A 121,896-nucleotide genomic window follows, 5' to 3' on the forward strand; every position below is an offset into this window, starting at 1 on the left:
AAACTTTAAAAGCTTCTCTTTATATTCTAAACCATGTATCTACCAAAGCTATTCCATTGACTCATTTTGAGTTATGGATTAGACATAAACCTAGCTCGAACCATCCTAAAGTTTAGGAATGTCCTCTGGAAATAAAGTTATATAATCCAACATTAAGTAAGTTGGACTCCAAAATAACTCGGTGTTACTTCATACATTAGCTGGATCATTTGAAGGGATATTGATTCTGTAATCCATGTGGAGGCACAAGAATTGTGGAATCACAGACAGCGAAGTTTTTGGAATATGATGTGGTCGAAGAGGGTAATTGCTCACGGACTATTAAGGATAACGGTACAATGGGGAGTACTGTGTCATTTTCTATACCTATTCGGACGATCATAGAGCCCCCCACATCACGGATTAAGCTTGTTCGAGTTCGGGATCCTATTGTTGAGATAGTTTCTAATGAAGTTCCCCAAGCCCCACAAATGCGGGATAAGGTTGAAGTAACTTCTCTTATTAGATCTATCGGGTAGAGAAGATCCGCTATACCACCGGACTATGTAGTCTATCCGGGTGAGTATGACTATAATATAAGCTATTTGGTTGATTCAATGATTTATACATATGATGTTTCTTATCCTCGGATTTGTTGTTGGATGCGATGAAAGACAAGATATTGTCTATTAAACATAATAGTACTTGAGAGCTTGTTGAATTGCTTGAAGGTCACAAGCCCATCGGATGCAAATGGGTGTGTAAGACTAAAAGATACTCAAAAGGAGAGATAGAGAAGTTTAAAACCAGACTGGTAGCTAAGGTTTCCACTTAGATAAAAGGAATAGACTATGAAGGAATTTTTTTCTCAGTCTCTTTTAAAGATTCTTTCAAAGTGATCATGGTATTAGTAACTCATTTTGATTTGGAGTTACACCAGGTGAATGTTAAAACTACCTTTTTGAATAGAGATCTTGATGAGTAAGTCTATATGGAATAACCCGAAGATTTTTTCTATATGGAACAACCCGAAGGGTTTGCAGCTAATGATTCAAGTAAGCTTGTGTATAGACAAAAAAAAGTGTATTTATAGCTATTGACACATAATTTTGAAAGGCAGGTGGCGACAATGGCCTCAAGCAAGCTTCTAGACAATGGTACTTGAAGTTTTATAGTATGGACACTTTATTTGGTTATGTCGAGAACATAATAGATCAACATGTATATATATTTTCAAGGTTAGTAGGAGGAATATTGTCTTCCTAGTGCTTTATGTAGACAACATCTTGCATATGAGGATTAATCTTGGACTACCGCATGATACAAAGCCGATGTTGTCAAAGCGTTTTGAAGGACCTTGATGAGGCATCTTTTGTCTTGGGCATTGAGATCTATAGAGATCATCCTCGCAATGTATTGAGTTTGTCTCAGAGAGAAAATGTTGATTGTATTTTGAAAGATTCAATATGTAGTAATGCAACCCAAGAATTGCTCTTGTCATTAACGGTGATAAACTGAATCTATTACAATGTTCTCATGTAGATGTTGAGAAAGCCCAAACGAGGAATGTACCTTATGCTAGTACACTTGGAAGTATCATGTATGCTCATGTTTGCATTAGAATAAAAATCGCTTTTGCAAGGCTAAAGTGTTGGTGGCTAGTGAATTCACCTAGAGGGGGTGAATAGGTGATAACGTGTGATTTTAAGATTTTATTGCGGAATTCAAATCACACGGTGTAAAACAGAAATCTCATATGCTCAAGCAATTCAATTAATGCAAGATATGTAATAGGATCGATGCATATTGTCCGTGTGCAGTTTAGTTATCACAAAGTATTTAGAGTAATTAGAGTAAGAGATAATGAAAACCGCACGGAGGGATTATATCGGTTCGGCTTTGGTTAAGCCTACGTCCACTTCTTCGGCTGACAGCCAATCGGCTGGATTCTACTATTAATATGCTCGGAGGTTACGGATCGTTGATCTCCTTAACACGCAAGACTTCACACCTAGCGTTCAACACTCTTGTGTACACCTCCTCACAATTACAATGGATGGATAAAGAAGTGTGTTTAAAATGGAGTACACTCTATCTAGGAATTATGAACATTTTTCCCTCTTTACGCCGATCTGTTTTCCCTTTGTCTTCGATATGTCTTTTATACTCTTCCCCCTCCAATCTAGCCGTTGCAAGGCATCCAAAAGAGATCTCTCCAAATCTACCCTTTTGGACGAGATGTTTGCAAAAAGAAGATCTCTTAGCCGTTGGGGATCGCCAAAGGAAAGTCTTCCCCATTTGGATCAAATCACCCATACAATTATGATCCCGGGTTTCCATAGATGGTTTCTTCCATTTAGAAAGTTTTGATTTGTCTTCTTGGTTCCGCATTCTTGATTGATCTCAATCGATGAGAATCTTCAAGGATGATCCAGCTCGATGGCATCCGTTGATATGCATCAATTAAGCTCAATTATTATTCCTCTTGAAATTCTGATTACCGCTAGTGAAGTACTTCTCTTAGAGCTTGAGCGTCATTCCAATGTTTGAGCTATCCCCACTCAACGCCCGAGCTCGAACCAGCATTTGAGACTCTTAGAAACAACATCCGAGCCAAATCCTTTTGCTAGATTCAATCCTGTGTATCCCCGCACCAAAGGATAATCTGCAAAACAAGTAAATCACAGCATTATCTCAAAATACAAGAGTACTAGGATTATTTTGTCAACTTCAAAACCGTCTAGGGATTTTTTCTCAACAATCTCCCCCTTTTCGATGATGACAAAACGATCCACTATATGAATGAAAAATTGAGTTTAAAAAAGGATAAGCAACTTCAACAAAGTTACTCTAGTGATAATCTTGCTAAGTAATAATTATGGAGTGTCGTGCCTTGTACTTTTAGCAAGAATAAGTTTTAAGAAAGAATACATTTATATGTTATGATGAGCAATCTTCAGAACTTGTGTTATCTCAATCAATAAGTTTGTATTCTAAGTGCTTTGAGATATTAAACGGTTTCAAATACGAATAAGTATTGTAACTCCTCAAATCATCACTCTTTGTTAATGCTCAGAACTTGTCCTGTTTAGTCAGAGCTTTTAAATATGTGATTTTGAAAAAGTGGAACTTATTCACATGTTCCGTTTAAGAGAAGATGTTCCTTCTCGGATGATGTCTCTAAAGTCCATGCTTTTGTATTCCGCAAAACATGCTGAAATCCCGTATTTAAAGGATACTTGCCAGAATACACACGCATATAATAGATTGATCTCACACGATCCATTCATACAATCATATACAATTATGAAGTGTATATCATGACACCATCAAAACATTATCACAAATATGTCTCAATTCTATGCCATTTTTCTCCCCCTTTTTGTCATCAGCAAAATGGAGTATCCCGCATAGTCGGATAGTGATAAAACATTGCTCCCCCTGAATTCAATGCCTATTCGGATCATTTATGCAGTCTCCTCAAAACATACTAGCATTTAGAAAATAATGAATCATTCAATCAAATCATGCTGGCATTCAATTTGTCAATCATTCAATCAAAAAAGCGAAGAGTGTGACAGATGAGGTTCTTATTTAGTGCAACGAGGTTAAGACTGAAAGAAGTTGGAAGAGAGCTTTAATAGATTTGAAATACAACAGCTCGTGTCATGTGAGACAGCTTTTCATTGACTGCAGTTGCTAGCTTGTGCAGATTCTTTTCAGCCTGTTCGAACTCGAAGCCTGTGAGATGGTATTTGTTGTTCATATTTTCTTTGAGGGTCTATCCCTTCAAACTCAGGCGATCTTTGATTGCAGTCATTTCAATATTGAATTCTGTATCGAACTTCCTCAGGTTATCTTTGCATTTACCCCGCATAAACGGAATATCACATAGCTTGTTCGTGTCAGAGATTTCTGGTTTCTTTGTGTCCCAGAAGTGACACCAATCTCCCCGAGTGTGATCATATTTATCTTGTTGAATCTTCTAGACGATATCCCTTTTTATCTCCGTAGATAGCTTTTCAAGAGCCCGTATTCCGGTCAAGATGTAGCTTGGATCCAATTTCCGTTCTTCTACCACTGCTCTTGCACATTCCGCTCGAGCAAAGTCTTGCCCATTTTCCTTGCAAAAGCAAAGAAGATCATGAATGTGGAAATCGTTCAGATTCAACTCGTTGTCGGTTTAAACTCCTTGCGGTGAAGCCTTCTTCAATTCTTCCTCGGTTGGCTTGGTTGCATATTCGATCACTTCTTGCTTAGAAACGAACCCATTGTGTATTATCAAGGCTTTCACTGATTCCTCTTCATCTTCTTTCCGTCGAGCTATAAGAATTGTTTTTCTAACAACTTTAGCCAATCTTATTTTCCTTTCAAGATAAAAGGCAGCTCTTTTGGCAGTGAGAGACTTTACCGGTTCGGAATGCTGGTTAGTTTCCTTCCTTGTTGGTTGTAAGGAGCTACGTGGTGCTGTCGATAGTAAGAAGTCTTGTGAAAATTTCATCAGCACCAGTTTTGAGAATTCTTCCAACCATTGGTTGATGGATTCCTGAAGTGTATCCACCGTCTTGATGAATCTGTCAATTTTGAAGAGAATTTGTCTTGCTTTCTCCGAGAGTTCCTATGCCAGTGCACCGAACTCTTCCATAAGCCTTTCTCCCATTTCTTCCGTCTCCCGAAAGAGCAAATTGTACATTCCAGTGATTTGATACTTCATCTCAGTCTAGTAGTACAATACATCTTCCAACATGCCAGAGTCATTATTCTGATTCATTTCTTCTTCTTCAATGCTTAGTTCTGTTTCCATGTCCTCCCCTTGAGATTTTTCTCCTTGGTTTACAGACAATTGCGTTGGGTCGGCGATTTCTTCTTCGCGGTTCTCAACCTGAGTGTCATGGTATTACGCCAACATCTCTTTATGATAGATGTCTTCTTCTTCCAGAATTTCATGTTTTGCTTTTATGACTGTTGTTCTTTCCTTTTTGACTTTTTCAACGAACTCGTTGAGGGAAAGATGATCATCATTCTCTAGATCACTTTGAGAAAGATCGGGGTAGTTTGTTGAGGATGAGATGTTTTTGGGCTCCATAAGGATTGTAGGGCGTTGATAGTTTTAGGAGATCGAGATTATGAAAGAAGGTTTTGGGAAAAACAAGTGTGAAGACCACCCCTTTTAAATATGAAGAAATGATTTCGATTTAGAAAGAAGGATTCTGTAAAAGATGATCCTAATCTTCATAAAATAGGAAATTCTTTTGATAATATTTTGAGAATATTTTAACTCAACCAATTTAATTTCAATCAAGGCAATCAAATATTCAATCAGAGCAATCAGCACAATCACATAATATTTGCCGAATATTTAAGAAGATTGTGTTGATGCGTACCTTATTTGTTGCCAAAAATAAAAACGACTTACGCGCCAAGATTTCGAACGATCAAATCTTTTGTCGTATTTGCTCAAAAGATGTTGTCTACAGATGATTTTTCAAGTTCCGAGATCCGTAAGTTCCTTTAGAAGATGTTTCCAAGCTCTGGAGCTGCTGAAGGTCTTCAAATGATACTTTCCAAATTCCGAGGAAATTTCTCCTATCTAGATCTCAGCTCAAATAGGAATCATGGTAATACCCAACTCTTGTCTAATGTACTCAAATGTCTTTTTATCAAGTGCCTTAGTGAATACGTCAGCTAATTGATGTTTAGAATCAACAAATTTAATGTTGACGTCACAGTTATGCACACAATCACGAATAAAATGATGCTTGATTTTGATATGCTTAGCTCGTGAGTGCAGAACTGGATTCTTTGTGAGGTTGATAGCACTTGTGTTGTCACATTTGATTTCCACATTGTGAGCTTCAATACCAAAGTCCTTCGGTTGTTGCTCATCCATAGTATTTGAGTGCAACACCTTCCTAGTGCCACATATTCAGCCTTCGTAGTTGATAGAGCTACGGTGTTCTGTTTTTTGGAGAACCAAGACACCAGCATTGATCCCGGAAGTTGACTCGTGCCTCAAGTACTTTTTCTATCCAACTTACAATCTGCAAGATCAGCATCCGAATAGCCGTGTAATATAAGATATGATGTTTTGGGATACCATAATCCTAGGTTTGGATTAGTTCCTATATACTTGATGATTCTTTTGACAGCAGACATATGAGATTCTTTAGGATCGGATTGAAATCTCGCACACATACATACACCGAATATAATATCGGGTCGAGATGCAGCAAGATATAACAAAGAACCAATCATGCTCCCGTATAGCTTCTGATCAACCGGTTTGCCCTATTCATCCTTATCTAGTTTGGATGAGGTAGACATTGGTGATTCTGTTTTCTTGCAATTATTTTGACCAAACTTCTTCGCTAGTTCCAAGGCATATTTTTCTTGATGTATGAATGTGCCCCGATTAGTCCGATTTACTTGTAGGCCTAGGAAGAATTTAAGTTCTCCCATCATGCTTATCTCGAACTCATTCTGCATGTTCCGAGAGAAGTTCCCACAAAGATGTTGGTTAGATGAGCCAAAGATAATATCATCAACATATATCCGGATAACCAGAATGTCTTTACCTTCCCTTCTGATTAAAAATGTTGTATCGACTTTACCTTTTTCGAAACCTTTTTCGGTTAGAAAATTACTTAACCTTTCATATCAAGCTCGAGGTGCTTGCTTCAGCCCGTAAAGAGCCTTCTTCGGTTTGTACACATGATCTGAGTTCTTTGGATCTTCAAAACCTAGAGGTTGTTTGATATAAACTTCCTCCTTGATATACCCATTGAGAAATGTGCATTTAACATCCATCCGGTACAACTTGAAGTCATGATGGCAAGCGTAAGCAAGTAGCAACCTGATAGCTTCCGGTCTTGCCACTGGTGCATATGTTTCATCATAATCAATCCCTTCTTCCTATGAGTAACCTTATGCAACAAGCCTTGCTTTGTTCCTGACTACTTTTCCTTTGTCATCTAGTTTATTCCGGAAAACCCATTTGGTTCCAATGACGGGATGATTCTTTGGTTTGGGTACAAGTTCCCAAACTTCATTCGGTCTGAATTGTTGCAACTCTTGTTGCATAGCCGCGATCCAGCTTTCATCTTCAAGAGCTTCTTCAATTCTTTTGGGTTCAACTTTAGAAACTAGAGCAAAGGCATTTATTGTATCCCCGAGTCTAGATCTGGTTCTGACTCCTTCATATATATTCCTAATAACCTAATTTGCGGGATGACTTGATCTGTATTTCCAGCTTCTATTTGTTTGTCATGTTCGGTCTCGGTGAGGTCTTCATCATTTGATCCTTCAGATGATGTGCCTTGCAATGTGTTTTCCCTGTTCTGAAACGTTTCAACTAGTTTCGCATCTTCGGATGATGGTTTTTCTTTTTCGGATGATGTGTTCTGAATTTCAGATCTTGTTGTTTCTTGGGAATCCATCGTCCGAGTAATCCGCTCTTCTTCAAATTTCACATTCATTGATTCTTCAACTGTCCGAGAGTTCTTGTTGAAGGCTCGGCATGCTTTACTAGTAGTGGAGTAACCCAAGAATACACTTTCATCCGATCTTTCATCAAACTTACTAGTCCTATCACTTGCATTCTTAAGAATATAACATTTACTACCAAACGCATGAAAATATGAAATATTTGGTTTTCTTCCTTTGTAGAGTTCATAGGGAGTTTTCTCAATCAATGGTCCGAGGAAAACACGATTGATTACATAACATGGCAAAAGCTTGACTTCAACCGGAAATGAGGTGGAGCTTTGTTTTCAATTAAAAATGTTCGTGCCATTTCTTGCAAAGATTTATTTTTCCTTTCAACAACTCCATTTTGTTGAGGAGTATATGGAGAAGAAAAATTGTGTTGAAAACCATTTTGATCACAGAAATCAGCAAAGTAGTTATTTTCAAATTCTCCTCCGTGATCGGTTTTGATACTTGTAATTGAATAACCTTTTTCATTTTGGACTTTTCTAGAAAAGGTTTTAAAGAATGAGAATGCATCACTCTTGTGAGTAAGAAAGAATACCCAAGTGAATCTTGTATAGTAATCCACAATAACAAAGCAATACTTTTTACCTCCAATACTCTGTGTTCGAGTGGGTCCGAAGATATCCATGTGCAATAGTTGTAGAGCATGGATAGTGATGACTTTATTAACGGGTTTGTAAGAATTTCTTACTTGCTTTTCGAGTGTGCATGCTTCACAAAGTTTTGTCTTTTCAAATCCGGCATTTGGAAGTCCCCTCACCAGCTTCTTTTTGGAGAGCTTGTTTATTTGCTTGAAGCTTATATGTCCCAGCTTTCTATGCCATAGTTCTGGATCGTCTTTGACGGATAGAAGACATTTTTCATTTTCGGATGACGTGTCCGGAAGGTACATGTTCCCATATCTTCGTCCAATAAATGATGACTTGTTGTCTTGGCTTGTACACGAGCACTTATTTTCTGCAAAAGAAACTTTGTATCCAATATCGCATAATTGGCTAATACTAACAAGATTGAAGTTCAAACCCTTGACTAATGAAACATCTTTGATAAGTAGATTGCCAATCTTCACGGTTCCTTTGCCGATAATCGTTCCTTTGTTGTTGCCTCCAAAGGACACGTTTCCTCCATCAAATTTTTCGAGATCAATGAACATGGATAAGTCACCAATCATATGTCTAGAGCACCCGCTATCAAGGTATCATTTGTTTCTTCTTTTGTTTGGTACCTGCAATGATCAAAGATTCTCACTTTTTCTTTGGTACCCAAATTTGTTTGGGTCCTTTGAGGTTAGTCGTAGAAGTGTATCTAAGAATGTCAAGTGTTGATCGATTGATCTTTGAGTAGTAGCTCCTGAAGTATTTCGGATCATCACAATTTGAACATCCCGAGGGGTGTTGTCCTTCAAATCTTACAAATTGTTTCCGAAAATGACTTTGATAAGCGTGTTTGGAAGGTCGCCGCTTGAGCCTTTCTTTTACGGTTGGAAAATAATTTTTCTCATCACTTTCCTTTTGAAAACCAAGTCTTGACTTGTTATAGTAGCGAGCAGCTTGTATGGAAAGTATATGTTGCAAAGTTTTTGAACCGGATGAGAATTTTTTGTGTATCTCTAAAACTTTCATTTTCAAAACAGAATTCTCTTTTCCGAAAATATCTTTTTCCTTTTTCGGAGAAATGTTCTCCTTTTCAAAATGATTTCTTTTCCTGTTCAAGAAATCATTTTCTTTTTCGAGAAATTCTATCCTTGATTTCAATTGCGAATTTTCGCAAGATATAGAATCAGATTTCTCATTTAGTTGACAAAATTCCTTTTCGAGAAAGCTGATTTTATCTTTTTGTGAAATATCCTTCCGTCTAAAGACGACAACTTCCTTTTTCAATTCAGAAAGTCTCTTAAGAGTAGCCTTGTATTCTAAACATAACTCATCTATATACGCAGATATTTCGGGAGAGATGTTTGGGTAGGTTACCTCGATATCATCATCCGAATCTGCCATTAGACAAACATTTGCGTATGCTTCATCACTTTCACATTCGATGTCGCTCCAAGTTTCTGCTTTCAAAGCTTTCTTGGATTTTTCATCCTTATCTTTCTTCTTTAACAGAGGGCAATTGGGTTTGATGTGGCCTCTTTTCTTACATTCGAAGCAAATGACTTCTTGGCCTTCATTTTTGGTCTCAAATGATCTTCTACGATTGAATCGTCCGAGATCCTTTCTGTTTTTGAAGTTCCCGCCTTATTTGGTCATTCGTCCGAATCTTTTGACCATGAGCGCTAACTCTTCATCATCTTCGACTTCGGAATCTGAAACATCGGAATCAACATTAGATTTTAAGGCAATTGACTTCTTACCTCTAGTTGTGGTTTCATCATTGATCCTTTCTTCTTCATAAGATTGAAGAGTTCCAATGAGCTCATCCATTGGCAAGGGAGATATTCTTTGAGTCTCTCGAATGGAAGTTTTAACATTGTCCCATTTCTTTGTAAGAGCTCGTAGTAGCTTGTTGATTCTCATAGGTCCAGAAACTGGTTGCCCGTGATATGTGAGACCATTCACTATTTCAGTGAACCTGTCAAACATCTCTTTCACTGTCTCATCAGGCTTCATTTTGAATGCTTCATATTGTCCGAGTAGAAAGTTAACTTTTGTCTCCTTTACTCTGTCTGTTCCTTCATAGGTGACGTGAAGCTTATCCCAAATTTCTTTTGATGAAGAGCAATCTGCAATACGTCTATATTCGGTAGGAGATAGTGCACTATAAAATGAATAAATGGCCTTTGCATCAAGAGCATCTCTCTTGGTTATCTCTGTTGCGCTTAGAGCAGCCATCGCGTTATCCCCCGCACTTGTAGTCTCTGTCGCTGGATTTACTCCTCTTTGTACGACATCCCGCATTTGAGGATCCCGGCATCCGAGAAATGCTTTAAATTTGTTCTGCCGGTCGCTATAATCTTTTCCTTCAAAGTATAGGGGCTCGTTGTTGCTTCCACCTTCGATCCAAGAAGGAGAGAAATTGCTAGTCATAAAGATCGTTAGCTCAGAAGTAAAAACACTTCACAAAATACGAGCACCTCGATCTGATACCAATTGTTGGTGGCTAGTGAATTCACCTAGAGGGGGGTGAATAGGTGATAACGTGTGATTTTAAGATTTTATTGCGGAATTCAAATCACACGGTGTAAAACAGAAATCTCAAATGCTCAAGCAATTCAATTAATGCAAGACATGTAATAGGATCGATGCGTATTGTCCATGTGCGGTTTAACTATCACAAAGTATTTAGAGTGATCAGAGTAAGAGATAAGGAAAACCGCACAGAGAGATTATAGTGGTTCGGCTTTGGTTAAGCCTACGTCCACTTCTTCGGCTGACGCCCAATCGGCTGGATTCTACTATTAATCTGCTCGGAGGTTACAAATCGGTGATCTCCTTGACACGCAAGACTTCACACCTAGCGTTCAACACTCTTGTGTACACCTCCTCACAATTACAATGGATGGATAAAGAAGTGTGTTTAAAATGGAGTACACTCTATCTAGGAATTATGAACACTTTTCCCTCTTTACGCCGATCTGTTTTCCCTTCGTCTTCGAGATGTCTTTTATGCTCTTCCACCTCCAATCTAGCCGTTGCAAGGCATCCAGAAGAGATCTCTCCAAATCTACCCTTTTGGACGAGATGATTGCAAAAAGAAGAACTCTTAGCCGTTGGGGATCGCCAAAGGAAAGTCTTCCCCGTTTGGATCAAATCGCCGATACAATTATGATCCCGGGTTTCCATAGATGGTTTCTTCCATTTAGAAAGTCTTGATTTGTCTTCTTGGTTCCGCATTCTTGATTGATCTCAATCGATGAGAATCTTCAAGGATGATCCAGCTCGATGGCGTCCGTTGATATGCATCAATTAAGCTCAATTATTATTCCTCTTGAAATTCTGATTACTGCTAGTGAAGTATTTCTCTCAGAGCTTGAGCGTCATTCCAACGTCCGAGCTATCCCCACTCAATGTCCGAGCTCGAACCAGCATATGGGACTCTCGGAAACAACATCTGAGCCAAATCCTTTTGCTAGATTCAATCTCGTGCATTCCCGCACCAAAGGATAATCAGTAAAACAAGTAAATCACAACATTATCTCAAAATACAAGAATACTATGATTGTTTTGTCAACTTCAAAATCGTCTAGGGATTTTTTCTCAACATAAAGTACACTACAAGTGCCAAAACTTATGTACGGCGCTCACTTTAGTGCCAAAACTTTCAAAACAATCACTTAAGTGCTAGGTTTTTTTTAAAACGATCACTTAAGTATCAACTTTTTTTTAAAAACGATCATTTCAGTGCCAACTACGATTTGAGCTGACATGGCTCGTCGGAAATCCAACTTGGGCTTTTTTTTTTATTAATATTTAAGCTGAGTAGCTCGTCGGAAATCCAACTTGGGCTTTTTTTTTTTATTAATATTTAAGCTGAGTAGCTCGTCGGAATTGGCACTGAAGTGAGTGTTTTTAAAAAAATTTGGCACTTAAGTAATCATTTTAAAAAAATTGACACTTAGGTGGTCATTTTGATAGTTTTGGCACTAAAATAATCATTTTTCAAAAAATTTGGCACTTAAATGATCGTTTTGAAAATTTTGGCACTAAAGTGAGCGTCGTACACAAGTTTTGGCACTTGTAATGTACTTAAGCCACTTTTGCAACTACACTCCTAGGCAGATATAAGTCAAATCCAGGACAATCACCGGATTGCCGCCAAAAAGGTTTTGTCTTACTTAAGGAGGATAATGGACTATACGCTAATTTATAAACATGTTCAAGACCTACAACTATTAGGATATTCGAAAGCAAACTATGTTGGCTGTCGGGATGACAAGAAGTTGATCATTTTTACGTTAGCGGGATATGCAGTATCATGGAAAAGTGAGAAAGAGAAATTTATATCATAATCTATCATACAAGCAGAGTTTATAACTTGCGTTTCGGCTTCTACTTAGTATATATGTAGCTCCAAAACCTCATTAAGGAGTTGGCCGTATTTGATTTAGTAGATAGACCCTTATAGTTGTATTGTGACAATAACACTGCAGTGTTATTTATTAACAACAATAGAGGTCTCAAGAAGTCTACGCATTTGGTGGTCAAGCTTTTTATCGTAAAGGAAACAGTTGAGAATGGTGATACTCTAGTAGGAACGTGTTCACAAATGATATAATTGTTGACCCACTAACAAAGATCTCTGCCCTCATAAGCATGGGCTTAGAAGTATTGTGTGATGTTATTACAACATGTCATTTGCATAGCCTTAGAAGTATCACGGGAAGTTATTATTCGATGGGAGCTATTTTTTATTTTGCTCTGATACGGTTTATATCCGTATTTGTTACATTTCAAAACATTTTGATATGTATCAACTCATTTGCATGCAATAGAGTGCTTATGAATGTGTTGATATTGAATACATATATCTGATGAAAATCTCAAGGTATGTGCAAAACTTGAGTAAATGATAGAGGCATTTAATTATCAGCTTTAAGAATATGTCTTGTTACACATAAAATAAAGTTAATTAAAAAGATAAGACATGTAGGTTCATTGGAAATATAAGGATATTTTCTAGTGACAAATTAGGTTTCCTATACTTAAAGAGAGAAAATGTGACTAACAAAGGAGATAACGCATAGAGAATCACTATTTTGTGAGGTGTTGTCATTTACCATAATGCCATATTGAATACATATTAGTACAGTTAAAGGCATCCATGACCATGAATGGCTCTATATCCATTGATGCAATTACCGCCATGATTTGGTGTTTAAAACTTTGTGAGATCAAATTAACTATTAAGAATAATCACATGACCAACATAAAAGTGTGTACATATAGTACAGTTTCAATTAATATAGCCCAAGTGGAAGAATGTTAGAATTTTCCTAATGTGGTCTACATCAATTGAAATTAATATAGATTGATCTATTAAGGTATGATATACGTATTCTTGATTAGTTTTAATATGGATCATTTAGTGTGGAACGAATTAGGCTCGACCTGTGATGAGAGGGTCTGCGACCAAAAACTCTATATAAAAGTTCAAGTCCCTCCTCTAGTCCTCTAATACAGAAATCTGAATGTACCTTTTCGTTTCGATAGTGATTGTCTCATTTGAACAGCATTCCGAGGGAAAAAGTACACTAGAGGTGCCATAACTTTTATACGGCGTTCACTTGAGTGTCATAACTTTCAAAACGTTCACATGAGTGCCATAACTTTTAAAAATCATTCACTTGAGTGTCATGTTGACGTGGTAGCTGGAAAAACCGACGTGACGGACGGAAAAGTTAGCGTAGACGCCGGAAAGCCGACGTGGCACGTCGAAAAGTTGATGTGTCATGCCGGAAAAGTTATCGTAGCCCTAAAGTGAACGATTTTTCTCCGACGTAGCACTCAAGTGAACGATTTTTGAAAGTTATGGCACTTAAGTGAACGTTTTGAAAATTATGGCACTCAAGTGAACGCCGTACACAAGTTATGGCACTTCTAGTGTACTTTTCCCGCATTCCGAGAGGGAATAGAGGAGAAGCGCTTGGATTTCGAGAATCGTCATCATTCCCCATCAAGATGGATTCTAAATCAGGTGTGTACCAATTCCTTTTCAAAATCATGCATTGTTTCTAATTCAGGTTATAATGATCATTGGGCGTGCCATTTTAGTAACTTATAATTTTCTCATAAGTCGAATGAAGTATTTCGTCACGACTTTTGTTTTGGTCAAACCAAGAGGATTTTATTTATATCATAAGAGTTCTACCAAGCGGATACCAAAGATGGAACATCCCTATAATGTAAAGCCCAAAAAGCTTGAGGGGGAAAAGAAATCCAGTGTTTCTAGGAAGGGTCTGAATTACGTGAGCTTTTACAACCCAGTTGGCAACCATATTTGAGCTTTTTGGGCTGAATTCAAGCTTCACCAGCCGAAGGTCCACAAGCAGTGATAATCGGTCTACGATAAGCAACCATGCGTCTCAAGAGAACCGATCCGCAAAGTTGAGGGCATTTATCAAATCTAACCTATCCGATCGAATACATACTCTTCATAGATTGCTTCATTTGACAAAAAGAATAGCTTCCAGAATGGCTAGGGTTTCCACTTGAGCTGTAGATGAAGCCTTGACTGATTTGGTGAGACCAACGACAAGGCTACCGGAGAAGTCTCGACAAATACATGCTACGGCTCCATTCGTCACGAGTTTCAAACGAACTAATCATAACTAATTGTAGAACATCTAATTTTGTCACACCACGGTTTGTTTTATTCTTAACACAACAAATTCGAGCTCACGAGTTTGATCAAGCAATGTCCAAGCATCGGTTTGCTCCTACTTTGGTACCCCCACTTTCTTTCGAATTATCATGGCTCATGACTATTAGGAAATTTGAAATTCATAGTATTTATTTTATTTTTTCCACCGGGACGGATGGAAAAGTTGGCATAAAATTCTCTAGGCCCTCATCTCGGGAATGTCGATCAACAACTTTTTCCAACAAAGCCATGTAATTTGATTGTGGTTTGGATTGGCACATCACTCACTTTTCTTTTGAATGATCCGAGCTGCTCAAGCCATTACTCGTGTCCATAACATGAATATTTGGTGCTAATGATTTCAAGATCGGTCCACATTTCACCTAAAATATGAAATCTACCAAATAGAACCTGTTCACCAAATTAGAAAACCTGGAGCTTACCCAGCATACCTTAGAATTTGAAACCTATTATATCACAGGTTTTAAGGTCCATTCAAGTTGCACAATATTCTTAATTAAACGATTGCAGTGACTTATTACCTTTAATGACCATCATTTGCTTTACAATCCACTCACCACAGCTCATATTCAAACACAAGAAAAATATAAAACATTAGCAAAGTAAAAGTCACAATCATAGATATTGCAAGAAATGGAAGCTCAAACTAGTAGTCTCTGATTACACAATTATCATTGAATGCCATAGAATGCCAAAAAATCATGCTAAGAAACCCAACACTTGACATAATAGGAATCCACTTGAAAGAAAGGCTAATGATTTCAGGATCTGTCCACGTTTCATCTAAAATCTAAAATCTATCAAATGGAACCGTTTCACCAATTTATAAAACCGAGAACCTACGCTGCATACCATAGAATTTGAAGCCTATCATATCACAGGTTTCAAGGTCTACTCAAGTTGCATAGTATTCTTAATTAAATGATGGCAGTGACTTATTACCTCCAATGGCCATCATTTGCTTTACAATCCATACACCACAGCTCATATTCGGACACAAGAAAAATATGAAACATTAATAAAAAAGAAATTCTCAGTCATAGACATTGCAAGAAATGGAAGCTCGAATTAGTAGTATCCGATTACACAATTATCATCGAACGCCATAGAATGCCAAAAAATCACGCGAAGAAACCCAAGGCTTGACACATTGCAAATCCACTTAAAAGAGAGGTGTGCCCAAGGGAACGCGGCCACGGGTGGTGTACTAATATTATCTTGAATTTCAAACAAAGTCAAAGAAGGCTTGGAGATATGTCAAGCTATTTCAAAAGATTTGAGGGATAGTCACTAAAGTTTTATTAGTTAGTTGCTTATACCGATAAGATCTTTAGGATACCAATCTAATGATCTTTTTTATTTAGAAATTGTACCTTGTATCTCTTTACACTCAGAAAATAAGAAATCGTCTCTCTCTCTCTCTCTCTCTCTCTCTCTCTCTCTCTCTCTCTCTCTCTCTCTCTCCGGTGGATGTAGGCGGATTTTCATCAAATCACGTAAATCTCCATGTTCTTGATTGTTCTTGCTTTTCTTCTTTTTCATCTCATCTAGTAAGAGAACTCTTCTACACAATAATTGGTATCAGAGCAATGCGGGTTCTTTGTTGCTGTATTACGAATTTTGACTAGATGGCTAGAAAAGGTTCGACTGTTCGATTCAATATCGAACAATTCACCAGGAAGAATAATTTTACACTATGGTGAAGAAAGATGAAGGATATATTGATTCAACATGTTTTATCAAAAGTTCTTTTGGAAAGTTTGAACAAGCCGACCACCATCACCGATGATGACTGGGCCGACATGGAGGAGAGGGCGTACAGCGCGATCCGATTGAACCTATCGGATGAAGCCCTTCAATACGTAGCAGAAACCAATCCCGCTTCGGAGGTGTGACTCAAACTCGAAAGCATCTACATGACAAAATCTCTTATGAAAAAGTTGTTCGTGAAGAATAGATTGTATTCGCTTCAAACGAGTGAAGGAGGAGATCCGTTGAAACACCTCGATGTATTCAATCACATGATCGGTGAACTTACAAGCTTGGAGGTAAAGTTCAAGGATGAAGACACAGTGCTTCTACTATTGGCATCGTTGCCGGATTCGTTTGACCACTTGGTGACTACGCTCCTTTATGGCAAGGAAACCCCGTAGATCATAGAGGTGACTACCGCCTTAAGCTCTAACGATACTCCGAAAAGGGCAAGTAGTTCAAAATCTTCGGGAGATGGACTCTTTGGGAAGGAGAAAAGCGGTCAAGGAAGAGAAAGATCAACATATAGAGGATCAAAGCCATAGGGGTCAATCAAAATCCAAGATAAGCACAAAGGAAGATGCTACGAGTATAACGAGGAAGGGCACACCAAGCGATTCTGTCTAAATAAGAACGGGAAAAAGAAAAGTTCGGATGAAACAAGTGTAGCCGACAGCGCTGAGATTAATGATGGAGATGTCTTCTCCATATCGTCGGGGAAGGACACCATCGAAGATTCATGGATTTTGGACTCCGGATGTACTTATCATATGTGTCCTCATCAAGAAATTTTCGATGAGTACAAGATATATGATGGTGGTTCAATTCTCATGGGCAATGACATTTCATGCAAGACTGTGGGAGTTGGAACCGTGAAAATCAAGATGTTTGATGGCATAATCAAAACCCCGGCGGATATGCTTCTCGTCTAGGGTCTAAGGAAGAATCTAATTTCATTGGGCCTACTTGAATCCAATGGGTACAAATACCTCACTCAAGGTGGAGTCTTGAAGATGATAAAGGGAGCTCTGGTTGTTCTAAAGGGATAGAGGCACAAGAACCTATATCAACTTATAGGAACCACAATGCAAGGTGGAGCATCGATCTCCACTGATGTTAGCACGAAGATAGATAATACCTATCTATGGCATATGCGTCTTAGGCATATGGGGGAAAGAGGATTAACGGAGCTTCACAAGAGGAATGCACTCCAAGGTATGAAAACATGCAAATTAGATTTCTACAAATTTTGTGTGCTTGGAAAACAATGGAAAGTACGATTCAAGGTTGCAACTCATAGAGCATGAGCGTGCTCGAGTACGTACACATGGATGTATGGGGTCCTTCACCGGAAAAGTCTAAAGGCGGGAAGGACTACTTCGTGACATTCATTGATGATTTCTCTAGGAAAGTTTGGGTCCACTTCATGCGACACAAAAGTGAGGTCTTTGACAAGTTTAAAGAATGGAAAGCCGAAGTTCGGACTTCAACGGGAAAGAAGCTTAGGTGCTTGAGATCAAACAATGGAGGAGATTACAAATTGACACCGTTCATGGAGTTTTACAAGAATGAAGGGATTAGACGTCACTTCATAGTTTCGGTTACGCCCCAACAGAATGGCGTAGCTGAAAGCATGACCTTATTAGAGAGAGCTCGGAGCATGAGGCTTCATACGAAGCCGAGCAAGGAATTTTGGGCAGAAGCTATCTGCATGGCATGTTATCTTGTGAATTGGTCTCCATCAAGTACAATTGAATGCAAAATTCCCGAAGGAGCATGGACTAGTAAAAGTGTTGATTATTTTAATTTAAGAATATTCAGTTGTCCTACTTTTGTACATATACAGAGTTCGAAACGCTCGAAGTTGGATCCAAAGTCAAAATAGTTCATATTTCTCGGTTACGAGAAAGGAGCGAAAGGCTACAAATTATTGGATCCAAATGAGTAGAAAGTTCTGACTAGCAGGGATGTTGTGTTCGATGAATCTGCAATGTTGAAGTTAAGCTGCGCGCCACATACGGCTATCGAAGTGGAGAGTGATAAATCTATCATTAAGGTCTAGCTTGAAGCTAAAGAATCTGCAGAGAATGGTGAGTCATCCGATGAAGCTCCGGAAGTTAAAGAAATGGAAAAAGTTCCTCGTACTATTGAGACGGTCGAGGAAAGCGCACTCTCAAAGTACCATAGAGGTACAATTTTGAGGACATGGTTTCTTATGCTCTTACTGTAGGCTCCAGCAATCCAAGCCCCTATCATGAAGTTTTGAAAAGTGATCACAAAGAAAAGTGGCTGATTGTTATGATGGAGGAGATGGAGTTGTTACAAAAGAATGAAATGTGGAAACTTGTGAAGAAGCCCAAGGATCGGAAAGTCATTGGCCACAAATGGGTTCTTCGAAGAAAGGAAGCAATAACCGACAAAGAGCAAGAGAGATACAAGGCCCGACTTGCTGCTAAAGGCTATGCACAGAAGGAGGGGATCAATTACGTCAAAATATTTTCCCCGGTTGTGAAACACACGTCAATTCATGTTTTACTAGCTATGGTGGCCATGTATGACTTGGAGTTCGAGTAGCTAGATATAAAGATGGCATTCCTTCATGGTGACTTGGAGGAGAAAATTTACATGGAGCAACCCGAAGGCTTCAAAGTGGAAGGGAAAGAGAATCATGTTTATTTGCTCAAGAGATCACTTTATGGTTTGAAGCAATATCTGAGGCAATGGAATAAAAGTTTTGATTCTTTTATACTTCGTATTGGCCACATGAGGAGTGTGCATGATTCTTGTATCTACTACAGAGTTTTGGATGATAAGTCGTTTATTCTGTTGATACTCTATCTTGATGATATGTTGATTATCGCAAGAAAAATAGAAGACATTATTTCACTAAAGTCTCGGTTAAGCAACGAGTTTGAAATGAAGGATCTTGGCGTTATAAAGAGGAACCTTGGCATAGAAATCTTTCGAGATAGACATGCAAGTAAGCTTTGGGTAAATCGGAAGAAGTATGTTGAGAAGGTCTTGGAGTGGTTCAACATAGGAAAAGCTAAACCGGTTTATACACCTTTAGCAAATCACTTCAGATTATCTAAGAAACAATGCTCTAGTTCACAAGAGGAGGTTATAAAGATGTCTCGAGTATCCTATGCCAGCGCAATAGGGAGCTTCATGTATGATATGGTTTGTAGCGGACCGGATTCGGCTCATGCGGTGAGCCTCGTTAGATGATACATGAGCAATCCGGGTAAGGAGCATTGGGAAGCTCATAAGTGGATCTTTCGTTATTTGGCTGGAACTAACGAAATGGGTTTGATTTTCAATTCAAAGAGGGAATCGATCGATTTATCAAGCTATGCCGATTCGGACTTCGCTGGTGATTTGGACAAGGGAAGGTCCATCACGGGATAAGTCTTTACTCTTGGAGGTGGAGCTATTTCGTGGAGGGTAACGCTTTAGTCTACCATAGCATTGTCTACAACCGAAGTTGAGTATATAGCAGCAAGCGAGGCTGCAAAAGAGGGAATATGGCTGACCGGCTTGGTCACGAAGTTGGGTTTAAACCAGGAAAGTGCTACACTATATTGCGATAGCCAAAGTGCAATATGTCTCACGAAACATCAAGTGTGTCATTCCAAAACGAAACACATTAAGTTCGTTACCACAAGATTCGAGAATTTGTGGAGAATGGTAGCATTGCTTTGAATAAAATCCATACTAAAGATAAACCTGCGGATATGTTCACGAAGACGGTTACAACGAAGAAGTTCAAGTCCTATAGGGACTTGATTTCTCTCACTCATCATTGAAGTTGATAGAGGCGGGCGTACCTTTGCAAAGGTACGGTGGAGATTAAGATGTATTCGTTTTCTTGGTTCGCGTGGAGGCTTGTGGTTTATTCAAGCCAAAGGTGGAGATTCGCTGATATTGTCTTGAATTTCAAACGAAGTCAAGGAAGGCTTCGAGATATGTCAAGATATTTCAAAATATTTGGGGAATAATCATTAAAGATTTATTAGTTAGTTGCTTAAACCGATAAGATGTTTAGGATACCAATCTGATGATCTTTTTCTTTAGCAATTGTACCTTGTATCTCTTTATGCTCACAAAATAAGAAATCGTCTCTCTCTCCCGTGGACGTAGGCGGATTTTCGCCGAACCACGTAAATCTCTGTGTTCTTGATTATTCTTGCTTTTCTTCTTTTTCATCTCATCTAGTTAGAGAACAATTCCGCACAACATGATGCATGGTTGTTGTCAAGTCGTGCTGTAAGGTGTTGAATTAAGTTCCGCAAGAACAAGAAAAAGAAAAAGAAAATTGTTCTAGGTTCCAGGTGTGGAAACCGAAACCTGCCCTTTGAAACTGGTTCTCCAATTTTTAGAATCCGAGGTCGGACCGATTCCCACCGATCCAGGAATTCCCACCTGTCAGTTTTCCGATTCTAGATTCTAACATGAAATCATACTCACCCCTAATCAATAAAACCATTGCAAGTAGGGTAATTGGTTCTCGGTCCGGTTTGGTTCCGGGACAGTCCACTGAAACTGGTAAACTATCAACATTGTCTTTGAACAAAGCCGGACCAAAGTCTGTTTTCTTCGATAAAGAGTTGCGATTCCATACGAGCCAACTCTCTCAATTTCGCCTCTTTTAACACAGTTAATGCACTCATGTAAAGGTGTGGCCACCGGGATCTCTTGAGGAGAAAGTGCAGAACCTGGTGAAGACATGGGAGATGGAGATCTTCCATAAGACCAGATATCTCGACTACAAATCTGTCGACCCACTTCATTACTCCGTCAACCTCAATGGTGCTCTCTACTTTGTAACTGCATAAACAATTATCTCTCGAAGAATGGACTAATAGAAACGAGTTGAAGGATTAATCCCAGAAAGATGTTTGGCATTTGGGGAAGAAAGGCTCTGACTCTAGAAGAGAAGAGGAAGCATGGGGCGAGCTATAACTCCATCCTCCAGACCTCGCTGCCCGAGAAGTACGTTTAAGAAATTTAAAAAAAAAATTAAAATCTTTCGATCTGATCCGGGTGAACCGGACCATTCGGACACCGGTTCCAATTACAAGGATCGGACCGCTACCCTCTGAAACTAGGAACTGGTTCGCCGGTATGAGTAGTTCCCGGTTCGATATGTCCAACTTGCACACCTTTAATTGCAAATCCATAAAAATCCCATAATTAAGGACCAGTAGAAACTGACCCCAAAAAAAAAAAAAGGACCAGTAGAAGAACACGCTCAGAAAAGGAAATAAAAAAGCCCACGGCGACAACACCACTAACTAATCACTGTAGTCACCATCTGTAGCAATCCGGTCTGTGATCTTGGCCACCACCGCCGCAGACTCCCTCAACAGTTTGATGCTCCTACTCAGCCTCTCGCGCTTGGCCGCCACCGACGGCGCTTCCTCCAGCATCCTCTCGATGAGGCCTCTGCCATTGGGCCCGATCAGCTCGCCCACAATCTCCATCTCCATCTCCTTGTTCACCAAGTTGTGCACGCTGAACGGCAAGTACAGTGCCATCGAGTCCACGAACCTCCTGAGCACGATGTTCCAGTAAGCGGTCATCCTCATCTTCAGATCGAACGCATCCTGAACCAGCTGCTTGTGATCCCTCAGATGGCGCACGTCGACCCGCCCGATCCCCTCAAGGACCATGACGGTGGACTTATACTCGTCGTTGATCACCTGCATGAACGGGGTCTGCTGGGTCATCAACTTGGTCCACTCCGACAGGTACTGAGGGTCGCAAGTGTAGGCAGTGAGCTTCTCCATTTCGACAATCTCCGTCATCCTGTTTGCCGTCTTCTCCCTCATCTTGTTGATCAGATCGGTCGCTGCTCTTCTCATCCAAGGCTGCAGCTGAGGATAATTCTCCGTGTGTCGCGTCAACTCCCGAATCACAATTCCCTCGATGTAGTCCCAAGCGCGAACCCCAAAAGCCAGTGGCATGCTCGATATCGCCTTCAGCTTCCGCTGCAAAAGGATGAGGAAGGATGAGCGAGCAAGGAAGTTCGGGAGTCCGATCCTTTTGGCCTCTTCCAAGACCTCTAGTTCCTCCACCAAGAAGTTAGTCCGGGGGTCGTTCTCCGGGCACTTTTGAAGCTCATCGTAGTATTTGTTCAGCATGTCCGTCAGCCTGGCCGTGCAGTGCATGTCCTTCTCCTCAGGGTAGTCGTCGAACTCGCCTCTCAGCAGGACTTTCCTAAGCGACTCCTTCGCCGATCCCATGATCCGCATGAAAGTCGTCAAGGCCTCCGCAACGGAGGACAGAGTCGTGGGCATCCTGTTGAGCTCGGCCACGCTCGCGTTCAGCTTGTCGTTGATCTTCCTGACGATCTCCGGCAAGCTCTTGGCCATAATGGTGGCTTGAATCTGCGTCAGCTTTTGCGCCAAGACGGGCACACCAACGATGGACTTGTCGATCTTGGACAGCAGAGGGTGCGTGTCGAACAGCTTCGCCTCTTCCCTCCTCGCTTCTTCATAGGTCTCGTCGCCGATCCTGTTCCTCACACACACATAACCAAGTCCTATATTGACATCATCGGCCAACACCTTCTCCTGCAAGCCCTCCGGAGATTTATCAGCCTTTGTGACGACGGCCAGAGTCCTCTTGCCGGTCTTGTCCACCATCTGAAACACAAAAACAGATTATCGTCTGGACTCTTTTGCTAGATTTGTATGAATCATTCTGAGTTTTGATTGATATGGCAGACAAGTGTGGCTAGAGTGGACTTTGCTAACATAACAGTTTTTTGGGGTGACTTGAGTTACAAATTATTAAAAGAGTGGACTCTATAATTATTATTTATTTTTTGTAAGCCAAAACAAACTATTAGCATAATAGTCACGCAAATATAAATAATTCCCGGCTAGAGTATACTTACTCGAGACATTCTTATGGACTCGCAAGTGGAGAAGTCGACGGTGGCAGACAAGACATTGAGGATGATGCTCTCCTCAGGCTTAATGTACTCCATGATCATCTCCGAGATCTGCTCGTAGATGTTCTCGGGCTGGCCGTGCACGGGCACTCTCGTGATTCCGGGCAAGTCGACCATGGTCAAGTCTGGGACGCCGTCTTTCTTGACAACCAGAGTCAGCGGGGTGTTCGATATGCCCTTGCTGGAGCCAGCGATCTCGTTTGTGGCGGCGACTATGGCGTCGGAGACGTGGTCCTCATCATCGATGTCCACGATCTTGCCGTTGAACTCGAGGTGGAGGTCGGGGGTCTCATCTTGACGCTGGTCGTGGAGCCGCATGATAAGTGGGACACGCGTGCAGATGCCCTGCCCCCGCGGCAGGCTGATGCCGGCGAGGGACTCGAGGACACTCGACTTGCCGGAGGACTGGTCGCCGACAACGACAATGGTGGGGAGCGGGATGCCCTCCTTCACGACCATGAGGTTACGGAGCTTGTCAACCGCGTCGAGCAGGGGGCGGATCCGGTCGTTGTAGGAGGTGGCTATCGGCGGCGCCTGGAGGATGGAAAGGGGTACGGGTTGGGGTTCACGGCTGGTAATAACTAGGTGACCTTCCATTTTTGGCAGCCTCTCGAAATTTTCTTGTTCTATGGATGAGTTTGACCGGTGAAGTAAAAGATGAGAAGTCTAGGTCTCATTTTATAAGGTCTAATGTACTAAAAAGCCTCCAACTTTATCTTTTGTATCGATTAGATAAAAGAAAAAATTTAAATAACGATATGAAGTGCTCTCATTTTTTCAAGTAAAAATATGCAATAAACTTTGTTTCAAATAAGGATCTGAAATAGTATAACAAGTTCAAATAGGGGCTTTAAGTGGCCATGAAGTTTCAAAAAAGATATTTACATCATTTTTCCTTTTTTCCTTTTTTTTTTTTTTTCTTTGTTTTTTTCTGTTTCTGTTTTTTCAAAATTCAAAAAAAGACTAACATGTTCATCATCTTCCTCGCAGGCCTAGAATAACCCAGGACTAACTCGCAATCAGACCAAGGTTCATCATCTTCTTCAACAGGCGCGAATCCTCTGCAAGTCTTGCTCGTCTCGCCACTACTCCGTCTGGATCTGCTTGCGAAGTCGTCGTGCCGCCACATTCTTTGGACTAACAAAGACGCTTCGACACTAGCCCCTACCGATTTTGCTGCCCAGCCGCCCAAACGCCAAGAACCATGGATCCTCAGCCTCCTCGGACTGGCCCGATCTCCGCCTCAATCGGGCATCGCACCGCTGTTACTGGCATCACCCATCGTGGCCACTGCCGAGCGTCGTAAGTCGATGCCGAACACAGTAGAACAGACCGTAGGATCAAACCAGATGGATGACACTGCCACAGTCCATCCCTCCCTCCCCACGCTGAACCATAAATAACCTACACAGGCATTAGTAATGAATCAACCCGACGTGGGATCGTCCTGTCGATCTGCTACCATCGATAGTCAAGCTAGCTGGCGAAGGACGGTTGGCCGGGAGTCGTTGGACAGCGGCAGTGGAGACGACCGATCAAGCGTGTGTGTGCACGAGGCGGTCCCTTTTGCTCTATGCTTTTCTATGCTCAGAAACGATCGAGCCCCCTCAGTCTTAGATGAACAGAACTCCCTCTGGTCTCCATCTCCTTCGGACCTTCTCTCCTTGACGTTCCGAAGGAGATGAACAGAACTCCCTCTGGTATTTTTTTTTTCCTTTTTTTTTTTGGTAAGGTTTTTTTCCTTTTTAATTCTTAGAAAACAGAAAAAGAAAAGACAAACAGAAAAGGGAAAAAAATAAATAAATAAAAGGAAAATGCCAAAAATACCCTTGAGACCAAACCCTTTTTTTAGATTTCATGGTCACTTTAGAGCCTTATTTGAAAAAGGATTCACTTCATGCCATTATTTGAAACAAAGTTTACTTCATGCCCTTATTTGAAAAAATAAAAGTACTTCAAGCCCTCACTTGAAATTTTCTCTTTTATCTCATAAAAAACTTTAATTTTAAGTGCAATCTCAATTCCACTCTAATTTTTTTTCTCATACAAATTCCCAATTTTGGCTCTAGTCCCAATTATGGGAAAAGTACACTAGAAGTGCCATAACTTTTGTATGGCGTTCACTTAAGTGCCATAACTTTCAAAACGTTCACTTAAGTGCCATAACTTTAAAAAAGCATTCACTTGAGTGCCATGTTGATGTGACAATAGGAAAAGCTGACGTTACATGCCGGAAAAGTTACTGTAAAAGCCGGAAAGGCGACGTGGCACGCCGAAAAAGTTACTATAGCACTCAAGTGAATGATTTTGCTCCGACATAGCACTCAAGTGAACGATTTTTGAAAGTTATGGCACTTAAATGAACGTTTTGAAAGTTATGACACTCAAGTGAATGCTGTACACAAGTTATGGCACTTCTAGTGTACTTTTCCCTCCCAATTCTACCCTAATTTTTTTTTATTATTTCATAAAAAAGCACTTGACTTTATTTGGTGCTTCAACAACAAGTTACCCTTTTTTTTTTGTGTCACTTTTGCAAAAGTAAACCCGTCAAATTTAAAAATATTATTTAAACCTTAAAAACTCATGGAAAGCTTATACGTGAATCATCGTATCAAAATTTATACATCCCGAAAAATTTCGAGTGTCACAAAAGAAGAAAAAGGTTAAAGTCCTGACGAGGAATTAAAATCACTACTACTGTGAAAGATGAACGCGACGCTTTGAAGAATCCCCAGTTGGAGTACAAAGACCACTTGCGTCATGTTCTGTTTTGTCGGACGCTTTGCACGATTTTTATTCTCTTACACCTTCCTTGGACGCTTTGTACTCTTCTCACCTTTTTTTATTCTTTTCTTGGACTACCGGTTTTAAATAAATAGATAAAATTGCTTAAAACGGAGAACGTTATAGCGTCTTTAAGAATTTAGGAAAACGTAAGATGGATGGAAACGGTGAGGATTTGGGTTGGTTCTATGCTTGTTGGGGTTCAAGAACATCGCCCAAACCCGGGAATTAGTAAAATCGGAGATCAAGGTCTAGTTGTAGTATCTTATTTTGTAGCAACACAGTTTACTTTTGTCTCTTGGAGATCGATCGTTTGACGTCTAAGTAGCGATCGACCGGTTTCTACCTTTTTTTTTTTTTTTTAATATATCGATCGACCATGTCTAAGTACCATCTTACTTATTTTCCATCCAATTGATTTGAACTAATCGTGGTTCATGAGAGTTGGATAAATTAGAAATTACTCTTATAGTTTCTTTAGCACGTCGTAGTTGCAATGATTTTATCTTTAGCCAATGAAATCATGAATAATGGATATTGACAAGCCGTAACACGTACAGTTATTGTAATATTATTGTATCACGATTTGTTTCGGTTGTAGCAAGATAAATTTGACATCGAGAGTTTTTGATGAATCGATGTCCAAGCGTCGATTATCGATTCTTATTTTGGTAGTCCACTTGCTTTTAAATGTCATGGTTCATGACCATTAGGGGAACTGTAAGAATTATCCTAATGTCATCTATATTAACTAAAACTAATATATGAGTTAGTCTACTAAAGTATAACATATACTCTTAATATATTTTAATATAGGCTGCCTTAGTGTAGGCCGAAGAGGCAACCACAATAAAAGGCACAAGTTGCCCCCTTTAGCCATTTGTCTCATAAATTTCATAACACCTCCCTTTGTTCTGTGGTGGTTCTCTCATCGGCCAGCGACAAACCAAAAGGAATAGTGGGGAAGACTTGGTCTCGAGAATTGTCTTCGTTCCGCATAAAGATGGATTCCAAACCAAGCATTTTCGATAACCCTTTTCTCTATGGCATGTGCGTTTCTAGTTGTGGTTATGGCGATTCTAGGCGTGCCACGTTTTCGTGGCCTAACATTTGGTATCAGAGTCGCCTAACCGAGAATGGAAACCATTCTGTTTTGGCATGTTTTTGCAATTTTCGCTCGATGAAAATTATTTTTTTATTGTATATTCGGAGTTGTCTCGTCGATACGAGAAAAACAAGCGGTTGCACGCCTCTGACGGACGCTGGAAACCACCACACAAGCCTACATGCACTATGGGCGTGGTGGCGCGCAATGACCTCCGACAATCATTTCTGTGCATTTTGGTTTGATGAAATTAAGATTTGATCACATAGACAAAAAGAGCATGAAGAGACGAGCATTTAGAGTGGTCATTGGCCACCAACGGTCACCGGAAGGCGCCGAACACGCCAATACGAGCCGTAAGAGCGTCCGCACGTGGCCGCCACTTGCCAATTGGTGGAATGACACGTCGTTGACCGTTATGCTGATGTTAATCACCGTGGTCCAAGTCTAACCGTAGCCAACCCGACTCGTTGACCCATTAATTGACCCGACGACCCGTCCCGACCTATTATTTGACTCAACTCGATCGTTAACTCGTTGATCGTCCCAATCGATCAGCGGTCAAACCGGTCGGACCGGTCAACGGTTCGACCGGTTTACTTAGGACGCATGTGCGCAAGTGCTCCTCACGCGCCGAACATTTAGGCGACGCGTGAGGGAGCATGCGGGCTTCAATCGGAGCGTGATCGGGGGCATTGTGTTCATATCATTCCTCTCTACATTGTGGTATGTTCATATTACATGTTTGAAGCTTTATGGTTGGAAAAATGCATAAGAAACCCTATATATGCGTGTTGTTAAGGGTATTTTTGTATTTTTTCTTATATTTCCATATGTTTTCGAAAATACAGTTGCTAGCTCATGTGTAGAGCTAATTCATTGATATATATATATGACCCACTATATATATCAATGTAATTATGAGACATGTGGTTTTAGAGATATATTGCCTTGTTTAAAGTCTAAAATCACATGCATTCAATAAATGTGATACATAAGGTTTATATTTCTGGTATAAGAGATTTTCAAGAATTCAATTGGGTAGTAACTATCAAAGTGGCACACTTGATTAAGTTTGAGAAATATTGGTCTCATATTATGATGGGATGTCTCCTGTTTTAATGCGCGATCATACTCCTAAAGGAGGTGATTGTATATTATTTCATGGAAGGACGCATGTATAACATAAGCTTGAAATGTATCTGATTCTAGTGGTTCATTCACCCAAAGGAGATGAGCTCGCGAACGTTGGAATATATTCTCATAGCTGTTGTCATGTGGAGAGTATACAATTGCGTGTCATGTATTACGCCTAAAGATAATTATATGACGACGTATATAACTATGGGATTTTTTGTACTCACAAGATGCTAAATATACATATTGTTTGTTTTTTCAATCACTTTCTCCGTAAATGGCAACTCCATTTTGATCGAGGTTCTTCTTGGTTCAAATTTCAAGAAATGAAAAGCAGATTTTTTGTTTGGATTGGAGCTAACGGATGTTCACGTTGCTCTTGCTGAGAATAAATGTAACGCCTCGCTTCCCTTACGAGCACGTACATCCATAACATGCCGTAAGTACTATCCCGGGATACTCTTCATGTACGACGAATGAAATAAAACTTGCAAGCGAAAAGTGAAAGAAAATAAACCCAACTCCAGCCCATCGTCTCAATACATCCACTTAATGAGATGCGGGGAAACTAAAAGACTTTATCCATAAAAAAAAATAGAAATAAATAAATAAATACAGGTCCGTACAAACGATACCAAAAAAAAAATTAACAATATACACAAGCGAGGTCAAGGAAACAAGACGGCAAACCAAAAATGAAACCACCAATCCCTACCCTAAACTGTAATCTAGTTCCAAGGCGTCCCGAAGACTTTTCCAAAAGTTCGCCGTAAACTTAGGATCTCGATCCGAGATAATTGTTATAGGCACACTATGCAACCATACAATATACCGTATATACAACTCCGCATATTTATCCATTGCAAAATCCTTCCTCACCGGAATGAAGTGCGCAGACTTCGTCAATCTGTCCACGACCACCCAAATCAAATCATGTCCTCTTTGACTCTGTAGTAATCCCATAACAAAATCCATCGTTACGTGTTCCCATTTCCATACCGGAATCTCCAAAGGTTATAATAATCCACCAGGCTTACAATGTTGCACTTTTACTTGCTGGCAAGTTAAACATTTTGCCACATGTTTGGCTACGTCCACCTTCATACCGCTCCACCAATAATGTTGACGCAAATTCTGATACATCTTCGTGCTGCCTAGGTGAATGCTGTAGTTACTCCGGTGAGCTTCTGACAATATTCTTTCCTTGAGCTCTTCATCCTTAGGGACACATAAACGTCCGCAAAATTTTAATATCCCATCCTCAGTCACTTGGAAATTATCTTTCCTCTTCGTTACATCCAAATTAAGAATTTTCTAAACTTCTGGGTACGTGGATTGTAGAACTTTTATTCTTTCTTGAACTTCTGGTTCAACTCTCAAAGTCGCTATTAAGCTCGTTAGCCGACTTACTTCTAATTTAAACTTGGAGTCCCTCAATCCTTCCAATATTGACCACCCTCTAACCATTAAATGTGCCATACTAGACTTTCGATTGAGTGCATCGGCAACTCTATTCGCCTTCCCAGGATGGTACAAGATGTCGCAATCATAGTCTTTGAGTAATTTCATCCATCGACGCTTTCTCATATTTAATTCTTTCTAAGAGAACAAATATTTCAAACTACGGTGATCCGTATAAATTTAAAACTTTTCGCCACATAAGTAGTGCCTCCGGATCTTCAAGGCGAAAACAATCGCGGCTAACTCCAAATCATGCGTCGGATAATTTAACTAGTGAGGCCTTAGTTGTCGCGAAGTATAAGCTACTACCTTTCCGTGCTGCATTAGTACACATCCCAATTCTTTCAATGACGCGTCACTATAAATCTCAAAGCCTCCAGGCCCAAAAGGTATTGTGAGAATCGGCGCAGTCGTCAAACGATGCTTAAGCTCGCGAAAACTTCCCTCGCATTTATCCGTCCATTCGAACTTCGTAAGCTTCTTAGTCAAGCGTGTCAATGGCATAGCTATAGATGAAAACTTTTCCACGAACCGCCTATAATATCCAGCCAATCCCAAGAAACTTCGAACCTCGATAGCTGTCGTTGGTCGAGGCCAATTGATCACCGCCTCAATTTTCGCGGGGTCCACGGAGATTCCTTCTCTAGATATTATGTGTCCGAGAAATGCCACTTTGTTCAACCAAAACTCGCATTTACTAAACTTGGCATAGAGCGAGTGTTCTCTCAAGGTCTGCAAAACAATTCTTAGGTGCTTTTCATGTTCTTCGTTACTTCTTGAGTAGATTAGAATATCATCAATAAACACTATAACGAAACGATCGAGGTATTCCTTAAACACTTGATGCATCATATCCATAAATGTAACCGAGGGATTAGTCAATCCGAAAGGCATCACCGTAAACTCATAATGCCCATATCTCGTCCCGAAAGCCGTTTTCGGAATATCCTCTTGTTTAATCTTCAAGCGATGATATCCCGTTCTCAAGTCTATTTTGGAGAACACTGAAGTTCCCTGCAGGTGATCAAACAGATCATCGATCCTTGGCAATGGATATTTATTCTTAACGATCACTTGATTCAACTGCACGTAATCTATACACGGACGTAAGGATCCATCCTTTTTCCTCACGAATAACACTAGTGCTCCCCATGGGGATGCACTAGGCCTAGTGAATCCTTTGTCAAGCGGTTCCTGCAGTTGTACTTTCAACTCTTTCAACTCCGATAACGCCATCTTGTAAGGTGCCTTCAATATTGGCTCCGTCCCGGAGGCTAGCTCAATTACAAACTCAATCTCACGCTCGGGTGGTAATCCTGGCAATTCTTGAGGAAAAACATCGGGAAAATCTCGCACCACGGTTATATTTTCCAATTTCGGTTCCTCAACCGTCGTATCAACTACCGTAGCCAAATAAGCTTGGCATCCCTCATCTAACATCTTTACCGCTTTGAGCGACGAAACCAAAGGGATGGAAGTCCCTCCACGACTTCCCTTAAACTCATAGCTAGGGCGACCTTCCGGATAAAAACGAATTACTCTTTCACCACAGTCAAACACAACTCTTTGTTTATTCAACCAATCCATTCCAACGATCAAATCAAAGTCATATATAGGTAATACTGCCAAATCTATCCTTTCCTCTTTACCATCAATAACTATCTTACAATTCACGCAACCTAGCGAAACTATCTCTTTATCCTTTAACGGAGTAGTAACATGCAAAGTCACATTCAAAGACTTCAAATCCAATCCGACCATATCAACAAATCGAGCGGACACAAAGGAGTGCGAAGCCCCAGGATCAAATAACGCATAAGCAACTTGGTCACATAAATAAACCATACCCGTAACCACTCCGGGGGTATTATCTGTCTCACCTCGAGCTATAGCATAAACTCGTCCCTGAGTTGGCGGTCGAACTACTTCATTCTATGGGACAGCGGCTAAAGGTCTTGTCTATGGCCTTGGTCCTTGGGGTCTAGCCATTTGAGCTTGGTTGGGGCAAAATCTCATTTGATGGCCGACTTGCCCACACTTAAAGCACGCGCCCGTCCTAATCGGGCAAGGTCCGTTTCCATGTCTTCTTACGCACAAGCGACAGTTCAAGCTTGATTGAAGTGGCGGTTTGCCAATATTTCTCCTCACAGGCGGAACAAATCGCCTAGGATTAGTCATTGGTCTCTTACCCCCTTGGCGATTGTCTCGCGGTACGGGGAACCTCGATCCCGATACAGTTGACCTCTCTCTCATATCTCGTTCTATCATCTGGTCCCGTTCGTAAACTTCCTTATAAGTTCTCGGATTCATCGCTATCATCTGACTACGAAGTTCGGGCCGTAACCCATCTCGAAACCTCTACATCTTTTCTAGAGGATCCTCCACATAACGCGGTGCATATATAGACAACTTTGCAAATTCCGCTTCATATTGATCAACGGTCAAATGACCACGACATAAGTTACGGAACTCCACCAACTTACTTTCTCGCCGAGTCTCCGAGAAATACTTATCATTGAAAACCTCCGTGAACGTAGTCCAACTCAAAGCGGTGCCTTCATGAAATACTTCGTCTTTCGTGGCCTTCCACCGATTATTTGCCGTACTATCCGGTTGGTACACTGCTAGAAGCACTTTCTCCTCATTCGTACATCTCAAGACTTCAAAAATTTTCTCGAGCTTCTCTATCCATCCGGGCGCTAACTCTAGGTCACCAATTCTATTAAACTGGGGTGGTCTCAACTTCATAAACTGTTCCACTAATTGGCCCATGTCTCGAGGTGTAATGACATTACCTGGTATATTGTCAACTCCCACACTTTGACCAGCATTTACAGTAACTTGTGTATTACTAGCTCCTACGCCCTGGCCATTGCTACCACTACCACCGCCCTCTGCATTAGTACCCATCGTTGCATTCACCGCAGTTAAGGCGGCGCCTACCGCTTGAGTTATTGCCGCATCCCTATCCCGAGCCTGTCTATCAATCAGATTTCCAATCTGTTCCAAGGCTCTCAATACATCGCTCATTCCGGGATTCTCTGCCGCGGGTGGCCTCGAGCTAGAAACCCTAACACTGGGTCTTCTGCGTCTCACAGGTCGATCGCTCATCCTTAAACTCCCCGTAACACTTTAATTCCACCACGGAATTAAAACTTAATTCAATCATTCCAACCTCGGGATTCCATGCCACACAACTAGCAGCATCACTTCAAAGCAACTATTCCTAGGCAATCTCAAAAGTACAACATTCCAGGATACACAATCATGTTTCGAACCTAGTGGAACAATCAACGCGTCATCAAGTAAGCATTCACATTCAATGCACATGCTTAATACGAAGCTTGGTTGATTCAATCATCATAACAATGCCACTTTCATGATGCCAAACACATGCGCCACTCATATGCCATGCATTACCTAACTTACTCCAGTGAACGCTTCCTACGGTCTCGCTACCCGGTCGCCCCGGATCTCATTCCTCCTTATTACTCCGATCCTCAATCAACCTGGATCGAGCAAACCTTGCTCTGATACCACTTAACTAGGATGTAACGCCATGCTTCCCTTATGAGCACGTACATCCATAACATGCCGTAAGTACTATCCCAAGATACTCTTCATGTACGGCGAATGAAATGAAACTTGCAAGCGAAAAGCGAAAGAAAATAAACCCAACTCCAGTCCATCGTCTCAATACATCCACTTAATGAGATGCGGGGAAACTAAAAAACTTTATCCATAAAAAAAAATACAAATAAATAAATAAATACAGGTCCATACAAACGATACAAAAAAAAATAACAATATACACAAGCGAGGTCAATGAGACAAGACAACAAACCAAAAATGAAACCACCAAGCCCTACCCTAACACCGTCTCCAACAAAAAGTAGCATCAAAGTCAACCAACAACGGAGACTCTAGAAAGTACTAGTGTCCTCGGCTTGACTCGCGTCCTCGTCGGGATCATACTCGGAGAAAGACTCCAACTGCACTTCGATTGAATCCTCGTCCATCTCATCATCTTCTAAATCCGAAATCTCTATTACTTCTATATTCTCCTCTCCCACTGTTTTTTTTTTTTCGGGTATATTCCTTGAACCTACAGTGGACACTTCAACTTCTATCTCATCCCTGGTATGGTAGCACCAAGAAGGTACAACCCCTTCTAGCACATCTTGGGGCCTTAACTATTCAGATACGACCCCGTTTACTCTACGGAACCATGCCTCGAACCTATAAGGCATATAAGATGCTTCAGGCTCATCTACCCAAACCACGGTCGTTCTTCTAACATATACTACATCTCCTCCTTCGGGAAACTCCTCAATATACCTAGTCATTTATTGGGGTTCACCCGATCGGACAGGCAACATCTTCAATTTCTTGGATTTGAAAAAGAAATGTCCCACAATGGGATGAGATTTACATCTCGGTAAGGCAAGTCCTATCCCTAGTTTAGACCAACAGTTCATTCGGGTAAAAGCAATGTAAGCTCAATGTGCACGATAACGTGATGCATACAACAACCATACAAAGTACATGTATAACAATAAATATCAATTACTTAATCATGGCAATATATCTCATCACTTTACTTAAGACATGTGCACATAACGAAACCAAGCCACGCATTCCTTTCTTTCCACCCTCATTCGATTCAAGCCCGCATGTGAAACGCCTCAAGTTAGGTCCGCGTACTTACGCATCAGACCGTCTCATCAATAAAACCCACGTAAAACGCCTCGGGTTTGCAAAATCATCTCGGGCTTGTGTCGATACATCATAATTTCCATCCCGCGTCACTTACGCATCGGGACATTGGCCATTTCCACCCCGCGTTGTTACGCATCGGGGTACCACAATTTCTCAAGCATGCCCGCAATTCATCATAATCATGACTTCAAGTTCAAATATAGCTCACACATAGAGCTAACAATAAAAGGCATGCGAGAACATAAATTTTCAACAAACAAGAGGCAATCAATACATATTAAGGCTATTCAATGAGTCTTTAAGCAATTGGCACAATACAAGATCATATATCAAACAACATCACCGTAACTCACCAAAATTTGCATAATCCTCATCGTATTCACCCAATTGAGCCCAATCGTTCTAGCCAAGGTATAAGAACTTGCTTACCTTAAGCTTAATCAGCAAAACACTTCTTTCCTAGCCCTTAAACACCTCGGCTCCCACAATTTCAGAACAGGGCAGCAAGCCCCCTAGAGAAAATCAATCAATTCATCAATATTCCTTCGCCTAAACACCAAATCATCGATCATACACTTCCTCAACATATCACTCCACACCCTAACATGCCTCAAGGATCAAATTAAATCTCAATTCCATCACAAACAGCCCCCTCTAACTCAGCAAGAACAGAACCGAAACAGGGTACCCCCTGTTCTGTTTCAATCTAGCTCAAACAATCCACAACTCAACCTAATCCTTCAATTTATCCATCAATATCCTTGCTAACACCAAGTTCTATGTATTAAGGGGCCTCACTAAAAATTTTGGCTCAAGGCGACACCGGTTGGTCTTCGTTTGGCGCTAATTCCTTCTGATCCGCCATTGGACAGTTTCTGCTCCTTTGAACACAACAATGGTTCAAGGTCAAGATATCATTCATTTTCGTCCAAAAATTTACAGCAACATCATATACATGTCTACTAAACGTCACCAAAATTTGAGCTCAAAATTCGTCCGTTTGTTGGTCCAATAAAATACCAACAGCAGCCTACCTCCGGTTGAGTCAGTTTCCGGCGGCTCGCAGGAGATTGGCTGCCCTGAATTCCACAGTGGCTCAAATGGTGCACTTCCACCTGGAAAAGTTTGACAACAGAATGATCTTCGCAGTGGTAGGTGGCTCACTGTCTGGTTGTCGACAGTTGAAAAGTTGGACGGCCGGGAAGTTTGCGATCAGAACTGGTCGAGGCAGACTGTTTATGTGCGTGAGGGAGTGAAGGAAGGAGAAAATGGAGGTGATGGTGGTGCTATTATATTCTTGAACGTAAGTATCTAGAAGGAAGAAAAAGAAGATGGCTCATTCTCATCCCAAATTCTCTTAGGTGTCAAGTTCATTAATTGAGCACCATGGATTAATGACATTTGGCGTTGTACACATAATATCACACTTTCCTTCCAATTTTGCCCCTCCAATTTCAGCTGATATAAAGAGAATAATCAAATGACAAGAATGCCCTTGTCCGATTAATAAAAATAGGGTCGAAGCTCCAGGGGCAAAATCGTCTTTTCACACCCTTCGTCCGAAAATCCAATTTTTTTTTCATCGATTTTCATTCCCGACTAGGCGTCGTCCAATCCAAACTCATTTTTTTACAAATCTTCATTTCCATTTTTTTTTTCCATTTCTGAGATCCCATTTCGTGATTGATTTCTCGTCGTCCGTAATTTCAATTTATCTCGAACTAACGGGCGGCTTTTGCGGACATTACGCGTATTAACTCTGTGATTCTCATCACACTTAGGAAAATTCAAATCACGGCTATCTTGGTTGTCATGAAATCGCAAGGGTCTATTACTAGCCCCAACGGCTGCGATCGTCATAAATCGATTTAGGGAAATTCGCAAATCATACGTTGGTTATGCGGCATCACCCGCGTCTCAATCGTATAACACTAGCAATGAATCCCTTAATCGTTCTCGGATCGACCTCGGCTATAAATATTCCCTCAACGACCCTTATGGTCAAAATGCTGTTTTCGAATTGAATTTCCTAGGTCCACGTATCTCGTCACGCGTTAGCCTTTCCCCTTCGGTTAGTTAACTCGTGATTGATCGGATCCGAGTGAGATATAATTGAAATACTTCAACGAATATATTACAGTCAAAGATCTCGAAATGACGGGAAAATCAGATTGTCACAATAAACCAGCAGATCTTACGAACATTGGTAACGATGCTGAGAAATCGCATTTTGCTACTTTGGAAAAGAGCATTTCGGAGATATGGGCCAGGCTCTCCTGCCACTCCAAGAAGGATGTTCCCGATTTCGACCAACTTTCCACCCGGGTTGAAGCCGACTTTCAGAGCAATAGGATTTACTTATTAACAATGAAGTGATCCATCAAGGAACATTTGACAAAAGACGTTTCACAAGATCTTTCATGATGTTAGAATTATCATAATGTGGTCTTCGTTAATTAAAACTAATATATGGGTTGGTCTACTAAAACTTGACATATACTCTTAATATATTTTAATATAAGCTGGCTTAGTGTAGGCTGAAGAGGCACAACCCGTGACGAGAGGGTGCGTGTTGAAACCACTATAAAAGGCACAAGTACCCGTCTAGCCATTTGTCTCAGAAATTTCAGAACGCACCCCTTCATTCTGTGGTGGTTCTCTCATCGACTAGCGACAAATCAAAAGGAATAGAGGGAAAGACTTGGTCTCGAGAATTATCGTTGTTCCACGTAAAGATGGATTCCAAATCAGGTATGTTCGCTAACCCTTTTTCTCTATGGCATGTGTGTTTCCAGTTCTGGTTATCGCAATCTCGGACGGGCCACGTTTTTGTGGCCTAACAGAAACTTGATAAAACTCGAGGTAATAACACATGGCAATAGCGTCAACTTTCCAAGGTCGATTAGTGTTTTGGTAATAGCTTGTCATTAACAAGTCCTAATAACTTGAAAGGCATCACGTCATGCCAAAAAGAGATATCTGAAGCGCTTTGCTAAATAAGGGACCCAATAGCTTAGAATTTGCTTTTATCCGACATTTGGTGGTGCACTTTTGATAGGATGTGTGCATAAGTCAAGTGACATCTCGAACCCAAAAAAAGAAAAGAAACAAAAAAGAAACAAAATTGACAATGAACAATAGTTCTGTACAAATTGCTCCACTTCGCGGTGGTCATGCCTCTCCTGCCACCGTCATTGTGGTGGTCACTCGAGATCTCTCTTGATGATCTAAGTTAAGTTTGCCTGCCTGGCCGGGCCCGATTCATTTTCATAACCGGCGGCCAGGCACAACTCATAGATGAGAGGAGAAGGGCCGGCACGGCTTAGGTTGAGGTTGTGACCCCAACAGAGGCAACCATTATTATGATGACTGTCGTAGATTAGACCAACCACCACGGAAAAGATGTGTTTCCTACCATGCTGTTCAAACAACGATTAAACACGTCATTTGCAATTGAGCAAGTCTTTTGTTTTAGGATTATTACCATAAAAATTTCCCTCACTGATACCCTTAATTGTTTGTCTCATAACAATTCCAAACAGGTTCTTCCATAACACTCCCAAATTAATTTTCGTTTCACAAAAAAAAAAAATCAAATTGCTACATCTAATGCAAATCTACTCTTCATTAGCATTTCATCAAATGTTTCATTAAATGCATAGGTGTCCAAAAGCATGACACACGACTGCAAGACAAATCTGACATAAAAATGACAAATCCGACATGAAAAATCCACATTAGTTGACAAGTACGCATCGAAGATTAGATCATGGATATCAATTTGAGATTTCCTTTAGACGGAAATTAGTTTGGTATAAATATGTTTTTGAAGTACAAGATTAGCTATTTTGTCAGACAAAATTAGTTTAGAAATAATATCATAGAGTATCAATTTGAGAGTTTTATTGATGATTTGAAGTCCATTCAGAGCGCATCTGTTTCACCAAAAACCAAAAATTTACAGAAGACTTTCCTACCTTGATCTTTTGCATCGCTTTGGGAAAATGAGTAAACAAAAATATTTTTGGACAAACGCAGCATTAGATTGCAATCACGCATCTTCAAGCATGCATGCATTTCACGAGATGGGGACTTTTGAGAGAAAGCAACCATCAGTTGCTTTTTGCTTTTTGCTGAACCAGTTCTCATGAGAGTTGCTTCTCATTTGACATGGTACAAAGTAAATTCAATACAGTATACGTGGTTCAGTCCAAAAAATTGCTATTTCTGGAGACAAATGTTAAGAGCCGAAACATTCGAAATAAAAATTCGATATGACGATCTCGGTTCTCAATCAGAAATCAAATTATCATACAAACCTCCAACCTGATGCCTCTGTGGCGAAGGAATAGCTTGTCCCACAACGCAATGCAACTTCTGTTAGCCCCTATAGTGTATGTTAATCGTGTTGCATGTGCAAGCAGGTGGCCCGACCAGTTCGCTATCTGCTTTACCAGCCTCTTTAGGAAATCTCGAGACCATGACTATTTTTCGTATACATCAAACACTAATATTTAATTGGACCGTCCAAGCTTCCTGAAGCAAACTGTTCACATCGAAGAAAGAAAGGGCAAAAACCATCTTTAGGAAGATTCATAGGAAATCATCATTCATTGTAAAGGAAAAATAACCGACACTACACTACCCAAACCAAACCAGGGACAATTCAAATGTCTTGCCTATGTCATTCAAGTGTTGCCGGGTCCGAAAGGAAAGCTATGATAATTACCTGCCGAACGATTGGATTTGCCGACGACGTAAACTCATGAGTCATTCCTTCCCAGACTATCTTTCCTTCGTAAAGAAAAATCAACCTGAACATGTTCATTTACTCTTGTTAATATACTCTCGAACAAAAAGAAAAATGACACAGAGAACACTTGGAATAATGGGAACAATTTTAGGAGAAAGTAGAACCTGTCGACAGCTCTTTGGATGGTGCTGTGCTGATGAGTGACAACCACATATGACGTTATCTTCCCAGGCATTCCAACTGCATCTTCACCTTTCAAATGCACAGATCGGATAAGATCTTCAACCACAGTGGATGCAATAGGATCAAGCCCAGCTGTTGGTTCATCATACAAGAGTACCTTCAAGATACAGAAAAATCAGGAAGAAGGTGAAGGTTTAGACCCAATATCTTCCCTTGCAGAATAACTACGTTTTACATGTCTTAAGCAGTCACAGTGATGATGGAGAAATCAATGAGAATGGAAAAATCAGACATCTGAGCAAACTGTTACTTGTAGACTTAGTTTTTGCTCGCCATATTGTGATTTCTTCCTCTTTCAAACCTCAAAAGTGTGGCGAATACACGTCGGACTAAGATTCTTAGATTCTGTTTCCTAAGATTCTTAGATTCTGTTTCCTTGGGGGAGCCAAGGTTTTCCTAAGACAATATAGCACAAGCAAATGCGACAAAAGATAGCCACTTTTCAATGGAGCTTTCAAAAGAAAGATCACTATAAACACATGTTCATGAGAAGTCACAAACTGAAACTTCTGAAAGGACCTTCCTTTCAGAAGCTGAGGACCAAAAGCAAGTGGCAGTGACTTAATCATTTTTCTCTCAATCAATCAAAACCATCAATGAATACCAACGCAAGATCATACTCTCCGCTCATACAGGTGCGACATTATCACAGAAACCTAAAGGGACATAGGCCCTCTTTTGCAGCCTTGGGACGGCCTTGATTACCCTTTGATTTGCAAATTTAAGTGCTGGGAAAATGAAGATGTCTGAAAATCTAGTTTATTATTGAAATCACACCACGTCTTCAAGCACTCGCAGAAAAATTCCAAAAGAAGATTAAGCAGGAAGAGCATGTAATACCTCTGGTTCTATTGAATCCTTTGTGGTATCAAAAATAATAGACCGAGCTAAAGCAACACGTTTCTTCATCCCTCCAGACAATTCAGAGGGTAATCGATCCTCAGCTCCCTGAAATACACCATTTAATGACACTTTAATAAGTTAACTCCTTCATTCTTCTCCACGTCACGTCAACTGCAAGTTAGTTGTTAACAATAAAAACAGACTGCAACCTTAAATAGTAGATCTCTACCAGACTTATTCCATTAGCCTCTTATTACCCTTGTGAGCTTACACTATAGAATCAACACAATCCCAAAATATGGTAAATCAAATATAGCACCGGATAGCAATGGAAGAAGAGATTTATCCAGGCTTTGAGGCCACATATCCTTAGAGCTCTTTGACATGCGGTCAAAACACCAGGCGAAGCTCAATTTATGCCCATTATATTCTATGATCATGTATGATATTTCTCCCCTCATCTAAACTCAGACATGCAGACTAAAAATTCTCAGCTAAGAATACCTTCAATCCAACAGCAGCCAAGGTCTCTGTCACAAGCTCCAAGATTTTATCTTCATGCATGTTGGAATTTTCATATCTGTGAGAGATCACTGAAGTAGTCAACAATTTTCTCTGCAAAGCAAGTCAAAACTCTGAAGGAAAAATTGACTGAAGCTGATGTCGGAGACGATTTAGTTGTCTCTTACAATAGAAAACCAACATTTTCCCGAACGGTGAGGGAATCAAAAAGTGCAGCACTTTGAAATACCTGCAGAAAAGGAGAAGAAACGGTGGCTTTGGTCAATTATTAGACAAGCAATGCAATTTTTTTTTTTTTTTGGTTAGGTGCGAGGGGCGGGGGTGGGACCAACCAATCCTATTCGCAGACCAGATATCTCCTCGTCACTGATGAGACCAGCTCGCTTCCTACCTCGAATGAAAACTTCTCCCTACTTATCTCAATACATAAGATAGCTGATAAGCAAGATATATAGGCATACTGCTCAAAGGTATTCACAGTAAAAGCATGTTAGTAAGAACAAGAAGAAAACAGGTTACAGTTAATTACCTTGTCTGGGGCAAGTAGTCCCGCGATAATCTTCAAAACCGTAGATTTCCCAGTGCCAGAAGGACCAATTATTCCAATAGCTTCACCGTGTCTAATCTATATTCAAGGAGGTTGATTAGAAAAGGCGTATCTACATGCACATGGTCATTCGATTTTTAAACAGGCAGAATCGGATGGGATAGGTGAATGTCTAAGAAACAATAGAATATGAGAGTTGGGTGATAAAGTAGACATATTATAATCTTACATTCACTGCTAAAATAATTTGATAATGTATCGCAAAGCCGAAAAAATCATCTCCAGAGAGTTCAATCAGTAATAATCATTCTGAAGCGTCCGCTTTATGGAGTATCCAGATTTACCAGATGATTCTCTGGTTGAAAATGAATAATATAAGCAGATCAAAAAATATTGACCGCAAAAGTGATCAAGTTATGTGGATTTTGGTCTGGACTTTTCTTTTGCATTGGAAAGCCTTCAATTGCTGGAAAACTGGAAGTCGCTGCAAAATATTGATCGACATAGACTGGAGTCATTCCATCCCCAACTATACAAAGGCATAATCAAGAAAATTAAGAAAAGGAAGACTTAAGTCCACTCGAATGGTGTTCTACATGATCAGACTACACAGTCAGAGAGCAAGTCTTCCTAGAGTGCGGAAAATTTAAATTGAAATGGAGTAGGATTCTCTGCGGATCTCTAGTCAAGATAAAAATTGGATGCTCAGAGGAAAATTTGATCAGTCCAGTTACAATATAAAGGAAAATCTCTTCCTAGAGTATTGGCCAACATTGCCTGAAATGCTCACACACGCTGCAAGAGAGCTAGGAGTGATGTCACCTTCCTGAGGTATGTTTTTGAATTGCCTATGGAATGGAGGGACATAAGTATTCGATAGGTATACAAGTCTGCATAATTACTGGAGTGTCCAAGTAACAGTCATTTTGCAAAAGCTCAATTGTTTCAAAGTTATTGTAATTGGCCACAGAAGGGCTTTGTCTCCAGGCTTTATTGGGAATTAAAAATTCTAGTTAAGGAAAACAGGCTACAGGCTACAGGCTACAGGCTACAGGCTACAGGCTAATTATAATATAGCAACGTGCATGGATATGTGATCGACAAAATACAAACAATCACCTTAAAGCTCACACCCCTTAATATATGCTTCTCGCCGAACGACTTGTGCACATCTCTACACTCAATAAGGACATCTGAATCATCCTTGTGCTCCCGGACTATGCCCATTTTCCCTAATTTTGATGGATCCTACAAAGTGAACTCAGTAAGCAACCTTAATACATGATATATTCCAGAGATACTATGAAAATAACACTAACGACAAAAGAACTTCTAGCGGATGCACACAAAACTAAATCATTAAATCGCAAGACCTCTGCATTTGATGGTAGTCCAACATAAACTTAGATATATAGTGCTGAGAATGTTTAGATACGGAGCATGTAGTAACAGTCCAAAAGGAAGATATAAACCGATATATGTATATGACCAATCTGAGTATAGAACACACTAAGAAGGACTCGCCTAACACTATGCACTAGACAAATTTGGAACCTAATCCTCAAATAGGCTGATCCTGAATAGCTGAACCCAGCGGAAAGGGAGATTAGCTAGACAAAACCAAAAACTTGTCTACATTCATCAGATAATTGCCAAGACCAAGACCGGGATATTATGATGCCATCCAATACAAGCATTAATCACATAATGAAACGAGTATATAACTAGTACAAGAAACACGAGAATAAGCAATAGAGCAACATAAATCCACAAAACCAATATATACAAATTCCAGCAGGAAGGCATCAACATGGAAATTAAAAAGGGTATTACATCGTATTCGGTTGCTGAAAATCCATCGCTTCTCAGGTTCGTAGGAGGGGCCATACACCCACAAACCACATTCCTTTGCCCGCTGCAACGCGAATCCAAGGCACTCGTCCTCGAAAAGGAAAACCCAACACGCCGAGGAGAATCACTGGACAAACTAAGAGGTAGCAACAGAGAACCCGACATGGAAATCATGGTTCTCGAGCGAATTCAGGATTCGGGAAAAAGGGGAAAAAATTGGGATTTTGAAGATGCCCCAGAATATGGTTATTGTGGAGAGTCAAGACCCAGCAAAGAATTCGCATTTAAATTGAAATCAGGAAAATTTTGACTCGTCAAAATCCAACCAACGAATGTGGGAAATGAGAGGAAGGAGGAGGAAAAAGAAAAACCTGCACCCAGAAGACAAAAGTGCATAAAAGGAGCAGAGCAACCGCTAGATTAAAGAGAGAAGGAAAGGCGAAGCACGAAACTAATAGTGGGTTTCGCTTTTCGGCTCGTTTATAACGCGAAAGGAAAGGAAATGCATGGTGGTGCCATTGATTAAATCGCAGCTTTCTGGGCGTTGAGTCGAGGCAGGAAGCTCGATTGGTCGGTCGGTCGGGCACGGACCGGGCCGAAGAGGATGTCCTTGCTTTTCCCATCAGGTTTTGGGATCGATTCGATCGAAAGAGGAGGAAAAGTAAAGAAGCAATCTCCAATTTTCTTGTATTTAAAGGATGCACAAGTGCTTCAAGCATCGAATGGTGAGAAAAAAGGTTCCTTGGATGATTAATCAGAGAAGTTTTATTCGTAAGTTAAGAAGAAAGGTAGCCCTTAATTAGGAAGCACGAGCAATCTTCGGGGCCTACGCATCCGACGTGCGTTCAACATTTTTCAACATGCAGTGCTCCAAACAAGATACGCGAGTTTAGTATCTCAACATTCCATTTAGACATGTACAGAGTCAATTTTAAATATTTTCAATAGATTAGGAGTCAGAATATAAATTTATCTAAAATATATATACTTAAGTCACATATCCGCCACTCCGAAATTAATATACCCAGCCAGCCTAAAAAAAACATAATATTAAATCCTTAATGGAAGAAGAAGAAATTACCGCTAATATTTTCATATATATATATATATATATATATATATATATATACACATGATAATTTTATCATGTATATATAAAATTATATATTTAATATATAACGTGTTTCAACGTATCAAAATTTTTTATTTTTTTTTAAATGACGTGTCGGCGTATAGTGTCGTGTTGTATCGTGTCGCGTATGGATGCTACTTAGGCCCCTTAACCTAATTTTCGCAGGAAAAAAAAATTATTTGTGTGGGGATATTCGTTGTTATGGAGGTGCGCACGCAATTCGAATTTTTGTCTTATCATAGTACAAAAACATAGATAGATGCAAAAAGTAAAAACAAAAAGCATCTAAGCGGTAAAAATGATTTCTATTTAATCTCTCGGTTATTCGAACGATTTGTGCCGCGCTCGTGTTAGTTTTCCATCATAAGGAAACATGATGCAAGTTTGAGTTGGGTTAATGTCTTGTCATCATTAAGTTTGACATGGTGGTGATGGCGAAATCTAATACACAATAATTAGACATTGAAAGTTTATTTTGGAACGGCCGCAATCATAATTAGTCATCCCCTGACCAAAATATGACATTCATTGCTTACTTTAATCAATGGAATTGTACTTATTAGATGAGCAATTGGGAACGAAAAGACCTGTAGCTAATTTTTATGGTTAAAGATGTACAATCTTCATAAATTTTCGCAGTCCATTTCTACATTTTACCTTGCGTTGATATGGTGAGCATCGATTACATGCACGTACGTTTTCACCTTGTGTAATTGACAAAAATCTTTCGAAGTCAATCTCAACAGCCTATATCATATAGCCGGGAAATCCTTAATCTCATCAGTATCGGTACGAGCAGCGACATGTCGGATGGTTCGAAGTCTGTTACCAAGTAATCAGTCGAGGTCACGTAGCTTACATGAAATTGTCATAATGTATTGATGAAGGCTAGACATGTCTTACAAACAAGCAACGAATTGCGTACATCAAGGCATGGATATGCCATCCCATTGTACTGAACAATCACGCAAAGTGCCGCTGTAATAAAATTGCCTTACGACGTAACAACAGATCAAAACATTAAGGCCCAAAATAGTGGCGAGTGTTGTAACCAAAATCGCCGGTATAGGAAACAGTAAACCCCATGCGGAAATCGATCGGGGTAATGTACAATTCCTGTAAGAAGTTGATCAGTAGTCCGCTCTTCTGCTGTTAACAAGATCATTAACTAAGTTGTCATCGTCCTTCTCCAAACTTTGCAATAAATACTCGTGCGAAGTATCGTAAGCAACAGCTAGACGCAGATACTTAGCAGCTTCAGCCTTCCGACCTTCGATGGACAAACAACTGTAGCATGCAACCAAAACCAACTTAATGAATCATGATGTTCGGCGTAAATTAACCATCAAGGTACGACAGCTTTAAAAGCCTCTGGAGACGATGATTTATGGAATTAAAGCAACCAAAGATGGAAACCATACACTGCTAGCAGGACCAACCCATCGTAATAAATCTCTTTGCTCCTTGGTTCATCTGGCTCTTTCAGACAAGGAATTCTTTCCAAGTGGCGAAGCGCTTCTGCTTTCTTGCCCTGGAACATCCAGACACAAATGCAGATTTATAGACCAAAAGGTATTATGTTCATATTGACCCAGTTGTGCAGTTAATAGATCACCATCTCAAAATATGGTTTCATGAATTTTCTTCTGAAAAACAACTGGAACACAGATTTAAATGAGTAAAGTAGGTGGACCGCCTAATTGAGCCCCACCTGCTTTAAATAAGCGATACCAGCCCACTGGGATGCACCAACTAAAAGGTCTGTATACTCGGCTCCCGTAAGATGATGAGCAACAAAAATCTGAACCAGGAAAGGTACACAAGCATAAGAGGAGAATTATATCAGCTAGTTGAACCATCTTACTTATTATTCAAGGACAAGAAACCGGAGATTAATCAATGAGACAAGTTAGAAACCAAATTTTAAGATGTCGTTATCCATGTATCCTCTATTTGCTAGCCAACCCCAATCCTCCACAGATAAACTGAAATTAGGTTAGATGTAATAAAATTACAAAGCCTAAGTTTTCACCTTGGAAATAGCACGCTCTAAATGCTCAGCAGCCTCTACTGGCTCTTCATCTTGCAATAAAGCCTGCCCCAACCCAATCATTGCAATTACACATTCCGGATCTTTCTCAAGTGCCAATCTATGATAAGAATTAATCATTAGTGCTTTCCATAGGCAGTATGCGAGATGACAATTCGCAACTTACTCTAGCAAAGGAATAGCTTGATAGATTTGGCCCTTGGCGATTAGCACGACTGAAAGCTGTCAATAAATCAAATTAGGAAGCCTAAACATGATTGAGAGTGAAATTTTTCACAACAAAAGAAATTTTATATTCAACTCTAAAACACTCACAGCATGCAGTTGTCTAGGTGATAAGTTTTGCACAGGAACTTCACTCTGTTCTACTGAGGAATTCAAGGGAGGGTGAGATGTCGCAATCTCTTCAGGTTTGGCAGCAGCTTTGGAGATGTCCTCCACCAGCAAACCCAACTTTGAACGAACAGCTGGATGCTTGAGAGCTAATTGCTGGAATAGGTCCAAGTATTCAAAGTTTTGCAAGGTATCAGACAAGGAACTTGACACAATACTCATTCGTTAAGGATGCAGGAACCTAATTGCATAATTTCACAAATGGAGGCGCGTATAGGTGAAGAAGTTGCAAAAGATGCTTCTGATTTCCTCAGAGAAAGAAAGCCTTAGCAAGAGGTGAACTATAACAGAAAATTGACAAGGAATAAGTTCCCCAGCAACAAAGCAGCAACTACAATGCAGTAAAAATCATTGGAAAAAAAAAATTCACACGAATGAATAGTTTTTTGTCAAATGTATATGACTGATAGACTAGCATATATAACCCTTTTGACTCCTTTTGAACTTTTAGCACTTTCAATTTCAGCAAGAAAAAGGAAAGGAGTATCTATTTTCACTGAACACATAAGAACAACTTCCTTGAATTAGTACTCAACAAGACCCACTCAAGGTCTTCAAAGTAACATCAATAAGTACTGGAAGACCTAGTGGACAAGTATCTATCAAGAGCAATAAGTTTAAACTACCTTCCACTTTGGAGAGATGTCGAATTCCCTAGTTATCTTGAACTTTAAAAACTGATCATATTTTTCCTCGTAACTATATCCTTTAATAATCATCATCAAGCACCCAACCAAGGATGCTAAAAACAGATGTTAGCATCACAATTATTTATATCTTAATCTCCCAAAGTAAGAAAAGAGATCGAAACAACTCCATAAATTGTCATGTGGGTGGTCTAGTCTACACAGGGACAATTCCCGTAAATAGCATTGCCCATATGGATGCAGAACTTCTATATACATATACCGTCCTTCAACAACAAAAAATAAAGTAGTGCCAGACCTGAAAAAGAGTCATCGAGGCATTGGTCACCCAGTAGACTAAACTACCCTGCAAATTAAAGAGTGCATTATCAACGTCAATGTGCTTCAGAAGTCATAATAAAACTTTATAAAGCCTAATAAAATGCAGATCCTAAACTGGACAACATTTTCTGGTATCATGCCATCAAACACAGCCATCTTGACTACCCAATTCAAAAGCGTGCCATAAACATTTTGCACAGATGAGCTTCAAGAAATTCTTGGAAGAGGTTCAGAGAGTTAAAGAGCACTGATTTCATGTATTGTCTCGCGTAAAGCCCAATTGCCCAGCACTAGAAATAGATAGTTAAATGTAGCTTTTAAAACAAATAGATACTAGGAAGATCATTGAATGACAACATCAGTCTTACGACAAAGTTCTATAGCAACCACATTTATCAGCTTTTCCTTCTGAGAATCTGTGGGTTTTACACATTGCAATCTTGCCAAATTGCCTTTTTGGACTCAGGCAATGATATCAACTGCCTCAATGTAATTTTAACTCTGATTGCTTCCTTGAAGCAGCCAAAGCTGAGCATTCCCACATAAGAGAACCGGATTAAATCATCACACATGAGGATTGTAAGTACTGGCCGGAAGGCAAAATGAGAGTACAACGTGCATAGAGAACCAGATTAAATAGTCACATAAGAGGATTGCAAGTACTGGCCGAAAGGCCAAAATGAGAGTAAGAAGTGCATGCTCATCTGTCCAAAAGAAATACCAAAAGAGGAAAACAACCCATCAACTCCATGAGTGAAGAAAGCCATGATGACTAACAAGGCAAGAGATATCGCATTACCTGAGGAATACAGTGACCAATATAAAAGATAGGGGCTGACATAAAATACAAATAGTATTTATAGATCTGCAATGAAGAATGGTAGACCAATAAATGGATGAATTATATTGTAGAACGAGAATACAAAGAACAAATGACTCAAGTGGACAGTTGAAAATATGACATCAATATTTGTGAGAAGCTGAAAAACTTTAACAGCTTGAATCGCCAATAAAATCCTTAGCCCACTTTTGTCAACTTACTTTTGCTAATAAGCCAAACACGCCACTAACTTCGCGAACCTCTTTCCTGGAAAAAGATACCTGTTCTCATGAAGATACCACAATGACAGTTATTATGGATATTCATAACAACGAGGAAAGAAAAACAGACACAATTGTCGTTGCAATTAACAGTCTTATCAAATTCACCATGCACTAACTGATTTGTGATTATTTGCGACCATGTTTGTTGTGCTTCTCAGATGGACGATAAACTAAGCTAGCCGTTTCTAGTAAAGTGAACATTGTAGATCATAACTTACCCCAGCAACTCAGTGAAAAAAAAAATGGATACTATCATAGTAAGAGGTATGAAAAAGAGATATATAACAACTGTTCAACCATTGAACAGCTTCTCAACGAAAATTCAAATAAGGGCCCGAAGTGCGCGTATTTTTTCAAATAAGGGCCTGAAGTGAAACTTGTTTCAAATAAGGGCCTGAAATGGCATCATTGTTTCAAATAAGAGCCTAAAGTGGCCATGAGACACATGACCTAAGGACATTTTCATCATTTAGCTTTTTTTTTTTTTCCTTTTTTTGTATTTTAAAAAATCAAAAAAGTTAAAAAGCTAAAAACAAAGCCATCGTTTTCATCAATCATCGCCTTCCCAACAGATGCGACCACCATAAACAACCACCACCGGTAGTCATCGCGCCACCGCCAATGGGGCATTGGCAATGGCCGGCGGACGACCTCGCCGACCGCAGCCCTCGCTAGAATCGGTAGACGGTCGCCGACTCTTTCTCGTGAATCAGTATAAAGCAAATCTCCAACCTAGCATCGCCAACAACCCCATCGATAGAGGGGTGCGGGCCTCGGGCCCCTCCCGCCGACCGGAGGGAAGATCCGTTGATGGTCCACTCACCCTACTAAGACTTGCGACAGCAGTCGTCGTTGGCCGTGCCAGTCTCCCATGCAGCAAGGCCGAGATTCGGCTCAGTTTGTGAGATCAAGATTGTGTCCAAATCCTCGCATGCCACCGAGCATCACTACTTGTCCAACACAACGGTGATGAGGGAGTCAAATTCTCTCAAGAAGCCAGCAACGCGAACTTTTCACTCTTCTTACGGCTGCCTATCAACCTCAAAGCCAACGATGGACACGCAACCGAATTGCCAATGAGATTACCCTGCGCCATTGACTCGAGAACAGGCATCGGAGATGCCAAAGAGGCGCCATAGATTGTGCCGGCAGCGGCTTTCAGAAGACGAATGGATTTGATGGATGACAAGGCGAAGCCAATTTTCACAGATGACAAGAACTGCCGACCAGAGGAGGAGGGAGAAACCGCGCAACCTCAACGGCATTGGGGTTGGGGTCGATGGAGGGAAGGAACAGAGAGGGTAGGGCCTCGAACCGGTCACTACGGTGCGAGGCGCGATGGAGATCCGGTGAGTGCGGTGGTGATGGTGGTGGTGGTGTTGTTCTTCCACGGTGGGTCACAGCTGTTGGCTGTGGGTGATGAAGATAATGAATTTTTTTAATTTTTTTTTTTTTTAACTTTTCAAAAATAGAAAAATAAAATAAAAGATAAATGACGAAAATGCTCTTGAAGCCCGACCCTTTTTTGAGATTACATGGCCATTTTAGGCCCTTATTTGAAACAAATTTCACTTTAGACCCTTATTTGAAAAAATAAGGGCACTTCGGGCCCTTATTTGAAACAATATCTACTTCAGGCCCCTATTTAAGAAAATGAGGGCACTTTAAGCCCTTGTTTGAAATTTTCCCAAAAATAAAATGACAAAGTCCTATAATTTCTAATCAGTAGATTTGGAAGTCAGTAAAGAAAAGGATATTTTACAGGACAGGCAAATGAATGACTATGTAAGCAAATAGGTTCATCATAGTATGAAAAAAACAACCCTTTTGAATGCTTAGAGAAAATTTTCTTTCTATCTGTGTATAGATCAGAATGACTCGCAATAGATATTAACAATAGGGCAAGCAAAATCTATGTCTTGGCATGAACAACAATCACAAAGATGTGTAGATTATTGTGCAGATCAACTATGCTCCCAGTTTGAACATGTAGCCAAAAGTTCACATGCTCTTTAGAAAAAAGAGACGAAACCTGACTCAACAGCAAAAGTAACAGTTGCACGCTAAAAAACCCATATGCTTTGAAATCTCTCAATTGTGACAAAGAAGGATCATGTGACAAGAAAAGAGTAGCTTGATCCATATAAGTCCATAATTGGGGGTTCAATAACTATATATACCTGCACATTCATAAAATGCAGACCAGCAATCAGCAGGGGAAGTATGTGGCCCAAGGTGCCATGAGGAAGTTCAGTTAAATTCTGGAACCACAAGATTCCACCCTGCAAAAATTTCCAGAAAGAACATACGCTAATCTCCAAATGAAAATGAAATAATTCAGTCATCACCAGAATGAATAAATGCATGACAACAAATATTGTCCACATGTTCCAAGATTTGTACATACAATTAGGTTTTTCTATGTAAGAAGGATGAAGAATATGAAAATCATCTTTACCCAAAAAAAAAAAGGAATATGAAAATCTTGAGTTTCATTAGTTAAATGCCTAACCTCCATAAGAAGAAAGGTAAAAAATGAGAACTCCAACAACTGAAACAAGAAAAATAATGAAACACCTGTAGTACTAATAGGCGAAATAGCATCGATGCATTCACATTGTAAGGAAAGGGAGGATATCTTTAACATGTCAAATTACGTACAGTCTCAAAAAAAGCACTTACACACTATTCCTGTCTGGACTGTATTGTTGAAACATCTAATCATCACCCCTATTAAGCAATATTCATCTCGATTCATCCTAAATATCTTCCCTTACAAATTATTGTACTTCAGAGCACTCAACTAGCACCACTGCAGTGTTCCACAACTGTTCAATAACTTTTACAGCTTCCATAAAAATTGTAGTCACTGGATTTTCACCAGTCTAACACCACAGAGGATATTATTTGGAAGGCAAATAGCTTCCCAGCTCCATTACTGACATCAACTGAAACTATACACATAGACACCGTGAAAAAAAAAAAAAACGGCTAACAGCAGCAGCACTTAAAACATTAACAACCACTAGCAAAGTAACAATCAAGTCAGTATATATGGGCATTTTCGATGCCTTACACAATCAAATCCAGGATGATGGTCAAGAGACATCCTTCGTATACTAGTCATCCATAGGAGAAAAAATGGGACCTGCAGATGAATATGACGCTTAAATAAGCAAAAATAAACAGACTTATAATCCAGGATGCAAAATACGGAACTGAGTAACATTTCAGACTGGAATTTTTCTCATCTTATTGAATTGCACCTGCCAGATGCTTTATTACCCATTTAGGTGGCAAAAAATCTAGCAGCCAAATCTAAGGATATTATATATACTTAAAGAGCCATCAATTTATAGCCCATTTTCTGATAAAAAAGTGCTGCCAGTATTATACTCAGGCATATCTTTCTCTGTCATGGAGAAAATAAAAAGGTGTCTTTCTTAGCGAAAAAGAACACGTCTACATGTCAACTGTAGCCCCTACCTTTTATTTGGGTGCTAAATTATTTAATTTGCAGAGAAGTATCTCTTACATGTTTCTTCCCACTACTGTTAATTTTGTCCCATGCCATCTACACTAGTCAAGCCAGTTGAATGCAGCTGGTCTCAAATAGATAATGGTCATCCCAGATAAAGACAAGGAAAAGCTTTAGGATCGAGGCATATTGAGGGCCTCAGCCTGAATAAGTCTTCTTTATCAAAATGACATGGAACAATCTTTGAAGCAGTTTCTGTTTATTTGGTGAAGGTAACCGAGTGTATGTCCAACTAGGCTGCAAATACATAGTTTGCCTTCTCTTCCTTCCCTTTATGCCCTAATCTGAGTCGATCTACTCCACCAACAATTTTGCTTCTTCAAATGAAGCTCAGTCAAGCCAACTACTATTAAAGGAAAGAGGAGAATTTTGTTTTTCTACTTGTAATTGTACTTAATGATGAAAAGGATCAAACGTACTAATAACTCTTCCACTAAGTAGAGATGAGAGAATGACCTGGACAGAAAGGTATGCAAGGAACCATAAAAGTGAAGGGCACCCACTAGCTCGTCTCTCCTGCCGGAAGAGTGAAATCTGATTGATGTAACTCCTTCCTGAGAAAGGCGGTGGCAGGGGCGGAGGCACTTCAAATATGCAATCGAAAGTCTAAAAGAAATTAAAACAGCCAATTCACATTGAAAAGAAACAAACTTTCATCAGAGTTAAGACCGCAGAAAAAAAAAAAATGAGCGATCCTTTCCATACACAGACGCATTTGCAGAGGCAATGCAAACCATGAACGCAACCATTCCTCATAACTCAGTTCCGGCGAAACAAAGACCGTAGAAGTGAGAAAAAGAGCTCACATTTCGGAAATAATTCAGAAATTCTCCTCAACTTCTTCAGCTGCAAAACGAGCACGGGGAAGAGTGCCACTCTCAACGCCAAAGTGGAGGATGCAATTACGACCCACCTGCAAAAATCCAACTAATAACACTGAAGAACTCAACCTGCGAATTCAACTAACACCTATAACAACTCGTGATTGTACCAAGGCAAGCCAGTGGCATCGTGATAACTATCGAGGAGAGAGATCAACGCTTTGACAGGAAGAATCGACTCTTCCACACCGTTCGCAGCCCCTTCAATCACACCATCAATCCCCGCGGTGCGTGCGACGTCAGGATCAAACGCCGTCGACTCGCCGAACCCCCGGTAGTCGAAATCGCCGTCGTCCGCGCCCGACGGACCAGAAGAAAAGCAACGACCGGATTGTAGGAAAGGCAGAGGGAGCGAACAGGGATTGGAGTGAGGATGAGTGCGAGAGTGCGGGCGAGGGTCGAGAGAGGGAGCGGACGAGAGGAAGGAGAGGCGAGGGCGAGAGCGGCGGAGGTGGCTCCACAGTCTCGAGGTGGTCGCCATCGCCCAGCTCAGTTCGTTGCGCCGGCGAGACAGCAGACGCAATGGAGTTTATACACAGCGCCGCCGTTTTAGGGCTCAACGGCGGGGACACACACAGACATTTAGTTTACTATTTCGATTTGGTGATGATACCAAGGGTCGTCCAAACCAAACTGAAATTTTCATGCACTTCGGTTTTGGTTTGATTTTCGATTTCAATAATTAAAAAATAATTATTTTTATTTTTCAGTTTGATTAACCAAATTCCACTGAAAATTTCTAAAATAATATTTTCTTTCTTTTCTTTCTATTTTTTTCTTATTTGAGGCTAAGGGTCGACATGCCCTTGTGGCATCGGCGAGAGCCGTGACGCCCTCGCCCAAGGGCTGGCAGGGATCGTCAACCCTCTCTAGGGCCCGATTGCCAACCCTCAATCCAAAAAAGAAAAAGAGAAAAGAAAAGAAAAGAAAAGCAAGAAAATGGAAAAATCAAAATCAAAATCGAAAATCAAACTGAATTTTTTGTTCAATTTATTTCGGTTCGGAATGAGATTCGGTTTAGTTCGGACTTGCATACTAATGATTCAGTTCAATTCGATGTTTTTGAAAAATCCAACCCAACCGAACCATTGACACCCTAGTCATATTGTACATGTCATGTTTCATAATTCGTGTAAACAAATGGATTTTCTTTTTCCTTGTAGAATAATTAGTTTAGTGAATGATTGAAATGAGGATTCTACTAGTGAATTTATATTTCTATAGTGGCAAAGAATTTGAAATTAGTAAAAGAAATCGGTCGATTCAATCGACTTTTTTAGAGTGCACATGATAACACTTACGGAAGTGAATTTCTACTCTAGAAGTGCTTCTGGAGCGTAAATTCGTTTGGTAATATAACTTCTGAAGCATAAATCTGTTTGGTAAAAATTTTAGGGCGCGCATGATAATACTTCAGAAGTTGAAATCCGTTTGATAAAGACACTTCAAAAGTGCTTTTGAAACCGAAATTCGTTTGGTAAAAATATTGACTTACGGTAGGAATTTCTACTTCTGAAAGAGATTTCTACTTATGGTTGGATTTTTGGCCAACTTTGAGAAGTAAAAATTTTTTACTTCTTAGCTTCGTAAATCACTTCTTTGACTCTGTCGACCAACGCCGACCCGCTGGTCACCGACCAACGCCTGCCCGCCATGCGCCGGCCGCTGCCGACCGCCGGTCGCCGGCCGTTGCCGCTCGCCGCCATCGGTATTTGATTAAAAGTAGAAATTTCGGAAGTAGAAATTTTATCAAACATCTTTTTTTATCAGAAATTAACTTCTGAAACAGAAATAGAAAAATCAACTTCTGCTTTTGATGGAAAAGTTGAAAAATCAACTTTTGCTTCTGATGGTGTTTTAGAAGCAGAAGTGTTACCATGCACGTCCTTAACTTCTAAAAGAAATTTCTACTTCAGAAGTGAAAAACTTCTGAAGTGAACTATGCTCGATTGATACTTATAGACTCAAGTTCATGTAACCATTACTGTGGATCAACTTGTTTGATTGCACCAGCAATGAAAAGGCAAGATTAACAAACCTGAGATTAAGATAAGATTTGCAAATAGATCAACAACTCAATGGATTAAGATGATTTCAGGACGACAAGAATAACAAAAAGATTTTTGTATGTACTGCTGTAACTAAACTCTGTCTGTCCATTAAAATTGCATATCAATTCACTTTCAATACAGAACAAAAGCTTGAATTTGGATCGTCGTCACCTTTGCTGACGACCCCTTACTATCGCCGTCATCCTTGCTGACGACCCCTTACCTATAAAAGAATCAACAGCCAGATGACCTTCACAGTTGCCTAAAGTTTGAAACCCAACAAGGAATTGACGAGGAAAAAAAAAAAAAGACACGAGGTTTATATTCACAGTTGAACATCCAAGTCTTCCAGATCAACAAAATCATTTGGATCATAACATCCATAGCCCTCTTGATCGGAGAGCGTGGCCTCCACTCCCGAGTTTCCACCGCTGACCGCCGAGTCCTCTGGCGAATTCAAGAAACCATCACCGTCCGCCAACAGAGTAAGGAACTCATCTGGATCGAACCCGCAATGCTCGAGATCTGAGCACGTTGGGGTCCACGCCATTCCCAAACTTCCACCTCCGGTGGCATTAGCTCCGCAACCTTCGAGATCGGAGCGCGCAGGGTTGGACTCCATTGCCGAACTTCCACCGCTGGCGGCCCTGTTCTCCGGCGAAGTCATGACACCGTCCTGATCGCCATCAGTCGAGAGATCCGGACGCGCTGGGCATCGGCTTGATCTCTCGAATATTGGATCTATCTCCTCCTCGGTCAGAACTTGAGAATCGCCCGCGCCGCCGCTGACCTTCACTTGCGCATCCTCCTCCTCCTCCTCCAAAGCTTTCAACTTTTGGCGCACACAATTGCAGACGGCTTCGTACTTCCAGATGAAGTATTCGAGTTCTTCCTCGGTTGCGCAAGCATCCAATTCTGTGTCGACCCATTGCTCCCACTCGGTTAGATCCATCGGCGGCATCGCGTCGCCGTCGCCGACGCGGAGGTAGTCAGCGACAATGTCATCAGCGGATGGGTAGCCGAAAGAGCAGGGCTTGCCGGTGGGCGAGAAGACAACGACAGCAGCGCGAGCGCTGCAGAGGCGGCAGAGCTCGGAGGCCTTATTGAAGAGGCCCTTGCGCCTCTTGGAGTAGGTCACGAGGCGGGAAGCCGGGTTGGCGATGAAGGCTATTTCTGTTCGCCGGCGCTTAGCCATCGACGATCACAAGTATATGTCACTGGTTTCGAGGATTTCTTGGAGACAAGAGAGAGAGAGGGAGAGAGAGAGTGAAGAGGTTTGGAGTTGCAGGCGGAGGGGGAGGAGCGGGAGGGGCAATATCTACTTATAACGGCGCTTTTACATTTGAAAACGACCGACCCTGAGGCGCCTCTGACCGGTAAGCTCCGGTCAAGCAGGGTTAGCATGCCGTGGGGGCGGGAGGGCAATATCTGGGAAGCTCCGGTCCAGCCGGTGAAGCACGCGGAGGAGGATAGGGGTCGGCCCGGCTGTTCTCACGGCCCACGGACGACCGCAACACCTGCATGCATCGTCACCGTTCCTCTAATGTCCATCGTTTGATCTGCTGTTCATTTAAGGCAGATCAACGATTTTGGTTTGGCTTCCCGGAGCGATATTTTTTCATAATTAATTCGACTAGCTAAATGCCCCCAAAATTTTAAAATGTAGGGATGAAATTGAAGAAATACATAGAAGCGTATCCAAGCGGCTCGAAAACACGTTGCTCGTATGATTCAAAAAGAAAATAATTTATAAAATATTTTCAATAAATTTTATCTTTTGTATTGTTTAGAAAAATTTGTCAACATCCATTAACAAGAATAAATCTATGATTTAACAATTTCATTGATAATGGAGATATTTTGCATTGGAGGTCTAATTTTTCAGCGATACAATATCGATTTAAGAAAATACTTTTTAATTTTTTGTTTTTCGTGAAATAGATAACCAAATTCATTTGCTGATTCATGGTAGCGTGATACCCTTGAATCTTTCACTGAATATATACACGGACGCTGATCGTCTTATATGATATGACGGGCGATTGACACTAACACTAATTTTTTTCTATTATTCTTTTCTTTCATTTTTTTATTCCTTTTTCAACTGTGGGCCGAAAATTAAGAATTAGATTTAACAGTTTAGAGTGCATTCATTTCGTAAGAAATAAATTATCTAAAAAATATTTTCTTAAAATTAATAACTTATATCTTTCAAGATTAATCGATGAAAAATATTTCAAAGAATGACAATAATATATACCCAAATATTATCATGCACGATGAAATTAACTTTCACCCATTCATTTTTATAAGGGTTAATACCACGAAAAACTCCAAAATAGTATACATGTGACAAATTTACTCTAAAATATTTTTTTTACAGCCAAAAATCCTAAACTGGTATAATTGTAACAAATTTATCCTAAACTAATTTTTTTACCACAAAAAATTTGAAATTGGTACACATGCGACAAATTTACCTTTCATTAATTTCCATTAAATTGAGTTAATATCATGAAAAGTCCCAAATTGATACACATGTAACAAATATAGGGTATCGTGTACGCTCGACAATTGTTGTCATTTAACTTAGAATTTGACAGTAAAATTTAACGAAAACTAATTAAGGATAAATTTATTATAACAGTACCAATTTAAGGTAAATTTATCACAAGTGTGCCGGTTTGGGATTTTTGGTAGTTAAAAAAATAGTTTGTGGTAAATTTATCATAGATGTACCGGTTTAAGGTTTTTCGTGGTATTAACCATTTTTACAATCGATACAAACGATCATCTTTAATCATCCATACTTAACGAATTAAATGCTCCAATATTTTAATGTTATGTTGTTTTATCTGATGGATGATAAATGCAACCTTTCATCATTTGGGTGGAGAGAGGACCAGACTCTTTTAAGGCTATCAACAGATGCCTCTTTAATAGGTGTCTTCCATCAAAGCACATAAGAATTGCACAATTTCACCTGCATCTTTTCATAGCCAATACGTTTAATAACATGATGTGGGCCACAATTATTCTTACAATCGCAAACCACAAGGCTGTCGTCGGAGCGATCTGGCGGCCGACAAGAGTACAGCTTAATATGAGAATATATGGTATCTCATCATCCACCGCTGACATATAATCTCCTTGAATCGACCGTTCTTAACTTGCACAACAATATTGTAGCGCTTAGCTTCACGACAATGTATCAAGGTCCTCGTGCCAATTTCAAATGTCACCACGATTTGAATAATTATTAGGGTAAACAACTTATAAAAGTACTACCCGGATTGTAGTTTTGACTTTTGAATAGATGAATGTTACATACATTTAGTTTATAATAGATGTGTGTTTACATATATATATATATATATATATATATATATGTGTGTGTGTGTACATATACACTTCCATTGTCCTTGACTTTGTTGGAAATTCTCGGACTTACTTTATTTATGTTATCCATATTTTGAAGAAAAAAAAATATTGTTTTCGACCAAGGAGGGGAAAATAGAAAAAGAGGGAGGGGACATGATTGGAAGCCCGGCATGTTTATTATGTGAGTGGACCAAAAGTCCACATGACCATTGTTGCCTGGCGAGGCATGTTTAATTGTTTCTACGATATTGGTTAATTGTGTATATTCGTATGTGTGTATGTATACAATAGGATTTATGTATATACACATGCATATACACATTGGCCTGAGAAGGCTTGGCTAAGGATTTATCGATCTAATCTCAACTTCGCTCGTCTATTTTCTAGGTCCGCGGTACTCAGACATTGTGTCGACATCGTGTGCAAATTTTTCCATGTTAACAACGTAACGGCCTGATTTTGATCGAAGGATCGATACATGTCGCACAACTGGAGTTTAAAAAACACGAGAACTAGAGGAGGAATTCGGAAAAGGGGCAAGTCATAAGAGCTAAAACCAGACTATAATTTTCCATACAAGTCAATTCCCACTTTTGTTAGTGTCCCAGAAACCCTAAACTTGTTTACCTGTACGACAAAAAAATTTCCTCCGTCTATCACAAAAAAATCCTAGACTTGGCCCACGTGGCACCGATACCTCAATTGTTTTTCTATAAATCATACTATGATTTTCAATATAAATCAATTCCCACGTTTAGGTATTCTTCTTAAAACCTAGTTTGCATCATATCCATAAAAAAAGAAGACCCTTAAATTTTGTTTGTGCCACATAAATCTCAAACTTGTTACACGAAAATTTCCCCCGTCCACGACAGAAAAATCTTAGATTTTGCCCACGTGACACCACTGCTTCAGTTTATAAACAAGAAGTACGCACACAGAGAGGAAATGCTTCCATCAGACAAACTAAAAGTTTGGGACATTTACCTGAATCAGTCACTGATACTTAGGTAAATAATATAACGTTTAACACTTGCCGAGCTCAGTGACGTGAGCATGTAACCGAGTGCGATATTAAGTTGGATGGAATGTCAAATTACAAATAGGCGAGGTGACCCGCCTTAGGCGACATCACGGCGGCGGTTCGATACGCGAAACACATTCTCCTCCGATGTTCGGTGGATGGCAAACGAGTTCCGAGCAGAGGGCGGAGTACTTGCTTTCATTTTCTTTAGGTTTCCTCCTTTGAACGTAGAGGAAACAAGTAGGGCCAATCACTCATCCTTAAAACATATTAATCAAGATTAATTAGTGAATAATCCCCTTGTAAATCGACCTGTCACATGTAGGTTTTAACACGTACTATAAAGTTTCGCTTATCTTTCTGTCCATGCACATGCATGCATGCGGTTGCAGCGTACGCAGGTCGCTTCGTCTTCATGGACGGCCCTGCATCGAGCCCTGAGAAAAACCAGGCGAAACCTATCATGGAGATCTCATCACCAGTCATCATTTCGTCATCGGGAAACCACCAAAGAAGAAGAAAGAACAGCCATCGCCTCTTCTTCTTCTTCTTCTTTTGGGATCCGTCGCCTGCTCTTTCTTCTTCCTCGCATCGGAACACCAAACGCCCTCCATTGAAGAAAGTTAAAAGCTTCGTCAGGAGTTAATGACTGTATTCTGTCCATTAGCCAATTGTCCAACGATGCCCGTTCACATGCATGCGTCGATTCTCCCTATAAATTACACCGCCCCCTCTCTTCTTCATTCATCTCTTTTGCTTTCGATTCTCACATCACTCATCGCCCACACACACACACGCACACAGAGAGGGAAAATGGTTGGACGCGTCAAGAACTCTGCTTCTAAGACTAAAACCACTGCCAGCCCCGCCGCCAAAGATGGCCGAGACATTGCTTTCACTGTATCGGGAGCCCACGCTCAGCCGCTGGCTGTCTCCTACAACGACCGGGTCCGCCCTCTGCTCGACGCGGTCGACAGGCTGCGTAGCCTCATGGTCATGAAGGAGGGCATCCAGCTGCCCACCATCGTCGTCGTCGGCGACCAGTCCTCCGGCAAGTCGAGCGTCCTCGAGTCCCTCGCCGGCATCAACCTCCCGCGTGGGCAGGGGATTTGCACCCGTGTCCCTCTCGTTATGCGACTCCAAGACAGCCCTTATGCTGATCGCCCCGAGCTCTACCTCGAGTTCAACGGCAAAGCCGTCCACACGGACGAGAACCACATATCCGAGGCCATTAATGCAGCCACTGAAGAGATCGCGGGCCACGGCAAGGGCATATCGAACGCCCCGCTGACTCTGGTCGTCAAGAAAGACGGCGTCCCGGACTTGACCATGGTCGACTTGCCCGGAATCACGAGAGTGCCCGTGCATGGCCAGCCCGAGAACATCTACGAGCAGATCTCGGAGATGATCATGGAGTACATTAAGCCTGAGGAGAGCATCATCCTCAATGTCTTGTCGGCCACCGTCGACTTCTCCACTTGCGAGTCCATAAGGATGTCTCAAGTGAGTATCCTCTGCACACGCTTGGCTCCAGTAGCAATTCAAAACTTGAATAATGAGTCTATACGATGATTCGTCTTTCTGATGCAGATGGTGGACAGGACCGGCAAGAGGACTCTGGCCGTCGTCACAAAGGCTGATAAATCTCCAGAGGGCTTGCACGAGAAGGTGACGGCCGACGATGTCAATATAGGGCTTGGTTATGTCTGCGTGAGGAACAGGATTGGTGAAGAGTCCTACGAAGAAGCGAGGCTGGAAGAGGCGAAGCTGTTCGACACGCACCCTCAACTTCGGAGGATCGATAAGTCCATCGTCGGTGTGCCTGTCTTGGCACAAAAGCTGATGCACATTCAAGCCACCATTATGGCCAAGTGCTTGCCTGAGATTGTGAGGAAGGTGAATGACAAGCTGAACGCAAACCTCGTCGAGCTCAAGAGGATGCCCAAGAATCTAACGTCGGTCGCAGAGGCCATGACGGCCTTCATGCAGATCATGGGGCTGGCGAAGGAGTCGCTGAGGAAACTCTTGCTGAGAAGCGAGTTCGACGAGTACCCAGACGAGAAGAACATGCACTGCACGGCCAGGCTGGTGGAGATGCTGAACCAATACTCAGATGACCTCCAAAACTGTGAAGAAAATGACCTGAGGATCAACTTCTTGTTGGAGGAAATGGAGGTCTTGGAAGAGGCGAAAGGGATCGGGCTCCCGAACTTCCTCCCTCGCGCAGCCTTCATCACCATCTTGCAGCAGAAGGTGAAGCGGGTGTCGAGCAAGCCTCCGATTTTCGTGGTTCATGTATGGGACTACATCGAGGGCGTTGTGAGCCGGGTGTTGATGCAACAATCGGAGAATTATCCTCAGCTTCAGTCTTTGATGAGAAGAGCACTGTCCAATCTGATCACCAAGATAAAGGAGAAGGCCACGAATAGGATGATGGAGGTTGTGGAAATGGAGAAGCTCACTGACTTCACGTGCAACCCCGAGTACATGTTGGAGTGGAATAATTTGATGAGCCAGCAGCACATGTTCATGGAGGCGATCAATGATGAAACGAAGCCAAGCAACATTGTCCTCCAGGGGATCGGGGAGGTCGACGTGGGCAACCTCAGGCATCGAAAGCAGCTGATCGAGCAGGCGTTCGATCTCAAGATGAGAATGACAGCATACTGGAAGATAGTCTTGAGGAGGTTTGTCGACTCAATGGCGCTGCATCTGCTGTTCACCGTGCAGAACTTGGTGAATAAGGAGATGGAGACGGAGATCGTGGGCGAGCTGATCGGGCCCAACGGCAGCGGTGGCGGCATCGAGAGGATGCTAGAGGAAGCGCCGGCAGTGGCAGCAAAGCGAGAGAAGCTTAACCGGAGCATCAAGCTGTTGAGGGAGTCTGCAGAGGTGGTCTCCAAGATCAGGGACCGGATTGCTACCGACCGTGACTACAATGATTGATGATAAGGAGTTCAGCTAGTAATTTTCTTTTGGTAGATCAAGAGGAATGCCGAATCTGGTCTGGTGCTTTTGTTGTAGTGTTTTTAGCTCTACTTTTCCTTTCACTTGAATTCCATCATCCTATTTACTGTTTTGCTTGAGGAACTGCAGTCCAAGAGCCAATTTCTTCACTAAAGCTATGTGCACTAAAGCAGAACCCCAGAGACTCTAAAAAAAAAGCATGGAAGATGCTATGCCACAGCCATACTTATGGCACAGTGAGCCAATCAAAAATACTTTGATGCGATCATCCTGCATGTTCATAATTTGCATAGGACATCCAAAACTCGAACTTATGTATCGCCCTCGATTTTTCGACTGAATGACGTATTATGAAAGTTACGACGAATAACTGGTGATTTATCCAAGAGAATGAGACATGCAATGCCACAACCATCACATGGCACAATAAGCCACATCCTTTGATACACAAAACACATGGCCAGAGGATTGCTACAATGCAAATTCCTCATTCTGTTCATAATTAGAACAACTTTTGACAAAAATCTTCTTTTATTGTGTCTTCCCTCAGAAACTGACGACAGACTATGTACACAAGTTGCATCTTCCTCGTCTTATGTAGTGTCTTCCTCCGAGTTTATCGCAATGACAGGATCACATCTCTATATCTTCGAGGTCAGGTAGAGGGAAGCGAAGAATGGCTGCAATCCCAGTCAACTGTGCAAGTTCTGTTCAGGAAGTAGTAAGCCGGTTTATTCACAGTTGAAAAGCTTAATCTTATACCAACCGACGTACTATAATATATGCAGAATCAAAAGCTTTTATCATCCTCATTTTTCTGTTCAACAAGCCAAAAATACTTCATCTCAATAAGTTAATGCTTGAAGGCTCCAATTATACTCACAAAAAATAGCACACAGCACATGCATTAAAGCTGACACAAAAGAAGGGAAGCAAATGATGCTTACGTTCTCCCGACACATGCATGGATGAAAATATATGAGCAGTGCCTCCTGAATCCTTCACTGAGTTGACCAAATTGACGTACTTTTGCCTCATCTCTACATCGGCATTTCTGGGTCAAGTCAACCCCAAGAGCTTGTCAGAAAAACTAAACACATCATGAAGAATGATTTCATGCTTGTAGAATGAGGGTGTACGAGCCATACTAAGGGGTTACTGGAAAAGGAATTAAAAAAGCAAGTTATAGTTAGGACATAGAACACAGACCAAATCGAAATGGAGATGGGATTGGGAGGGAAGACGGAGAGAGGGCTTGTGCATTCTCACTAAGTTCCAAAAGTTCTTGTTTAATGGTACTCAAATAAACAGTCGCACTAATAACGGAGTTTTTGAAGCATGCTAAGCAGCTAGAGTAGCTGGGTAAATTAATCCATCCCCGAAATAAAATCACATTCACCCGAAGTAGGGACTTCAAGATTAGTGGTATTTGGGATCGGTGCAAGCACTTTTCATTTCTCTGCAATAGATGAAAATAGGCATGCAAAATATAGAGTAACCCCAAACCACGATGCCAACTGTAATTCCTTGAAGAGTATAACCATATGAAGGATTTGCAATGTACATTAACTAGTTTGGATTTATTCAAATGCTATCCTGAACAGCCAGAGATATTTCATGAATGATTTATTATTGTTATCGTTATAGTCATTAATAGTACAACTATTATGGACACTTCAAGCATTTTCTTCTGCAGAAAAGAACAGTTGTCTCTGTAAGGACTGAATTGCTACACAATGTCAATGTGGAAAGGAGAAAAACAACACATATGTTAAGATGGAAGGTTGTGCAGATAGCAAGCAGCTACAGTAGGCATAAAGACCAGGTAGCTACTGTAATGAAGCTAACCTGAAGAGATCGTCAGTGATGAGGAGTGTCTGGACAGCCATTCTATCATGGGCAACCTCCACATGCTTAGGTCCATAGCATGCCCGGGCCGGGTCCTAAATATATTACATGTAATGGCTTGATTTGATTACAACAACCACGACAACAACAACAAGAACAATCCTCATTGCACAAAATCAGGATAAATTCAAAACAACATTTGCAACAATAATCCATCAAAATGGAAGACGTCCTGTTTCAATATCTCCTTATTGGTGATAGAGCAACAGTACCACTGCCTATTTTGACATGAATCCAATTATGGTTTTGATCAAGCTGTTCTGACAAGTAAAACCTATTTTGTGGTTTTTGCCCAATCAATAAGTAACTAATCATCTAACATGCCTGTTTAGTCATTTCCCAAATGCTTATCACAAGGCATCAATCAATAAACAGATAAAGAGAGAATGCCAAATGTTAAAAAAAGAAAAGAACCTGACATTTGAAAGCATGTCAAAGAAATCCTTGAGAGCTCTGACCTGTAATGAAGTGATACAGTGAAAATTTCTAATCAAGGCAATGCCTTTTTTTGTCACATGAAGAACTTAATACAATTTTTGATACAGAAAATGAACAATAAAATAATTTTTTGGTTCAGTACCACGTACCTCTTGAGCTGCTTTAGTGTCTTTTATCATATTCATGACATTTGGGGCATCCAAAACCTCTCTTAAACTATGCCTGTAAATTAGCAAAGGCATAATATGATTAATGAAGCCTGCTTATCGGTCACATTAAATTAGCACGACAAGAAATGATTGACCAAAATGAGACTAGTCCTGAAGAAATACACATTTCAGAGCTAACAGAAGATGCATATGGCCACTACATCCCCCAAGAACATTACAAACTGACAAACGAACAGTATCATCATCTCTAAAGTCTGCTTCTTTTGAGTATAGTGTCCTACCATGTTCCTTTATCCCTTTCGACAGAAAGATGCACTGTCTAGTCGTTACTTTTGGCCGATAGTTCTCTAGTCCTTTCGGTGCATACAAAATAACCAGTTAACTGTCACTTTTCTGCTCTAAAGGAACGATTGGATATCCACGACTCATATTCTCGAAAAAGGAGTTAAGCCGAAATGCAGAGAAAACAGATACTTATATCCAATCCCTTGAAAATCACTACAAATAAAATGGTATCACTTATAGGACGTTATCAATTAAATTTATATATCAAAAAATGAAACGGGGCCAAAATAAGATCTGATACACGGGACGAAAGTAGATATATCCTTTAATAAATATCCTTCAGATAGATTGTAAGGCACTAATGGTACATATCTCCCTAATTGGAAGCACTTGACAGCATTTTGGACTTTTTAACTATAGAAATTGGAGAAGGACTTCAGCTAGTGACACGTTCCAAAACCAAAATATATTATTTTTGTCTAGACAATGTCTCATAGGTCAGCTGAGACACATTCTCCTGAATAAACACCAGTGTTTCAAATTTCACCAATTCAGGAACCGCAACAGATTACATTCCTACGATTTGCAGGTTGCTACAGAGTACTGTCTTAACATAGCAGCTTTTAGTTATCAAAACTATAAGGAACAAAGGTATTGATAATACTTGTATCCCGAGCTTGTATGAACAAGCATTATCCGCGATTTGTTCTCTATGATAGGCCTCAACTGCCTTCTCTCTGCCTCCAATAATAGATGCTTATGAAATTGATCCTGATTCATAGATGAAAGAAACATATAAATATATAATCAGGAAATCTTCCATGCCTTGTAACAGCACTATTATCTAGTGGGATAAAATCCAAATAAAAGGAAGTAGAAATGAAATTTATCCCAGACCTTTGTGAAGCCTGGACTGGCAATAACAGCACATCGTACTACATTAAAGTCAACATGCTTCAGGAAAGCCTAATACAAATGAAGAAAACAGTTAGCAACTTTCCACAAGAATCCACATGAAGACAGCAGTTTCCTAATTTCCCTAAAACAATTCCAATGATCAACTAACCTGTAAAACGTTCTCAAAGAACTTTTTCAGAGCCTGCAAAGGCACACAGTAAGAGATCACACTTTCATTATATCTATTGCCATTGACTGCAGGTAACAAACATACCGTCTCATAACCTGCTATAGCAGGTCCGTGTTTGCGAGGAATTGACGTTTCTATCCGAGAACGAGTAGTTGTCATGCTGCAAGGGTGGCCAGAAATAGACTATACAAGAGTTATATGGTCGACAAAGAACTTTCCTCGGAAGATAGTAAAAGAATGGAAGGTATGCCCAACACTGCAACCACTAAAAAAAGAACATGACAAGAAACCCGCTATATACAGTATTCTACAATGAGTTAAATATATTGTTTAATGTTAAGATAGATATGTTTTCCCTAACATGAAGTCTACTAGAGGCCTTTGACAAGATCTTGAAGTATTAGACATTTATGCGAAAGGTCACTAACCAAACAGGAAGCACAAGATGCAGCAACAGCTTCGGAGATTCTAAGCAAGAATGAGTCATTGGGGAGATGTACCATCACGATCTCCATATCAATGGGTAGGATCTTTAAAAAATACTTGTTTAGCTAAACGCATCATATGGACCGATGCTGTGCCAAAACTACATCAAATTCAAAACTTTCAAATTCTTCCACCAAAATTCCATATTTTTACATGTCTATAATGCATATTCAATTCCTATACAGACAACACTCTGATGTAGCATGTCCATTATTAAAAAAAAAAAGGCCACACACACATACAAAAAAAATTGCTGCCAAAAGGTCTGGCTATCCACTGCCACGTTCGTATCAGAATTTATCAGAAGCAACTGATGCCTTCTAAATACCCACTAACAGCAAGTATTCTGCCACTACAAGCTTATGGCGATCATAGAGTGCTGGAACCAGAAAATTTTGAAAGAGGATGAACATATTCTCCCACTTAAATGGTATGAAACACACTCTTCACTCAATAAGCTTCCCCTTTACATCAACACCTTTGAGGTAAAAACATAGTGGGTACCAGTGGTAATAAAAGTATTTTAACTACAATCTCTAAAGATGACGTGAATCATGTGCATAATCATACCTTCTACCAATAAGGAAGATATGTGCCAATCCTTCTTGCATCAAAATCACAGCAAGATCAGCACTTGCTCCAGGGTCTGCAGATGCGTAGATTAGACTCTACTGCAAGAGGCTAGTCCTTAAACAAGAAAAAAACACAGGCTTCCACGAATCTATAGTATAGAGTTGCATGGCTCTTCTTAGAAGGAACTCTAAGAACTGTGTCAAGAATTCATATCTTGAAGTTACTGAAGCAAATGGTGACTGAGGTAGAAACATCCCAAAGAGCTAAAGCTGACTTCTGATATAGAAATGAAACAACAACATAACAGTCAATAGACAAATTCTGAATCAACTGATGTGTTCATTTTTTATTTACCACTCTAAAACCATATTGATGACCAATTGTTTCTCGGCATTCAATCTCTCTGTCATGGCTCAGGGTTTAAACCAAAATAGTCATTTGGCTAGCACTAAACCTGGCCCTTGGGATTAATAGGCAATTCATGTTACTCTATCTCTTGTTGTACAACAAATTCTAGTCATTGTTAAGATTAAATGTTTTTACTTAGCTACCCTAAAGTTTCCGATCCACTCATTTATCGACAATAAAAGAGAATTCTTCTCACATTAATTTCTAGACTCTGCAGATCATCTACATTGTCCATAGAAGGGATTCAGGAGTTGGTGATACTTGTTCATATTTAACATACAAGTAAGGTGGGGGGTTGTATGTAGAAACCAAAGACTTATCCTAGAAGACATGCATGTAGCCATAACAATAGAATGCTCTCTCAAACGAATAGAAAATAATACCAGAGGCCTGATGGAGTACATCTAATGCAAGTGAATCCCAGACCTTCTGCAACATAGAAACAGTGAAGATCCCATGAACTAGTGTACCAGGCACAGTTTATCTCATCAAAAGAAGCCAGTCACTTGAAAGGCTCTTGAGTTGGATCGCCCAATAATTACACTGACAGACTAGACATTGCTAAACACGCTGAAAATAATAAGGAACTCAATATAGAGTGTACCTTTCTCAACACGAATGGCCGATTCAGCTCAAGTTCTAAAGTGTGGAATGCACCCATCTATGGAAACAATGGTCACGTCAGTAATGCATCAACACGTCCGGTCTATGTATTACAGAAAGGAGTTTGACTCAACAGTATTTGTGTACCTTTACGTATTCATTCTCAAGAATGTTCTTTCCACGAATACGCAAGACAGACCCCACTTTATCATAATCCACAGCCTGACAAGAACATTTGAAACAAATGTATCAATGGATAAAAAACCTGAGTGCATATCCAAGTAATGTAATAAAGAAAAAATTGGTAGTATCGTAAATAAATTTTATCGTAAATAAATTTTAGCGCAGCTTTGCCCTTTTACTAACAAGATGGCAGACATATGCCTGTAATACTCTCATCTTCTTCCCTGGGATGACGTTTTTTGAAACCAGCCTTCTGATAAACCCAAAATGCACTAGTCTAATCTGTTTAGAAAGGCAAGCTTCAACTGGCCTTTCCCTAGTGAAGCTAGTTTCACGAACAACCTCAGCAACTGACACCAATCCTCTTTTGCTAACCTCATCATTTCAACATCAGGATAAGGACACAAAAATCCATCTGGCATCGAACCTGTCATTTCAGCACAGGTAAAAAAGGACAAAAAGTAGCACCTCGACTGTTATCTCCAACTTCAGCTTAATTCGCTCGGCATCTCTACCTCCAGAAGCCGCTTCTCTCAGTACCTTCCTGTAATGTTACATGTTCAATCGAAATCGAGGCTAAAGGAAAGAACCAACAAATAGTTGTGCACAATTTTTTTTCTTGAAACTGAATAGGCCCGCCGACTAACTATGAAACCAGCCAGCTTATTCTTAATTGGAACTCTTTCCTTGTACACTGCAGGAAACACGACAAAATGAAGCAAACTCCACTGTCGTGCAGAGCAGAGAATATCTACAGTCTATCCTTTAATGGCAGCATCAGTGACATTACAGCAACTTGCATAGAAAATTTCAAGCCCAAGACTATTCTTAAAGCAATTATCAGGTAACTCACTCAAGAAAAGAGCAACAAGGAAAGAATCACTTGAGCGAACCTGACAGTGGCGGCCATAACTGAATCTCCAGGAGCAATCAGATTATAAGCAAACCACAAATCATCCGAATCAACCGGCACCATCTGACCCAAAAATAAAAAAAGAACACAGAGAGCTTTGTTATTCCTTACAATTACAAGTGATTCAATCGAGCTGCAGACACATCAACCGAGACAACCCCTGCCTAAAATCCACATCAAGATGGAAACTTTCATGGACAATTCGAGAAATTCGTCAGTGGCGTGTACCTTAACGCTTCCGGGTCCATTACGGACATAGTCTTTACGCACGATCCTCATGGTTTCTACCGCAAAAGCTTCAACCTGGAATCTCTCTCTCGACTTGTGAAGCAAAGCAAACGAATTTCCGAGTCGTTACCCACTTCCCATTTTATTTTCGGTTTTATTGCGATCCTTTGTTTTTTTTCCCAAAAGTATTATTTATTTATTCTTCCCCCAAAAATTCAAGGGAAAAAGACATATTTATCTGATTTTCTTTTACATGGAAACTTATAACAGTAATTTCATTAGTTAATAATCTGTCTCGAACAAATTATAAACTTTCTTGTTTCGGGAACTTTATTTCATTATCCCCCGAAAAAACAAGAAAAAAAGATATGATTATCTGATTTCTTTTAGGTGGAAATGTATAAAATTAATTTCATGGTTAATGATCTGTCCGGATTAGACGACAAAATTTTCTTATCTTAGAGACTTTCGAAAATCAAAAATTAAGTAAACGTTTCGAATGGTTATTACTTTTGATAGTACATCTTTTAACAATTTAACTTTACACACAAAAAAAAAAACAATATAATTACGTTTGGCCTTTTTTAATTAGGTATATTTCGTTTACTTTTAAAATTTATAAAGTAAGAATTAAAGTCGTACCAATTGGTTATCAAATATAAATGGGAAATAATATCTTAACAATTATGCCACTAAAGCTATTAATAGTATCTGCAGCTTCATATTTGATAAGAAATAAATAACATTTATCATTCAATTTTCATTAATTGAAAAAATAGTTGACATCTTTAGTACTATAAAATTATGTTACCTGTGTAGCTTCAGCCTTGGTTTGCTTATTCAAGTTTTTCAATTGACTTGAGTTTGGTTTTGTCAATATGGATGATGCGACCTTGTAATTAAGGCGTTCTCTTACCATGTTATCTAAAAAATACATTAGAGTAAAATCTTATGGTGACATCATCTCTTGTATATCTTCTCTATCTTCTTGACCCTACACTAATTGATATTTCAAGTTAATACTCATATATTTAGTTCAAATTACACCTCTCTAACCCATCTTGATAAAAAGAACTAAATGTTGAAATTGATATATTTAACTCAAAAGTGTCATTTATGTCACTTTCAATTTTTTTGAATTTTAATTTATCTTATCTATTGTGTTTTAAAGAAAATGCCTCATTTTTTGTTCTCCACTTTAATTCGGCCTTCTCATTAAAAAAAAAAAAAAAGCCTTTCCGGAGGCTAAACTTGTAAAAGCAACAAAAAGGAAAGCTGCCCACCTAGGGCACGCATGGTAACATTTCTGTTTCAAAAATTAATTTTTGGCCATAAGTTAATTATTCTAGTTGTACTTCTACTCCAGGAGTTGATTTTTGATAAGAGAAATGCGTTTAATAATAGGATAAAATTTCTGCTTCCAGAACAAAAATTTATTTGGTAATCGTTGAAAATTTATACTTTTGAAACATTATTAACACAAAAATTTTACGAAAAATTATTAATCCTAACCTAAAATGCATGTTATTCAACAAACGTGAAAGGCAAATACCGATGGATTTACATATAATTTATCATTTAATTATTTATGCAAATAGGAACCAATTCTATGGGAAAATTTGTATTAATAAGTACTATGGGCGGGCTCATATATCCACGCTAAAAGCACAGGTAGTTTCAGTGCTTCCTTGCCTATGCCTAGAGGTATCAAATAGGTGAGTTAGATAGGGTTGAATATGGTCCGACCTATTTTAATCTGTTTTGATCTATTTTCATACAATACAAATTTAACGACCTATATCCGACTCATATCAATTATTTACTTAAATACTTCTATATTTAACTAAATCATAAAATATTTATTTCTTATAATTTATTAAGAAAAATGATATTGCTAAAAAACCCTCACGCAATTTAAATTAGTTTAATTATTTTAAATAATTTGTTATTATTAAAAATATTATTTATTTTTTTACTCTAGATGCCAGAGACGGTGACCCAACAACGGCTGTGGGCGACGAAAGCAAGCGATGGTGTTCGGCGGTTGGCGGTGGTGAGCGCCGACAACAGAGGCATGGTTGGGAGTAAGTATAGAGAGTGATTCGCAGTAAAGAGAAAGAGAGGTGTTGAGAATGGAAAGATGTCGAAGCAAGAGATTCTCGTTCAGAAGTATTATCATGCTCCCCCTTCCCTTTTGAATTATAAAATTACCCATTACTCTTAAAAAGAAAAATTATTCGAATTTGTTTAGGTAATGCATAGGTTGCGTGCGTTGCACATTGATTCTAGTCAATACTTATTAAAGACTTTATGCTTTTTGAAATTCTGTGGTTCCAATACTTATAATGAGGATACAATTCATAATTTTCGTACGGCGTTCATTTTGTGTCATTACTTTTCAATCGATCGGTGGAGTGCCATAAAATTGAAGAAAAAAAGTCTACTTGGGTGACATCAGTAATTTTTCTTACAGAAAAAAAAAAATCAAGCGTGACGTAGAATCTTATGGCACTTATAATGATTTTTTTTTTTTAATGTTATGACATTCAGATGCTCGGTCAAAAAGTTACGGCATCAAAGGATGACCGGAGGTTTGGTCACATGTTATGTAATTCTCCCCTCTTGCTTGGCTCCGCTGTCAGGTTTCTTGAGAGAGAATATTCCTCTCCTCTCTCAAGAATAAGAAATAATTTTTTTTTCTTTTTTCTTTCTATTTTGATGGAAAACAGGTACAAAGAAAAAGGAGTACGTGCGAATGAGGTCTCCAGCACGTGCGAAGTCAAAGGAGGTGTGGCGTGGTGTGTGCAAGCAATGGCGTGTTTGGAGAAAAAGGAGGACGGAGATAACACAGGGCGGGGGGAGTCTGGAAGACGAAAGACCAGAAGAAAAAGCATAAAAAAGAGATCTTTCGATTTGCCGGACAGCAATCACGGAGCAGTACTCGGACCCAACACCCACGTTGTCCTCCCTCGTTGTTCATGAGAGAGAAAGCGAGAGAGAGAGAGAGAAGTACGATAAATAGCTGTGGGTGGATGAATGAGAAACCCGCCATCTTTGCTCTCTCTCTCGATTGACTCAGCAGTCCTCAATCTCGCCCACTTCTCCGATCTCTCCCCGCTCCCCGATCACGTCCTCCTCGATCTGTTCCTAGTAAGCTCTCTCTGCCTCTCTCTGTGTGCATCTCTATATGGGTTTTCTTTGTTTTGTTCTGTTTTTGTGTCTACGAGCGGAACCTCGGAGTTTGAGCCGGCCTCGACTTTTGTTTGGGCTTAGAAATGGTGGGCAGTTGATGTGTTTCGGGGATGTGGTTGAATCGTTGTGAACGGGAACTGCTGCGTAGATTCGGATCTTGATCTCGTTAGGCATTTACTTCCGTTCGATTGGCGAAAGTGCCTCTAAGGGGTTTGTGGAAATTGATTGTGTGGAAAGCTGCTGTTTGTTGGGTTCGCGCATATGAGAGATCTGATAAAGATAGGAGAGCTTGTGACACTGACTGAAGTTTTGTGTCATAGCGGTAGATGATTTCGTGGGTATGTCCAGAGTGCAAAATGTTACGCAGCTTGTGTGTCATGTTGACCCATATGTGATTGGGGAGCTTTTTGATTTGTTTGTGCTGTGACTAGAGCTTCAAATTTGGGACAGTTTCTTGTATCTCGGATAGTTGTTCAATTCATGCCTTCTATGCACGCAGTTTCCGCTAGCATTATTCTGGATGGGTTATCTCTTTGATATGCTGGTGCATGCGTTTGGTCGAGTTTGCATCTTTTGTTATGTGACTGATGTTTTCCTATTTGCGGAGATGTGCAGTCCGTGACTTGCTCGGCCATTATTGTCTATCCATCCTTTAGTCACTCTGAAGCTGCATAAGTGTGTAACCTTCTGCTTTGATTCCTGATTTTCTGGTCAATAAGAAATATCTGCTGAAAAACAGAGAGCAAATACGTTATTGGTTTGCTGCATCATCATCATCATGATTACTTCCTGATACTGCGATATTTTTGAATTTAATTGACTTGCCACCAGTTCCCTGAGGTGATCACTTTCCTGAACCATTGAGTTTTCTTTTCCCATTTTGCAATGCAACTTATCTACATGCACTGTAAGGAATATTATCTGCATATGTTGGGTACTGTGCATAATACTTGGTCAAGTAAAGCTACTTGTTTTCACAACCTATAGAGGACATTGAGAGCTGGAAAGCTGACTGAGAGGGTCCTGAAGCTTTTCTTGGCAACAGGAAAAGATGAGGTTCTTGCATTCATCGAGGCCCTAAATATTCATCCTGTCCTTGTTCCTGTCCTTCCTACCAGTGAGTTCCACTTGCCTTTTGAGCCTCACTCCTGACCATATATATTCTTGTTTGATTGATGTTATGAGGTTCTCATGTTTCAGGGTGCTCAGAAAAATTTTGATATTGGGTGGAAGTTTATGAACTCTCGTGAAGACCCATAAGCAGCTGGTTTTGAGGTCTGAAAGTTTTGCTCATTGATTACTTGACTTGGTTTTGGCAGCATGGCTCAAGCAAGCGTTAAGGAAAACGAGGTTGATATTGTGATTGGAGCGATCCATCCTGACCTCACATCCTTTATGAATGAATGGAGATCCGTTTTCTCCCGATTCCACCTGATAATTGTCAAAGACCCTGATCTTAAAGAGGAACTTAAAATACCTGATGGCTTTGATGTTGACGTCTACACGAAGTCGGACATAGACCGGGTTGTTGGTTCCTCTTCTTCAATTTCATTTTCCGGATACTCATGCCGCTATTTTGGTTTCCTTGTGTCTAGAAAGAAGTATGTTATATCGATTGATGATGACTGCGTACCAGCTCAGGATAGTACTGGTAATTTTGTGGATGCTGTGGCACAGCACATATTCAATCTTACCACCCCAGCCACGCCTTTCTTCTTTAACACACTCTACGATCCTTATCGCAAGGGTGCAGACTTCGTGCGTGGCTATCCATTCAGCTTGCGGAGTGGCGTAGCTTGTGCTTTGTCATGTGGACTTTGGCTCAATTTAGCAGACTATGATGCCCCCACACAAGCTCTTAAACCAGGGGAGCGAAATGCTCGATATGTCGATGCCGTTTTGACCATTCCAACAAGGGCTATGATGCCAATGAGTGGAATTAACATAGCCTTTGATCGCGAGGCGGTAGGTCCAGCCTTGTTCCCTGCTCTGAGGCTGGCTGCTGAAGGGAAATTTCGATGGGAAACCATAGAGGACATATGGTGTGGAATGTGTGTTAAGGTTGTGTGCGATCACTTGTGTTTGGGCGTGAAAAGTGGGCTGCCTTATGTTTGGAGGAAGGACAGGGGAGATGCTGTAGAGAGTTTGAAGAAAGAGTGGGAAGGCGTGAAGCTAATGGAACATTTGGTGCCTTTCTTTCAGTCGGTGAGACTTCCCCGAACTGCAACTACAGCCGAGGATTGTGTGGTCGAAATGGCAGGGACTGTGAAGCAGCAGCTTGGACCAACAGATCCTGTGTTTACCCGTGCTGCTGAAGCCATGGTCGAGTGGATCAGGATTTGGAAGGCCGTTGGGTTGGGCTCCCCGGGAAAGTAGAAGTCCTTAGAGTAATGGCTACATTTTCTCATAATTTTTTTTCTGTTCACTCGAGCACATCTCGAAAATTTTATGGTCCATTCTGACTTGTTACCCCCAGTCAAGTACTTAGATTTGTGCATTTGGAATAAATTATGTGTTGTTTTTGTGATTATGGAGTTTTATCAGTGGACTCCACAAATTGTTGTTGATTTGATAATCCAGTGTTGTCAATGACCACAATGGCTGATGCTACTGAGACTTGCCCATTTCAACTGATAAAGGTTAGATGAGGAGCATGGCTACCCCTTCTGAGATGCTCAACTTGGAAAACACAGGAAATTTACTATTACTGTTTCTTTCTTGTTCAATTTCTAACATGATCATAGCAGATGTTGTCTGGTGTCAGGACCAGTATGCTAAAGCAAGCCTTTCCCCTGTACTTTAAAAATTACAACCAAGCAACACTTTTTTAGACATCTTCACTTGATGTATGCTTGACGTAGTCAACATCTTCGAAGTGAAGCCATCCTCTTGGATTCCTAAACCTGCGTAGAACTGGATCACATGGATAAGCAAGTTGCTTGCTGCATCTCTATATTTCTTGAGAAAATGCTTGTTGTGATCAGACTCTGGTGTTCTGGTGGAGATACATTAGTTTGTTCGACCTACAACGACACGAGTTCCTCGCAATATATCGGTATTTAAACTCGAGTTAGCTCGCCATTGAAAGAGGATTCCCACGTTTAAGATAAGTTCATTCTTGAAGTTTCAACATCTCATGTGCTTGGACTGCAATCCAAATTCTCAATCTCATTGGTACTTCAATGAAACCAAATGAAATTTAACAGTATTGAAAAGCATTCAATCACTTGTTTATGGCTGGCAACATTTGGTCTCCAGCAGCATTCTCTCATTCTTTGCCTGACTTCTCTGTTCCCAGATCAGTCTCCACTTATCATTCGTCTTCGAATCTTTGCTTCTTAGTGGGTTCAGTGAGTTTCATGGAAAATATGACATCTGAAAAGAAAAATTCAGATAAATGATAATACTTTTCGTTGTTTGGCTAGAATCGAAGAACGGATTGAAATTTATTTTTCATTTTTTGGGGAAAGAAAACTTGATTAATTTTTCTAAAGAGACATGAAGTATTCGTGTGATATGAGCAACAACGAGCCACTTGGGAACCGGGCATGAGAGCCTGGCCTCGAGGGACCTAGGTTCAGCCTTTGTGGAATTTGGCCTGGCTACCCAGAAAGCATAGGAGCCGTGTATCCAGGCATGGCTCGGTGGGGACCTGGGGTCCTCGGCATGGCTGCGAGGACTCAGGCATGGGCACAGGCAACTTGCTTCCAAGAGTCGAGTACTCAGGCACTACCGTCCGGGACCTAGATATGGGCATTAAGGTTTTGGGCCCGGCTTCGAGGGACTTGGATATGCGAGGAAATGGGCTCGGCCTCGATGGACCCGGGCATCAACATTGAGATCCCAAACCTAGCCTCTAGGGAAACAGGCTCGGCCTCGATGGACCCAAGGCTATGTACCAAACTGGAGTCCCAAGCCTAGTGTCGAGAGGCTCAAGCTCAGCCTCTGTGAACCCAACCTCGAGCGTCAACGATTTGAGTGCAAGAGCCGAATGCCCGGGCCCGATCTCAATCAATTTGGGTTCAAGTGCTAATGACTTGGGCGTAGGAGTCGAGTATGTGGGAATGGCTGCCGAAGACCTGGGCACGAATATTGAGGTCCCAAGCTTGGCCTTTGTCGATCTAGGCATGACTTCGATGGACCTGGGCCTTGCCTCTGTAGACCTGGGTTTGAGCGCCAATGACTTGGGTGTGGGAACCGAACATCCGAGCATGAGCTCACACTATGTGGACCAGGCCTTGGTGCTGGGGTCTACGACCCGACCTCTGGGGGCTAGGCCTAGCCTTTGTGAACACGGGCATGGCAACCAAGAAGTAGATTCCGAGCTTGGAAGCAGCGTACTTGGGGATGGATGCTAGGGACTTGGGCACAGGCACTAGGGTCCTATTGATGCCCATCGAGGACCCGGGCACGAGCGCTAGTGTCCCAGGGTTGGCCTCTAAGGACCGGTTCTGACCTCTATGGACACGGCCTCTAGGACCTAGGCCCAACTACAAAGGACCCGAATACGAGCATTGGGTTCCCATGCCCAAGCGCAAACGTCTCTATTCCAAACCCAATATCCAGTTGTATCATAGAAAACGATTTCTGATCTTCTAAACACGAAATTATTTTCCTCAATTTAAGCATGGATTTTCCTCGACTATTTAAAGAATTTCCATCAACTCATCTTTCTAAGCCATCAAAATACCAAAAAAAAAAAAAAATGAAAAAAAAAAATTTTCAACAAGAAATTTTCGTGAAATAAACAGAACCTGATTTCTTAACTGTCGTGTGTCCCACTAATTAAGATTTCTTTCTTCTCCACCTTCATATAACGAAGAAAGCACTGTTGGATTAACATGATTTTATTTGTCTTCTGTTTTGTTTTTTCTCCTCATACTGTTTGCTACCTGATCATACATTGCGAGATCAACATGCTCTGATCTGATCCCAAGTAATCTATCTATACGTGGAGGAGTGAAATTTCAGAGTCTTAACTGCATGTCTGCATGTCCTGAATCGCAGGGGTCCAGTTTTTGATCCAAAAGAACGGTCTTTGTATGGCGATAATCATCAACCATTCGCCTGCGGAAAGCGCGCTCCTTCCTGGTGAATGAAAAGATCCAAAGCAATATATGTAACGACCCCAAATCTCCAGTTAGCTTATCCTAAGAAATAAATATGTATGACTATTGATTAATTAGAAATTGGCGACGAGTTGATATGGCAACGCATCATGCCTAAACTTAGTCCCCGATAAAACAAAGTACCTAAGAAATTGGGACCGGACAAAGACAATGGAAATCCCTGGACACATAGAGGGTCACGTGGCCTAGAGAGGGATAGGTGTCATCCTAGCGGAATGACATGTGTCTGGTGGGTGGACACATGGCGAGTCACGTGTCGGAACGTGGCATAGGAGGTGCCACGTGTCACCATGTGGCCCCCCAGGAGCTAACTCGACTTCTTTTCGTATAAATACGCCCCTGACGTCAATTCATTTTGTTATTCCTTCATTAGAACAACCCTCTCTTCCTCTCTAAACTTCCTTAGCTGCGCCGCCATTGTGCCGACGCCTCGCCGTCACGCCAAAACCATGAGTGTCAAGGTCGGCTCAAGGAGTGTGGCGCCAATCCGCAGTAGCCAAGGCGAATCCAAGATTGTTCGTGCGTCATTTCGACATCATTTTCTCTAATAACAATCGAGCATATTAGAATGCCGGATCCGTCGACTCCTATGCGGCAACGCCTTTATGGTGAACCCTTGTGGATAAGTCGATCTACAAAAGAAATTACCGAAGTCCAATCCAATAGGTCGGTATGAATTCACTACAAGGTTATTCGCTCTAAAGTTTATGTGGAGGAAGGACCACTCGTTGGTTTAGTCGCGTTCGAGTTCAAGGCTGTGTATTGTCGTGTGGCCGGGCCGGGTGGATTAGCCCTGTTGCACCTCATCTGCTCGATTTGGATTAAAGTTTTTCACCCAAACTCTCCGTCTGATCTTCCCAATTTCTCGGGTACTTTGTTCTATTGGGACTAAGTTTATGCATGATGCATTGCCCTGTCAACTCGTCGCCAATTTCTAATTAATCAATACTCGTACATAGTTTTTTCTTAGGATAAGCTAATCGGAGGTTTGGGGCTATTACAATCTCTCTGTCTTACGCTTCTTTTATAGAGCACGTCCGATCTCTTCCGCAGTTCTCTATCCTAAGAGACGAGAAAAATTCACTCGGAAAACGTAAGCAAACGAGAGGGTAGGAAAAAGATGGCGAGCTCAAAGCATAAGCACGGTAGCTTCACTCTCCAAGTTGGGAAATTCTGCGGGAACAAGTCTCGCCCGGAAAGCCAATGCGGTTTTTCTGCCCGCCGGCTAAAGGTCCACTCAAGTAAGCCTGTTAATGCCGATGAATAATCAGCTATCATAATTTTCTGTTTGCAAAGAGAGATGGAATGGAAGTCCAAAATCCTTAACTTTGAAAACTATCTAGTACAATCTTAATAGGAACCTGTTTTGAACCGTACACAAACGTGCAAAAACCGACTTGTTCCACTTCCTAGAAAATAGCTAACAAACTAACTACCTAACAAATCAAACTTGACTGCAAAACAGAAAAGACTAAAACGACAAGAAAAACAACAGCATCACCGGGACACATCTCCTACAAACTCCTCCTTGGATCGTTCTTGCTTGTAAACTCCAATTTTCTCTCTTAACAGCTCAAATCTTTCAACCTAAAGTGGCTTTGTGAACATGTCTGCAAGCCGATCTTCTGATTTGCAATAAACCAACTTAACTTCACCACTTTGTTGCACTTCACGCAGAAAGAAGAATTTGATCTTAAAATGCTTAGTTTTGCCATGGAAAACTGGATTATGTGATATTGTTAAAGCAGCCTGATTGTCCACATAAACTTCAATGCAATCACCAGAACTCAACCACAATTCCTTCATTATCTTCTTCAGCCACAAAACTTGATTTGTAGCTGCAGTAGCTGCTATAAACTCAACCTCTACGGTGGATCGAGCTACAATCTCCTGCTTTTTGGAACACCGGGAGAAACAAGCAGAACCAAGAGTGAAGCAGTACCCAAATGTACTCTTCATGTCATCTACCGAGCCCGCCCAGTCACTATAAAAAAAACCCCGCAACTTAAACTTCTGGCCTTTCCTAAACTTCACACCAAAGAATAATGTTCCTTTGATGTATCTCAAGACCCTTTTTGCAGCGACCAAATGTAACTAACTATGACTACTCATGAACCTGGATAAAACACTCACAGCAAATAGAATATATGGTCTAGTTGCTGTGAGATACATGAGACATCTAATCAAGCTTCTATACATTGAAGCATCTACCACTTCTGTTCCATCATTCTTTTGTAGCTTCTCCTTAGCAGCCATAGGAGTGCCGACACTTCTACAATCTTCCATCCGAAACTTCTTCAAAATTTCCTTCATGTATTTCTTTTGGTAGATGAAAATCTCATGTGAAGTTTGTTTGATTTCCGGACCTAGGAAACAAGCCATCTTTCCCAAGTCTGACATCTCAAAAGTTGCAAACGGACCTTGCTTCACCCTCTTTATCGGTTCCACATCATTCCCTATCACCAACAAATCATCTACATAGAGTGACAGAATTACAACGTTGTGATTCACCTTCTTGACATAAAGAGTGAACTCACTCAAGCTTCTTACAAAGCCAAAATTCTGCAAATATCTGTCTATCTTTCCATACCAAGCTCTTGGAGCCTCGCTTCATCCATACAAAGCTTTCCTCAATCTGTATACATTCTCTTCTTGCCCTTTGGCATTGAAGCCTTCAGGTTGTTCAACAAAAATCTCCTCCTCGAGCTCTCCATTCAGAAATGCAGACTTAACATCTAGTTGAAATATAGGCCACCCCTTCTCTGCTGCAATGCCTAATAGTAGCCTAATTATCAAGTCTTGCAACGAGTGCAAAAGTTTCGGAATAATCTACTCCTCATATTTGAGCATAGCCTTTCACAACTAGTCTAGCTTTGTGTTTATTGTGAGAACCATCGGGATTAAGTTTTGTTTTGAACACCCACTTAACCCCAATCACATTCTTGTCGGATGGTCCGTCAACAAGCTCTCGTGTGTGGTTTTTCCGAATCATTGCCAACTCCTCTTGCATTGCTGCAATCCACTTCTAATCCTCCTTAGCTTGCACAAAGTTAGCTAGTTCAAGCACCGCCACATTGCTTCTTTCATAAACTTCAACAAGTGACCTTGTGCCTCTTACTGACATATCATCCATAGTATCTTTCAATCCATTCACAACTTCATCAACCCGTACGGTTGTTGCGGGTTGTTGTTTTTGCGATTTCTTCCGTCCCGCATTCTTTTCTTCCATCCAATTCCACTCATCTTCCTCTAGAAAAACAACATCTCTACTCACAGTTACCTTCCTTGTCATAGGCTGAAAAATCCTGTAAGCCTTTGATTGGAGATTGTATCCAATGAAGACTCCAAGCTCGGCTCTTTGATCTAGCTTGTCCCTCTTGACCCGAGGAACATGCGTATAACACAAACACCCAAAAAATTTTAAATTCTTTACATAAGGTTTAACACCATACCGGGCTTCAAAAGGTGTTGACCTCTCTAAGGCCTTTGTGGGCAATCTGTTCAACAAGAACACTGCAGTATTAGCCGCCTCGGCTCGGAACTTCTTCGGTAACATCTTCTCCCGCATCATACATCCGTCCATTTCCATAATGCTTCTGTTTTTCCTCTTATCGACCCCATTCTGTTAAGGTGAATAGGGGGCAGTGAACTGCCGCATAATGCATGCTTCCTCACAGTTTAACTTAAACTTGTGAGCAAGATACTTAGAATCATTATCGGACCAGAGCATTGAATTTTCTTCCCACTCTGATTCTCAACTAAGGCTTTGAACTTCACAAACACATCAACAACTTCGGACTTGGCTTGTAGAAAGTAACTCCAGCTCATCCTAGTCATGTCATTTGTGAAAGTAATGAAATACCCGCTACCATTGAGAGATGACTCGGACATAGGTCCACATAAGTCCGTGTGGACTAATTGCAGCTTCTCACATGCTCTCCAGCCTCCTCCTTTGAAAGGAAATCTAGCTTGCTTGCCAAGAAGACAAGTTCTGCACTGTGGAAATTCCTCCTCCAAACTTGGCAAGTCATCTGCCAAGCTATTCCTCTGCATAAACAACATGTTCTTCCAGTGAACATGTCCAAGCCTTTTATGCCATAGCTATGCATTTTCTTCATTGCACTTCAAAGCCATTTGTTGCATTTCTTGTGACTTGAACAGGAAGCACTTGTCCTTCATTGGCATTCTCAGCACTTCCTTGCTATCTGCATTATCAATAAGGCATTCATTTCCTTCAAACTTCACCTTATAGCCCCTCTCAACTAATTGGCCAACACTTAACGTATTCCGGTCAATTTTTGGCACAAAGAGAACATCACTAATCAGCTTCACCTCTTGATTTCCTTCAATAGCCATTGTACCCTTCTCTTGCACTTCGATATCTCGTCCATTGTCAATTTCGACTTTGGACCCGATCGACATGTCTAGACTCCTAAACAGCTTCAAATTGCCGGTCATATGATTGGTACAGTCACTATCCACCAGCCATGCATCATTCTCAACGGGAAAACCAGAATAGGAAGCCACAACAAGCGTTCTTCCTCGGTCTCATTCACTACTATCTATGCTTCTCCCGCTTGCTGGTGATTGTTCTCTTTGTGCATTGCTTCGATGTGACCCATCTTGTGACATCTTCTGCACTTAGCATTAGGCCTCCTCCAGCATCTAAAGGACTGATGAGTAGTTCCACCACAATGTTGACAAGGCTTCTTATTCTTCTTCCATTTGCCGGACTCACTAGAACTTCCTTCTTTCGCTGCAAACTTGGAGTCACCTGCATTTCCTTTGGATTGATTCCATTTCTTCCCTTTGCCTCCATCATTGAATTTCACTTTAGCTTGCAGTGCACCCTCTACAGGCTCTTCTCTTCTCATCGGTCTTCTTTGCTCCTGTGCCTGCAGGGCACTTAACAATTCCGCAAGCTTTATGTCGCCTAAATCTCTTGTATTTTCTAGAGAAGCTATAGTGGCTTCAAACTTCTTTGGAAGAGGCACCAGGATCTTCTGAACCAGCCTTTCATCCTTCAAGTCAGTCCCTAAAACTCTTATCTTTTCAGCTATCTCAATCAGCCTATCAGAGTATTCCTTCACCGACTCTGAATCCTTCATCTCTTGTCTCTCAAACTCCCTTAAGAGATTCAGCACCTTCATGCTTCTTATCTTCTCATCTCCCTTGTATTCATCCTTCAAGCAATCCCATATTGCCTTTGTAGAATCACATCTCATGATCCTTGTGAAGATAGGGGGTGAGACAACAGCATACAGGCAAGACTTTGCCTTGGCCTTCCTTGTGGTTTTCTCTTTATGGAACTTTATTTGATTCAAGGTCGGATTGTTTGGAAGTGGAGCAATCTCATAATCATTCTCCACAGCCTCCAATAGATCATGACCCTCCAAGAATGCTGTCATCTTGACAGCCCAAGCTTGATAATTTTCTCCAGTAAAGACTGGAGTAGCCATTGCAGAGAATCCACTTGATCCCGCCTCCATCGGCTTTGTCTTTGCGGGCTCGCTTACCCTCACTTCACAGTCCCTTAAGATCTCACGGAAAGCTTTGATACCACTGTTAATGCTGATGAATAATTAGTTATCATAATTTTCTGTTTGCAAAGAGAGAGATGGAATGGAAGTCCAAAATCCTTAACTTTGAAAACTATCTAGTACAAGCTTAATAGGAACCTGTTTTGAACTGCACACAAACGTGCAAAAATTGACTTGTTCCACTTCCTAGAAAATAGCTAACAAACTAACTACCTAACAAATCAAACTTGATTGCAAAACAGAAAAGACTAAAACGACAAGAAAAACAACAGCAGCACTGGGACACAGCTCCAACAAAGCCTTTGTTGATGCGGCTCGCGATCTAGTCTTGGTTCGCGGGAGACCGAAGATAGTGATGCTCTAAGACATGCGAACTTCCGGGCTGCCAAACTCGGGTGGAATACTTCGCGAGCCAGTGCGTATACTGATACAAGTCAGATTGTCAATTGTAAGTACAAAGTTGGAACGGTAATCTAACCCATGTCGGTATTTTTGCAGGCGAGTTCGCATCGAGTGGCATCCGCGGAGACGGTAAAACAAGGAGTGGACAAAGCCATTAAAGCCAGCGAAAACATAAAAAACAGAGCTGCCTCCATGGCTGAAGATGTGAACTTCAACGTACACATTATGCTTCCCTAAGCTGTTCTGATGATCTCACTGACGTCCTTTGCTTGTGACACTTAATTCGGGCGAAGTCGAAGGACATTGCCTCCAACGTATCAGAAGCGACGCACAACGTCCACCGAGAAACCAAAGGAAACCATGTAGAATGCATGGGATTCAGCTAAAGAGACAACCCAAAAGGCCGAAGACACTGTTCTGGGCAAAGTTGAAGATGCAAAGCAATCTGTCAAAACAAATGCAGGCAAAGCTCAACGTGCCATGTAGTCCCATCTGAATTCAAAGTGAATTCCTCTTTAATCACATTGGCTATGCTCTTCCCAATGAAGAGAGAATTTACCATTCCTTGTGACTAATAAAGCTTTGTTCTGGTTGTAAGTAGCAATCGCTTTGAATTGTTTTTTTCCCTGTATCTGTACTTGAAAGTACTTATGGGTTCAGGCTTCATGGGTTCTAACTTCTAAGTCTATGCATATCAAATTCCAAAGTCAGCTTCTAAATTAACTATACAATCCAAGTGACATTTCTCTTTTTCTGTCAAAGTAAGTTCTTGCAAGTAGATTCAGTCCGCCTGTCCGCAGTACTCATCCTTCAAGTTGACTCTGCTGTTCAATTGTGCTTTCCCTTCCTATTCAATTTTCTTTTTACGTCACAACACTTCATTGACGCGACTGAATGTTAGAAACTTCATAGAGCCAGTTTGCAATCGAGTGTCATTTCACAACACGACATCAGAATTCTGAAATTTTTCCCGACAAGTGACCGATCCGTGGGGTGTACTGACATGATATTAATCTTACTAATTCTAATTTCGATTCAAACGAATACAGGAGGAGGAAAAGGAGGAGATAAATCTTGCTAATGAGTAGGAGTGTGGCACTTCGGCAGGCAAAAATGACCCCTATCATCTCCGGAGATTGAAGTTCCATTGATACCGATATAGTATCGATGAATGATTGCCCCAGTTATAAAAATGACTGATGATGGTGATGATAGATATTGACAGAATGATTATCGGTCAATGCTGCCAACACTGCTTGTGTCCTTAAGACCGTCATCTCGTGAGATTAGTGACTCTTCAACTCATTCCCTCATCTTTCGGAACATTACGTCTCCCATAAATTGATTGCAGATTCATAATGGAATGTTCCAATTCTCAAAGTGATCTTTCTCCAGATGAGTTCAGCTCTATTGATCACTAAAGGTGGATACATATTACCTGCCCGTTTGCAGAGAACTTTTTACAGGATGAACCTACCTGGCATCACTTTGACAGAACTAAGATGCACCATCTTCTTGTACAATGGTCTAATAGTCATAAAGAATTTTAATGATGTATTAGTACTATTCTACTTCTGCTTTCTGAACAAGCTGAACACTTCCTATGAAGTTATGTATATCCTCGATAATCAAACTCAGAACACTCTGAAATGTGTTTATGGCCGTCTTATGAGGCTTTCTTACCGTGCTAGGAGATATACCAGAGTAAGAAGATTCATTTCTAAGAACTAAGACTGAGATTAGCGGTGCTTAACAAATGACATCTACCATCCATCCTGTCTAGTGACTCTTTTTTCTCTTCCTGTTTTCTTATGAAGTCACTGATTTCAGTCTGAGGTTCTTGTCTCAAATTATTTGCCAGATATTTACAGCTAAAAGAAAAGTACACCATATGTCCCTGCTTGAATGCCGGCATACTCATTCTTTAGCTCCAACTACTACTCAAACGGTCGGTAGTTCAACCAATGGACAAAATCAAACAAATCATAATTGAAGTTCTTTGATCTAGATTCTTTGGGTGTTTTGATAAGTAAAGGAAGTGCATGCCAAACCTCCAGTTGAGAAGTATGTGATTTGTTCAGCAATACTAAATTAACTCTCTTGAGCATGATTTGATTACGTCTTTTGTGCAAAGCATACTGGTGGCATGTGCCATTAACAATACTACCACTTTTCGAGTATATAGTGCATAAAAGATTAATCCAGGACAAAAGAAATGGGTGATCCACAATGAGAGAAGTGGGATACCATTCACTTAAGATTATATCTGACTCCAAAAGAAACAGCCAAAGCTGAAGCTGAAACAGATAGTTCTGTGGCCTTGTTCTTCTAGTCCAATTGAACCGGACTGTGACTGACCAACCCAATTGACTGGTGCATCATGTCACATATTCTACTTAAGACATACAGCTAAAGAATGCTCTAACATGAGTAGACATCAATGACAACATAGATGCAAATCAACCTAAGCAGTCCAAGGTATCAAGCTAGTCTCTTAGGTTTGCAATACTAGTTTGGCACTTCACCATGAATTTTAATTGGGATTCTTGCTCTATATAAATCAGCATTGCCAGAAAAGAAACCACACTCTGCGACTTGTTGCTTAAAAGAGAAATCGCATCCACCATAGTTAGGCCATGGAAGAAAAATTTCTTGGAATGTAGATGACAGTTGCAGTGGCAGGTGCTTTAGGATTATTGCCAATTGTGCACCATGTGGCCGTGGTGAAACCAGAGAGGCTCAGGTCATTGCTGAGGAAGTAGGGAATTAATGGACCGCCTCCATCATTTCTGCTTGGAAATATTAGGAACTTGAAGAAAGCGAGCACAACCAAAAGAAAGCAAGTCTTGCCCTGGTGGCACTTCAATTATCCCCAAATTTGCAGGTACTATATTTCCCTTGTTTCGGCGGTGGACAATACAATTCGGTAAGTTTCCAAGTCACACCGACTGACAGTCATCTCTTCTAAAGTATGCGAGAATCCCATAAACCTAGTAGCTTGCAATCTAGATGCATAGACGACTTACGTGCAGCATAGGCAGGAGCTGGGTTTTTACAGGGATCAAGAACCTCCCCACATTCCCCATATTAACAGGAATGTACAAAAAAATATGGCCCCTCGATGTCCTTGTACCATTTCGAAGCTACTTTCTCCATCATGCTTCCGTATAGTGAATAAGAAATTAAGTCATGTCGAATATCAAGCAGCTACAGAAATCGGAAAAATCGAATATTGTAGAAGTCTGCATATGATTGCAGCAAGCCGTTATTCTTTTGCATTCACATTGGTTTTTCCTCTTTTCTAATCATCTGATCACCCCATCATTATTGCATCACGGTGCTCCTTCCACCAGCAAAATAGATAGTGCATTCACTGTAAGTGTTGCTACAATGAACAATGTGGAATTTGCCCAGTTTCTTAACTTGTTGGAGGGGCGGTGGTGGACATAAGGATTGACATGTAGATATCATAGGTGAGCCGAACCTGCAAGTTCACTGATCGAGTCCTGGACAAGTAGGATTGAAGCTGAAGGTGGAACTGCGGACAGAAAGATTGACGATGACATGAATAGCTTCTCTGGAGATGTCATATTGAGGGCCTGTAAGCATTTGCATGAAAACATATTTTCTCCAAGAACAGACAACTCGAAGGGGCACTCTCTGAGAAAGGACTGTCTGCTAGAGTACCTTGTGGATCGTAGGACTGCAGTTTATTGTATCTTAATCTGAATTCCAACGCTTCTGCGAAATTGCCTTCTGAGTGTTGAACTTCAGTTCCGTAATTCTGTGCCCGGGTGATAACGAGGGCTGTGCTTCTTTTTGTTGCATATACACCTTCCCACCAAAAGCAAAAGAGAGAAGTGGGCATTGGAGATAGAGGTGCGCGTTTTGGTAACTACAAGCGGTGGCAGAGAGAGAAGGAAGCCATTCGAGCAGGGAGGATCCGCTTGAAATGATTGTTGAGAGCGCTAAAAACAGCAAGCGAACCAAAGAGGCCATCAACCGCTTCGTTGGTGAAAACTGCAAGAACATCTAACTCGCAGGATATGAAACCACAGCAGTTCCAATCAAATGGTGCCTCATGCTGTCAGCTTCGAATCGAGAATGGCAATCAGCGTCCAAGAAGAAATCCTTCAAGTTTGTGGAAGCAGCACCATCCCAGATGCCGATATGATGGTACAAACGAAACATAGTCAACCTTCTGCTTATGGTCACTCTTGATGAATTCTCTCACATGGTTCGAGCCTTCTGCGATCTGTACTTGGAAGTTGCAGCTGACCACGATGATCCATGAGAGCTACGTCTCTACATGGTGGCACTGAACATTTCGAGGGAGGCATTAGCAGAGATTAAGATACAGAGAAGTCCACGTTCCAGAGGATGTGAATCTTGGATTGAGATTTCCCCGTTGCACACACCGATCCGGCCATATGGGGACCAGATGCCTTCAACTTTAATCCAGCAGGATTTACAAATGGTATAAGCAAAGCATAGAAGCAACCGCAACTATGCTTTCCATGTGGCCATGGTTGAACTACCATCCCGGACTTCTCCCTCTCCCTCTCACCAAAATACGTCCACTCTCCTTCTCTGAAGTTACTCAGTATCTAAATTCGGAGTTGATCTCTGAATTAAGGTGCTCTACGTCATTTCTTGTAAGTTCTGGATGTGCATGATAGCAGCAGAGGAAAGAAACCGGCGAAATGGTTTTATATACTTGAATTAGTAAGGCTACTCAAACTGAAACTGTATCTGAATGACAGGTGATTGTCGGTGTCTACATATGCCTCCTTGTCTCATCCAAGAAAAGTGAACTGATACAGACATGGAATTCGGCAAGAATCTACAAAATTTGCATTACCGATAGGTAGGACAACAACAATTTTGCAACTTGCGTGAGATCACAGACATGGGTCACACAAGTCAACAGTGGAGACTCGACATCTGAAAATCATGAGCAACCAAGGCATCGTCTTAACGATAGTCGACTTGAATTGGAGTGCATTGAATGAGCAGGCAACGACTCCGGATCCGAGTTGAGGCTTCTGAGTGGAAAGTGTTTGTAGAAAGCCTTCACTGCTCCCTCCACTCCATCTTCATGTTCCATGGCTTTGGCTAGTTCTTCTGCACACTCTTTCACCTGAAATGAGCTAATAACAATCAGAACACATCAACAGTGAGCATGCATGATCCCATCCAAAGTTTGAAACAATGACGACTCCCCAATAATCCTTTTTCAAAACGTCCTCATTTTTTGGAGCAAGAATCTACAAGATTCAGATAAAGGTGCCAGAGCAGACATTCTGAGTCAAGAACGTGATGTTGCAGCAACCAATTGCTTAAAGCAGTAACCCGAGATATTCTTGCAGATCAGCCACCACATTTCAGTAAAACACAGTCCATTCATGTATATAAGCATCAGTTGACGATTTCTATTGACATTTCGACCACACTATTGGACAAGTAGGACTATGAGCAGGTCCTGCAGGGCATTTCTGGAGGTACCAAAGTCAAAATGGGGCAATTAGCAGCGAGTTGCTTTGACCATGAGGAGAATAAAGAAAGACTTCACTCAAATTTGATAGAAAGCCAGACAAACTGAACAAGCAGATCGATCTTATCCTTAAAGATGTGAAATTTGATCGCCTGCATACCTTTGGATCAAGCATGAAACGTATTGCATCAACCAACTTTTCAAGAGAGAAATCATCAACTGGAATTGGCGCCGGGCCCACCCCTCTTGCATGCACCCGTTCTCCCCAAAAGGGCTGGTCCCCAAAGAAAGGTACAACTGTTGTCGGACACTGTTGAGAAAGAAAAATCAAATCAGTCCAAAGAGAGAAGACAACATGAACCCCCAAATTTGGCACATGTAGTTACCGCGGCTTTAAGACCGGCGGCGGTTGTACCAGCTCCTCCATGATGCACCTGGTAAAGTATGGGTATGTCATGCCAACTCCCAGATAACACTAAATAGCATAAATTTCATGATAGGCAACTCAGTCCTCACCACAGCACTGCAGTGCTGGAAAAGCCAGTCGTGAGGGCAATTATCAAGCAAATAGACAAAGTCCTTTTGTTCTGCCACTGGAAAAGAAAGAAGCAAAAAAGTATTAAAGGAGCATCCACATGGCTCCGCACCATATAACCATAACAAAAGCTGCAGGATATAAGAAATTTCATGAAGACTAGTCAAGCTACTCACAATTCCCAAGACCACCCCAGCCTTTGTTGATGATGCCTCTTTGAGAAGTAATTTCCAGAGCCTTAACTATGATCTCAGTCATCTTCTCTGGTTCTTGAACTGGCTGTTATCAATAAATTGTATGGATACTTGAGACACCAATTGCAGAAACAAAGTTTTTCCTTTCTATTTCTACAATGGTGCATCCTTTCAGAGTACATTGCCCCCGTGAGACTTATAGAGCACAATACTTCTATTCCTCTATATAATATCACTAGTACTTTTTCAAATGTGATAAGTTCTTCTTCTTCTTCTTCTTTCTAACTTTCATTGTACTAGTAACTCACTTGATTACTGCGGTAACACATCCATTCCTCCAGTGTAGATCAGTCCATGCACTGACAACATTTTTTTTCACGAGAATAGCTCATACATTTCTTTTTCACATGTGAAGAGGCATTATTCATTAAACCCAAAAATGTAAATATGCAAAGTTGTTGCACTTCTTTTCTCATACGAAAGATCAATACTTTCATGTACAGAACTAAAATGCACATAGAACAAACCAGATGTATTGGAAAGAGGAACTCACAAGGCTACCAAAACCAATGTAGATAGGCTTTTCACCTTTCTCTAGCCATTTCACTAGAGATTCTGGCGGTTGATAACTTGATGCAAGATCAAGGAAACAAAATCCAACCACATCAATTTTTGGTCCCCAATCTGCAGGTAGTGGAAGAAAACTAGACAAAAATAACAAAAGTACTTCTCAACAGAAAATGTAGATTAGTCCTTCAACCTTCTGCTGCTTATATCACCAATTACTCCAGCAAAAGTTACTAACACTACATTCATTTGAATACAAACTTGCTTTTTGAATTAAACGGCTTAATAGTACCTTACCTTTCGGTTTGGGGACTAGGTGAGGGCTCCAGATATAAGCATAAGGCACATCGGGAGGAGAGCTATAGGATCCACGTAAATAAGTGATAGGTCTTAGATTCAACTTTTTCTTTCTGAACTCGTTGATCACATCTCTTATACCCAGCCAAATTAATGCATCTACAATTTGATATGACAGCTGCAAAAACACATGGAGATACACATAAGTAACTCAAGCAGCATGCTCAAAGCAAAATTCCAGATACACTTACTCTGTAGCCAACGGGTTGCTTCACACGGGACAAAGGATGGGGAAATTCACTAGTAGGCCTGACACGGAGAAATCGAACAGAACCCTCAGTTAACAGCAAGAACTGAGCTCATTATTGCACCCCATCATATGAATCATACATACGAAAACAAAAAATAAACACATTTCAAATTGATAAATAATATTTGTAATAAAACTCCAGAGAGGAAATTTACGTCCATGGCATTGTGAAAACTACATGAAGTGGCAGATTCAGCTTTTCAGCTACATGTGTATGCCCTGAAAAATCACACTTGCCAGTGTTAAAAAGGAGTTCCCATGTCTCATAGTTAGTGTCAACTATCCTACAAGCCATGTAAGATTAGATTGTTAGTATATATAAAGGAACAGTGGCACAAGCAAGGAGACCAAGGTCGTGACTGACTTGATAAAATTTGCAAAACTCCTGCTTACACTTGCAAGAAAATGTATAAGAGAAGAGTTAAGAAATATTTCTGGACCTATCCAACACAATTTTCATTTCAAAACACAGGAGTTGTGTTTCCTTAAAATATCTGAAAACAGTAAACAACTTATAGTTATTTTCATTCTTTTCCGGTCCCATTGTCTTTAAGGGAGACCTTGGAAACATGAAAGGGACAAACATCTAATTCAGCCAAAAGACAAGCTTGCATAGGCTGATTACTCAAGCTTCAGTCTGCTAAGCAATTAAAATAAACTATAACCAGAGTCACTGCTACTATCAAGCACGATTCAATCCAGACTTCACCCAAAAGACAAGCATCACATTGGCTAAACAAACCTATTAAAACTGAAACTATAGCCATGGATCTTATCAAACATGTTTGAATAAAAAATTATGAAATCCAGTTAATTCTCACCATATGCTGGGGGATTGGCAATTATTGCATTGGGTTGAAATGCTACAAGGGTATCAGGATCTGGATCCAAGCAAGCAGGGAGCAACGAGAAAATAATATCTTTTATTTGATTCCGCTGGATGTGTATTTCAGAAGGTCCTGAAGGCAAAAAACCTTTGTTTTTCACCATATCTGCAGCAAAAGGAGAGGAAGACAATTGGTACCACACGACTTAGTAATCAATACTAAATCCAGAATTAGGATTAAACAAGAACTTTAGGATCAAGCCAGACAGGGAACATACATCCAGCAAGAACTTTAGGATCTCCACCTAAAGGATAGAACTCTAGCCCCGCAGTCAAGACAAATTCTTTGAAATTCACGTGAGTCGCCAGTCTCACCCTATGCCCATATTCCTGCAACCAGATATTAGCTGCTATCAGCATAAGATCAGCATCTTAATGATTGCCCTTCAATGATACAGTGCATGTAGACAGTTTGACAATTAGGATTACATGGCATTGCACTGTTGAGCCATATTCCTCGTACATCAACTGTCAGTAGCTAACATAAATCGACTCATGATCAGGACATCACTAATTATATAAACACCACAATCTTCGACTAATTCTTTTTGGCTGAAACAATCATCAACTAATTAGCTTGCGGAAAAAGCACCTCACTAAAAAGCACCCAATATGTTCTTGACTTCATCTAACAAGCTCTTCTCTACAACAATTCCAAAATCTATGATTCCGTACTAACGATTTGTAAATGAATAACTTAACATCAAAACTAAATAAATAAAAGAGAGAGATTTTAAAAGCGTGAGCTACACCTGCAACATATAAGGCCCTCCAGTTCTAAGCTAGGATAACGCCGGTAGCTATGACGCGCATCACGAATAAGTAAGATCTTGTACAAACCTGTAAGCGTTTTCCTATAGCAACAAAGGGCTGAACATCTCCTCGGGTCCCCACAATAAGCATTACAATCTGCAGTGGAGGTAAATCAGGGACATCCTCAGGAACTGGTTCTTCCGTAGCTCCATTATAAACAACTCCAGTTCCAAAATTAAGATTTTGCGGTGCAATGTCCCCTGGAACTTCAAACTGGACAGTCCCATCATTTTCTACAGTAGTAGCTCGCTTTAACCATTTAAGCTGCAGAGTACCATCAGTAACATGAATCAACATGCTTCAAATTTTAATTACTGCAAACTAGCAAAATAAACCGCGTTTAAGAAATAACACCAATCATTGTGCACAAATAAAAGAGTTGAGTAGAACATGTCAAGAAACCTATTCAGCTGCAGCAACATTAAAACTTTGCAACAACACCATGTTTGAAAAAGGTAACAGTCAGCGAAAGAAAATGCAAAGTGAGTCTATGAATGATTCCTCCTATACTAGGCCTATGGCACAACATGAAGGTCAGAGATGAATGCCAAGACAGACTTGACATAACAAGGTTTAGAAATACTCAAACATGTGTACCAGCCACAGTACACTTTCCATTTAAGAGTGATTTAAATGAATAAATAAAAATTATGCTCTCACAAAACATGTATTTCGCTCCTCAAAAATGTGAGACATCAATGGACAAAATTGATCTTGTGAACTATATCTATTGCTGAGGAGAGTTAGAGATAGGACAGACAAAAAAAAAACCTATATGTATTGCCTTTGCAATATACAGTTTTGGATAGAAGATTATTCACCAATCTCAGCTTAATCTAAGCTTCATAGCATGAAGATTCTTTCGCTCTCTGCTATTATCCATTCAGAAAGGTTTACTTAAAATAATCAAATAATTATTCCACAACAACTGTGATTGCGGATGTGAGACCTTCTTTTTCAGAGGAACTTTTTCATCAAAAAATTTAGCTGTAAGAAGACGAAGTTTATTGTTTTGTCTCCACTGCCCAATCCTTGAAAGCTGGGAGGAGTCTGATTCTGACTTTCCAGATGTTGATGCATCCCCAGGCATGTTGTCGATAGGGGAACTCGTGTCAGTGGACCCTATATAGAGAAAACATAGATCAACAAACGAAAGTTTCTGGGTCACGGACTGATGTATAGCGCATTGGAATTAAGGATGAAAAAGCAGAAACTTATACTGGTAAGGAGGGGAAGAGCAAAGACATTCTGACAGCTTCAAGTTCAGCCAAACGCATCTCTAAAACTCGGCATAAGTAAAATAAATTTTTGCAGGTGACTAGCATGAATCAGTGACAATTGCACGGCTCAAACAGTGTCACATCTTTGACGGAGAAGAGCATAAAGGCACGTCTTCAATTTGTTTGACATGCACGTATGACAAGAAATTTCCCACCTTCATTGAAAGGAGAGACCACCTCAGGCTTTTTAGACTATGTCAAACACTAAATTATTTCAGAAAGGTTTTTCTCGTCTTCCTGTTTTGGATACATTCAGGGAACCAAGTGATGGGAAACATATACTAGCACACATCTTGGAGAACAACATCACATTTCTTACGATAGCAAATCATTCTTCCGAGCTGTGTTGTGATATTTCTCACTAATGACACCAGCAAGGACCACAGATACAAGTCAAAAAAGCAACCCCTTGCTCATTGAATCTTCTTGTGTGTAAACTGGTCTGATTATGGACTCCATGATCACAGCCATTTGACGATGTGGGCCCCTCGGGACACGACTCATCAATGGTAACCATTCACTCAATCCATGATGGACCGCGTCCGGGCAAACATTTCCCATTCAAGACACCGTTCCCAATAGATGTAACCACTTGAAGCAACCAAAGGCTTTAGTCACCACCACTATCAACACTTGCCATTCACAAAAGCAGTACCGTGTGGTCAATATTACCACCACCTCTGTTGGGTTCGGTTCAACAACACAACAAGCTGGCCAACAGCTCGATCAGCTGACATTTCAGTGCAAAATGAGAACACTTTAACCTATATAGCAGGAGACCTCGATCACATTCCAGAGACAAGCGAACCCTAGCACCTGGTCAACGCCGCAAAGACAACGCAATAATCGCCATTTCAAAAGACTCAGCCTGCAATGCACAAACAACGCTGGCCCCAACAGTTGCATAGAATAGCATACAAAAACCAACGCTAACTCCAGTCCCGCTCGTACGCACCAAAAGACGCTATTTTGAGATCAACCCAGGAATCAAAAAAGAAAAGCACGAAGCGAGCACGGAACAGACACTCAAAACGATTCGAGAGGACAGAGATAGACCCGAAGAATGAGCGTCACGGCCATTGGCTTGGGTCACGTCGCCGTCGCCGTCGCCAACATCGACGGAGTTCTCGGACTCGAAGGAGCTTCTTCGCCGGCGATCCTCCATGCCATTGTGCTCCATCCTCCACGATCTATAGATCGCTACGAAAAGCGAATCGAGAAGAAGAGAAAGGGGAGGAAGAGTGTGGAGAGAGCTACACGAAAAGAGGTGGGGTCATGTGGGAACAGGCGGGGAATATGATGCGCACTGGCAAATGGGCTCGCAGATACACACACTACTCACACCCACTCTCTCCCTCGCGCGTTGGGACAGGTAGGAATTAGGAGAGATCGGTGAGCAAAGAATCGAATCCACCCAAGACCCCTTTTTGAAATCTGCCCACAATGCAGAATTTGAAATCGATGGCTCCTCTCTCCCTCTCTCTCTGTCTCTCTCCTCCCCCTTTATTTGCCGCTGTTTCTGGTGTTGAAGCACCTTTGCTTCCCCAGGTAGTCCTCCCACCATAAACCACGAAGTTTCGAAAGCCGAAAGAGAGGGACAGGAGAGAGAGAGAGGAGATGGGTTGATGCCACGTGGAAGGAAAACCAGGTAACTATCCCGGGATCGCTCGGACACGTCTCGAGCGTTTCGGTGCTTCTCCATCTTCGGTTCTTCAGGTTCTGGTCCTCGTCGTGATAACAAATTAACATGCATTCGACAAAAAAGGAAGAAAGGCGTTTCGGTGGGGCCCAAAGTAGGAGGACGGGGGTGGGGTCCATCAACATTTACGAATCAGTTTCTGGGGGACTTCCCAAACTGCTATCGAGAATCGATGGGTCAAATTAAATAAATTAAAATTTTGAAAATATTATACTGTATAAATTAAAATTTTAAAAAAATAATTAAATATGTTGAGCCAAAATTTAGAAATTATTCAAGTCGTTTCCAATTAAAAAAAAAGCATTTGCATGGAGCCCAAAGTAGGAGGGCGAACGGGGTCTGTTTGTATTTATCGATCATTTCCTGAATCCACTCTTGTGACTTCGACGTGAAAGTTTCAAAGATTAAATTGAATAAATTAAAAATTCATAAGCACCCTATTGGTAAATTAGAAGTCTATTGCACGCTACATTAAATCAAAATTTAGAGGCTATTAACTTGAGATGGATTAAAGCAGGCCCAAAGGGATTTGGGTGGGGCCCAAAGGAGGAGGAGGATGGGTCGATGTTAGAGGTCATGTTCAGGGGACCTTCCCCTCTCTTCGTGGACAACGAGGTTGGTGGGGAAGCAATTATTTGGTGGGGTGTCGTACTCTACACGTCCAGTTGATACTTGAGGTTAGGGTAGGATTCACAAAGTCCGGGCCAACTTCTATTGATGCGTGCAAGTTTGCAATGTGACGTAACCCCCCCACCCTTTTCTTTTTTTTTCCGTTGTTATCGAGCGAGATAGGCGAGGAGAGGTAATCGCCGTGGCTTGCCCTTTCCAGGCGTTATCATAAAGGCCTCACACTCGAAATCTCTGCAGGCCGACAGCTCCCGTCCCATTGGTCACTTTTCGAAGCTCTTTCGCAGTCGGCCCTCAAGTCAACGGGCGATATAGAGCGATACGCCTCTAGGGAGAGTTCCCACTATGCAATAGAAGAATTTTGCAAATGGATCTCTCCCTGACTTCAGACCAAGCCAATCATCATTTGGGATCAGATTGATCCTTTTTTGAATGGGCTCTGTCGTGGAAGGGTCAATTTTTTTTTTAATTTTTGTCACCATCAGCTGACTCTTGGTATTTCTGACAGTTTTGATATCATAGACACCGGGGTTAGATCACATAACCTTATCTACCAAATCAAGGGGAACAGATATCATATCACTGTAGTTCGAGACACCTTTTGTGAAAGCGGTTCATTTACTGTATTTTGAATAAATTTAAGTTCGAGATCACCCCCACAATGAGCGGGTTAAGGTACTCTATCTTGCTGCTTGCCTTCGAGTCTCAACTATTCGGTCCACCTATACGTAGACAATTTCATTGCCGCAACACCATGATGTACAAGTCTCTTTATATAAGGTAACAAATGTTGGCATCATAATTTCGCTCACGACATCATGCTAATCTATGCTAACAAAATTGAAAATTATGTATTGACAAAATGTAGAAATCAATTTTGATTGTAGAATACTGTAAGTGCTAAAATTTATAAGTCAAATTTGATCGTTATTGTCCAACTGATCTTAAATTCCTCATTCGAAAACTTTTCCTAATCAAAATTTTTCATAAGATGGTCAACTCTTTTTCCATCTGAAAGTCAAGGGGTATTCCACTAATCCTAAAATGTGATGTGTTTTCTCAACACGATTATCAAACTTGCCAACGTATTACAAGTTGGCACGATATAAAAGCATGATAAAGGTACACTGAGAAAATCGTTCAAAAAGTTTCAAATTTATTGTACGGTAGCTAATTCAATTCTAAACTTTTCAATTGGATAAATTTAATCGTAAACTTTTTGATGATTTTTCAATGTAGTTTTTTTAGCTAGTTTTAGCAGGAAATCACTAGCATGGCTATAAAGTCAGCACATACCACGTCACGTAGGATCCTTGCCTTAGACTTTGAGTTAACAGAAAGGAATATTAGAGCTCTCGGCCTTATGAGATATGGCATAACTAACATTCACAACAACAATTTCTGCAAAAAAAAAAAAAAAAAGCCAAATAGATTATATTGGAAAATCATCAAAAGGTTTAGGCCAAATTGGTAAGTTTATGACTGAATCGGTTACAATAGGTTTTTTTGGACAATTATTCCAATATACAATGTCGACACAAGAGAACACATCAATATATTAGTCTATATATATTTACTTGTGAACATGATAAACGCATATCACACGCTTATAGATGGTGTCCGACATTAACACATCGAATCATAGTCATCATTAAGTGAAGTTATCAAGCAAGCTCATGGTAGAGCTTGAATCAAGAGGGAAAAGAAACGATTTTGAGATTGCAATATTTATCCATGACGGTATTTTCCATAAGATTTCGAAATCTATTTATGAATTTTTATTGTTCTCACGAACCGATCGAGATAGGTATAATCCCCCATGAGCTCTCGAGAAAGTCGACGTGCTCTTGGCGGCGAGTAAATTCGAAATTCGAACTAAAAAAAAAAAAAGAATCGAACTTTGACACCTAAAGATGAGATCAAAGCATAATTCCCCACACGCCTCAATCTTGGCACACGTACCATGAATGTTCAAGCCGAGACTCAAACTGGTGAACGGCGAACGCCATCGTCGCTCTCCACTTCTGACAAAAGTCAACGAGACAAGGCTTCCATCTTCGGGATGAAGCAAAAGGAGGGACGAAGCTTCCAGCAATGGCGATGGCGAAACGCCAAACCCAGAAACAAAGCAAAAGGCACGAGAAAGCTCGCAACTTCCCAACGGTAAACATCGCCCATGGCAGTACATCAAACCCATCACCGCCATCATCGCCTCCTCCTCCTCCTCCTTCCTAACTTCAGTTATACACACTACAGAAGCAAGCGGACTACGTACACAATGCTTACTGATCCCTAAGCTGCAAACTGTCACGGGCAAAAGGCCTACCCGCCGAGCTGATCAGCCCAGGTGCCGATGACGTCCCGTTGTCCATGCCCAGATCCTCCGCCACGACTTGGCCCTCCGGGAACGGCGTACCATTGTAGGTGAACCCGCATGCGGCAGCATACGGGAAGCCACTGCGAGCGCAGAAGTCGACCATGAGGACCCCCGAGCGACAAGCTCCGGTCCAGCAGGTAAGCACACGTCGTCCTCCTTCTTGGGTCTGCACGCAGCGGAGGATGGGTGTCGGGCCGGCTGTTCTCGCCGCCCACGGGACGACATAAACACCAGCTTCCTCTCTGTTCCTGCAAGTCTGGCCCCACTTTTATCCCTCAGCCGAAGAGAAATAAGAAATTTCGGGGCATTCATAAATCAATCCGTGCAAAATCATTACTCATCAAACGTTTGGTTTAGGCATCAGGCAAGTCAAACGGACATTAATACACAAATAAGAATGCTGGAAAATCTTCTCTATTAGTGAATATACTGAGGTTTGAAACAAATGAGAATACCGGAGCATATGAGTCATTGTATGAACTTGCTCTGTCCTGATTGTGATTGCTGACCGTTTTGCTATCTCAGCATGAATGTTGTGAATCTGCATAGAGCTGTAGATGGCTTTCAATCAAATAGTTACAGTTAGATATCGCTTCGAAACTGAACAGAACAGCCAGAGTAAACTTAATCGATGCAATTATCAACAGAAATATGCCGCCACAGGAAGATTACCCTTTACTCCAGCCTTCTCCTCCAAGGCACCGTTTTCCTGGAATTACCAGCAGAAAAGTAATGTCTTCCCCAAACCCAAGATCCTCAAAGAAATTCTGCATCAAGGACGAAGACAATGGGCATCAGAATGAGTCCCCCATATCACAACTAAACTGACCAAAATCAGCTAACCGTTGTCGGTCCTCGGCAACGGGATTATTGTCGTTCCGTTAACAGGACTCTCATTTGACTGCCACGATATTGCTGCCGCAGGATTTGTTTGCTGTTAGCTCCGGCAGTGCCGAGGGCTACAAGCAGACCCTGCTCAGAAGCAGGATGGGCAGTATTTGAATTAAAGATTTGAATGTCCCGTGTTGAAATCTAGCTATGCAATGGATGAGAGTAAGTAGTGGCGGGAAGATTAGTGTCTTGCAGATGCAATTTCATCTAGGATTTGCACATTTGAAGGTGTTTGGGACACTGATGAGCGAGTTATCGCTTTGATGTGTGTTGTTATTCATTGGTGAGGTGAACACTACGAATGGCGCAACTCAATCGCGCCTCTGCTGCTCCATTTTCACCAGATACTTCTCTCGATCCACCTCCATCCCCAAAAATTTGCAGAGAGCCCTCCAATTCGAGGCTGACCCTGCTTGATTTGAGGAAAGTGGTTGCAAAAGAGGAAATTAGAGCGGTTCCGATTGCTTGATATGGAGCACCAGAGGCACCGATGATGACAAACAGAGGAAGCCTAGGTGTCACCTTGCCGAGCCACGGCGAGGTTGACCTCGTCTCTGGCCAATCGTCGGCTATCGCCGAGATCTGGAGATCAGCCGGAGGAAGAAGAAGAAAAAGAAATAAAAATAAAGGAAAAATAAATAAAATTAGAAAAATTAGAAAAAAAATTAAATTATAATATTATTAAAAAGTCCATGTCAGCAGCACCTAGGATTGCCGGCATTCATGTCAACGATTTTCGGTAAAAATTGATTGGATGAATTGAATTAGCAAAAAAACAAAAAATTTAAAACTCAATTAAAAAAAGTGATTTAAGACTGAATTGACACAAGTACAATAAGCTTAAGACTTTTTGTTTTATTTTATAATGCTACGCTTTAAAATGCATGACCCTAATTCGAAATGGCATGAGGCGTCTTTATCATCGGAAAGTCAATCCGGATATGAATGTTTTTCCATTGTATACATATTTAACGTTCCACATGTGTCCGGTAAAAAAAAAACATAAATTATGGGGTTACTCATTGACTAGGAGGCATAGACACTCTCCAGGGCCGACACGCGACCGACACGTGGTCAACACTCCGAACTCACCACTAATGCACAAGTCCAGCATCTTAACATGCCATTTCGACATGCATGAGTCAATTTTAAACATTTTCAATCAATTGAGGGTTAAAATGTAAATTTATATAAAGATCTCCGAACATTAAGAAGTTCGTTCAAGCCTCCAAGTTTGACCAGTATCTTGTTCCAGCCATTGACCAAGAATACTTGGTTCCGCTATATATATATATACTTAAGTCATATATCTATCCATAAAAAAAAAAAAAATTAATCGTGAATCCTTAATATAAGAAGAAGAAGAAGAAGAAGAAGAAGAAGAAGTTCTTCGTTGATATTTTTATATATACATGAGATACACATACTATTGTATCATGTATATCTTTATATATACATTTAATATACAACGTGTTGAAAGTTTATATCTTTTGAAAAATGACGTATCGGCGTGTCGTGTCGAGTGTCACGTGTCGATATCGGTGCTATTTAGATCATCGAGTGGGTATGGTCCTATGACACATCCCATATTTTGTAGACGCCCTTATGTGAAGATTTGTGAACGGGGGTGAAGAAGTTGCGTTTGATGTCATTTGAAGGCCAAATCAAATCAAAATGTAAAAATACGATCGATAAAAGCTCAGACCAAATCATGCCATTTGGTTCATTGGAACCGAACTAAACCAAAATCGTTTGGTTTTGCTTCAAATTGTGACAAAAGATGCTCGCACTTTTATCAAAACATTAATTTCCTGTACTATCGCAAGGGAAATACTTATAAGTCCAAATTTTCAGTAGTATATTTGGCAATACAACTGATGTTTTATTTTTCTACCCTAAAAACAGGATGGATAAAAGTTTTAAAAGTGTAGAACCGAGGTTAGGGCGGTGCTATTTTCACTCATAGTTTGGCTAAGCCACTCATTTTTCTCAATCAACAGACGGAAATACATTTTTCTCTCTTTGGGTTATTGTTTCTTTTTTTTTTAATCATCTTAACCAACATAACTGTCTTTATTTCTAACTTACTATCAAATTATCGATCACATAATATAAATGTCAAATTACACCCAATGAAATATCATCTTGTCATGTAGAAGGCCTTTATTTTTAGTTTATGGTCTCATTTTTTTAATTGCAAAAAGTGTATAAAAGTTAGAAATTTCTAGTTATAACGGCATATGAGTACACAATTAACTGTCTATTTTTTGTAAAATAGTTTGAGGGAAACCTATTGTCAAAGTTGAAAACTAAATTTCAATCTAATTATCTAGTAGATTTTGATCTTATGGGTGATTTTCTGGAATAAATTTGTAGGTTTCTCGTGTTAAACATCGGTAATTTGTGCTTTATTTTGTGCTTTTCACATTTTAATAAATTACAAGATGAGGTTGAAAATTTATTTATTTATTTTGCACTTTAAATTTTGGGCTTTTCACTTATTTATTTAGGGGAATTTTTTAAGCATATTTTAAAGTTTTGATCAACTTGCGATTATATTGGATATACAATTTATATTAATTACTTTCTTCATAGTAGGATTTTTTTTTATTTTTTTGTTAGACCATAGCATGAGTTGAACAATAAGAAGTTTCGTGTTTTTTCCTTTATATGTTTACCCTTTTGTCAATATCTAAATATCATCTAAATGTAAATATGTTTTACATTTTATCATGGTATGAACAAATTAACTTTTTCCATATTTTTCTTTTCGATTTTTTTTATCAAGATCAGCTAGAAAATTAAATTAAATTTTAATTTTCGACTTTGAAATATAGTTTCACTCAAACTACTCGGGAAAAATGTAATTAATCATGTGTTCGTTAGCTGTCGGAAATAGAAATTTCTTGTGAATGAAAAAAAGAGACCATCAATTAAAATTGACAATATTCTCTAGGCAAAAGAAAAATAAGATATGGTAAACTAATATATTGATGGGTGTTTTGGAGCATTTGTATTGCGAAATTAACGAGAGAGATGGCAAAAATAAATGCAATTTTGTGGATTAGTCTGATAGAAAAAGAAACAATAAATTGAAGAGAGAAAGAGAGGAGGGTATTTCAATAAGTTAACAAGACAAAAGAAATGTCTTAGCCAAAACGAGGGTGGAAATTGCGCTGACCCGAGGTTATATGTATTTGTTCAGTCTATATTCGCTCATATCTCATACGTTGACACCTACCCAACTGTGGTTACTAAAGCCTTAAATTCTAGAACGGCAGATCAATCAAAATTGAAAGTTTGGACTGTTATTAAAGATATGCAGACTCGAGTTTAGCAAGATGAAAATTTTGTAGACAAGAGGGCATTTGAAGTTTCAAGCATATGCATCGGGGTTTTGGAGGAGGTATGCTTCGGCGACCTTGCACATTCCCAAGGCTCGCTCTTTGCCTGCCTTAACGTCCTCTTCTTTAAGTTCAACATCTCCCTTCGTGTAATACGTGCTCGTCATCTTGTTCCTGCTCCCGCCTTCCGGTGTTGGCTCGAATTTGACTTCGTAAACAATAGATTCGAACTTCTCCTTAAGATCGATCACGGTATACTTGTACGTGAATGTCTCCAAGTCCAGCTCATCCATGCGACTCTTCATGCTGCTAAGCTGACCACCTGCACACAATAGAAGGATATCGTATCATAGTACACTTGTCTATATGCCCAAATATTTGTTAAAGCTGTTGGAAATATGGGATAAATTGAAGGGTGAATGAATGAGAAATTGATGCTCAAAGAACACTCTTGAGTTGGAAGTGGGAAAGTGGAAGACATTAATCCCACATTGAAAAGAAAGAAGGCTTTAAAGTGCTTTATAAATAGTTACCCCCCTTTGGAGTGGTAACTATCATAGCACAAGCACTATGCCTCGCGTGCAGGCGCAGGGAGTGCAAATCCCAAGCCCCAATAGAGGCCTGACGAGCTGAAACTTGGGCACGAGCGCACGACCCTCCTACACGAATGTAGGACCGAAAGGTGGGCCTTGCGAAAAGCCCAATTTTGCCTTCTAATTTATTTTTCCAACTCAAACAGTTACAAGTTTTTTTTTGTAACAGCTGCCGAATCGAGTAATAACGGTAGATTAATGGCATTGCTGTTATAAAAATTAATATTATAACAGCAGGTTTAATCTCCATTGAGTAACGGCAGATTAATGACATTGTTGTTACAAAATTAATATTATAACGGGAAATTTAATCAACCGTTATTATTCCTTTTTTCGAAACGCCCCCCACTTACCCTAGAAGTAGATGGCTTCCCATTCTAATTTTTAACGTACCAGAAAATCTTCTCCCTCTCTTTCTATTCTCAGCATTTGTATTGTTTTTCGATAGGTGTTCGGTTTCGCTTTGTTCAAGTTCGCCGAAAGCTTTGAATTGTTGTGCTTGCTTCTTCGCTGCCAATCGTTGCATCCTGGGAGACAGACGTTCACGAAACCTCGAGCACATACTAGAGGGGACGAATCTGTTTTAAGAAAACTGTGTCAAACGCGGGCCTCGGTATTATTTGTATCGATTCCATTTCTTTTTAGTATTGTTATTGCAATTCCATTTCCATTCAGTTTTGTGATTGTACTGTTATAATTTCAAGATTAGTGCGATTATCGGTTTCTATATTGTTCATGACGATTATACTAGAGCCATATTGAATTTTGCTACAAAAGCTAGAAAAGAAGCACATTTATACAGCAAAAAAGCATGATTACCTTCAATGAAGTTGAGCTGCTTAATGGTTCCAGCCCCTCCATCGCCTTGGATGATGTCAATGCTCTTAACAGCTTGAGGCATGTTGGGAATTAGGTTATGTGAATCCACAACCAGGGCCTTGAACAATTTCGACGCAGGGATTGTGGAAACGTAATTCATTTGTGAAAGTGAACACGCCTATGATGTCTTTGAGGTTGCCGCTACAGAAATATGAACAATTTGATCAAAGAGAGTGGAGTTGAAGGAGGTTTGTGAGCTTGGGATAGAAGAGATAAGAAGGAGATATATTTATAGGTTAGAGTGGCGGAGTCCTGATATTTCCTGAGTGGATCCCAATGGCTGATAAGTCCTAGGATTGCCAAACTTGCAAAGCACCAAACATTCTGCTTTTTGTCAAGTTTTGCATGAAAGAAACATCAAGTAACACAATGGTAGCCAAACAAAACAATGAATCTTAACACCTATACGAGTTAATGTGCTATAACCGAAATGCTCGACAGACCACACATTTTATATATATGCGCACCCATTACAGAATGTTTGGTCACCCGCAATCCTAAGGATTCGATGTTGATGAGCCCGTCATCGTAGTCCTACCAAGATGCTAGCAGTCGGGAATTCGCAACGTGAATTGAAATCTCGTGAATTTGTGAATGGCAGGTGACTCCTTCGCAGCCAATCACTTATAGAGGAAACAATTCCCCGATTTGAATTAATACAATCAGGTCGAGTTGTTACATGGAATGAATTTGTTCCTCCAGCCATGGGAGATTTTAGTTTTGCTAAGTGATATTTGTCATAATGACTTGCTCAGTTCCCAGCATTTTGCATTGGTGAAAACTTAAATGGGGAAAAGTGTCCAAAAAGTCCTAATCCTTTTGCATTTGTGTCAATTTAATCATAAACCTTTCAATTATGCCAAATTTAGCCTTAAACATTTTGCATTTATGCTAATTAAGTCCATCCGGATAATTTGGCTAAAAATTGCTAATGTGGATGTAATTCATGCTACATGGCACAGCTAGCACTAATGTGAACAAACTTTTAATTTTTTTAGCTTTTTTTTGCATTTTTCTATGTTTTTTTTAACTTTGTTTTGTTTTTGGACATAGGGCTAGCAACCCTCACGCATACTGGGCTAGGGCGTCGCGGCCCTTGCCTAAAGCCAGTACCCTCTTTGGCCCAAATCTGGGCATGGGCTCGCGACTGTCTATCCAAAAACAAATAAAAGTAAAGGAAAAAAAAAAGAAAAAACCAAAAAAATTATTTAAAAATATCCATATCGGTGCCAGCAAGGGTCACCTAGAACGACATGTATCCACGTCAGCGATTTCCATCCAATATTAACTAGATGGACTCAATTGGCACAAATATGAAAAGTTTAAGACTAACTTGACACAATTGAAAGGTTTATGATTGAATTTGCACCAATACAAAAGGTTTAAAACTTTTTGAAGGCTTTTCCCAAATTAAACAAACACAAATAGATTGTTGCTAAAACTGAAGCCTATCCCTGGACTCAAAACCATGAGGAATGCCATCGACGTCAATTCATTTCCTATTTATTCATAGCGTACAACGTAAGTTTTTCCTTGTGTACATGAAAAAGGAAGACGTAAAGTATACAATGTATAAGCACATAAATGAGAGACTTGTCTTCCATGAGATCCCGACTTCGATTCATGGTGTGAGTGATTCCATGAACGATTCGTGTTGTATCGTCTAAGCGTGTCGTATTTCGTGTGGTGAGAGATTTCTTGACTGTGGTGGGGCTGCAACAACCGGCTCGCCAATTCGGATCTTCGATCATAGGTAGTGGCGTTATTAATTGCTCTTGATGTATTGCTTAACTATCTCATATTCCGTGTGAGAAGATTTTTTTACTGTGTCGGGATTACAGTAATGGGTTTCCCAATCTCGAATCTTTAGGTAGTGCACAGTAGTATTGCAAAATTTTAGTGAATCTGAAACTCTTATATAATATATAACTTTTAGAGGAGTCTCCAATCCTATGTGAACACAAAGTAGTCCATTGAAATCCATCTCTGACGATGGCTTTGTCGATCATATCTGTGCAAACCAGGATGACAAAATTCTTACAAGGTAGTCCCGAACCAAACTTATGAAAGGCTAGTAGTGCGATGTTTAGCAGCATTTAGGGATGTCAACTATTCGGTTCGGATTCCCATTTTCAGGAAATCCAAACCGAACTGATTGGTTGGGCAATTGAACTTAACCGAATTGAGACCTGAACCAAGCACGAATCGAATTCAATTTTTTTGGATTTCGGAACGGAAAAGAGAGATAAAGATTATGATTCGGGACAACTTTCGGATGGGTGAGAAAGTAAGAGAGATTTTAAGTAACATGCTCACTTTTTTTGTTGAGAATTTCGGTTGCACCGAAACAACATAAACCAAAAAAAAGAACAGTCATTTTTCCTTTCTTTAAATCGAGACTCAAACCGAACCGAAAATTCACGAAATTTCGGCTCGATTTTCCTGTTCGTTCTGACCCCCCTAGCTGCAGCAGAGTACCTCGTCTAGAGACTTCTCAACAGCTAGGGACGGGTTCGCCGATCTCGAACATGCCGGTTGCAAGTGGTGCGAAATAACCAGGACCATGTCCGAACCCTTTGTAACGTGCGTGGGACCTCGGCTTGAGCATCCGCAAATTCGCGTTAAATTCGTGTAATTTGGGAGACGAGCCCGTGCCGTTCTCTACGAGCCCGTGCCGTTCTCTACGAGCTCGAGCTTCGGGCTCGAGAGTAGTTTTGAGTGTTTTCGGGGGCCCATAATCCTTCTTATGTTGAATTTGGTGGTCCGGCCCGGCCCAATAAGACTCGTCGGCCCATCGTCGTCTTCAACATGATTGCAATACCCCTAGTCAATCTCTCCCTCTGTCTGTATCCCCTACGGTGGTCGTCGCAGATAGAACTACCTCTCTCCGCCTCCTCTCTCCGCCGTGCTCCCGCTCCCTTTCAGCTGGTTGAATTGGAACGTAAATGGAGAAGGGAGAGGAGAGAGTGAACGAGGAGGAGGCGACGGCGGCGACAGGCGAAGCAGAGGCGGAGGCAGAAGTGAACCCGTGGGAAGTGTCGGGGAAGATCGACTACGACAAGCTGATCGACAAGTTCGGGTGCCAGAGGCTCGACCAGTCCCTGATCGATCGCGTCCACCGCCTCACCTCCCGCCCTCCTCACGTCTTCCTCCGTCGCGGCGTTTTCTTCGCTCACAGGTCTCGCTTCGCCGGATTTTTACTCTTCTTTTGTTGCTCCGCATTGGAGTTCATTGTGTTTGGATCGATTGTGGCAGGGACTTCAATGAGATTCTGGATGCTTACGAGAGAGGGGATAAGTTTTACCTCTACACTGGCAGAGGGCCGTCGTCCGAGGCTTTGCATTTGGGCCATTTGATTCCTTTCATGTTCACCAAGTTAGTCGTTTATCTTTACTGTACATTTGCGTTTAGCGTGATGTAGCGACAATGCAACTTGTGTTTTTAGAAGAGAAGATAACGGTGAAAACTAGCAACCTGAATATTCTAGCAAACGGGATTGTGGCAGGGGAAGCTGAGCTTTGTTTTCCATTGTTCTTGGATGTAATGATCATTCCACGACTTAAAGTGTTTCCTTGATTGGAAAAATTTGAGCTTGAACTTAGTAATTGTAACTGTGATTGTGAACCGGCTATGCATCATCTTCCCCATTGATGGATTGACTGGCATATATCCTGGGTTCGGCATTCCATGGAATAAATTTATTATATGTACATTTTCGGTAGCTACAGAATGAACCATTATTACATATTGTGTGCTGTAGTTTGCTCTGCTCGTAACCTAAATATGTTACCATTTTCAGGTAATTACAGCATTTAAGATAAACAAGTAGAGAACTTTCGTCCTCTAATTACATGTCTGTAAATTTCTTCCGGAACGATTTTGTTAGTTGTCCTATAGCCGAAATTATGATCTGGTTACATCTGATGCTTAGCGTGTGTCACTGCCTCCAGATATCTGCAAGATGCCTTTAAGGTTCCTCTGGTAATTCAACTTACCGACGATGAGAAATACATGTGGAAGAACCTTTCCGTGGAAGAAAGTCAACGACTTGCAAGGGAGAATGCTAAAGACATTATTGCTTGTGGTTTCGACATAACAAGGACTTTCATCTTCTCTGACTTTGATTATGTTGGTGGGTAAGTAAGAATCATGTGCAGTATTAGTTTTAGATAATTATTTAGTGCCTTGTCTCACAAGCTTTTGGGTATTATACTATATTCCGTGGTTTCACTTGTAACCTGTTCTGAATTTGCTCCAGTTTGAAGGTTTCCGTGAAGTTCATTCTTAGAATCATTGTGACTTTAAAAAAGACAGTCAAGTTAGATGTATCTAAAAGGCAATGGTGCTGATATTTTCCTTGTCTGAACTATTTTAGTTGATGTTTCTGCAGTGCCTTCTACAAGAACATGGTGAAGGTTTCTAAGTGTGTCACGTATAATAAGGTTACTAGAATATGCTTCTTTTCCTAAAGGAGTTGACAGTCCTCTTGCACATATTTTAAGTTCAACTCAGAGTATTTCTGTTATTCTTTAGTAATTTAATCGGTGGTCTGTAGGTTGTGGGTATATTTGGTTTCACCGGTGAAGATCATATAGGAAAAGTTAGCTTCCCACCAGTGCAGGTATCATCCAAGGCTGATTATGTGTTGATTGCTTGTGCATGATTTTTTGCTGTTTTCTTGTTATTACTAGTGGTGTCAGTGATTGTGCTAATGAACATAGACTTCTGGTATCATTAACAGTGAAAACTGGTACTCGACTGTAAATTTGCTGGAAGAACTAACAGACTTTGCTCGGGTTAACTCAGTGTTCATTATATTTTGCAGGCTGTACCTTCTTTTCCATCTTCTTTTCCACATCTATTTGATGGAAAAGATCATCTTCGATGCTTGATCCCTTGTGCAATAGATCAGGTGGCTTTTTCACTCGCTGCTGAAAACTTCCCTTTATTGTATTTCTGGTTGTGTAATTGCCAAAGTATTAGCAAATCCTTGTCCTTAGTTCTATGACCTTTTTCCATTACTGGTCAAGGGGAACTTGTCATATCAGTTGGTCAAACGATCATCTTCCTTCCAATGGCATCTTATTCTGATTAAGAGGACTTTTTGTGCCTCCTTATGTTTGCCCATCAAATTTCCATGCCTCACCCTTGTTCCTCAAATCCCGTCCTTACTATCATAACTTTCCTTTTGGACAGGATCCTTATTTCAGAATGACCAGGGATGTAGCTCCCAGAATCGGATATCACAAGCCGGCATTGATTGAGTCCTCATTCTTCCCTGCTCTTCAGGTCTTCTTATGTTCCTGCCAATATTCTATGCATTTTTTTTTTTTGGTAAATACATGTTCTATGCATTTAGTGCCTACAGAAACAAACGATTTATTTTGTGTATGCAAAGGATGCAGATATTCATGATAACAGAGTAATTGCTTGAGTTTGTCCGAGGTTGTGCTCTCTCTCCTTACATGACTAAGGAGGAACTGCATGGCGCGCTACTTTTTTCTTTCCCCATGGTTGAGATGGAAACATTTTCAATGGAGGCTGATTATAGAATTGAGTATGCTATTGAGCGAAGAATTGAGTGTGAACCATGCTATCTTACTTTGATGTGGCATTGATAGTTATGACATAAATGTAACAGATTCAGAACTTAAGGTTCATGGAAGGTCCAGTATTTGACTTCGAAGTTTTCTTACCAAACAACTAATATGTTGAATGAAGCTCTCATGAATGTCATAAATGAACTGCAAGCATGCATATCTTATCCATTAAGCCCTTCTTCCACGTGAAGATGGATGCACTTTCCTAGCTATGTGTCATGAAATGGATTTGTATTTTCCTTATAATGACTAGCAAAGAATCACATCTTCTCTTTGCCCTTATATGAAGGGCATATATTTTCTACTGATGTTTGACATTGAGTAGTAAAATCATGTAGGGGGATACTGGGAAGATGTCAGCTAGTGACCCAAATTCGGCCATTTATGTGACTGATTCTGCAAAGGACATTAAGGACAAGGTTTGTTGCTGGCGTTCTTTCACCTGTTCTTTTTCCAAATCATCATAGAATTTCGAGCAAATGACGTTTATCAGTATGGGCATGCTTTGTTCTGTGGAGATACCGTCAAACCCCTTCCTTTAAAGAAAGAAAAAAAAAAGAAAAAGAGATAAGACGTCATCTAATTTAATAGCCACTGAGAAAATTGACTGCATGTTGCACGTTGTGCAATCATAGAAATGGAATTTTAAGGATAATGGACTCTTTATCTTTCTACATGAATTCATTATTCTACTTGGAGCAAGAATTTTCATTGTTGTATGTTTAATTGGATGCATACCTATCTGTCAAGGCGGAAGCTGCATGATTCCTTTGGCAGCCATTGATTACTTGGGCTAATATCTGCAGATAAACAAATACGCATTTACTGGTGGGCAGGACACCAAGGAAAAGCAAAGACTGTACGGTGCAAACCTGGAGGTACTGTTTTCCCCCATTCTAATAATCTTGTCCAGCATTTTATTGCCTTTGATCTCTGATCCGATTTCAGATTTTAGATATTGGTCAATAGTCGGTGTAGTTTTTTTAGCCTAAAAGTAGCTGAAAATGATCAGGTGTCCTTTGGCATGAAACTTAATGCATATTACCCGTGTATTGGGAGTGTTTATTTCTCAACTGCATTGTCATCTCTCTTCATGTCTTCTACCACGGAAAATTATAAAGCATGTTACTTGATGATAATAGTTTTTGATGACATTGTAGGTCGATATACCAGTGAAATATTTGAGTTTTTTTCTCGAGGATGATGATGAGCTTGAACATATAAAAACGGTGAGCCAACTATTCCTTTTGGAAATTTGATGAATGGCTTATTTGAGTTTTGCTCTTTAGATTACGGGATCTTGTCACTGCAGGAATATGGATCGGGACGCATGCTAACTTTTGATGTGAAGAAGCGTCTTGTTGAAATCCTGGTTGAGATAGTAGAGAGACATTGCCGGGCTCGGGCTGCTGTGACAGATGAGGTAAGCTCTCTTTTGAGTGTTGCAGCATGATTTCTGGATCATATAATGATCAAGTGCCGAAGGTTCATGGGTGATCTTATCACGTGGGCAGAAAATTGCAGTGTAGGTTACGGTCCTTATGAATGAACATGGAAATCGAAAACACAAATGTACACAGATGCACTTTGGAAGGTATTTTCATATGATCATGATAAAATTGGCCATTTTCTGCAACACCTTGTATATGGTATACAAGATCTCTGTTCTCAAGCTACACAGCCATGGCAGCAAGAATATTATATTCCTAACCTAATCAGTATAACTTACATTAAGAAAAAAAAAAATTGAAAGAGAAAATTATACTGGCTGAAATTAAGTCTTCTCCTATTTGAAAGTTTTCAATTCCACAAATGCAGTTCACTTGAGTCTCGTCCTAGATCCTGTGTAAAAGTTAACAGTATTTTCAGCATACAATGCAATTTTCAAAGCACCCTCTGAAACTTTGCAAATGCCGGTAGTGTATAACACAATCGAAAGTGTAAAATTTCATTGCAACGAATTCCTAAAGTAAATTTATTAACAGGAGTTGGGGATTCGATTGTTTTTCCTTTTTCGCCAATTTTTACTGCAGTGAGGTATTCATGATAAATTGATAATATTCCCTTTCTTTTTTTTTTTTTTCTGTTCTGATGGCAGATGGTGGATGCATTTATGGCCGTGAGACCTCTTCCCAGTATGTTTGGTTGAAGTTCGGTTTTTAGCCAGTGATACTGCTTCTCTGGGAGTGAGTTTTGCACGATAACGTTTGTCTTTTTCACATTTTTCCTGTCCTTTTTTTTCCTATTTAAGTCATCGATCAAAAGCCAAATCAATGGATACATGTTGAAAATTCTGGGATCAGCTTGGAATTCATTCTGGAAAGCTAGTGTTGTACGAAGATCTGGAGAAATTCTTTGACAGTCATAGCCTTAAGATCTGGAGAAATTCTGACTCCCATCAATAGGTTATTAGCAAGCGCATCATTGTAAAGACTATGTTAAACATAGCTTTTGAGTAACCAAATAACAATGGTTCACTATCTTCATGTACTCGATCCAACGCGACACGTGCAATCATTAAAACTCGAATCCATTTTTGCCTTATTAGATCTATTTCATGTAGAACTTTTATCTACGTATTGCAATTCGATCCTCATGTGATCATTGCAGCGGAAGCTAGTGCAATTACGCAATATATTTATGTATATTATGTGTATGGGTGTGTGTCTGAAATTGAGAGACAAATGTCCATTCATAAAGATCCACTTCATTATTCCAAAATCGTCAGAGAACCCTGAAATGTATGTCGACAGAGCTCATGCAAAACCATATCTCAGTGAAGATCCTGAAATGCTTCTCTTTATTTCATGTATATTTGTACGGGACAAGAGCGTACTGGACAAGTATCACTTGTCGAGTGACGCTAATGCTTGGGGGCAGCAACAAAAGCAAGACTGCGAATAGGCGACGGAAAGAGCATCTGCAAAATTCTCTTCATCCAAGAAAATACATCACAAGTCGATCACGCTTTGGCAGGCATGCTCATGCATGAGAGTGACAAACTAACCTAACTTCTAAATGGTTTCTCATTCTGAAACTAACTAGCTAAGGTACAGCCATTCCATGCTTACAAATTACACGAACTCTATAGTAAAACTCCAGGAGGAAAAAAAAAAGAAAAAACTTGTGGTGGATCAACATGATTTGGGGAGGAAAAAGAAAGGGTGACGAAAAATCTAATGTAATGGGTTATAGGGGCATTGTGCATTTCTTCTGTGAATGTCCTAACAAATGGCAGCGGCCACACTGAACGACCCTTTTCGGGCGCTTCAAGTTCTCCACTCGCAGAACCTTCTTTTTAGGCCTACCAGGGGGCCGACGTGTCTTGGGTGGGCGTATAGTGATGTCAGCCTTGGCGCCTCCACCATCAGTTCCCTCACCAGGTTCCCTCCACAAACCCCTATCTGGAATGGGATTTATCACCTGTGAGTATGTTTCTCGGTAACTAGCCACGGTGAAGCATGGCTCGGCAAATAAATGGACGTTCTGACCACAGGAGATGAGTGCAGCAGCAGCATGAGCACAGGGCAGTCCATAGAGTTGCCAACGTCGACATGAACAAACACGAGTTCTTATGTCCACAATGTTTGTGCGTTCGGTCGACACAATCTCAAACTCAACTTCGTTAGCACGAAGTACCTGGTAGCAGTGAGCATCTGCCATTGCCTCCTGAACGCGCTTCTCTGCAAATGGAACAAGAATTGATGTCCATCTCATGCCCATCTCACGGCGTTGATCAAACCATAACGTAAATTGAAGACGTATTTGTTCCATCATCTGCACAATAGGCAGCTCATGACATTCAAGAGCCCAGTTATACAATAACTCTGTGATCCCCAGGGTGAAATGCCCATATCGGACACCCTCAAAGTAAGCCACAGCCCATAGTTGAGGAGGGAAGTGTTGAAACCAGGGTATGACATCCTGTGAAATCTCTATCATCTCTGTGATCTTACTTTCAAACTCAACAGCCGTGAGGGCATACACCGCATTCCAGAATATATTAACCAACTTTGAGTTCTTGAAAGTGTCACGGAAGTTTTCGCTGACATATCTCAAGCAGAAACCGTGGAATGCGCTTGGAAAATGCGTTTCCACGGCTTCAACAATGCCCCTTTGCCTTTCAGACAATATTGTAAGCCTAGGCATGTTGTCAGTATTCACACCCAAAAGCTTCCGCAACTCCGACATGAACCACATCCAGTTCTCCTCAGTTTCTGTGTCAACAACAGCAATAGCCAATGGAAACAATGAGTCATCAGCATCGACAGCTGAGGCACAGAGCAATGTCCCCAGGTATTTTCCTTTCAGATGTGCTCTGTCAATCTCCAAGAGTGGCCTACAAACATTTATGAATCCGTATATTGATGCGCGATAGGAAATGAAGAGGCGGTGAAAGCAGTTGTCTTGTCCAGTGGCAAAAACGGATGCTATGCTTCCTGGATTCGTTTTCCTTATTTGCTCACAGTAGGCAGGAAGAAGGCGATACCCTTCTTCAAAAGTACCGTGAAGTGCGGCCATGCTACGCTCCTTCCCCCGCCAAGCTTGCATGTAGGAGACAGCAACTCCATGTTGATCACGGATATCTTGCAGAATTTCCTTCGGTTTATACTGTGGATTGTCGCGTATGCGTGCTTCAACGGATCTTGCAACCCAACCCACTGATGCTTGCTGGTGATGGAGGTTGTGAACTCCTTCACATGTGTGCTCTCCATGCAGGGTTCTTACAGAAAAAGTTGGGACTCCAGGGCACTTGGCTACATGGATACGCCATGGGCAACCTTCTTTAGAGCACTTGGCTATAAATCGGCTGCGATCTGATTTAACTATTCGAAGATCAAAATGCAATGCAATGGCAGTATCTTTCAGTGTCCTCCTGCAAGTTTCAACATCAGGAAATTCTTGACCGATAGCTAAAGGATAATTGACCAGGGAAGCATTGGCAAGAGCAATTGATTGATCAGCATGTCCATGATCAGCAAGTCCTACAGCTAGAGGATGGTCAGCATTGGCAATGCTTAAAGATTGATCGGCCATAAATCAGTGAGAAGTTCTATTTCCAGTCAATTTAAGAGAATTTTTCCATCCTCTCGTCACTGGATGTATCCCAATGGGTGCAGTAAGAATGCACACGACACAAACCTCCAAAGGAAAGTAGAATCTGCAATGAACTATCAAAGAATGAGGAAGAAAGCTCATCCATAGAAAGAACTACAAAAAGTGAACAAAATACCAGTTAGCCTTGTGAGACCAATTTGCGTTTAAATTTCTCCTGTGGTAACCAGCGAATTCATTTGAAGGGAATTAGGAATTGCAGGAATAATTTCAGCAACAGAAGAAAATCCAGAACTCGTCCTGCAGGGCAGAATGGAAATGAGAGAGTATAAAGATAAGATTCCTTCATATGAGTTTAAGGAGTAATAGCGTTAGATGATGCCAAAGAGGAATAGCCACAAGTATGCGTTTGGGTTACTCAAACAGAGAGCATAGAGGCTTTTAACCAACAAAATGGAGTTCAAACTTCTAGGACAGGTGCTAAGTTTTGCTCGGATTTGAATACAAATCAAAAGAATACAAATGCACTAACATTCAAATGACACAGGATTTGTCGATTCTATTGCTGACAGTAAGTTGCACTGTATTCTATTACTCGCAGGAAAACAAGAAATATAAAACTGACAGCTATTGCATATAGACACCGTGGTGAATGTCGATGTTAAAGCAGCCAAAGCACACAGATAAAAAAAGATCCGCCCTCCATGTCATAATGTAATCAGAAGATGATATTCCAACGGCGAGCAATTCAACTGGCATGATCAACTTCCAATTGATCACATACCATAAGAATATGATGCAAATGAGCTCAACAACTATTCAATAAACTCAAGGTATGCAAGATTAAGTGGCCCTACTTCAAATAATGAAACCAGGGAAAAAAAGCCTCATGTTGTAATCTTAGCTTTACGTCTCTAATCCTGTGAAAGAATATGCTCCTTGTTGACCAAACAGCCTACAAAGAGGGGGAAGCTACTTCAACACAAACATCTCTACCCAAACTCCCCATCAGTTGAGAGGCCTCACTAACTTCAGATTTAGCAGCTTAGGACAAAGTTTTGCTCCATGTTTCACCCAATTTCTCTGGTTACCCGACACTTGTCCAACATGTCCTTCAAATATTCAATTCTTGCATCCCTGAACTACGAATTTCTTATCATTTTATTGTACACCGATGACTTGACAAGTCCCCTTATGGGATATTGAACTTAATAATAAGTCTGGACCGTAGATAGCTCGTGACCTCAAATTTCAACTATTTAATGCTTGGTCTATAAGTTCTCTTTGCTCTTCATTGGATCCCTCAACAGTGCAAATTTCCTCACCATGCTTTGGTGTATCTCCAGATGAGAAAAATCTTTATCATACAAACCTAGAACTGACCAAGAGACCCTATTTAAACACACTTAAGTAGAAAGGCCTCATTTGCAAGAGGACCAGCCAGTCCTATCTCGAGTAACTGCACACTATGTGCATTCTGTGTCATACGATGACTAGAACGATGTCGGTAGCTGGATATAACCGTACTTCAAAATGATTCACCAGAATCCGACATAAAACTTCGGGAGCTAAGCAGGTTAGTTCCCGATCCTCACTTCTCTAGAACTGAGACAATTTGTCTCCATCTTCACTTCAGCATACCATCCCATCTACTTTGGCCAAATGTCTACTCATTAACTGAAAGGACTCGACCTAACTTTTCATGAGAAACTAGTTTAAGGAAAGAAGGTATCTGCTTCATAGAGGCTATGAAATTACTCCAAAGTACTTTATGAATTATCGGCAAGGATCTAAAATGTAAAGAAAAATGGAAAGGCAACAGACGCTCGAACTCCCATAACTAAGTCGAAAGTAAATCATATGTCTTTTCCCATCAGACAAGGCAAAGCCATATCGCCAACAGTAGAAACACATCAGATAGAGCTCAATTTCTCCAGTAGGCATAAAATCCAAGAGAATTACTCGTTTATTCATAAGGTAAAGTCGTCATTTTTACGATTTCAATATACTTATCACTGCCTAAGTCCCAAAAAAATGTGACCCATCAAAAGCCATTAGATCTCTCAGCAGGCTCATCATCACAGAGAAAGAAAAGAGACCGTAGCCCGCATTACGAACATTGAAATAACATCTAATCGACCGAACACCATCCATCAGCAACTAAAGATGAACTTTTTAAAAAGTAGTCTATACTCGAGAGCAACGACGGGTAGCTCTAGCTCAATGGGCAATCGAAACGAAGCTAAGATTCATCCGATATCGTTGGAACAGCTTGAATAAGGAGAAACGGTTTCCGGCAAGCTTCAACATTGACGCATAATCAAACGCGACGAAAATCCAAACCCGCGAAAAGAAGGAAAGAGACCGAACGAACGAACGAACTCGAACCTGAATTGCGGCCGCGAATCGAAGGCGAGGAGATAAGGCTCGGAGGATCGCCGGAGGATGACGACGACGACAACGACGACGGCGACGACGGGGGTAGGTGTATCAGAGTTCGCGAGAGAATTGACGAGGCGGAGGTGCGGATTCTTAAATTAGGGGTTCCGTACGGGGCAAATCGGTCTTTTCAGGTTCGTGATTGTGACGATGGCGCTGAGATCATAGGAGGGATGCCAAAGGGGCCGGGTCGGATCTTCCTCTAACCCGGCAACGAATAGTTGGTAGTCTTGGGACCACCACCGTGATCGCCCTACTAAAACCCGACCCGAGATTACAATTTGGTTCGGGTTTTCTCCCGGGAAACGGGAGCCGTTGAAAAACATCGTTTTATTCTCTAAAAACTTGAACGTGAGAATCTCGACCCGAACTTTCATGTGTCAAACAGGTTCGGTCGGGTCTACTTCAAAATCGATCCATTGTTGTTTGACATCCCTAAATCATAAAATATTATGAAAGGAATTTCGTCCGATACAATATTTGCAATTTTGAGACGAAGGTATTGGGCTCACTAATGCCGATTCAACGCATAGTTTTGGATTCGGAATAGGGATGGTGATGGCAGTAAGGTGGAGCGGGTGTGGGAATTGCATCCCCTATCCTCACCACATTGTTATTAGAAATGTATATATCCAATGCCCCATACCTAAATTTAGCAAAAATTATCAAAAAAGTCATAAATTTATTGTAATTATGCCAATTCAGTCCTAAATATTTTTTTTTTTTACAATTCAATCCTAAATCTTTTGCAATTGTGTCATTTCAGTCCATCCGGCGAATTTCCCCCCCTCTGGCTGGTCGCCAAATTATGGCAACCTTCTGGAGGTGATGTGTGGGGGAAGGGTGAGGGGGGAAAAAAAAAGAAGAGAAAAGAAAACATAAAAAATTATTAAACAACCATAAAAAAATCCAAAAAAATATTAAAATATTGGGTTGCCGGTCAACTAACGTTCACGTCAACACCGGCCAGCCAAAATTTTCCGGGTGGACTAAAATGACACAATTGCAAAATGTTTAATCTTGAATCGACCAAAAAAAAGTTTATGACCGAATTGGCACAATTGCAATAGGTTTAAGACTTTTTTTGGTAATTTTTCCCCTAAATCTAGCAAGTAGGTAGATTTCCCGCTCCACAAAAATTTCAAACTTGAAAAACTTAAATTGGATTAACTAATGTAATGATCTTTGTCAAAAAATTTGCAAGATGAATGAATCGTTGGTGGGCCAAAAAAAAAATATGAATTTGGAATTCTTAGATCTGTTAGCATAAAGTCTAGCTTGAAGAATTTTCATGAAAAAAAAATGATGAGAGAAGGGAATATACTACTGAAAGTATTCATATTAATATTGGAATTTATACGGAAAATAAGAATCATATATTACCAGAGCAATACAGCGTCCATCAAAAGGGGTGGGTTCATGAGGCCAACCCATCATATCCGTCCTAAAAATTATCGTATGTGAAAATTAACAAACAATAAATATTTTCATCGTTCACAAAAATAGTTAGGCATAAATTATTATTCATAATGAAAATATTTTTTATTAGCTAATTATTTCAGGCGATGCAAGCAATCATTTTCAGGAAAATACTTTCTAAATCATTTATTTTTCACAAAACAAATTGAATCTAAAAGAAAATAGGGAAAAATCCAAAAAAGGGCCTGAAGTCCTCTTGATTTGTCAAATAAGGGCCCAAAGTGAATTATGTTTCAAATAAGGGCCCGAAGTAATATAGTACGTTTCAATTGAGGGCCCGAAGTGGTTATAATGTTTCAAAAAAAGGTATGGCTTGAAGGGTATTTTCGTTATTTCACATTTTAATTTTTTTATTATTTTTTTCTTTTTCCTGATTAAAAAAAAAATTATGCACATACGGGAGGGCTACCCCTCCCGCTCGTGGCCACCGGCCCACCGCTAGTGGGGAGTCGGCGGGCGCGGCGAAGGCCGGCGAGGTCGCCGGCGACCCCGGCGGCCCCGCCGGTCGGAGGCGAGAGGCCTCGGCCCTCTCCCCGATCCGGGTGAGGCTAGCGGTCCCCGCCCGGATCGGGGTTGCCGGCCGTCGCCCGGGATCGGGCCGGGTCGCCTTGACCGGGCGACTTCGCCCGGCGACGGGCGACGGTCGGCGACCCCGATCTGGGCGGGGACCGCCGGCCTCACCCAAATCCGGGAGAGGGCCCGACCCTCTCCCGATTTTGGCGAGGGCCAGAGGCCCGCGCCTCTGACCGGCGGAGTCGTTGGCGGCCACAAGCGGGAGGGGCAGCCCTCCCGCTTGTGAACGTAAACTTCCTCCTATCTTTTTTTTTTTTTTTTTTGGAAACAGATAACAAAAACTATAATAAAAAAGAAAAAATTAAATAAGTAAAAAGACTAAAATACCCTTGAATTAGGCCCTTTTTTGAGATTTTAAGGTCATTTCAAGCCCTTATTTGAAACAGTATTCATTTGAGACCCCTATTTGAGAAAATATGAGGACTTCAGGCCCTTTTTTGAAACAGTGTTCACTTGGGATCCTTATTTGAGAAAACATGAGGACTTCAGGCCCTTTTTTGAATTTTTCCCAAGAAAATATATCAAGTTTAGCAAATTTTATCCATAAAAAATTATGTTTTTTTTATAGCATTTCTTAATACCCAAATAGTATAACCGAAGAGGTAATATTAATCGAAGACAACTTTCATGCAAAATTATGGCATAATAAATTTAAAAATTTAAACATCGGACAAAAGGGAAAATTCCACATAAGGGCCTAAAGTGCTCTGATTTTCTCAAGTAAGGGTTTGGAATGGACCTTATTTCAAAGAAATGCCTAGTTGAAGGACATTTTATTCTTTTGCCATTTAAATTTTTTTTTCATTTTTTTCATCTTTCTTTTCATTTTTCCTTTCCCTCCCTCGGTGGGGTGGCCTCGGGCGAGGGCCGCCCATCCGCCATCGAGTGAGGGTGGGCTCATCGAATCTAGCGAGGCAACCCTACGAGCGAGGCCTTTTCTCACCTAATCCGGCGAGGGTTGCCTCGCCGGATCCGTCAAGGAAAGCCCTTGCTCGATACCGGCTTGGGAAGGGCAACCCTCGGCCAACGATGGGGTGGGCGGCCCTCGCCTAAGGAAGGAAATAAAAAAACAGAAGAAAAGAAAAAAAAATAAAATGATAAAAGACAAAAATATCATTCGGTCAAGCTCTTTTTTGAAATAAGATCTACTTGAGACCATCATTTGATAAAATCAGAGCACATAATGCCCTTATTTGAAATTTTCCAGGCAAAACATAGTAAAACCTAAATAACCCAAGAAGGTACCTTCTCTCCGGTCTAATTGAGAATGGTATAGATGTCGAATATCTAATAATTACTAAAAGGTTATAGTTGTTTTGAATATATTTAAGAAACTATGCTATTTAAATAAAAGCTATTATATCAGTTATGAATACATGTCGGAAAGTAAGTTTAGATTATATTGGTCATGAATATATTTCAGAAAGTATGTTTAGATTATATTGGTTAATAATATCTTCAA

The 121,896-nt window shown here is 40.6% G+C and overlaps 11 protein-coding genes and 1 pseudogene across 16 annotated transcripts; 3 read left to right on the plus strand and 9 right to left on the minus strand.

The window, feature by feature from the left end:
• Positions 1-21,728: 21,728 nt before the first annotated feature.
• LOC115748443 (dynamin-related protein 4C-like) lies at positions 21,729-24,156 on the minus strand. The gene is made up of 2 exons (XM_030684926.1): positions 23,444-24,156; positions 21,729-23,189 (listed from the first exon to the last, which is right to left on the minus strand). Exons 1-2 carry the CDS (start codon positions 24,095-24,097, stop codon positions 21,837-21,839), a joined length of 2,007 nt encoding a protein of 668 aa, XP_030540786.1. The 5' UTR covers positions 24,098-24,156; the 3' UTR covers positions 21,729-21,836.
• Positions 24,157-39,202: 15,046 nt separating this feature from the next.
• On the minus strand, positions 39,203-44,116 carry LOC115748449 (protein TRIGALACTOSYLDIACYLGLYCEROL 3, chloroplastic). 2 transcript variants are annotated; one of them, XM_030684936.2, is made up of 10 exons: positions 43,451-44,111; positions 42,737-42,865; positions 41,600-41,695; positions 41,403-41,480; positions 41,238-41,299; positions 41,053-41,128; positions 40,546-40,653; positions 39,627-39,802; positions 39,439-39,523; positions 39,203-39,255 (listed from the first exon to the last, which is right to left on the minus strand). In XM_030684936.2, the coding sequence occupies exons 1-10, from the start codon at positions 43,640-43,642 to the stop codon at positions 39,217-39,219; spliced, it is 1,041 nt and encodes a 346-aa protein (XP_030540796.1). In that variant the 5' UTR covers positions 43,643-44,111; the 3' UTR covers positions 39,203-39,216. The 2 variants fall into 2 exon arrangements, with proteins under 2 accessions (XP_030540796.1, XP_048137066.1); XM_048281109.1 differs by lacking the exon at positions 41,403-41,480 and having other exon boundaries at positions 43,451-44,116.
• Positions 44,117-45,458: 1,342 nt separating this feature from the next.
• Positions 45,459-54,117, minus strand: LOC115748447 (ALBINO3-like protein 2, chloroplastic). The gene is made up of 14 exons (XM_030684933.2): positions 53,645-54,117; positions 53,460-53,566; positions 53,110-53,237; positions 52,192-52,263; positions 51,296-51,397; positions 49,053-49,112; positions 48,811-48,876; positions 47,989-48,036; positions 46,966-47,139; positions 46,817-46,872; positions 46,633-46,750; positions 46,312-46,401; positions 46,022-46,131; positions 45,459-45,887 (listed from the first exon to the last, which is right to left on the minus strand). The coding sequence occupies exons 1-14, from the start codon at positions 54,013-54,015 to the stop codon at positions 45,731-45,733; spliced, it is 1,659 nt and encodes a 552-aa protein (XP_030540793.1). The 5' UTR covers positions 54,016-54,117; the 3' UTR covers positions 45,459-45,730.
• A 1,793-nt stretch (positions 54,118-55,910) lies between these two features.
• LOC115748397 (MADS-box transcription factor 50-like) lies at positions 55,911-56,780 on the minus strand. The gene has a single exon (XM_030684875.1). It carries the CDS (start codon positions 56,778-56,780, stop codon positions 55,911-55,913), a length of 870 nt encoding a protein of 289 aa, XP_030540735.1.
• Positions 56,781-60,803: 4,023 nt separating this feature from the next.
• Positions 60,804-62,936, plus strand: LOC115748398 (dynamin-related protein 4C-like). Its single transcript, XM_030684876.2, has 2 exons — positions 60,804-61,493; positions 61,581-62,936. The coding sequence occupies exons 1-2, from the start codon at positions 60,804-60,806 to the stop codon at positions 62,934-62,936; spliced, it is 2,046 nt and encodes a 681-aa protein (XP_030540736.1).
• A 367-nt stretch (positions 62,937-63,303) lies between these two features.
• Positions 63,304-96,399, minus strand: LOC115748448 (protein PELOTA 1). Of its 3 annotated transcripts, XM_048281108.1 has the most exons (17): positions 96,345-96,399; positions 70,240-70,323; positions 69,992-70,074; positions 69,567-69,642; positions 69,063-69,137; positions 68,917-68,973; positions 68,696-68,741; positions 67,902-67,977; positions 66,930-67,005; positions 66,825-66,857; positions 66,656-66,724; positions 66,423-66,529; positions 65,453-65,525; positions 65,285-65,323; positions 64,806-64,900; positions 63,905-64,011; positions 63,304-63,664 (listed from the first exon to the last, which is right to left on the minus strand). In XM_048281108.1, exons 2-17 carry the CDS (start codon positions 70,288-70,290, stop codon positions 63,591-63,593), a joined length of 1,137 nt encoding a protein of 378 aa, XP_048137065.1. In that variant the 5' UTR covers positions 70,291-70,323; positions 96,345-96,399; the 3' UTR covers positions 63,304-63,590. The 3 variants fall into 3 exon arrangements, 2 of the variants coding, with proteins under 2 accessions (XP_048137065.1, XP_030540794.1); XR_004016223.2 differs by lacking the exon at positions 96,345-96,399 and having other exon boundaries at positions 65,280-65,323; positions 70,240-70,377; XM_030684934.2 differs by lacking the exon at positions 96,345-96,399 and having other exon boundaries at positions 70,240-70,377.
• On the plus strand, positions 73,074-75,958 carry LOC115748387 (probable UDP-arabinopyranose mutase 5). Of its 2 annotated transcripts, none has more exons than XM_030684864.2 (3): positions 73,074-73,389; positions 74,419-74,548; positions 74,762-75,958. In XM_030684864.2, the coding sequence occupies exons 1-3, from the start codon at positions 73,276-73,278 to the stop codon at positions 75,805-75,807; spliced, it is 1,290 nt and encodes a 429-aa protein (XP_030540724.1). In that variant the 5' UTR covers positions 73,074-73,275; the 3' UTR covers positions 75,808-75,958. The 2 variants fall into 2 exon arrangements, with proteins under 2 accessions (XP_030540724.1, XP_030540721.1); XM_030684861.2 differs by having other exon boundaries at positions 73,251-73,389; positions 74,477-74,548; positions 74,632-75,958.
• LOC115748399 lies at positions 83,123-84,049 on the minus strand. The gene has a single exon (XM_030684877.2). The coding sequence runs from the start codon at positions 84,047-84,049 to the stop codon at positions 83,123-83,125; it is 927 nt and encodes a 308-aa protein (XP_030540737.2).
• LOC115748388 (sterol 3-beta-glucosyltransferase UGT80A2-like) lies at positions 89,185-96,366 on the minus strand. Of its 2 annotated transcripts, XR_007198873.1 has the most exons (15): positions 95,935-96,366; positions 94,548-94,720; positions 93,626-93,862; positions 93,004-93,115; positions 92,721-92,891; positions 92,055-92,118; positions 91,841-91,898; positions 91,590-91,767; positions 91,279-91,409; positions 90,708-90,810; positions 90,513-90,589; positions 90,383-90,430; positions 90,157-90,306; positions 89,855-89,997; positions 89,506-89,642 (listed from the first exon to the last, which is right to left on the minus strand). XR_007198873.1 is itself a non-coding variant. In XM_030684865.2 (14 exons), exons 1-14 carry the CDS (start codon positions 96,056-96,058, stop codon positions 89,454-89,456), a joined length of 1,815 nt encoding a protein of 604 aa, XP_030540725.1. In that variant the 5' UTR covers positions 96,059-96,359; the 3' UTR covers positions 89,185-89,453. The 2 variants fall into 2 exon arrangements, 1 of the variants encoding a protein (XP_030540725.1); XM_030684865.2 differs by lacking the exon at positions 89,855-89,997 and having other exon boundaries at positions 89,185-89,642; positions 95,935-96,359.
• Positions 96,400-103,840: 7,441 nt separating the features above from the next.
• LOC115748400 lies at positions 103,841-106,425 on the minus strand (annotated as a pseudogene).
• Positions 106,426-108,132: 1,707 nt separating this feature from the next.
• LOC115748389 (tryptophan--tRNA ligase, cytoplasmic) lies at positions 108,133-113,283 on the plus strand. Its single transcript, XM_030684867.2, has 12 exons — positions 108,133-108,466; positions 108,544-108,663; positions 109,239-109,424; positions 109,679-109,730; positions 109,844-109,909; positions 110,114-110,200; positions 110,485-110,577; positions 111,227-111,307; positions 111,695-111,766; positions 112,049-112,117; positions 112,201-112,311; positions 112,987-113,283. Exons 1-12 carry the CDS (start codon positions 108,234-108,236, stop codon positions 113,035-113,037), a joined length of 1,221 nt encoding a protein of 406 aa, XP_030540727.1. The 5' UTR covers positions 108,133-108,233; the 3' UTR covers positions 113,038-113,283.
• A 508-nt stretch (positions 113,284-113,791) lies between these two features.
• Positions 113,792-118,509, minus strand: LOC115748424. Its single transcript, XM_030684903.2, has 3 exons — positions 118,332-118,509; positions 116,122-116,243; positions 113,792-116,049 (listed from the first exon to the last, which is right to left on the minus strand). The coding sequence occupies exon 3, from the start codon at positions 115,923-115,925 to the stop codon at positions 114,078-114,080; it is 1,848 nt and encodes a 615-aa protein (XP_030540763.1). The 5' UTR covers positions 115,926-116,049; positions 116,122-116,243; positions 118,332-118,509; the 3' UTR covers positions 113,792-114,077.
• Positions 118,510-121,896: the final 3,387 nt, after the last annotated feature.

This window comes from Rhodamnia argentea, chromosome 6, assembly GCF_020921035.1.
Source record: "Rhodamnia argentea isolate NSW1041297 chromosome 6, ASM2092103v1, whole genome shotgun sequence".
Taxonomy (NCBI): Eukaryota; Viridiplantae; Streptophyta; class Magnoliopsida; order Myrtales; family Myrtaceae; genus Rhodamnia; species Rhodamnia argentea.

Bases quoted from the DNA above. Each gene is read 5' to 3' on its own strand.
- LOC115748443 (XM_030684926.1), bottom strand. From the start codon at position 24,097: ATGGAAGGTCACCTAGTTATTACCAGCCGTGAACCCCAACCCGTACCC. The intron at 23,190-23,443 runs GTAAGTATACTC...TTTGTGTTTCAG, and splicing joins AGTCCATAAGAATGTCTCGA to ATGGTGGACAAGACCGGCAA.
- LOC115748449 (XM_030684936.2), bottom strand. From the start codon at position 43,642: ATGATTTCCATGTCGGGTTCTCTGTTGCTACCTCTTAGTTTGTCCAGT. The intron at 39,524-39,626 runs GTTCTACTTTCT...GAACATGTTCAG, and splicing joins ATCCAAAGAGCTGTCGACAG to GTTGATTTTTCTTTACGAAG. The intron at 39,256-39,438 runs GTAATTATCATA...CGATGTGAACAG, and splicing joins CAAATCCAATCGTTCGGCAG to TTTGCTTCAGGAAGCTTGGA.
- LOC115748447 (XM_030684933.2), bottom strand. From the start codon at position 54,015: ATGGCGACCACCTCGAGACTGTGGAGCCACCTCCGCCGCTCTCGCCCT. The intron at 49,113-51,295 runs GTATATATAGTT...TCATGAGAACAG, and splicing joins TGCATTTTATGAATGTGCAG to GTATCTTTTTCCAGGAAAGA. The intron at 45,888-46,021 runs GTATGGTTTCCA...TGCATGCTACAG, and splicing joins GGGTTGGTCCTGCTAGCAGT to TTGTTTGTCCATCGAAGGTC.
- LOC115748397 (XM_030684875.1), bottom strand. From the start codon at position 56,780: ATGGCTAAGCGCCGGCGAACAGAAATAGCCTTCATCGCCAACCCGGCT.
- LOC115748398 (XM_030684876.2), top strand. From the start codon at position 60,804: ATGGTTGGACGCGTCAAGAACTCTGCTTCTAAGACTAAAACCACTGCC. The intron at 61,494-61,580 runs GTGAGTATCCTC...TTTCTGATGCAG, and splicing joins AGTCCATAAGGATGTCTCAA to ATGGTGGACAGGACCGGCAA.
- LOC115748448 (XM_048281108.1), bottom strand. From the start codon at position 70,290: ATGAGGATCGTGCGTAAAGACTATGTCCGTAATGGACCCGGAAGCGTT. The intron at 69,643-69,991 runs GTTCGCTCAAGT...GTAACATTACAG, and splicing joins GTTATGGCCGCCACTGTCAG to GAAGGTACTGAGAGAAGCGG. The intron at 64,012-64,805 runs GTTAGCTTCATT...GACTTGACCCAG, and splicing joins ATCACTGACGATCTCTTCAG to AAATGCCGATGTAGAGATGA.
- LOC115748387 (XM_030684864.2), top strand. From the start codon at position 73,276: ATGAGAAACCCGCCATCTTTGCTCTCTCTCTCGATTGACTCAGCAGTC. The intron at 73,390-74,418 runs GTAAGCTCTCTC...CACAACCTATAG, and splicing joins TCCTCCTCGATCTGTTCCTA to AGGACATTGAGAGCTGGAAA. The intron at 74,549-74,761 runs GTGAGTTCCACT...GCATGGCTCAAG, and splicing joins TGTTCCTGTCCTTCCTACCA to CAAGCGTTAAGGAAAACGAG.
- LOC115748399 (XM_030684877.2), bottom strand. From the start codon at position 84,049: ATGGAGGCGGGATCAAGTGGATTCTCTGCAATGGCTACTCCAGTCTTT.
- LOC115748388 (XM_030684865.2), bottom strand. From the start codon at position 96,058: ATGGAGCACAATGGCATGGAGGATCGCCGGCGAAGAAGCTCCTTCGAG. The intron at 94,721-95,934 runs GTCTATCTCTGT...TTCTCTATATAG, and splicing joins CCGTGACGCTCATTCTTCGG to GGTCCACTGACACGAGTTCC. The intron at 92,119-92,720 runs GTGAGAATTAAC...GTGATTTTTCAG, and splicing joins TGCCAATCCCCCAGCATATG to GGCATACACATGTAGCTGAA.
- LOC115748389 (XM_030684867.2), top strand. From the start codon at position 108,234: ATGGAGAAGGGAGAGGAGAGAGTGAACGAGGAGGAGGCGACGGCGGCG. The intron at 110,201-110,484 runs GTGGCTTTTTCA...CCTTTTGGACAG, and splicing joins TCCCTTGTGCAATAGATCAG to GATCCTTATTTCAGAATGAC. The intron at 111,308-111,694 runs GTTTGTTGCTGG...TAATATCTGCAG, and splicing joins CAAAGGACATTAAGGACAAG to ATAAACAAATACGCATTTAC.
- LOC115748424 (XM_030684903.2), bottom strand. From the start codon at position 115,925: ATGGCCGATCAATCTTTAAGCATTGCCAATGCTGACCATCCTCTAGCT.